The sequence below is a fragment of the Phalacrocorax aristotelis genome, chromosome 3 (genome assembly GCF_949628215.1).
Source record: "Phalacrocorax aristotelis chromosome 3, bGulAri2.1, whole genome shotgun sequence".
Lineage (NCBI taxonomy): Eukaryota > Metazoa > Chordata > Aves > Suliformes > Phalacrocoracidae > Phalacrocorax > Phalacrocorax aristotelis.
Genome location: NC_134278.1, coordinates 103,281,068 through 103,425,246, shown reverse-complemented (window position 1 = coordinate 103,425,246; position 144,179 = coordinate 103,281,068). Strand labels below are relative to the sequence as shown.

At 41.4% G+C, this 144,179-nt stretch overlaps 2 protein-coding genes across 2 annotated transcripts; both read left to right on the top strand.

The window, feature by feature from the left end:
* Positions 1-27,818: 27,818 nt before the first annotated feature.
* On the top strand, positions 27,819-50,774 carry RRP15 (ribosomal RNA processing 15 homolog). Its single transcript, XM_075088853.1, has 5 exons — positions 27,819-27,921; positions 31,290-31,564; positions 33,474-33,571; positions 34,425-34,626; positions 50,180-50,774. Exons 1-5 carry the CDS (start codon positions 27,858-27,860, stop codon positions 50,330-50,332), a joined length of 792 nt encoding a protein of 263 aa, XP_074944954.1. The 5' UTR covers positions 27,819-27,857; the 3' UTR covers positions 50,333-50,774.
* Positions 50,775-64,407: 13,633 nt separating this feature from the next.
* On the top strand, positions 64,408-130,659 carry TGFB2 (transforming growth factor beta 2). Its single transcript, XM_075088852.1, has 7 exons — positions 64,408-65,306; positions 107,122-107,285; positions 121,605-121,737; positions 121,853-121,963; positions 124,329-124,503; positions 125,070-125,223; positions 127,113-130,659. The coding sequence occupies exons 1-7, from the start codon at positions 64,964-64,966 to the stop codon at positions 127,269-127,271; spliced, it is 1,239 nt and encodes a 412-aa protein (XP_074944953.1). The 5' UTR covers positions 64,408-64,963; the 3' UTR covers positions 127,272-130,659.
* The last annotated feature ends 13,520 nt before the right edge of the window (positions 130,660-144,179 follow it).

Genomic DNA, 144,179 nt, shown 5'->3' with positions numbered 1-144,179 from the left:
CTAAATCATGTTTTATTAAACCATAGATTCTATGAGAGCTTCTCTTTCATGGGATTGTGTCATGTTTCATTTTACTAACTCTGAAAACACTGCTGGAGTTAAATATAAAATAGGAAACAGATTGGGTTTTTAAAATTATGCTTCACAGTTAGATTTACTAATCCAGTTAAAACTGCATCACTTGAAAGCCTAATGTACAAAACAGTTTTATCTAACATGCTAGGAAAGAGCAGGTCGATGAATGCTTTTGACTTACAGAATGTACTGACTTGATCTATTAAACAGACAGCTCCATTCAGTGAGAGTCAGGTTTTGAATGGATTCCTTTATTTTTGGATATAAAAATCTATAATGCCACTCAGAAAAGTCTTTAAGAATGTGTACATACAAATTAAAATGTGTATATATAGTTGTATTGGACTTAGTGGGAGTCAATGTATTTAAGCACCTGCACCTATGGAGCGTTTTGCTGGATGAGGGCCATACAAAATATTGACATCTGAATTAAAGCATAAGCATCCATAAAATGCATATCTAAATCAAAACTGTAGCACAGTTCTAACTGCATTAAGCACTTAGATAACCCCATGTACTTGGAAAATCCCATATGGTGAACACATACCTGGCATATAGCAGATCATCCATGATTAGGTGTCTTACATATCTACAGATCTGATACTGAAGTGAAGTCCTATGTGGAAGGTCAGAACTCAAACAAGTACAATAGTTCCAACATTAAGAAAGGCAACTTTAAATAATAGTGACTCATACTACTTAATATAGAATTTCTCATTTGTGGAACTGCTTATGCTGGGCTTTCTGCAGCTGGGGGTGAGGGGGAGGGCAGATATTACCTACACTATGGTTCATGAGATTCATCAGAGACTGAGGCATTGCAGTGCTAAACACTATACTGTAAAAACAGTCCCTGCCATGAAGAATGCATTGCTTAAATGGGCATGAAAAAGATGGTAAGAGCAGAAATAGAGACAGAGACCGATAAGCCGACTTGCCCGCTGGACCAGTGGCATGGATGGGCATGGTTGGAATCTGCCTGACCAGGAGAGGGACAAGGAAATCTGACAGACAACAAACAATACTGGGTTTGGGAACAGGAATAAAAGGGAAGGGCAACTGCCTCCAGCCTCACCAGGGTCTGACTCACGATGTGAAAGTATGTCCTGGCTCTCCCAACCAACTTCCCCAGGTAATACAGTTGACCCATTACTAAGTGCAGTAAACTATACTTCCTAGAGGCAAAAGCAAAAAGGCAAGAAAGGCCTTTAGGACTTCATGAAAGCATGCAACTGTACATGCAACAGAGCAACAGTGCAGACTGGTCCCAAGCAGCTCAGAGATGAATACATAAACCTCACAGCAGTCTTCCTGTTGAATATGAATAGCCATACTCATTTTGCAGATGGGCACACGTCTGTATGAGTGCTTTCTGGGGGCCAGATCCTGAGGATACTGAGGTTGCTGAGCACTTTCAAGGATGCAAAACCACAGCTACAATTTATTGGCATTACAGCAGAGCTGGGACCTGTTCACAGGAGTTCCTACCACCTGGTCTAGTTACCATTCCCCTAAACCAAACTTGCACAGCAATAAGCAGAGAAAACTGCTTCCTACTCAACACTGCACGTGAATCAAGGCATCTGCCAGTAACCACCCGGACGTTATCCAAAATGAACACATTTCCTTTTTTTTTCTCTCTTTCCCAAGCAGAATATTGAGACAAGAAATATGCTTTCTGGAATCTTAAAAGTCACTTTCCTATAGAGGAAAGCACTCTGGCACAGCAAGAACATGCACCGGGCTCTTCACCTGTGATTTTACCCACCTGTGCCGGACAAGGCCTCCTCTTGTCATGGAAACAAAGTCCAATCCTGAAGGACTCCAGCTTGAACAGAGAAGACCATCATGGCTTTTGTGAGACTTTGAACATTTAACACCCCCCCACCCCATTGCTGTCCCAGGAGGTCAGACTTTAAGAGAAGTCAATACAGCACAACACACAAATGCATTTGCACATTTGAGATAAATTTAACATGCACACACACAGGTCCCTGGGATTTTTAAAAGGTAAAATAAACAAGAAAGGTGGGGGAAAGCAGAGAAAAACTCTCTCTCTGATCATTAGTATAAACCTAGTTCTTGGCACATTATGGAAAATTAGTAGCTTTTAAGAAAGGGCTTTTAATTGCTTAATCTAAGTAATGTGGACAATGGCATACGTGTTTTATTTTAGGGTCTATCTAGCCCACTCAGAAAATGTAATGGACCTAATTTTCATTTAGTATAGGTCTGTGCAGTTCCTAAAACATCTAAATGGCTATTAATTTAATCAGGTAATTTAACTATAGCTCTAGAAAAGGCCACCAGCTAGTTGTCACGCAATGATTATGAGGATGACATTTCTATCCCATGATGCCAGAGGCAGACTTTGATACATCATTTTCTTTTTGAAGGTTAAACTCAGATAACCTGCCTTTGGCATTTAATTAGCTACATATTAAACACTCTTTTAATAATAAAATGATTAAAAATTTTATTGCTTCTCAAATGAGGCCCTTTTAGATAGATTTAATGACTTGGTTAGAGCACTGTAGTTTGTGAACCAAACCTTAGTTAGACCAGTATATAGTATAATGATATGCTTTACAGCTTGCAAAATCTGTATTTTATTCAAATGACTGCCATAATCATTTTGGGTAAAACTTATAATGCATTCCTCTGTATTTTTAAGTCTAACTGTTAAATGTCATTGAAAAGTAACCAAGAACCAACTGATTTCGGGATTTAAAGAAATTATCAAATTCAGGTATAGTTACATTCAGCTGCCGTAGGATTAATGTACTGTATTTTATATAGAAATTGTTTATCCTTTTAAGAAATCATTTTCCACAGTTGAGTATCTGTTAAAAAAAGCCTTCATGTTCACCTAGCAATGATAAAAAAGCGTGAAGTGCCTGACAGTCTTCACTCTTTATTTGGTATAAAAATGTTAGCAATTTAATGAAAACTGACACAAAAAAGATAATATTTTTCCCATTCCTGCATGGTAATAACAGTGTCATGACTGCAAAATAGCTGTAAAGATGATAATTCCATGGGCTGTGCCCACAGAGCAAACAGTACTATAAGGCAAAGCAAGTACATGGCATTTAAGAATATATGTATTCTATGTCTGTGTGCATATATATTTCTCGCTAAACATAAACCAAAGTAGTACCTTGTCTACAGATTAAGGTAATTATTAAAAGCTCAACTTTTTGCAGCCAGGAGTTTGGCCCACCAAAATCCCATCACCTTCACAGCCGGAACTAGGTCATCTCCTCACAGGCAGTTAGTTACTTGCAGAGACGCATAATGTAGGAATCAACCTACCATCCAGTCCCCTTAAAAGTGGTCCCTTAGGGAAGAAGTACATTGTCAGGACAGCTGGATAAAGAGGGAAGTTCATCTCCAAGTCTGTCAACCTAGCACTTTTCATGAGCATAAAAATGAAGGAGAAAAAACAAGAGCAAACCCAATGCAGAACTGAGGAGTAATGTCTTTTAAACTCTACTGCTTTGTTCCCAAGACTTTGAAGGATTCCTCATCAACTTAGACCGTGCTAGAAAGAAATGTCTTTCCTCAACATCTACTTAACCCAGCCATGACAAAGTAAAAGCCAGAGCCTTCTTAAACTCTCCCTTTACAGGCAGATTATTACAGGTAGGACAGATCATTTCCTTTGCCAAGATCTGTTTGATAAAGGAAAAAGGGGAGGCCATCAGGATTGTGGTTATGCCCTTTTAATTTTCAAACTTCCTTAGTCCCTGTCCAGATGTAAATTAAGACAATCTAGAAGTTACTCTGCTTACAGTCTCAGCTGAGCACACCACAGGGAGTAGAGGTCTGCTTCTCTCTGGTCTTCCATGTCTCCTGTGCCTTGGTAGGTAAACAGCGGTAAAGTGTGCACTGGTGTCCTTCTCACCACTGACATCCACACAATTTTGCACTTAGTTTGATACAAGAAACCGTGTATCTAAAGAGTCAGGGCGATGGTCCTGCCAGGGCCACGAGTGTGCCAGCAGGCTCTAATTGCCCTGACCAGCCTCTCATACGTGGTGTACCTGCCTTTGAGCCTTGGTGACACGTTGGCCTGGTTTGTCCTTGGACTTACTTTGTAACCACCAGCTCACCTGGACTATTGGTTGACCTGTTGTTGGACTCAGTCTGCTCGTCTTGTTCAGGGGGGTTGAGAAATCCCTGCCCAGGCTTCCCTCATTGTTACCCCTGCCTCCTGTCTCATCTGCCCTTGGGAAGCAGCCTGCTCCTGCTGCTCCCAGGCTGCTGGTGAACACAAAATGTTGGGTTTTTTTTGTTTGTTTGCTTTACTAGGCACATCTGTAAAACATAACATGGAAATAACCAAGCTAGACTGGCACAAAATGAGCTAGCTAATGAAGCCAGCACAGTTGTATTGGAATTATGCTTTTCAGGGACAAATACATCCCTGTAAGAAGCTTGAGCAGCCTGGTTCCTGCTAACTGTTGAGTGTTACTGTAGATGGTTTCACACAGCATTATGCTGGTGTATGGACATTCCTAACATGCTCTCTTTCAGGTTTTTTAGGCCACACCTCATTTCAATTAATTAAGACTTGTTCATGCCTCATTATATGATATCACTAAAAGGGCAAGAGGTGCTTTGCACCTCATTTGATGCTTGCAGCACCTAACCCAGGAGATGAGATAAAACTTTAGAAGTGCTGCCCTGATAGCCCAAAGGTGGTACCCTATAGTTTATTTACATTTTGTAGCCTAGACAAAAGCCTTGCCACAGAATGGTTTCTAGAAGAAATTGTAGTAGGTACATCAAGGGAAAAAGACAAGGTTATCTGTTCTGGGGCAGTTCTTACAAAGGCAAACGGTGAGCATGTAAAGACTACCGCTCCAGTATGCCTCCATTTTACTAAAATGCTGTTAAGCCACAGGGAAACAGAACCATGTACCAAGAACTGAAGGTTTTGGAGGCTATTTCTTCTCATACTTAGAGGACAGGTTGCTTGAAGAGATGGTTTATCACTGGGGTGATGACACTCACATTGCTTCCCTTATGTGAGGGGTGGGGGAAAAATAATCTCTTGAAATTTGTCTTTAAGCATGCACAGATTTCAACATAAGCTCAAAAACAAAGATGGTAGGAAAGAAGACAGGTCAAGGATTTTCTTAAGTACTAGACCTACAAGCATGTTGGACAAAAAAAAAAAAATAAAAGGCTTTCTAGGTTTCTTTTTCAGTAGCATCCATTTTAAGCATGCCCTTTCCATGGTGGCTTTTGTTTTCTGTTTTGTTTTTTCTTTCTTGGAAGTTGAATATTCTTTCAAGCCATCTAATTCTGCAAGCTATCATTACTTGAAAGCAGAGGAATAAAACCAGCAGCAAATCTGTTTTAAAATTAAAATCCCCTCTTCCAGTCATGCATGTGCCTGCTCTGAGAGCATGCCCACCCTCTGCAAAAATTCCTAGGCACACCAGCTCTCATATTCTCATTTTTCTTTGTGAATAATGACTATCCCTTTTTTTACGTTACACTTCTGTGCCCAGCTATTCTGTTTCTGCTTTTTCACAGGGGAAAAAGCTATGATCTTAATATCATGACTTGATATTGCAGTATATTATTTTACTATGCATCTGTGCTGCAGGTGAACTACTGAATGAAGACGGTTCAGGCAACACCCTCTCTCTTTTTACTCCTGTTTTGAATGTATGCAGATTTTTCACTCCTTGAATACTACAAAAAGTCTTCCTAGTGTGGTGGATTACATGGCCAAGGACTAAATCTATACTCAAATACAAATTTCTAGCCATTTTATGCTGCTTTCAGTGCCCATCAGGACTAGCTAATGTGAATACTGTTCAGAAACGATCCTCCAGCAATGCCGCCAAGCAAATACTTGAGTAAAAGCCTGACTTCAGGGAAGACAACAGGAAAATTCTGACTGCCTGCAGTGATGCTTATGTTTCACCCAATTTATTAAAATACGTGTTATAGTTAATTCCAGCTGGATGCTCAAGGTATTGTATTGAGGGTGCTGTATTAATGGCTAAGCCAAGGCAGTCGCTTGTTGCAATGAAATAAAAGCTTTTCCCTTTCTCCCAGGCATGTGATCCTACACTCCCCAATACTTTATGGAGTCAGCTCATCACACCAATAAACAACTAACTTGGCAAGGAGAAAGCTTTCTGGTTGCACCATGAGCTGAGCTGGCTCACTAAGGGATCCAACAAGTCCCAGGGTTGGCTTAAGAGAACAAAACTGTGACTTAGACCAGGATGACCCCTTTCAACAAGAGCGAGACTTTTGATGTCATCAAATTATGCCCTAAATAGGAATAGAAACATTTAAAAAAAAAAATCTCTGCAGTAGAAAGATGAAGCCCTGTTTTAAATTGCTGAGAAATGGTAGTGATCCAACTTTGTACAAATTAAAGGGTAATCACGTAACAAGACTTATGGTTTTCCAGCCTTCTTACATGCTACTCAGATATAAGATATCGGATAACGTGAGCAATTCGATTTGGACCCACACCTTTTAATTCATCTCCAAGCTACCTGCAAAGGAGTAGCAAGTATGAAGTGGAGCTGGAAGCAAAGTACACTGCACTCAGAAGCCACAGGAGTTTCAGATATTCAAAAACACATATCTCATTAATATTTTTTAAAAAGTCCACCAAACCAAAAACCAAAGTGCTGTATGTAATGTTATAAGCTCACCCCATGATGGAGAACTGGCAAACTATTTGTAAGAGAAAGGACACTAATAGCAGTGTGCTAGCAACAATCAGAGATACAACACCTTAAAATAAAAAAAAAAAAGAAAGATGAGATGCTCCTATAGAAAACTTTGATGTAAAATTTCTTGGAGTAAATGGAATCTTTCCTTTTACTTCAATGGGCTTTCTACGAGGAGTCAAGTGACTGAATTTAAGAGGTAGTTTTTTGCTAATGTAACTGGAAACAGAAAAACTGTGGCTAGACTAGAGCTGTAGGCACTCAACTTTGAGCTTTCAAACAGGATTTTGCATATGGTATTTTTTTCTTAGACTGTTCAAAATATTCCAGGAACCTAAGCCATTCAATAACTTAGCTAGTGCATTGAGTGGTAACTGGTGAAAGAAAATGCAGTAATTCTGGGAATTGCCTATGAACGCACTATGCATCTAATCATTAGGAGGGATTCCAAATTTACCTCCAGAAAAAATATAAATTAAAAAAAAAATCTTTGAAACCCAGAGATAAGCATCACATCATTTGCAGAAGAGTATCTAGTTTCCTGTCTCATTTTCTATGGATAGTAAGATCCCCTTCTCACTCTCATAACACCATACTTATATTTGCTTATGCTTTTCCTTTAGGAAGTAGAAAGGTCCTAAAGTGGTGAAAGCCACTATCATCTTAATACACCTACTTATAAAAGGGAAGTCCAGTAAAATTACGCATATAATTTTATTCTTCCTTTAGATCTTCAAAAAACTTAGATAGAACACACAGAACTGAAGAAAAAGTAGATAATGAAGATGACATATCAGAAAGCTACACATGGTTAGACTAATAAATGTCTGAGACACTTTTAAAACAGTAAATAGTAAATACTTTTTAAACAATTTAAAGTCACACTATAAGTTTAGCATTATCTTTTGTGATTTGAAATGTTTGGCGAGAAGTCAAGAAAAGACAATACAGAACAAGGCATGCATTTTTACACTTCAGTATTCTTTAGCTCTGAAGCTAATAATTGGGTTTAGAGGCTTTCAATTTCTGGGCTTTTCTGGGTACATTTTGGCAAGCTGTTATGCAATATTTTTTTTTGCTTCTCTTTTAGAGAATGGTTTTATGGTTAGAGCAAGAAAGAGGCTTGCTGCTAGTTCCAAGCTCAGAAGAGAAATACTGGTTTGGAGTTCCACATACTTACAAGCGTGTAATGCTTCTGGCAGAATTAAAAGAAAACCAAGAAAGCACGTATTATTCTGCTTTTTACTTTTACGAACATGGAACGAACATCACAAACAAGGAAAACAAAAACCAACAAACAAACGACAACCCAAAACTTCTTGTTTCCCCAAAGCCACCTGAAAAAAAGAGCATCCCATTTATATGAACCTGAACTTCAGGCCCTGGTGGCTACAGGAGCTTCTGAGTGAAAGACTTAACATGGGAAAAGGAATCAGGGTCCAATATCTTGGAACTACTCCATTTAACCCTAAAATTACTTTTTCTTTTCAAATTGGCTGGAAAATTCCTACTGAAAACTAGTTAGAGCAGTTGCATACTTCCTACCCATAGTCCATAAGGATCCCTATTTAACTTCATGTTATTTTTCCTACTATTCTGTGTATGAATTCAGAATTACATGTACAACTTGTTCCAGAACCCAAAGTAGTAATTGTGATCTGAGACAATGGCGTAATATACTCTCCTTCAGCATATACCTTTGCCTATGTCAGAAAGCACATGATCCTTTTGTTTTATTCCTGGCTTAGCATTCAGAAAAGTACAGCAGCGTTCACTTGTAAGGAACAAATTTCAAATTATTAGGCATACTTTGATAAGACAGTTGCCTCATACAGAGTGATGAAAGACACAGGTTGACTGCCTTTGTGGCAATAATGCCTTAGGAATGGCAAGGAAGTGATTAGTTTTCTGCCGATAAACCCATCTACAAGTCTTAATATCTCTTCACCTCCAGTACAGTAACTCAGAAAAGGAAACTTTTCCACACAGGTTACACATTCTCAGTATTAGCCTATTGAGCTCAGCTGGTGTGTTCAGCCACATATACAAGATGTAACACTGCATTTTCATCACCGAAAATGCTTTGCCTGTAGCAGCCTCTCTTGCAGAAGAAAAGCTTGACATGCCAAGTGAAAGGGAGTGCTTCCTCCACTGGGGAATAAATTACAGGTGTAGAAGTCCAGAAAATAAATTGCTGCTATGTTTTTTTGTACAAACTTCCCACAGACATGTACAACTTTTCCTGCATAGTATTATGGCAAGGATTCTTAGTTTTAAAAGACTAAGTAAACTACAGCTTTGCCTAACAACTGCTTCCTCCAAAGCACAGCTTTCCTTTCTTATGAGAAGTTCGTGAAATGTTATTCCCTGCCCACACAAACCTGAAGCCCAAAGCAGTTGTTTCTCTGCACACTTGCTGCTTTGCTGTCTCCCCTCAAGGACAGAATCTTGGGGGTTTCATGTAATTTGTATGAAAATGTAATGCTTTCTGGCTCTTTCATTTATGTTATGCAAAGTCAGTATTCTCCTCTCCAGAATTTAAAGCATACCCAGTGAATCTTGACAGGTAAGGGAGGGTAGGTGGAGGAAGGTCTTAGAGGTCTGAGAAAGTGAATATAATTTACTATGCCTAAAACCATAAAATCTCATTAAATATGTAAAGCCAGCAGAGCTACCAGGAGAGGAAACTAGGTAGGGCTGGCCCCAAGCACGGAGGACGTGCTCCACAGAGACTCCCTGGTGACCTTCAGTGGGGAGAGGATGGCACGTAGGCGAGTATTCTCACACTGTGGTGGAAGCCTTGTGGGACGTTCTCCAGCAATGTAGGCTGCTGGGACACCGTTCCATTTCCCCTCCCTCTTTGTCAATAGTGGACAAAGATACACCCACATGCCACACTTCATCCATCACACCACTCCTTTGCTTGGGAGCGATTGCTGGGGTGAATGAGAAACCATTACCCTGTTAGATTTAGAGACAAATCCTGTGAAGTATCCATGACTTTTTGCAGTTTCTGCTATGAATCTGAACATCTAGTGTTTTCAGCGTGTAAGTAGGGTGTAGGAAATGTAGCTGGCCTCTGTACTACGATCAGCCACAGCCCAGGAAAGCCCATCATTGGGCAGATTTTACGTTTGTCTCTCATTCTGCTTCAAAATTATTTCCTGAGTCCTCCCAAACCAATTCTAATAAAAGCATTATTGAAATGATAAGTCCAAGAAGTGCTCTATTTCAATAAACAGATTTTTCAGACAAATGCCATTTTTGAGCTTTCCCAAGCATATCACGCTGACTCTGCATGTGGGGCCCATTTCTGTGATTTCAGTAGGAGCACAGTGCGCTTAAAGAGCCCAGGCACCCACGCAGACCTGTACAGAACCAGATCCTAGACTTCGCGGATTAAATCATACATGCATTGGTCAAGCAACACAGAACCGATTCCAAAGATTTCAAAATGCCCTGTGTTCTCTAAAAGGAACCCTAAATGCATATGATTTTACTACGCTACTAACTGAAATCCGTCCTTATGCTTTTAGTTCCTTACTATTTTTTTCTTCCCCGCCCCGGCCCCCTTTCTGTTTGGATGAAAAAAATGTCTTCCATTTTAAGCATAGCAGTCAGCCTCCTGTCTTTCTTATGGATATGAAAAACAAATGCTCAACAGAAATGCACCCGGCTCTATGCAGTTCTCTAAAATACAAGATGCAGTGAAAGAGCTGTCACAAGTCTTACTGCAAGTATAAAAAAACCTCTGGGTTCTTCCTTTGCATGCTTCACATCTAATCAATTTACAATGTGACAGTATTCCTAGAAAACCTTCTTCCTCACTGTATAAAGGCCTGGTATTCAAGCATTTTTGAGTGATAATTCAATAGGATTAAATTACACTCATGTGACAGCTCAACCTCACTAATGAGGTACATTTCAGTAAACTGTTGACAGAACTGTCTGGAAGGCTTCTTTAATTTACCAACATGTAACAACATGGGAAAAGCATTAGTCAACTAGATGAAGATGAATAAGCATTGGGGTCTGGGGGCATTTTACATTAACACATGACAACCTAAAAGTGTTTTTGTCACTTGCTCTATTTAGCCCAAGGCAGTCACTGAATAACTGGTACCTGTTAGCATGATTGACTTACCAAAGCAACAGAAGGGATTATATTTACGAATGTCTGCATGGAAAAGACGCCAGAGACATGTCTTTCTTTTTTCTTAAAAGATAACAGTTGTTTTGTGGGAAGATGTCTTACAGCTACAGCCAGGCTGAAAGACTTTTCAAATCTCTTAAAACAGCCTGCCAGAGTGCTACATCAATTATTTCATTTCAGAAGTTCTTTAAGCCTAGATTTTTTTTAAGCTTGTTTGAAACATCTAATTCCATACAGCTGTTGACTAGCAATAGTATATACAACCTTCTACTAAGCACAAAATGTAAGAGGAAGAAAGGAGGATGTAGAGACAGACTCTACGGCTTCCAGTAACACAAAACAACTCTTTATGCATATCATTTTCTGCATATATACTGCCATCAGAATGCTTAAATAGAAGCTGAGGGATATTTAAGGAACTGATGGTATCATTAAACAGGGAAACTAAAATGCATATGAAAGTGAAGAGAAAGCAATGCCAGTAACTTTAAATGGGCAGCTTCCTGTAGGTGTAAATTAGTACAGGCTATTTTAAAGGTGTGATGAAAAGTCTCTCACCTGATGTGCTCAACTGATGCATTTTTAAAACAAGAAAAGTTAAATACTTGCAAATAGCTTAAGACTTAACCAAAACAGGTTGCACCATGGCTTATAGGAAGTGGTCCACTGAAGGAAAAGCCTGTCTCTCTATTTAATGTTGTTGCATATTTAAGGGAGGGGAGGGTGGAGGATATTTATTCTATTCCTTCTCAGTATCACCTGGTGCAATGCTCATGGTTCTGTGTGAGTTTACTTCCTTAAGAGGGACTGTTTGCTTCAGAAGAATTAAAACATTTCCTGATGGAAGGGGGGAAAAAAGACAATTGGACAAGAACACAAGTTTTCCAATGTAGTGGAAAGAAGATAACCATCCTAAAATAAGACTGTGGTTGACGGCTGAGGGGAAGCAGGATATTTTGTAGGCTTACCAAAGGAGAAAAATTGAAAGGTTAAATTCACTTGGATGGGAATCAGACCCCCAAACCACACAGCTCTCTGATTACACTGAATTTGAACAATGTGAAAAGAAGAGAAACAAAAGAGGTGTAAATTAATCTTGCCATGAGTAAAGCTGATGAGGTTATGTGATAGATAACCCAGTGAATCTTTTAAAAGATCTATCTTTTCCCATTTGGATTTGTGCTAGTCTGCTGTTATCTGTGGGCTACCATCACCTTAATTTTTCCCATCTGTACTGGCTGTACTATCCAAATTCACCACTTCTTTCATCTGTTTGTAATTTAAACAAGGCTTAATCTCACCAGTGTAGTCCTAATGTCTGATCACAAATTTAGAAATCCTAGTTTTAATACCAGTGAACAGCCCTCACCAGTCTCCTCAGCATTTCAGACTGGTGAATATGACTGGTGAAAAGAAAAAGGGCTACAGGGGCAGCACCTGGGGAGTAATATAACCACCATAGTCTCATGCTTAGTGTCTTCCTCTCACCTCCTTCCTCCCTGTCACACACTGACACCCATGGCTCTGTACAACAGCACATCCTCTGAACAGCACAGACAACCTGAGGGCAGAGTAACCTACATTCTGGTCCCGTCATACCTATTATGAACAACTGCCTATGAGAATAAAAATACTGAAGGTCTGGTGCTAGTCGGCGCTTTCTGCAAACTTTTCTGTTCTCCTCTCCCTTCTCACCTCCCCCTGCGACTCTTCTCTCTGAACAGCTGCAGTGTTGGTGCTGTGCTCTGCTTTACAGCAAAAAATGGGAAGCCAAGAACATTGACTGCATTTGTAAAGCTGTTTTGAAAATGTATAGAGAAATGTCTCAAATGACAAATATCCAGAAGGAGGAACAGGGGAGGGGAAAGGTGATTGTCATATATAGAAGAGCTCATTTAAAATTGTTTCTGAACACCCTTGCACCTTGTAATCCCCGTGATGGCTGATTGAAAGCACTGATGCCACAAAAATGGAGTAGAAAAATAGATGCATGCTGTGCCGATAATGTATCTTTTTTAACAGTTTGAATCTCTGGGGCTAAAAAGGGCTGGTGCATGACTTCCTTTTTTTCCTCAGATGTAAGCATATTTATTATGCAGCAGGCTGAAACCTCTTTGTCACAAAAGTTAACTTTTTTCTACTGAGTTTTACTATTTACTGGAAAGGGGAATTATTTATACAGCTTTCATTACTGCAGTGCTAGAGTAGCTCACAGTCCTGGTGCGTTCATCCTCACAGAACTATTTGAAGGAGGGATAACACTCTCATCTACATTTTGTATATGGCAGGACTTGTGCTCAGAAGCTGACACATTCAAACTCAGTGGCTTGCCCAACAGTACATGAACTTCTCTGCCACAACAAGGCCCTGAACTTGGGTCACCCAAATTTGTTTATATGCAGAAATCAGAAATTGAAAGAGCTTTCTTTTCAGACAAACATGCTTCTGAAAGCACATAATTCCCTTCTTAATTGGTTCTTAGGTCTACCAAATGTCTACAGCTGTTAGACGACACCCTGAATAATCCTCAGGATGATATGATCAGGCATAATAATAAGTCTATTGATGGCTTTAAGTTTTTTCCTGTTCATCTATTTTATTATTAATAGTTCCTAACTACAGTGTAATCAGTAAGTGAAACTGAAAAGGTTGGCATGCATCAGCTAGCCAGGAAAGGGCTAAGAGCCCTAGCATCCAGAATACCAACAGGAGTAATTTGTCTAGCCTGTTGAAAACACAGGAGTTTGGTTAAATTTTTTAAAAGCAGTGACATTTCCTAACCAGTCACAAGCTTCCCAGCATGTCTGATCTATTCTACGTTGAATCTAGAAGTATTTGTAAATTCAAGAAAAGCATCAAGGGTAGGGTTGTATCCTTAAGAATAATTTCTGCCGGCTGCCAGGGGAAACAGGCAGGAATCTCACAGTATTTTTCCTGCCCATGAATATGTGGCCATTCACTGAAACCAGAACTACATTTGTAAGGAAAGGTTCTCTTTCAGAGACCAGAGTTCACAGGTTTCCTACCTTTTCCCTTCCACTAAAACAACTTCTTCTTGGAACAAGTAGGATTCAAGGAACCAGTCTGGTCCTATAGCTAATGAAAAGCAGCTTTTTTTAATGTTCATTTCATGCATTGCCAGAAAGATATAAAAAAGAGGGAAGGTTAAAACACTGACTGCATGCTCATTTACTTCTGGATGACACAAGGCAACTTCAGAACATCCATGAACCTGAACCACTTTTCTTCCTTCATGAGACAGCATCTGGGAACATCCATGGAGTACGAACTATACCCTGTCTTTCTTGTAAATCATGACTTTCTCAGGCACAAAAAATGATGCTGGGGAAGTGAGTGTGGCTGAATGACCACAAAGGCCTAATCTATCCAGGCTCTGTGAGTCCATCATAGCCATCCAGCAGTAAATTCACCAGTGAGTTAATTTTATACTCCTCTAGCACATCAACAGAATGACTAAATTCCTACCCAGTACTGCTATCCTTTCTCTACAGGTGAAGAAACTGGTCAGTGCAGAACTCGAAGTAGGACCCTGGAACACCAGCAAAATCAGAGATTTTGAGTGCTTCTTCCCCGACACCATGAACACAGACACAACCTGGGCTTGGGGGCTAATGCTCAGCCGCTCCAGCACCCTCAGTGAAGTCCTCAGGGCACAAAGAGTGGAACTCAGCAGCCTCCCTCGCTCCGTTCTGTAAGTGAAGGACAGCAGTGCCATCACATCTTCCTGACTGTTATTGTGTAATTCCAGAGCTGGATCTTGGGCTATTTTCTCTATGTTGAAACATCCATGCGCTATTGATTTACTATATGCCAGCATTGTCCTGATTCTTTTGTTGAGTGAAGAGTCCCCTAAGTCACTGGCCTTTTTTATAGGGCTGTAACACAAGTACTTTACCAGTGGCAATGCCTTGGGTAGCGATATCTGCAAAAATTACACTTCCCCAGTCTACAGGCAGTACAGGCAACCGTCAGAAATGGCACTGAGCTCCATCCTCTCTTTGGTTTGGCTCTAGTTCCCTGAACACAAGCCCCATTCCTATCTCTGTTGACCAAGGGTAACCTCTCGGGCAGAGGTGCTGAGCTGAGCTGGAGGTGCAGCACTTGCACGCAAGGCAGCTGCCCACCAGTGTGGCTCCTGCCTGCAGGTGTGGGCCTGATCACCTGCAGAGCCATGACCGTAGGTAACACCCATGTGAAGGCATCTCACAGTTAATGCAAGCACCTGAACAAAAGCAACCAGGTGCTTCCTTGGCACCCTCCTTGGGAAATGGCTCCGGGCCTAACTTGTCCTTTGAAACATGTCCTTATTCACATTTGTACAGCACTGAACACAAGGTGGACAAGAGGCACCATCCTAGAATAAATTGTGATTGTCCTAACAAGTTCAGCACCTACCCCAAAAAATCTACATTGCTTGCAATCTATTGCCTTGACTTGCCCTGAGAAAACAGTTGGGTGGGCAGAGCAAGGATATCATGCTCCAGCTTTCAGCTCAGGGAGAAAAGCGTACCCAAAGTTGCTATTACTCTGCTCCTCCAGCTCAGAGCACTGGCAATTCCAGGTCTGCTGCCCTTATCTGCTACAAGATCTGCCAGGCAAAAGATGACACATATGCCTTGTTATGACAAATTACTTAATTACAAGTTTGGTAATATGTAATACTTTGTATTTGCTATTATCATCAAAGCAGAGGAAACAAAAAAAAAACCAACATCCATTACCCTGAGAAAAAAGTCTACTGTTACCATAAATTTCTGATAAAGAAATGAAGTAGGTTCAAGTTTAATCACACCAGCAGTAAATCAAATATCAAATTTAAAACAACGAATTACAAAGAGCCTCCTCACAGTCACTTAGCATTGATAAATTAGTAATGTAATATTAAATTATTCATATCTTTTTTTTCTCCTTAGGACTATAATGATATACTGTACACAGCACTGATAATTTACTTAGGCTGAGTCCATTCATTTAATTATGCTGCTAAACTTGGTAGGCCAATTGGTCATCATGAGAGTTTCCAGGCAAGCTAATCACAAATATATAGAACATGTCCCTTATTGTCCCCAGCGGCTAAGTGCTAAAATGCTATTTAGTGCTCAGAAGGTTAATGTCCTGCTTATGTAAATTGTCCAATTTAACATTCAGCAGCAGTATCATAAATTCTGGCTCCAGGATTTCATTAAACGTATGTTCAAACTAGTTGACCTTAAAGGTTAACAAGCACAAGTTAAACAGGACAATTATTTAACTCGCTTCTTATCAAGAGACTGAAGCGCTCTAGCCATTTAATAGTTATGCATACTTCACAATTAGAATTCTTAAAAGGTCTCTGATAAAGCGGCAGGTCATGAATTTTCATAAGGATGTCAGATAATAACTATTTATCTGCACTTGTTTTTCTTTCTTATAAACTTAAACTTTGATCTTAACATTCAATTAGAAATTATTCCACAGAGAAAGACTAGGTGACTCAAGGAGCTTGTCTTCACATTAATTTGAATCTAAATTAAGCTTTAAAAACATTGCATCCATATTGTCTCCTACAGAAATTAATTCAGAATTTAGCAACCTATTCTTCATGCAAAAAACCACTTCAGCCTTTCAGCGTCAGGCAATCGAAAAACACTGAATACCAAATTATTACACCAGGCTAACCAATGCATTTTTATGTAAACCATAGGAAAAGTCTCCCTATACATCATGAAATAATTTGTATTATACACAATCAGCTTGCCTCTTAATATGTTAACCAAAGATGAAGGCAGACTAGCTGAGACCATTTCTTTTTTACACTGCCCTGTTTCTCACACAGCCTCTTTTCCTGAGGCTTTTGTGACATATGGACAACAGCAGCTCCTGAAAGTGGCTGTCACAACCACCACTACCTATGGCAGCAGCGATGCATTGAGAGCAGCCCCTCTGCTGGCATTTCAAATCCCAAACTCAAAACTTCTAAATGCAACAGGATCAAATCGTAGCTTCAGGGATACAGTAAAACAGTAAACATAGATGGGAAATCTCAGGACCTGACAGTCACTATATGCCAAGGAAGTCACAAGAAACACCTTTTCAAGCTCAGCTGTATGAGGTGATTTTATTTTTAGGTAAAATAGCAATTACAAACAGCTTTATATTTATAAAGCATGCAAATCCAACAGTATTTTACAGACAGGAAAAAATGGGACAGAAATCAAGTTGTTATTTGAAAGGAAAAAGGTCTTTTCCTTTTGAACACGATTATGCTTTCACCCAGCTTCTAATATGAGGATTTTTTTTTAGTGCATTATTTTATCCCTGAGGATAGGACCAAAGGACACTTTGGAGCTAGGGCCTGCTTTTTTTTCAGTAATACCTAAAATAAATGCAGGTCAGTTAGAGTAAGTCTGTGAAGATGGGAAGTTGACGACACATGTTTCAGTATTTTATTTTAAAAGTTTTCTATCTGAAAAAGGGATCATAGGACTACACATTTTGGCAGTCAGAACAAATACTTAAGGATAAAGTTACACTGTGTAAGCCTTGAGAGGGAGGGACTAAGACTGTGTTAGAGCTGCTTCTTGCAGTACATTTAAACAGCCCATGGAAGTAAGATACATTCTAATTTTGTGAAATTAGCAGATTACATTGGTTTAGTTCACCAGAGTTTTTTTTTCCTAAAAGCATTGTAATGTAATGATGGCAAAGCAGCAGATGAATACTCATTCCTCTTTCTAAAGGTTACTGAAAATCTTGAAGAAAGAAAAGAATTCACTAGCATGCTGAATGTGACAGCATTTTATGACCTCATGCGTGGCTCTTATTCTAAACTTCATCTTTTGGATTCTGGCTTCGAATTCTTCCTGAAAGAGAACATAAATAAAGCTGAATGGCTAATGACTAAAAACACTTATGATCAGGTTTTCATAATGAACGTTATTAACAGCTTCCTTTGCTCATGCACTAACATATAGTGCAATACTCATTTCTAAAGTAAGATTTAGAGCCCTATTTGCAATAAAAAGCTAACAGATCCAATTAAAAAAATGAGATTCCATTACACAGCTACACACAACGGATTTCTATTAAGGATAAACAGAAACATTTTCTTCTAAAGGCAGGAAGAGCTTCCAGAGAGCTTCATTAGAAACTCACACATGTATACAAGATCCACATTCATCTTCTCAGACAGACTTGGGTATGTCTCTTTTATTGCTATCAATGGTACTAAAAACCTTGGGTCTACTTTTTAGTAGTAACGTGCACACACACACTACTTTGACTCCTCCTAGAATTGTGAATCTTCACACCTGAAGAATCAGATTCAGAGATTGAAAATTATCTAAAAATAACCCCAAACAAAACAAAAACAAAACCCCAAACCAACAATCAAAAGCGACAACAAAAAATGAGCATATACCCCTCCACCAGCCTTCTAATCTTCCCCCATTTCCCCCCTATTTTCTTAAGGGGCACTAATGAGAGCTTTAAACCTAGAAATGAAGACATGGCACCTGAAAAATTATTCTCTATGGAAAATGCATGAGCCTGCCTATTGATTGATATAGATCGTCATAAACCCTCTATGCAGGCTCTTCACAAATCCCAGGCTAGCTACATGGTTTTGTCCAAATATTGAGAGCCAAGTTGTTTTTTCTGCTGCCACCATAGTACCCCCTGGCAGCTGCATTCCTGCAGAGCAAATGAAGATCCTGCCAGCATGGAGAGGGTCACTCAAGCTAGAGGCTAAACACCCTTGCAAGCCTGATTTACTTAAAAGGACTCACTCTCAAAACAAAAGCAAGAACAACTATGGAACTAACTGTTTTCAGAATTAATAGTAAAGTTTATTTCACTGACTTTGCATTCTTTCATTAATTTCTTTAGATCCCTTCCCAGCATCCAAATTCACTGCAACAAAAGAACAACCAACATTAAATCAAGCAGTTCAGCTCCCCTATAACTTCAGATGAAGGCCTATCATGTTATTTTGTTCTTAAATACTCACTAAATAGCGTAAGGATGAGGCTCAAATGAAGCCTTGGGCAAATGACTGAAAGACCACACAAGTCTGAAGCTTTTATAGGAGTCAAGTGTCCTCACCATATCAGTGTGCTTTTTTGTAGTGGCTGCTGCCCAGAGACACTTGCGTTGTTGGGTTGGTTGGCTGTCTCCAAAGAGGGCGACGATAGCAAAGCCTATCCTATAAAAGATGGACTTTAGAAAAAGTAAAGGAGCCCCATGCACAGCTTGCTCTGAAACATGGTGAATAGGTTCAGCCAAGCCCCTTGTTCCAGTCAGTAAGTTAATTTATAGGAAAATTGTTCAGCAAATTCAGGGAGTTCATGTGCAATAATCATTTCTGTTGGGGCTAGAGAAGAATGAAAGTGATTCAAGTTTAGTTAACGCTAGTATTCAGATGAAAGCTGAAAGAGAAATTTACCATAACATGCTTGCCTATTGATGAAGGCATCATCAAGGTAAATGCATTACTAGAGGTTTATAGGCAAGAAAATTAACTTGACAATCACTAGTAGTTATGGTTTTACATAAGGAATAAAAATATGGTATGAGATTCTGCTTTCCCTGAACATAGTGAGAGATCTGCTACTGACTTCAGGGAAAGCAGGAATTTATCCACTCATTTTTTATTAAAGATGAAAGCGTCCTAAAACATCCTGAAAAACAACCCCAGTGTTACCAGGGAGGATGTCTGTTATAAGAACATAGAAGAAAACTTGATGAAGACAGATTGGATGATGAATCTCTCCAGCACCCATCCTAACAGCATATGCTTCTTCCTTGATAGAGCCACCTCTTCCTTCTCCTTTACTTCTCTATTTTTAAACATATGTAACACTTCTAGTGGACAGTTTAGGTCCCTCTAAGTATGTTCCAGGCATGGTAAGACCCTTAATAGATCTCACCTTGTTTAAATGAGTCTTTCCTACAGCTGTTAGCCAAGTGCTCATTCAGCTGAAGGAGTATTAGCTGGATTCACTGATTTGTAGATGATCTTCACTGTGAGGAGGAGTGAGTGGAGGAGGAGGAATTGATTTTTAGAAATAAATTACTTCGCAGCAATACATCTGAATGCAAAATTTAGTTCCCTATGTTTAAAATGTTCTTGTGACCTTACTACTAGCAAATTTCAGGTTCTTAAAAACATAACATTACTTGAAAATCTGAGAGCATGATAGCAGACCAGTTGTAAACCAAACCCCATTGTGCTTCAGTTGGCAGGAGAAAAAAATTAAAACTTAATCATTTCATAGAAGATATGCTGATATGAGAATCATGGCTCTTCATCAGCACTCAGGTGCAAGTAGCACATCCCAGTTACAGCTCATGTGCCCACAACCTTGCAAATTCAGGCTTCGTCAAGGTAATTACACACATACTTAGTACGCACGTGTTTCAAGCTCACAAGTACTCATGGACAGGTTTCACGTGCTGAGAGCTCACAGGTATGAGCCTTTCTGAATAGGGGGTCAGAAGCTTTTTGAACTTTTTAACTGATGGGAGTAGGATAACTTATGCAATCAGTTGCTATTGAAGGTAGGCGTATCAAAACATGGTATTAAATGAAGTGTAAAAACAGATGCAGTTGCTGATCTTGTGCAAACAAGTTTGAAAGTAAAGGTCAGGTCCAGCTAAAAAACAGAACTTCCCTGTCTTATAGTTAAAGAAAACAGATTATGAAAATTTTAAGGTAGTTTAATGTGAAATCTTTCTTTAACTCTTGCACCATTGTACAAGGGTATTATCTCATCCTCCTCAATTATGTCAATACAGTTTTTGCTTTGTAGCTACAATACCCTTTTTGGCTAACCCTTCTGCATCTCTTTTTTATAATGACTTTCATGGCTGATGTGGAATCACTGGAGCAAGGCTTCATAATCATTAACAAGGTAGATTCAGGAAGATTTTACAATTCAAGGTAATAATTAGGCATAATTTAAAAAGATTCAGTTAACAAATAGATAGACCTTTTAAATAAAAATGTATATAAAGTTCCCTGAGACTATTCTGTAGTAATAAATGACTCATCTTTTAATTAAACACCTTAGAGAACTGTCTTTTTCTGCAGTTTTTGCTTTATAACTGGTGAGACATTCACACTGTCAGAATTTACAGGAACTGTCCCTGCACAACCCTCGGTGCACACAAGTTAAGCCTGGCACTTTTGTCACAATTGGAGGCTTTTATTATGATTTGGGTATTAAACATTTGGATTATCTTCTACTACAGACAAGCTCAAGCCACAGTCTCTTCTGTGATTTCCAGAGAGCAGGAGGCAACTTTCTAAGCTTACCTAAGCTTTTCTGCTTTTTAATATTTGCAAGTTTGTTTTTATTCTCTTTTTAACCATTACTGGCAATTCTTTAAAATTATCAGATGTGATGAATATGGTTGAAAATAATTTAAGGGAAAAAAAGAAAACTCCATATCCTTAAAGATTTGCATAATAGGTTCACTGACTTTTGTTCTACAACCTGCCCTCCTTGGCAAGTCCTTAAACATTCAAAATGTACTCAGGACATAAAAACACATTTCTTGGGACAAGCTCTTTTTCTCATTTGCTCATTGTAACTCCAGCTAACTCCCGTGCTTCAGATATTGATAAAATGGAGAAAATCTGACATTAATTCCTAAAATTCCACTTACTTGTTCATGTTTTGAACTTGATTATGCCAGGTAATATATCACTACCATAATTCATTCCTATGAAATATAGGAATAAGAATGGTTATTGAGCCTGAATGAATGAATGGAATTAGTGAAGAAGAAACAAAGAAGAATGTATGATTTAGCTACCAGGTACATTAAGCCCTTTTATCTCTCTTTCATTTTCTCATATTGATGTATGAGAAAATAATAACTATTCTGTGCATATGACATATGCACTTACATATCTCTTACCCAGGGAGATGTCTTTGAAATAGCACTATGGTATTGGTTGAAAGCTAGTATATAACAATCAATAACTACATGCAGAATAAATTGTGTCAAATAATAGTGATAGTTGCAAACTCAAGCACTTAAAAGTTAGGAAAACACACATTTAAGATTACACAGCACTACACTAGGCATATGCATTGTGATAACCTGCCACATTCAATGGGTAAGATTTCACAACTTCTTTTTAGCATTGTTTTTCAGTCTATGCCTCCAAGCCTCAAGACCAACCTCCTATTTCTTTTTGTAATGTACATGAGAGTTCTTCTTGGCTTTTCTATGGTTTTCATTGCTTAGGTAGCTAACAGATGCACAAGTATTCAGCTAAGTCTAAAAACATGTGTTTATGTTCACAAACACAAGCATAAAGGTTTGAAAATGTTGTATTTACCCCTCTGCCTAAAAACATTAAGATTTACTTCACTGGTGGTTGTGAGGCTCAGTAGCCAAATGAATACCCGCAGGAAGAAATAGGAAGTTTCCATCTGACCTTGCTGGTAGCTCGACCAGAACTTTCATGAGGCAAAACATTTGCAGAGAACCAGGTAGTATTTTATTATGATTTATTAAATGTCAGTTTATATGAGTTTTATTGAATACAAGATTAGAGCACTAGTTATTATATGACAGCACAATATTCTGTGATTTACTCATGAACTGCTCTTCTTTCTGCAAAATACCCTACAGAGTTGGGGGAAAAACATGGCATCAGCTAATCCAAAGAAATGGAAATGAGAATAAACATGTTTAAATCTTGGGGCACTGGAGAGCTTTGTCATGTTCATCTTCTATCTGGTGTTATTGATCTCTTTTAGTGTGGGAATCAGGCTGTGAATATGACCTATGAAAGTGGCAAAGATTTTGAACTTTATTATACTGGCTTGGGATTCAGCCTTCATTGGAACCGAAAGGGCAATTGTTCAGGGGATTTGTGTGAGTCAAGTCAATTTCTTCACAGAGTAAAGAGGAAGAGAGCAGTAGCAGCCATAGGAGAAAGCCAGAAAAGAAAACACAGCCTGACAGATCAGAAACACCAAGCTGTTCAGTTGGGATATTATGGTCTCAGTACTTGGGAAGCTGAGGATAATGCCACAGAACCGTATGAGGGATGCTACAATGCTCAATTCTCATGGATGCCAATGACAATTTCTAGCACAGAACAAGGGGTTCTATTAGAAATTATCACAATTGCATTATTTTTTCATTGCTGCTCTATTGAAATATAAGCATAAAGATCTTCAACCAAAGGCCACTGGAGGCAGCAGCTCTCTGCATTTACTTCCGCACCTATCCAACTAAGTCAAAACTGGACTCCCCTCTTTAAGGCTCTTGGTGGCCTGTGCCAAGGACATCTGAGAAGCTGTGCTCTGCGATGAAGATCACAGCTGATAACTACCACATGACTGAACTTTTTAGAATAAGGGTAATTCTGTCTGCAAGGGCACATTTGCACAGAATGAGACAAGTCTGTGGAGTACTTCCCCACAAGAACTAAGGATAATACAAAACTTTACTACCTCGTTTAAGCACAAAGTATGTTTCTCTGACCTTGTTTTCTTTTACATCAACCCACTGCATATTTGTGTGTGTGCCTGTCCATTTGTGTTGTAATACATCATGCAAACTTCTTTCCTGGAGACAAACTGACAACAGGCATATAGCAGACGTTGGCCACTTTGCTTAGTGCTTTGCTGGGATCTACTCATTCATTTTAACTCTAGAACAGACCAGGACAAAAAGGAGCTCTACTGCTCCAAAGAAAAACCGAAGGGACATTTTGTCCTCATTTTGCTGCTGCTATTTTTGTAATAAGGAATATACAGTAACCACTTCAACTGGGTTGCATCCCAGTATTGTTGATATTTAAACTTTAAGCTAAAAAAATCTAACACATTTAAAAACTTAGAAAAAAAAAGTTAGGAGTGCAAATCCCTGTGCCATCCTTTTTACAGCTTTTTTTCAGACATTGGCTCTGCTGCATCCACAAAGTAGCTTCATGTGCTGCTTCTTCAGTCATGGTTTTACTACAGACCTGTACGTGCAGAATGCCAGCTTGTGCCTCTGCTGCTCTTCAGACGCTGCTGACAATGATAAACTGGGAGGTAACTGCTGCTCTGTCTGGACTGGAAAGATTTTGTAGGCTGGTTATATCTCCACTGTTCCTCAGACCACAATTTCAATACAGAAAAACATTCAGGCCAGAGTGATGGGAGACAATGACAGACATGTGAAATGAGGTTTGGCAACAAATTTACTGACAAATGCTTCGGGATAATGCTTGTGGAGAGAAGTATGCCATCAGAGATGTGACTTGTTAATTTAGTCTGAGGGAAGAAGGTTCAGACCCGTCATTTATTGGAACCCATTACAGGATTTAATATGAAGATTTTGACATACTTCCAAGACAGATATGCTACCAAGAGTAAGACGTGTTTAATAAGGTGTGTGTACTAGGGAATGAGGACTGTAATTACCATACTGGAAGAGCTTTTTGCATATGCAGTTTAATAAACAACTTCTAGCAGTGTTCCTTCTGATGCAACATGATTCAGAGATGAATCATGCCAAGCAAATAGAAAGAGTCTTTATCATTGCATAGCAGACTTGACCAAATGGTTACTGCTTATTACTAGCAGACACCCTAGGATTTGAGCCCTACAGTGTAAAACATTAGGAATTATGTCTCCTGTAAACTTGGGCATCTTCATTAAACATCACAGGGATGTTTATAGTTTCCTCCTTCCTCTGCACAGGCCCAAAATTTTCAGCACAGGGTTTCTCTTTGCTTGTAACAATGAATCAGACTGAAATTCTTTCTACATAGCTCTGCTCTGCAGGATTGCTTATGATAGAAACAATAAGTCCAAAACTGTTTGTCCTTAGCTGGCATTCAACGAAGACATGCATATTTAGCCTCGATAATCTTTTCCTCATGAAACAGTTTCCCATGCCATGTAATAATTTCTGTCACTCTTTTCTGATCTCTCCCCAACTTCTAATTTTTCCACCTGATACTGAGGTAGCAAAAGGAGTCTGTTATCTTGGCTTCCACCCACATTATTAGGAAAAAACCATGGCATAACAGAAATACAATGACACAGGTCACTTACTGCGCAGGGTAGTGAAATATTTAATTACAGAAATACAGGGTGTAGAAATTAAATAGTATAAGATTTTAGAACCTAAAAAATACTGAAGAGCACTCTACATGTAACATTTTTCTCCTGTAGTATTTTTTTTCTGAGGCACCATCATGTGATAATTGAGCATTAAAAAACAACAAAGTTATCTTAAACTCAGACCACCACTTTGAGATCATTAATATCTAGGTACAGCATTGCCTTGCATCTTGTTTACAATATGAGCCACCATTCCTTATTTTAATACATGTTTATGCATACAGACTCTCTAAGGTGTCAGTGAAGGTGCAGAGGAGTGCGGTATTTCATCCATATGATCACGTGTAATGATTATGAACTAAGACAGCAAGTGTTTTGGGCAAGTCTTCTCAAATACATTACTGGCTATAATCATACCTATAGACATACTTTTCAATGTCTGAGCTTATTTGTACTTTGTCTTTAGGGCTCCTGAAGCTTCTGCCTGCCATCATATTTCATTGTTACAATAACAGAAGTTCTTGATAATGAACTTTTGTTTGTTTAGCTTGGAGTGCTTTTAAGTAAGAAGTCACCTGAGAAGACTTGCTTCTTTTACAGTTTTGGTGTTCTAGCTGGTGCTTTTTTCAATATGTACTTCTTACAGATGCATCAGAATCAGTAACTGGATGACTGGTAGTGTTACAGTCTGGCCTTAAAATCTGTGTGTCTATTTACTGGTTATGATGTGACAGGAACTTAGTGTTACTAAGACAAGAAATTCTGTAACCTAAGGTGAAAGCGATTTTTTTTTTCTACACACGGTGGATAGTCTGCTCTTCCGAACACTCAGTGCTAAAACCAGATAATACCATTAAGAGGAAGGGATTTCAGTATATCAACTGAACAGAAGTTTGCAAAAATTCCTAGCATCCTAAAGCCTTAATGTGAAAACTGTGTAAAAGAATGGAAAGGATAGTCAGTGATCTAGGACTTTAACTGTTCATGCTAAGCATCAGATCAGTGTAGTTTGGGGGGAAACTGTAATTATCACATGGAGGTTAACAACCCACTGCATCCCAGAGGAGACCTGTGGTGGAACACGTTGTTTTGGACACACAGAAGAAAAGCAGAATTGTTTACAAAGGGTCCATGACCTACTCACGTATCTGGGGCCCACGTACCTATTTGGTGTCTGAGGAGGTTTGAGCTCATCCCTTCTGCAGATATTAGCTAATCAGAGTAATCGTAAAGATTGAGAGTATCCTCCCACTAGTATCCTCAGAGGACGTCTCTAGTGTTAAAAAAACATATTCAAAGTAGTAAGTGGCATCAGTGTGAAAATGGTAAATGTTTAAGAGGATGCAATAACTGTTCACTTGCTTTTATTTTTTTTTAATTTGACTGAGTGAAAAGCAAACAAAAGATAATTTCAGTTTTTCATTCCTCCCCATGTTAAAAACTATCGTCGTTTTGGGCCTTGAAGCAATATTTGAAAGTGCATCTCAGTTTTCTTAAGGATTTCAGAACTGTGAATATAAGACTTCAAATTCTTCTTCCCACCATGCAATCTACAGCAAATAAAAGGTCAAGATAGCCTTGCTCAATGCACGTAATCGTGAGGCAATGATCAATGTCTGGGTGCTGGTGACCCCAAGATGGTGCCTCTGCAGGCTGTACCAGCCTGAGGAGGAGAGCCCTCAGGGTCTCCCTAGGCTTTCCCCATTGCTAGAAGGAGCAGCAGCCCAGGGCCTGAGACCACGGGCCTCCACAGGCCTGAGGGAGAGGAGAAGCCGAGGCAGACCTCTCTGCTTTATTTATTTTTTTATTTCTGTCGCCTGTACAGTGAAAAATGTCTGGTGACCTGGAGAAGCTGGAGAGGTGGCCTGTTGGAACCTCATAAGGCTCAGCAAGACCAAGTGCAAAGTACTACACCTGAGTCGGGGCAGCCCTTGGTATCAGTACAGGCTGGGGATGAAGGGATTGAAATCAGCCCTGCGGAGAAGGGCTTAGGGGTACTGGTGGACGAAAAGCTGGACATGAGCCAACAATGTGTGCTTACAGCCCAGAAGGCCAACCGTATCCTGGGCTGCATCAAAAGCAGCGTGGCCAGCAGGTCGAGGGGGGTGATTCTGCCCCTCTGCTCCGCTCTAGTGAGACCCCACCTACAGTGCTGCGTCCAGCTCTGGGGCCCTCGGCACAGGAAGGACACAGAGCTGTTGGAGCGGGTCCAGGGGAGGGCCACAGAAATGGTCCGAGGGCTGGAGCACCTCTCCTACGAGGACAGGCTGAGAGAGTTGGGGTGGTTCAGGCTGGAGAAGAGAAGGCTGCGGGGAGACCTTATTGTGGCCTTTCAGTGCTTAAAGGGGGACTATGGGAAGGATGGGGGCAAACTCTTTAGCAAGGCCTGTTGTAACAGGACAAGAGTTAATGGTTTTAAACTGAAGAAGGGTAGGTTTAGAGTGAATATAAGGAATAAGTTTTTTACAACGAGGGTGGGTGAAATACTGCAACAGGTTGCCCAGAGAGGTTGTGGAGGCCCCATCCCTAGAAACATGCAAGGTCATGTTGGACAGGGCTCTGAGCAACCTGATGTAGTTGAAGATGTCCCTGCTCACTGCAGGGGGGTTTGACTAGATGGGCTCTGAAGGTCCCTTCCAACCCAAACCATTCGATGGTTCCATGAAACACCCCCCGCAGGCCCTGCCAAGTGGGTAGAGGCGCCCCCCCGCCTCCCCAGCCCTGCGGTCCGACCCGGAAGCCGCTCCCGGCACTCGCCTGCCCGGAACCCTTAGAGCCGGAACGCGGATTCTCAGCGTGAGGGTCGGGCCGGAAGACGATACTGGGTGGACTCTGGGGAAGATGGCGGCCGCCGTGGCTGGTCCATGTGGACGCGGGGCTGCGGTGGGCGCGGAGGCGGACAGCGGTAACGGGCGCCTCGTCCCTAGCGGGAGCGGGAAGGAGCGGGGGCGGGAAGGGATTTGGGTCCCACTGTGCTCCGGCGGGCTTCTGAGGCCTCCCCGGCCCCCGCGGTGGGCTGCCCGCGGCCGCTCCGGTCTGCCCTGTCCGGGCCGGCCGGCGGCCCCCAGCCCCTCAGTCGTTCCCTCCGGCGTCTGGCCTGAGGGCTGGAACCCCTTCCCGGTGGGGTGGAGGCAGCGGGGCGGCCGGGGTTTCTGCTTGCAGGGCTCGGTGTCCGTGGCGGTGCCGCGGCGCCTGGTGGCGTGCCCGCTCCCTGCCCGCCGCCCTGGCCTCCCTCCCCTCTTCCTTTTGGGTTCTTCTTCTCTGCTAGCCCGCGGACTACTGATAGCAGCTCATTTGTTCCCTGGGCCCACCGAAATAGCTTTCGCTGCCGTGTGCCTATGGGTGCCCTGTTTTCGGCTGGGGTAGAGTATCTCTTTTTTTGTGGGAGGAGGTGATTGGGCAGAGCTGGACGAGCTGCGGCGTGCGATGGGCCGTCTGTCTGTACGAGTCGGGGATGTGCTTCTCCGAAGGAAACCCGTGAGATACACCAATTACAGTAATCCACCAGGAGAGCACAGAGTATAAACACGCTCACACTCCACCCTTGACGCGTGGTTCTCCACTCATTTTTGTCTGTGTGTTGTAAGGGTATATCTAACTAGTTGTGATTGCTTATTAATTGTAGCATGTAATTTTTCCCCCCTTTTATTCTCGGAGGAATCAAGGTTGTGGCCATTTGGAGCCGTAGCTCACAGTGGTTCTGTTTGGTTTGAGGGTCAGAACTGAACCTAAGGTGAAGCTTTGTGTGGGAGCTTCTTTCAGAGCTTATTTCTGAATGGTTGCTGGTTTTAACTGTATGTGTCTACACCTAGATCACTGAGCAAGTGTAGAAAAATAAAATATGGATATGTATATGTATATCCCTCCTCCCCCCCACTTCTGATAGAGTTAATCTAGTTTAAATGACTTTGAAGTACCTCTGCTTTATCTCAGGCTGTTGACAGATCCTTTAATGTATTAGCGAATAAGTTGCGGCTGATTGTTGAAGACTTGTTCATCCTTCTGTAATTGTTGGAAGCAAAATGTTGGTATTATCTGGCATTATCCTCCTATTTTATTGGCAGAAAATATTATGTAAAGGAGACTAGTACAGGCTTTTGCAATTTTCCTTTTTATAATTCTGATATGGTTTTTATGGTTGTCTGTGGAAGTTGGTCTGAAGCAGTGTGTGGAATTCAGATTTGGACTTCCGTTAGCTGTTAGCTTTCGCACGTATAAAAAGTTGCAAGTAGGGGTTAATTCCTTGTCTAAAAACTGGATAGCAGTAATCTAGCATGGATAAGCCTTAGGGGTGAAAACCTGACAAATTGTTTTACACGTAGAAACCAGGATGTGGTAATGCACCTGCTTCTTTACATGCAGTGATTTAAATGTTTTTTAACAAATTTGGAAGTCAGGATATGCGGATATAGTGATACTGTAAAAAGCATACCTTTAGTAGTTTCTGAATGTGTTGAACAAATTTGCCACTTGTAAGTGTCCAATTTATAGTAAGGACCATTGAAAAAAGCCCTGTAACTTATGCTGTGTGGAGTGTGATGGAACACTGTGTTCACCTTGGTGGTAGTAAAAATCCTACTGATATAGATCATGAGCAAGTATTCAGTAAGTATTTCTCTTCCACATTTATGATGTAAACATATAATCTTGCTTCTTTTCGTGACGATAACTATATGCTCTCAGCCTCGAAATATGCCTGGGCATTAGAGGCTTTCTTCTAAATTGGTTAACACCACTGTTTTGCTGCTACATTGGTGGTTTTTTTGCTGATTCAGAAAGGCACATGGAGAAGGCAGAGTAAAGAGTCAGTCTGGCAACAGGGCGTATGTTTGTTTGTTAAGTAATTAAATAGGTAATTGATTAATAAGGAATATCATTAATAGCTGTCCGCATGGCGTTACAGAAAACGGATCTTGCGAAGCAGTCCTGACTTCATTCTCACAACGATTTGGTTGATAAAGGTAGTTCACAGGATATAGTAGTGCTTGCAAAGTAAAGCACTTGGCTCAGTAGTACTTAACATTGTGATTTTAAAGTACTTTGAGTGGTAGATGGGTGAAAGCCAGTCAGTTGGTATCTCAGGTTCGGTGGGGAGTTGTCCCCTTGGTGGTGAGACTGTGGAGGTGTCAGAAACCAGCCTCCTGTCCAGCACTTGATTTGTGGCCTTAAGTTCTATTCAAGTTAACTAATTTAAAACTTGTGAGTGGCACAAATATTAGTGGAATGGTAGTTAATAGTGGCAGGATACTTGTATGCTCTGCTCTTGATGACATGATAAAGTGGGTCCCCTGAAATAACCAAACATATATCAGCACACCCTAAACTTGCAGCCCGTTTCATTCTAGTTAATCATCCACACTGTTAAAGACTTTATTTTTGCCATTTGACCCAATGAACAGGCTAACGAGGGAAGTGATAGCTTCTTCGTATGTTTTGATTTGCTGTATAGTTGGCTGTTCTCTCCTGTCTTGCCATTGCTTGATTCCAAACTTCAGTATTTTAAATTTAATTTTTTCTTTCTTTTTGTTTTGAAGGGGGCATAGGGTAAGGAAACTTAAATTTGGGGTGTTTTATTTGTGTATGAAGAACTTGAGCAGTTACTTATACCAGAAAAGCTCAGTGCCTCTGGTTTCTTTTGAGCTACCTGACAACTGTCTTGATTCTATATTTCACAAAGCAGTCTCCCTTCTGTCTTCATTGTGCTTAGGTAATCATATTTTTGCTGGCATTATTTTCCTTGAGCAGATTTTGCTTTCATGTAAAAAATGACCCTCAACGTTCAATTTAATCCACGTGGCTGTTTGCATTTAAACACTAGATGTCACTATTGCAGTTTGTATGTAAGTATGTACATGCATACATATATGCATACATATGTGCATGTATGTGCATTTATACCTTAAAATTTTTGAATTGGAAAACATATTTTTCCCCAAACTTACTACTTCTGAACAGCAAAATATTCATTAATAATAATCATCAAAATATTCACTAATAATAAATACACAAGGCTGCCTTCTCCCTTTTACCCAAGTGACTCTTAAGTCACTTTAAATCATCTCTGAGATGAGCGAGCACTTGTACTGGATACTTTCTAACAAATTCATTACGGTGGTATATGAGTGCTTCAGAAATTAATTGTAACAGCAAGCAGTGCACGGCCCTGGCCTTGGGTAACACTTATATATGGAGGAAATTACGCTAGTGATGGAGCCTTGCTAGAAACAGAACTCCTGATGCTTTTTTCTTTTTCTTCCTTTTTTTTACCCCTAGAGTCTGAGTTAAGCTCAGAACTTCCAGAAGACAGCTACTCCTCAGGAGGTGAAGCCCTGGACGGTGATGATGAAGATGAAACAGCAGCTTGTGGCAATGCAGTTGAAGAGGCAACAAGCTCCAAAGCCGGCCCAAGTGCAGGCTGGGCAGATGCCATGGCAAAAGTGCTCAACAAAAAGATTCCACAAAATAAGTCCACCATCTTGGCCAAGAATAAAAAACTGGAGAAGGAGAGAGAAAAGGAGAAGCAAGAAAGGCTGGAGAAGAGGATGAAGGTGAGAGAAAAAATGCAGTAATTCATTGTGCAGTCACAGTCAGATGGGGATACATGCAAGATTCCCTCAGCAGGGATTTGGGGGAGTGCTCTGAGACTGTCAGTTTTGGAATCTTTCCTCCACAGTAATCTCAAGTAGCTTCAGTTTTTTTACTTCCCAGACAGTCATGCTGTAGGGCTTTTTCACTTACTGCTTTTTCTGAGCCATCAGACAGGCTGATCTTTGGCAGCAGGACTGTTCCAGTCTGTCAGCTTAAGGTGTTTTTGTTGTTGAGAGGTGAAAGCAGCTCCTTTAAATTTAGTTTTCTAATTGCTCTTGCTAGTTTGGGGTATAATTCATTTTGTGCACGTTACAAGTTGAAATAGTTCTCTCTTATCAAAAGTGGGAGGGAGAAAGAGAAGAAAACTGTTTTCATTTAAATCCTGCGACTTGCAAAATCAAAGGCCTCTAGGCTGGGATTGCAGTAATCATTGATGTGGTTATGAATCACTTTTTGCTCCCCTCGATGATTTTCCTGGTAGTTTTCTATTACAGTGTCTGTGCCCTAAATTGCTTCTGTTTCTGAAACTGTTATGAAGAAAACAAAACTATGTTGGCAGTTAAGTCATTTGTTTGTGTGTCTTTAGTGGAACTTTTAATTTCAGGCTGTGATTGATGTACCTTCAGGCTAAAAATACATTAATAGTTCTAATGTCTCATCTTACCATCTGTTTCAATGGGCTAACCAGGTTATCCACCTGACAGTCTGGGACATGCTGTGGTTAGGCCACGGCCTGCCTTTTAAATGCAGAGAGCTTCAGTACAGCATCTGCTCAGTTATGGTTGTCCTAAATACCTGTTCTCATCCAGTAAGTATGTGGGTATGTGGGAGTACTGCAAGGCAGAGATGGGCTGCAGGTGCCCAAACTGACTTGTTTACCCTTAGAAAAAGTTGATAACAGTCTGCCTTCTATTAATTTCTTGCTGATGGAAGCTAGAATAGGGCAGCTCTTTCGATAAAAGGCAAAAATATGATCATAAACTCACAAATTTATAGTAGTCTGCCTGGAATTATAAAGATAAAGACTCTGAAATTCTGTGAAAGACTTCTTGTGTGAAACAGACTTAATGCAACATCACCAGGCCTAGAACACTTAAAATTGTTAAAAGGGATGGAGGGTCAGTTTCACTACCTTACTACTGAAGCAGAAGCTGAGGAAATAGTGTTCTCCTATTGTAGCAGAAATTAAGTTGATGGTCTTGTGGCCCCTGGTAATGGGAAAGCAAATCAGTTTGGTTTTGAAACAGAGAGCCTCAAAAAAAAAAAAAAGACAAAAATCAGTGTTGCAGTATTGTAAACAGGAGTTGTTCTGCAGTGGGTACTTGGCACTCTTCCTCGTGTTTGAGTTCTGCCCCGTGTAGTCTTTGCTGTACATCGCTCTCAGCCACAGAGCTGCACCGTGATTAATTCAGTGCAGAAGTCTAATTCCCAAGGCTCAAAATGCAACATGCCTGTCTTGATAGACCCAGGATTTTATTATGTGTAAATTTCTCTGCCATCAGATTGAGAAGTCCTGGAGCTGAAAACTGTCTTTGAATAATTTCCTTGTCGCAGTCAGTGTGAAAGCATTTTGAGTTTTTCTGGACTCTTTTTCCTTGTCTTGAGTCAGAGGCAATTCTGGTGCAACTCTTCTAGTTGTTGCTACAGAAGGCAAATGACTCTGAGATTTGACTGTGGCCCCTGGTGTGTCAATGCAAGAGACTTTCCTCAGACCTGTTGTCCAGCCCCGTAATGGAGCTCCCCTTACCCTCAGGCCAAACTAAGCTTTGTTAATTTGTCTTTTTCTTTCCTCCTGCTACATACTCTGTCAGAGTATGCTGCATTCTCAAATGCTCCATGTTGTTTCACATAACAATATTTATAATGCAGCTTGATAAAAAGCGGGAGTGGGAAATGATGTGCCGAGTGAAGCCAGATGTTGTCAAAGACCGAGACAGAGAAAGAAATCTTCAGAGAATTGCCACGAGGTAAGAGTTTTTCTGAATGCTTTGCTTAAATATATGCATATCGAAAAGAGGAGGAACGGGAAAGAAAGGCCTGCACAGGTAATCTGTTTCCAATCAGATTGAAGTCTTAAGAAGTACCTAGCAGGAGCTGAGTGATTTATATACAGGTCTGCAATGTACAGTATCAAGTTCAACAGAAGATTTCAGAAGCTTTATGAAAGAGTAAAAATTGAGATGAAGATGTAATGTTTGCTTAACAAAAGTGCTTTGTTGGATCCCCTCATTTTGTTAATTTAATGCTTTAAAATGCAGAACAGTTGTTTCTACTGCTCTGTTTTTTTCCTTCTCCACAGAGGATTCACCAGATGCACAGCTGTTAAGTTCAGTTGCCTGTTCTGCGTTGCAGTAGTTTGATGTTGCAGAATTAGTTGAACACCTTGATGTGCTGTCTGTGTCTGTCTCCTTACTTATTCCCCTGCCATGTCCCTCTACTTCAGCTGCTCGTAAGATCTCGCTCAGAGAATTTAACAGCAGATTGTAGGACAAGTAACATGTTTCTGGGGATGAAACATGCTCTTACACTGACCTCAGTGCCGTGTTACCATGCTTACTTCAGGGTCTGAATAAGTTTTTGTGGATTTGTTTGTTACTGGTTCCTAGCAATAATTGTGAAGGAAGAGTGAAAATTGCAAGTCTCTTACGCTGTAGTAAATGTTACTTCTTAAATGAATTGAGGTTCTAAGTAACAATTTTGGGGAGCTAGAAGCCATCCAACACCTGCAGTGATTAGTTGCTTTGGTAGAGGGTTCATTTCTGTAAAGGGAACTTGAATTAAAAACTTTTTTGTTTTGTGTTTTTTTTTTCCCCATCCCAGAGGTGTTGTACAATTATTTAATGCTGTTAGGACACACCAAAAGAATGTTGATGAGAAGGTGAAGAAAGCTGGGAGCTCTGACAGGCAGCGTGCTAAACTGCTGTCATCTGTTTCAAAGAAAGATTTCATCAATGTTTTAAGAAACATGGAGGGTGCTAAAGGAAGCAAGAATCCTGCTGGAAAGGCCACAAAAAGGAAACAGGTAGGCTTCATCTGGGAGAAAAATACATACAAGATACCTTTACATTATAATTACTGTCCATTAATGAGCCTGCTCTTCAGAACAGCTGTGATCCAAGTTCCTCTGTTTTTTTGGGACTACTTAGGAAGGGAGCAAGTAGCTCTTAGCCTGTTTTCCCTGTCTTTTGAGTATCAAGGTACAAAACACTGGAAGCTCTTCTGAGAAGACGTCAAGCCTTGTGCACAAATAACTTGTTTTATCTGTGTTAAAAATCCAATTTTTCGTATTCTAATTTTTAATCTTGGATTTTGTACTAACCATGGAACAAACTGTTAGATTTTAGTGGGTTGTGGCATTTGCAATTTGGCCAATAGTAGTTATCAGGCCTTTAAAATTGTTAAAGGCATGGGGGCTCTTCCTCTTCCATGGTGTGTTAGACTGTACTACTTGTGTGTACCCACGGTTCTGGGCATTTCAAACTCACTTGCTCTGGATGATTATGGTATCTGGAACTGAAGGGCTTTGCCATACAAGTGAGTATTCCTGGTATCAGGACAGAAAGAAACTTAGACATATTAAACATTATATGTAGGCTTTTCTTTCCATAATTCTGTGTGTGTGTTAGGCTGATGTGGCTTTATCATTGTTACGATGTTTTGGAAAGAAGTATTTTAACACAATCCACTTTTTCCAAACGTGCTCGAGAGAGACTCAGCGTAGTTGGACTTGTCCAACTCTTTAGCAGTTCTTTCAACTCACCAAGTAGCTCAGGGTTGAAAACAAGTTGCTCAGACATACTCTTTCTTGTATTTCAGAAGCTGCACGTTTTTGAAGCTTATTTGTGTTCAGGTTTGAACTTTGTGCTTCATAGTGGGTGGAATACTTCTGTTGGCCCAGACTCACAGCAGTTAACTAAGTGCTTTTCTGTGCCAGGAAGAAATACTTTAATCAGTTGGGAGACAACAGTTTGTCATATGTTTTTTGTTTGTGTGCACTTGGGGAGCATGCTGAAACACTGCCTGGCATGAAGAGCTCATACAATTTTCATGCAAGTGTAATATTAAAGTATTTTTAAAATTCTTTGGATAATGAGAACAATTTAGCTTGGTGCTGACACTTTATTTCTCCTTAAATAATTCCAGCTTGTTTGGGTGGGGGGCCGTGCGTGTGTGTGGTTGTTGTGGGTTTAGTTTTTTATTCTTCCCCCCTTGGTGTTTTTTTTTTTCCTCCCCTGAAATAGCAGAACATCGGAGTGATAGTAGTGCCAACTACTATTGTAGTAGGCATTGAATCCGTAGCTGAGTAAAACCTGACTTTTTTTCTTTGTCAAATTGTAACAAGGCAATTTTCTTAACTAGTAGGTCAGAAAACATAGATTGCAAATGTTTCTATACCATAAAAACAAAGTCCCATTTTTGGCAGCATAAGTTATAGCGTATTTCTGTTAAAGTGCTCTGGAGATGGTTTAGACACTGGCTGGTTAGTGTCTGTTTTGAGTATTGATATAGGTTCTGCTTTCACATTACTTGTCAACAAAAACTTTAGATTTTGGAGTTTTCCATTAATGTAAGGGTAAACTTGTAGTTTAAGCTTTTTTGTTTCAGGAGGGGTGTTGGGCTTTTTAGTTTTTTTGGAATAGCCATGTCTGCCTGGATAGACCACTCCTTCCCTCCTTCCCTTGTTGCATTTGCTTCAGTGATTCTCTATTCAATACTGAACCAAACTCTTTAGAAACAGCTTGAGAAGGAGTTATTACTCTGTCTTACTTTATCTTGAGAACATAAGATACCTGTAAGATACCCGTTCAGCAGGCTCCCATCCTTGTAGTTGATGCTTGAGGTTGAGGCCAAAACCTGATCTTCAGTCTCCTCCTCAGAATTACACAAACATGTAGCCACTGAACAGTACTGCTGACCTCCACTGTCATATCTCTGCTTCTTGGTCTTTGAGGGTTTTTCAGAGGGTAGTAAGCAAGGACGAAGCTTTGGGTGGTGAATTCCTTGCAGCAGGAGTTTGATATATTGTTTGTGCCATCTGAAAGCTGTTGGTTGGTTTGGGTTTTGTTTGGTTGGGTTTTTTTAGCAGCCTGCTTTGTAAGTAAGAGTATTGCATGTATTTAATTTTTAAAAAAGAGGGGGGAAATATATTTATTTATCTCAACAAAAACAATGGAGGAGGTGCCAATCCCAAACTCCAGGCACACTGCCATCAATTAAAATGCAGTCCAGAACAATAAAAACACTACCCCACCCACATAAAACAAGCAGTCAGCAAGAAAAATAGCAGAATAACATTTTCCCAGTGAAAGCAAACCTTTCTTGACTCAAGCCTTATGCTATGAAAGGAGACTTGACTGTATTTGTGAGAATGGGCAAATGCTTTTTCTTACTCTACAGTGGTTTTCGAATTCAAGATTTGCTGCCATGTTTTTGAAACTTCGGTGGTTTCTTCCAAATGACAAGGGTTGTTGAAGAAACCCCTTATAAAGCTCTGTTGTGGTTGACTATTTAGTTAGGTATATGTATGCATGAGAAAAAGAAATTAAATGCTCTGTAAAGGCCCATCTGTAGCAGTGGGATTTCACAGTAGCACAACCACTTAAAAGTTCTCTTTTTGTATCAGCTTCATGAGTTGATGGGAAGGGCAGGTAACATGTACCCTGTGAGAATGTTGTTTACAGTCTTGCACGCTTTTAGCCATTGGCCTAAATATTGCTTGCTGTACACCCACCCAATGTAGCTCTGAAAGACAGACTGTGAGGCTGTGAAGATTTTCCTGTGCCATGTGAAACTGTAGCCCTTCTTGGGGTTTTGTGTGCCCAGATGGGAGTAATTACTTTTCTGAGCTGGAGCCAAAAGCTTTGCCTTTCATATCATTAGCTGTTTATCAAGGTATTTCTTAATCCTTGCTGAGCCAGCTGACTTGTGTAATATTTTTCTGCTTTTTTCCAAGGTACTGTACATAATGCTTGCCTCTGGGCAAGATCACCTTACTTCCCTCCCCTCACCACCTTATCTGAAAGCCTTGCAATGTGGGAGAAAAACATAATAATTTTCTTTAAAAAAAAAAAAAAAATCCTGCTTGTTTGTTGTTCGGGTGGTGTTTTTAAGTTTTGGGGTGGGGTTTTTTGGGAAGCATTTATTGGGAGATATGAGAGCTTTAAATCTTGTTCAACACAATCCTCACAGACCAGATTTTCATTTCAGTATGTGTTGGTTGTATCTTGCAGCTTCTCACCTGTTGGTACTATAAGAAACATTACGAAACAATTTTAAATAATGTTAACCAGGTTTAAAAAAGGTACACACGCAAGATGCCGTCTCTCCAGCCCTAGAGGCCGAAGTCATCTTTATGTATGTAGAAGAAATACAGAAGTAGGTAGTGGCAGGTAGTGTTTTCTTTAGGTTCTTAAGAAATTTCTGGGTCCTCTTATGATTATGGGTTAGGGAATTGCCTTTCGCTTCCAGGGTTGAGTGAAGTTTCTAAGGGCTGCACAGACATGTTGTTTGATGTAGTGAATTACATGAGGTCTTGAAGTCTTAATTGTTAGAAAACAAAGAAATTCAGTTAACATTCCTGGAGCAGCCTCAACTCTTCTCCCTTGCTATATTTCAGTTACAACAGGGTCGTTCAGTGCCAGAAGCTCTCGTCTTCACTTTTTGCTTGTCATTTGTGCTATGCCCTGTAAAGCATTACTAGGTGGTAAAACATTATCTAGTGACATATAAATAACTGGCATGAAAGCTACAAGGATTCTTTGTGACAAGCACAACCTGTGCTCATCGACCTTTAATTTTTGAATTAGGCCTTTGCAGCATCATTTTCTGAATCACCTATGTTTGCTTCAACTTGTAAGTTTTCTTACACCAGATCTGTTTGCAGAGCATTTCAATGGTGGAAGTGAGAGCAGGGTTTCCTGGTCTACTTCAGTAACCATGAGCCAAATTCTGCAAGATAATTTTTCTACATGACTTGGAGGTACAACTTGCTTCCTGTGTTGTGATGGCATCTGGAAAAAATTGGTGTATTGGTCTCAAAATAGTACTATTCTAAAATAATTTATTGATGGGAAGGAAGATGAGTGGAGAATACAAGTGCTATTTCATATCAGCTATTGCTCATATGGGACTTGAAATAAAATGCTTTTCCAGAAGAATTCCTTCTGCCTGAAAGCATTTTATAAATGCTCCTAGTGTTTGGTAAGTAATTTGTAAACACAGTGATTAGAGTGGGGTTTGCAATAGATTTTCCTTTTGTTAATAAGACTTCTAATACTCATAAATATTTTAATTTTAAGCAGTAGTTTGAAGATGGTTCAAGGGCAGGATTACTACACTACTGGCTTTGACTTGCTGGGACACCAGAAGTGGCATGGGAGCTTTCACTTTTCAAGTTAGATTAGGTTATAAATGTGCTTTCCAGCTTAAAAGTTAGATCTGTTTAAAACCTGTGAGAGCAACTGCCTTCTTGCAGCTGCATAAGTACTGGCCATTGGCATGTTGCTCTGCTTTTTTCCAGAGTTTCCACAGTGCAGAAGTGAGGAGAGGGAGGAAATAAAAGATTTTCGTTCATATACCTGTTTTGAGAGACAGTAGTCTGAAAAATTGATTCAGCCAGCTGTAGGAAATAGTTTATTTCTGAAGTATGGATGAAGGCATAGAGGACTTCTAGAAATCTTGGTAAGGTGTATCAACACCTCTTTTAAACTTAAAAGCAAACTGTTTTTCTTAGGTGATAATGGCATTACAGAGTAGCAGAAGTTTATTACTACAGCTGTTGTGTGCTGGTTTTACAGAACTAATTGAAGGAGTAACCAGGCGTGCATGTATTCCAGCAGATTTGAGGGGGCAGCCAAGTATTAATTTAGTTCAGCTGCAGCCAAAGTAGATGTGTTCTCCCAGTGTTAATAAATGTCTTCCCATCACATGCACAGAAACTTTTAATTTGGATTCCTTTGTAAGTCGTACATTTGTATCGCTTTTCCCAAATGTGCTTACACTTTCTCGAAGGTCACCTCGTATATATTTGGAGCTGATACTTTTAATGTAGTGTTTTGGTTTCATAACAAAAGGTTGCTGACTACCTAATTGTATGCAGTATTCTAATTTTTTAATTCTAATTCTACTCCTTCAGGATAAACACAGTGCAGCCTGCCACCAGTTTGATATATCCTAAATTCCTTATGTTCTTTCAGGTAAAGGGTGATTGTGCAATACTAGAAGTTGTTTGATGATGACATTTTTACTTTAAATTTGCTTACAGGAAGATGTATTGACTTACCCAGTTTGGGTCATCAGCAAGGTTAAGTTTTTAAGATGTGCAAGTTCAGGTCCCGATCTGTTGCCATAGCCGGTAACACACATCTGTGTTAACATGGGAATGTAGGTTTTTGTCAATATTTAAATATCTATTTGATAGATATCAAGAACTTCACACTGTGAGTTCATGTCCAGCTAAGAGGATTAAGAGCTGTGGGATGGCTGTATTTCACTACATTCACCCCTTCTTTTTTTCTCTGTGTTTATCCTCAGATTTCCCTTTCTGCTCTCTTTTTCAGACACTTGATCAGAAGTCAGGAAGGGAAAAAGATTGTGACTTTTGCACTCTGTTTCCATCAACTTTTTTTTTATCCCCTTTGTTTCTCACAGGTTCTTCCCCCCAGCACCTGAGGGCCAAGCACACAGGCCAGCGTTCTGGTGCCTAATGCAAGAGCAGCTCTGACAACTGCTCACACAGAAAGACCAGTTCCCTGTTTGTCATTGAGTCACACATGGTCCAGTTTAATGCTGTCTTCTAAGATGCAGATAGTATGTGGTCAATGAGAACAAGATATTTTAAGAGAATTTGGACACTAAATGCCTATCATATCTACTTAGGTTATGACCTTGGGCTTGGGGAGGGCAGTCCTCCATATGTTCATAACTTGGCCAGATCCGGGAAAATGTTAATGGAGATGGCAAAAGACACGTTCCTAGCTCCAAAATATATCCTTAACTGATTTTTAAGTTTAAAAAGAATGAATAATGCCAGGTTTTAATGGATGCCTGTAGGAAATGTCTCTCTTTTCTCCTTAGATCTGTAGACAAAATATTTTAAGTTAGTCCTTTCTGTGAAGAGAGATGAAGTGATTTTAGTTGAAACATCGTGAAAGCCTTCAGCATGAAGCAGTTGAAGTTTGGCAAATTTTCTAAGTGAATATAAGCAGGGGCTTGTGATTGAAATGTCACGCAGTACCGAGACGGCTCCATCTGTCATATTTGAGACTAACTTCTCTTGCTATTTGATTATTGGTGCACAGGATACTATGGTGGTGTTCTGTTTTCCCAGAAGATGTTGCAAGGCTTTTTTTTTTTTCAGTGAAACTATGTCTAAAACAACCACATTTTAAAAACTTGTGGTATACATCTTCTTTTGATCTTCCTATAAGTATACAAAGCACAAAAAGTCAAATCCTATTAGACTTTATCTGCTAAATTGAGTTGGAACCCTTATAAAAGCAGCTCTCCAATTTTGGCTTTGTTTGTAACTCTTACAGGCAGGGCAATGTACTTAGAGAAAAATATATCTAAACATTTCATAAAGTTTTATAAAAAAATGTTCTCTGGAAGTAAGAAAGATTGGGTGGAGCTTGTCCATCTGAACCAGTTTGTTTCCCCCATCTAAGCATTTTCTTTTGGAAATTATATTGAAAAGTGATTCCCTTACTTTGAAGTTATAAAATGTTATGAAGGTATAAAATGTTCTGATTTCCAGGGTGTTGAGCTAGCAGATGTGTATTATAAATGACGTCTGTGGGCATCCACTCATCTGTTTATCTTGGTAGATTTCAGGAGTGGTGGGTCAAGCTGCTTCCAGCTTCTAATGGTTGGAAGGTTGCTGAATTCAGTCTGTTGGGGTTTTTTTCTATGGGAAAATCTGGCAGGTTCTTAAAGAGTGTTTCTGAAATTTACTGAAAGCTTAGAAAACATACTCTTTTTTTTTTTTTTTTTTTAACCTACTATTATTACAAATGATACTAAAACTGTTGTCTTGGAAAGATCTGACCTCTTTTTGGTTTGTTGCTGAACCCTGGACAGTGTTCTGCATGTGGTCTGTGTCATTTCTTCTCTACCTGCAGGCACTGGGAAAACCCATACAGAAATGCTGAAGGAGATGGAAGGGTCAGAAATGCAGAGAAAGGGTAGCCAGATGGCTAAGATAAGGGATTGGGATCACAGGCAGTTTACGTATTCCCTCTTCAGGTTTAAACTGCTTTTAGAAAGTAGCCTGGGAGTGTTAAGGGGTATGGTTTGTTCCTTAATGAGTTTGCCACTCACCCACGACTGCGTGAGTGAAATTACAGGAATACAAAATCAAAGAGACTTGATTTGCAGACATTTAGGATATGTTGCAAAAGCCATTTAAGTAAAAGCAGGGGCAATGAGGGTAGGGAGAGTTAGCCAGACAAGCTGCTTAGTAGTCATAAAAACTTGAGTATTTCATATTTAGTAATAAAAATACACAAAAGCTGTTCGTCTTGGTGGTTTTTTTTGTTTTCCCCTCCCCCTCCTGTCTCATAGTTTTTTGGATCACTATACTTGTTTCAGGACTCAAATGCAAGTGGAAATCCTGAGTCAGGAAGAGGAGGCTTTTTATTAGCCCCACTTCTTCCTCATCAGCTACTCTGTGAGATGATTTCTTAAGTGCTAGAAGTGAAGGACTTGGTCATTACTGTAGCCTTCGTTGTTTGAGACAACCTTTTGGGACTCACTCTGTTATGCCTCTTGCTGAATCATAATGAAAAACAGTGGATGATTTCAGCATCATTTGTAGGAAATAATCTGAGTCACATTCAGATTATTCAAAAATCTGCAAGCTGCTAGTTTAATCTAAAAAAGGATCAAAAAATACTCCAAGCAGCTGTGGGCCGGCATGATTCCTTACTGTGCCAAAAGGCAAGCTTGTATAAAAACCTGCAGAAAATTTTAGGTCCCCAGCTGTGATAGTGCATAAGTGTTTTGCATAAATGGGTGACATCTGAGAAAAATCTGTTGTGACTTGAAAGTGTTTGTCTAAAGTAGATTGTTGAAAGACATTAGTGCTTAACTTCTGAGGGATAGCACATTGAAGGCCTTAGTCTTGACCAAATGCTTTTTACTAGGCACTCTTGCTGTATCTGCTTATTTTCAAGGTACAACTTGATGGTTCGGGACCTGTGTAACGTGCAACAAGGATGTTGTGGATCTCTGTAATGTTTAGGCTGATCTTTATACTCAGTCTTCATTACTGCAGCAAATACATTAAGAAATGTAGGGCAAGCTGATGGAGAGAAGTCTTTTTTTATCACTTGTGAGAAGTTGTGTAGCATTTCTTTCAGGGTTGAAATGCAAAGGATCTAGAAAAGTTTGTTATGCCTTTATTTTGAATCCCATCCAAACAGAAAAGTTCTCAGTTCATTATTTTCCTTTTAGGAATAATGATGGAAGCTGGTAAGGACTCATCCATGTAAGTTTGCTCTTGGTAATTAACCAATACATTTTTTGGTACAAAATGAACAATATTTTGCAGACTGGTTACCTGAGGTTCATGATTAAGTAGCGTGAAAAGCTATTCTTTCTGATGGACAGCATTGGCTTTTCCAAGTCAGAATTATGATTCAGTTATGATACCATAACTTGCTATACAAATTTTTGTCTGATAAGCAGTGAAAGTGCAACCTGTTGCTTTAAATATAAAAGTCTTGATCATATGTTGTTTTCAACCACAGTACTCATTGTATCTTTATGTCAAGACTTAATTGATCTTGGTGCTGTGCAGTCTTTGCTCTAAGGATCCTGTTGTTCAAGTAGATGAAACATGAAAGCTGTATGGAGACTTAGAGATGAAGAAAGGGTAAGAGTAACAGGTGACCACTGAGAGAGCAATGACCAGTATGGTAGGCAGTAATTGCACTGTCAGTAGTATAACTGCTGATAAGCAGGCATTGCAGATATGAAGGTAGAAGCGTATAGATGAAGATGATGAAGCAGTTTTGTTTTTACAGGAGGAAAAAGCCAAACATGACTGAAGATGAGCAGTGATGTCATACTGAAAAAGTATACTGTCTGGAAACTTTCTGTCCTGATGTGTTTCCTGATAACCTAATATAGGGAATGTGTTATTTCTCTCTTTCCAGGTATCTTCTCTAATAATTTGCAGTCTACTTCGAGCTAATTTTTGTTGGGTACCTACTTAAAAACGCTTACTTGTGGACCTTTTTTTCTTCATGTTGCTGGAGTCTTCTAGCCTGACAGTTGGAAAGACGGTGCTGTAATTACTTGATATTCATGACATTGTCATTTTGCCTTGTATTTTACAGAACATGAATTACAAATTACAGAATGTATTCTACAAGGGGAACTGTTAGTATGGGTAAAGGTAACAGTTCATAGCTGTTTCATTAGGTGAGGCTTATTTTCAGGTGAGTTTTTGATGAGTTTGTTTTTTTGTGAGTAGCTCTTGAGTGTAGCAGACCCATGCTCTTCATCTTATTAGAACGTGTAAAGGGAATCTAGATGCCGCTATGGCCAGACATTGTCTTGTGGCAGTGTGTGGTAAAACTCCTTGTGCAGCGGAAGGATTTCTGAGAAAGCTGCTATTGGAGCTGGAGCACAGCACGGGCTGAGCAGTTCCAGTGTGTTCTGTATGCCAAAGGGCCCTGTGTTAGCTTGAATTCTTAAAACATTTTTGCGTTTTCTGACAGAAATAGTGATTTATAAATTTTTTTAATGAACTAAGGCTGAGGAAATATCTTCTCTTGTAAGCTCTTTCTGTGATTCTTCTTTGCAACTGAGTATTTAATAGCAATGCTAATGATTTTTCTTCTTTGCTTAAGTCCAGATGAATGCTTGTTTTTAGAAATTCTGTAATTCAGTTCTGACCCCTCTAAGTTTGGGTCATGTTTAAGCCTCTGTGTGCCAACCCAAAGCATTCCTTCTCATTCACACATCCCAAGTTCTAGTAAACCCTAGAGGAGGATATGAGGATGGGGAGATTCCTCATGCAGGTCATTAAGCTCTGGGTGGTCTTCTGGCTGGGCTCAAAAGGAAAATCAGTATTTGTTGTGCTTGTAGCAATAATTACAGTGCGTTACTTGGAGAGAAGTTTGAACAGGAACAGCAGGTTTCAAAACACACTGTAAAAAAAATTTCATTCTTAGATTTATTTACTAGAAATGCCAGTGCAGATTCTGGTGTGCACAAGAGACCTTATGGTCTGAGTAAATCTTCTGTGACGCTGTTGATATCCCCAGTATAGCGTCACTTCAAATATACCAAGGCAATTTAGTTCAGTCGCTCTAATGTCTCATTCAGAGAGAGAATGCAAATGGATATTGAATGACCCTCACCCTAAGGATTAAATGATTGTGCAGAATTATGCTGCAGCAGAATAGATTTCTGTTGTGCGGCACACATGTTCTGCAAGCTCAAAAATGCTTCCCAGAGTCAACGTGAGTTTCTGTGGGACTTCAGCTCAGAAGTTCAAGATAGAAGCGATACAGGATATAGTACCAGTTTCCAGATCTGTGGGGTTTTTTGTCTGTTCGGGATCAGTAGTACGTAGGAACCCCTCTGAGTTCTTGACTGTAATTGTAATTCACATTAGTTAAAGTTGGAAGCAGCACTAATGATTAAACCCAAGTATAATTTTTCTGTTAAAAATCATTACATTTTGTTTTCTGCTTATATTGCTGCTTTAGATACATCTGCTTCAGTTTTCTTTATTTTCTCCCAGCCTAGAGGAAACACGTTTTCTTAGCTTGTGAGCTTAAATATTCCTGAAAATAAATTTAGGAGAAATGCTTATGCCGGTGTTCTTTGTTTTCCATTTCCTTCCCCCTTCTACCAATAGATTTCTTTTTTGTAATGGAGATTTAACATACTTCAGTGTATGTCTATGATGGGTTTTTTGGGGGCTAGATTTAAACTGACTTGCTTGGGGATGAGGAGCAGAAGATCAGCCGTCATTTGGAGCAAGATGCAGCCTGGCAGGGAAGGTAGTTGTCAGATGTATGCGAGAATGCATTTTGGCAGTTATGCTTTTCTAACTTCTTCATCATGACACAAGCCTCCCTGCGTTTCAAGGTCTTATATGTTTGTATTGAGCAAAACAAAGGAACCTGGGGAGGCAGTTCAAATTAATTAGACATGTTAGAATTGTTTTCTCAGGGCTTAAAGTTGTTGCTTGAGAGGTATTTATGTTAGACATTCCTTCCCTGACAGGTACAAATAAACGTTTATTGTATGTGATGTTAGAGAGATGCCCTTGCAAGCTCTGGCATTTCATCTTGGAGCAAAGGCGTGGGAGCCCAGTATGCTGATTGTAATTCCTAGGTCTGAAAAATGTTCATTTTTAATACCCTGCATCTTCTGGATGAAGGCTGTAGGGGAACGTCCACAGTGATGTAGGTATGTTTGCTGTTTTGCAGATGCAGAAACTGGGGTATGTTCAAATGACATGAGCTGGTGGAAAGCAGAGTGAAATTCTGTCTTTAATCTGTGCACTCTGATTTCAAGACATATCTTTTAATGTTGTTGCTTACCAGTAAGCATTATGGGACTTTGGTCTGCTTATGCATAGGGTTCTGAAAAGCTCTGGCAAACTTTCCTGCTCTGATTTTAGGATGCTGCTGTGCCAGTAAAGCAACAGATGAAAATGACAGTCCTGTGACTTGACTGAACTTAATTCCCTTAAGCTTTCAAAGGAAGCAGGCTTTGAGCTAAGGCACTCGTTTGCAGACTGAAGCAGCTATGTGCAGTTACAAATATCCTGCTGCTACTTCTGACAGCTTCAGAAGGGGTAGAGAGGATCGATCTCCCACCTGAGTTGGCAGTGCAGTCTGCCACAACTCCAGTGTTGAGTGTGGCAGCTCTCAGATGAAGATACTAACTGTAATGTCATTTACCGAGAGTGAATTACATAGCTCCAATCTTTTTTTACTGGTAAAGAAATGAACCAAACCAGGTAGATTTCTAACTTGATCATATAGCTGCTGATGATTCCATGGGGCTTTCATAGACCAATTCCTCCAAAAGCATCCAGAAGGCAATTCCAGCCCAGATCCTGTATGGGATTGCAGGTTCCCTTTTGTTTGTTCTAGGTGACAGACCTAAGCTTTGTTGTTTGGTGGGTGGTGGTTTTATTAGGAGTTGTCTAAGAATTTCAGTTCATCGTGCTCTGGTGCAGATTTTAGAGGGTATGTCTTCAAACGAGAATTAGTATGGGAAGTGTGTCCCTACTTGTGTCAGACTTGAGCTAATGCTGTTCTAGTTTAGGTGGCACACAAGCGAGCAGGGTGGTATTTGTTTTATTTATATGATCTCTTTTCAACTGAACTATTGGTCTGTCCCAGCAAATAGTATCTGCACTAGAATAACCACACTGCTCATTTTGGTCTGTCTTATTTCAGCTCATCATAGCAAGTGCATTGCCATGTGCCAGTGACTCCTGAGAGAGTTTACTAACTGCTGCCTCTAAGACCTTTTGAAATAGGTTGAAACACCTTCAGGCAAAGAACAAACCCATTCAAATATTTGTATAAAAAAAAAGAGAGGGAGAAAAAAAGCAACACCAGAATTTTTCACTTCTTGCCTTACTGAAGGATCCACTTTATGTACCATTACACACTAATGTTTATATAGCCTGCTTTGGTTTTGTTTGGGGATGTTCAAAGGGGACTTCAATGTTGTTGTAGTGAAATGTGGGAGATGTCGATGAACAGCTGACTGGAAAGTCAAAAGTGCTTCTATAGAATGATAGCTGGTTTATTTTCCATGTGCCAAGAATCAGATTTGTTTTATTTAGATGAAACCAGATTATGGCATTGAAAACTTAAGTGTATTAACATTCTTATATAAAGCAAGTTGGGAAGCGATGTTACAGTTGAACTAATTGTTAATTAGACAAATAATCTCGCTGCATATTTTCTTAAGATTCCAGGAATGTTTTGTGATTTCATAGATTTGATGAGTGTTTATTCTGAGGGGAAAATGAGTAAGGAATGAAGATATTAAACATGGGGTTTTCTTCACTTGGGAGCATGCTTAAAATTGATTAAATATTTGCTTTCAAGCATTTAATCTTCATCTTTGAGGCATGGACATGCTACCTTTGTCTTTCTCCTTAGGACTTGTAAAACTATTCAAACCATTGTGGTGCCTTACATAGTGGGTAATGCTGTGGAGGATCAGCATCGCTCTTTTGTTGTGGTCCTGCTTTTGTCCTGTTGTTCACTTGACATAGCCAAAAAGAAGGGCTAATGGTTGCTGTATAGTAACTTGTGATGAATTTGAGCGTTGGGCTTTTCAAACCCTGAGCCTTTCACTGTCATTCCTGACAATAATCAACACTTCTGTGCTGTTCAAAAAGCAAACCAAAAATCCCTGTTCTTTGCATCTGGGAAAATAAAATGGAATCTCTGTTGGTTTTATTGTTATTGAAAAGAAAAAAAGAAAATTGGATTGTTTTATAAGGAAGATGGGATTTTTCCACTTAGGTATTTAAAATTTTACTCTGTTGCATGTTCAAACAGGAATTTAAAAAGGTCTGGAATTAGAAAAGAAAAAGCTTGGCAACTTCTGTAATCTTTTTGATCTTTCTCTACTCTGCAAAGGTAAATGTACAAAACAACTGAAATACAGGCAAAAAGGGCAGGAGGAAAAAGCTGCCCTCTCCTTGCATCCCAGAACAGGGCTACCTGTGTTTGCACTAATACAGATTATTCCAACGTGAACATTTTAAGGGCTGCCTCTGGGCCTACCTTATTCTCTAATTCCAGGTAATTGATTACCCTGTCTGAGATGATTTCAGGCTTTACTGGGTGTAGCAATTGAAGAGAATTGCTGCAAGAGTGGAAAGTGTTTAGGAGGCATTATCCTGGTGAAAAGGGGGATTGCTGGGATGGGAGAGTTACTCTTAGGAGTAGGCATTAATGACAGCAGCTGCAAAGACAAAAAACCAACCTCAAAACAAAACACAGTGCAAGCATCTTGAGGAATAGCTGTGGAGTTTCTCTTTTTCTGAAGTGGGGCCTGGGATATTTCTTTTGGGAAGGAAAGTGTTAAGACTTGTTACCCTATTTTTGTGAAGGTAATCTTTCAAAAAGAGCTATAGGAGAAGTCACATTTAGCATTTCCGCTTTGGTTACCTATTAAAAATGCATCTCTTATTTGAGTGCAAAAAGTCTGCCAAACAAGTTCCGTTGGTGTGATATGATGTGTTAGATTTCCAGTGATGGACCTGCATTGTTTATTCTTCATTTCTCCTGCTATTAAATTCTTTATGCTGCTCTCTCCCAAAGACTGCATGGACATCAGTTTAAGGATGCTATGGTTCTGTGTTGCATATTCCTAGATGCATGACAAAGAGGCCTGAACAAATTACTACAGTGATCATACGTTTACTATGGGTTTTACATCTAGTAGGCAAAGCTGCATCTGCAGAGGGTGCTGTAATAGATGACCCCCATCCACTGTACAGTATCAAGAGGTGGTAGCTACTTAAACTAGGATGAGTCAGTTGAGGTCTGCCGTTTTGAGCAGGGGAATGGGGAAAGCACACATGCGATGCCTTTATTAACTTGTTTCAAAGACCATGCAAAAGTAAATTGTTGTTTTCAGTGCTCCTGATTCCACTTTGGTAGGACATTTGTTTGCATGCCTGCTGGACACTGAGCTGTGTTGTTCCTCAGAAGTATTCTGCTACTAAGGCTTACACCGCTGAAATCCTCCTTCAGTGCATTGAACAGTTTTTAGTGTTTTCGTTCAAGAATGTAGGAATAGCTTCAAGCTGTTCTTTAAAACTGTTGCCACAGGATGGGGCTGTTGCACTGCCCAAATAGTACGAGTCGCTTAGAACTGCAACCAAGCACTGTTTTCAGTGCTGACCTAAAAGTACACTCCTGTCACTTTTCTTTATTATTCACCAGTCTGTGTAGTGTGGCCTCATTTTATCCACTTTCAAGAGGTAGGAAATTTGGAGTAAGGTGTTGTTGGCTTGCTGAGTGTAGATCAACTTTGTTTCTTTTAGAGGCAGCTTTGTACCATATGACAAGCCCAGGTAGTGAGGTAATAATCCACATAAAGGGGATTTGGTTCAAGTATTGCAGAATGTTAAATATTAAATTTGGGATTTTTAAGCCTTTATTAAATCCATATTTGTGTGTTAGATACGTGCCAAGAAGTGTTCTAATGAAGCAGCACCTGGGGGTTAATAAATGATATCATGAATCCATTCTGATTGCCAAGAAAGATTTTAATAAAGGAAGCCATGCCCAGGGTTGACTGTTTCATCCATGAGGAATAATTGTTTTGTTTCCATATTTCTTTTATTGGTTGGTTAAAACAAGTTTGCTTATTAGCATTGTCACGTATGATTGTCCTGCATATTTCTGTATACCATTTGCATAAAGATCTAGCCCTCAGTAGGTCTGCCAATGCAAACTGCAAGAGTGTGAGAGGTATGATTTTAGTTGCATGACGAGCTTCCATCTTTTATTGCCTTTCACCTTCATCTCATCTCCCTCTGTTCCCTCTTCTCTTCCCCCTCAAACATTCAGGGTGAAGTGAAGTCTGAAGAGGGGCCAGAATGGAATATACTGCGTGATGACTTCATGATGGGAGCATCTATGAAAGACTGGGACAAGGAAAGTGATGGAGAGGGCAATACTGAACAAGGAGGTGGTCTGAAACAAGAAGATGACAGTGAATGAGACTGAAAACCATTCAAGATAATGTTTTATGATCTTAACTTTGGATAAAAAATCAGCATTCTGTGAATGTACAACACTTGGAGGATATCTCTTTTTTTTTAAAAAAAAAAAAGACTTGCACAACTTTGGAGTGTTTTCTCCTCCATGTCAAACTTTTATTTAATATAGCTTCATTTGCTATACTGAAATCCTGAAATATTTTCCAAAACATGTATAATTTTCAACATATTTCCAAAACATTTTGTACAGTCAAAATAGTGGCACCTGCCCAATAAAAGAAAGATTTTGCCAAGGTCATTAAAAGTTTATACATTAGTCATGGCAATTGATGTATTAGCGTGCCTGCATTTCCAAATCAATGTTGCACTTTGAAAAGTTGTTAGCAATTCGCAATAGAAATGGCTTACAATAAACACAGAAATGCCGTCACCTTGTAAAGTTATCGGACTCCTATGGAGTCTTTACTACTTTGGCCAGGAAAGGTTTTGCAGATAATAAAGAAAAGTAACCATTAATGTGATAGTTTTGGTCTTGGAGCATTAGTTTGATTGGAGACAATTCTGGAAACATAATTGTAAAAAGAGAGTCTTGACCCTAGTGATTGGCTTTTGTATTTTTTATATATATATGTATGTTTTTTCTCTTGCAAGTCTGAAGTTGTATAAGCTAAGAGGTGGATAGGAGAGGGAAGGACAGACCTTGCTGTTGTTTTTGTTGGAGGAGAGAGGGCTTTTCTAGCAATACTGCATAAAATGGTATTCAGTGTTGCTTCATTTGCAGTTCTGGCTTTTTTCAGTAAGGAGCTGGACTGCCGAGATACATCCTGTGGGTTTTGTCAGCTATAATGCTAATTCCTCAGGTCTGTAAAGGGTCAAACAAAAGCACTTCCTCTTGGGTATGTACTGAAACAGTACCAAATTTTGGATGTATGTCAGTGTAACACTATTGGTTTTATTTAAGCTACAGAAATTTCTCCTAATTAGTTGTTCGGTTGTGAAGGTGCAGAAGCTATCATACATCGTCAGAATATATTCTATGTAAGTCTATCCTTACAGAAGGAAGTGCATTGTGATTAAGGTGTTTTAAATGAGAGGCTGGGCTTGAATTTTGCTGCCTTCACTGTTCCAGACTGGCTGGCTGATGCTGTGTCGTTTGTTTAACTTAGCAAATGGAGAAATGTGATAGCAATGTGAAGAAAATGCCTTGGGGGCCTGTTAATTGATACTTAACATACATACTACTAATCTGTTTCTACGGCTGTCTTGTGTACAAACCTTTCTTTGTACCTGCTTATATGCAAGATATGATTAGGAGCAACTTTCAGATTTTTACTCTTCAGGGTTGAAATGTGTGTAGGACAGTGGATATAGATTTTCCTAACGAAGGCACTGAGGAGAGGAGGGGGGACTGAACTTTGTGTATACTGCAGGGTAAAAAAATATACATACAAAATGACAGAGAAACCCATCCTAACAACTGGCAATAGTTGTGTTATCCCTAGCCTATTCATCTGGTATATACTGTAGCATAATTCTTTGAGGAGAACTCAAAGCTAACAGCAGAGATGTTTAGATTTTCAAGCTGTTTTGAGTGTTAAACATATTAGATATCTGAGAAGACATTAGTTTGTGGCTTGATATTTATTATCGCAAATGAAGGCATACACCCAAAATATCAAGTGGCAAAACCACAGAAGTTTGACATAAGGTTATCCCAGCTTCTGAAGGTTAGACATCTGTAGAGCTGTTCAGCAAGAGTTGGCATCTTAGTAGTGCAGTACAAAAATTATACTACAATGGATTTTCAGTCTATGAAGCAGCATAATAGTCTCGTCTGACATTGCTTGCTTTCTGCAGAGTTTAGTTACTTTGTTTGGAAAAAATTACATCAGCACCCTTAAATCTAGTCATTCTCTAGTTTGATATCACCAGACTCTGTCTGAGCTCAAACTTTTGGAAAACAATCTAGTTTTTTTAAGAATTCCGACATCCTGAGGTAAATATTAAAAATTTCAAAATACTTTCAGAATAATTCTATGATACTTGGGTGTTTGAGTTTTATTTGTGCATTTTTGAAGTAATGTCTTGTTTAAAGCATTGGTGTCACTTGTGTATTTAATCAAAATGTGGAATATATCATTGCTAGAAATATCTTGAGCTTCCATTTCATTTAGAGCACATAGCAGTACTTTTTGACTATAGGCGGAGAGCATTTCTTGCCTTTTAAGAAGCATAATACTCAGATTTTTATGTATATTGGATAGGTTTCTGTTTTGGTTTTAACACTGTACCTTGCCTTGTCCTTTGGTTGTGCTATATGCAGAGAAACTCCTAGAATAATTTAAATTGGCAACTACCTCCAAAAGAGAAATAAGCTCAAGACTCTTACGGCAGGTGGGAGTGGTGTATTTTAATTTTTAGGCATTTGGTGTCTGATTTATTTCATAAGTTTTAATTGACTAACAATTTAAAAGAAGAGCTAAACGCTGTTTGGCCCAGACACTTTCCAGTCTCCTCTCTCAGCTGTGAGATTGGTTGCCCTACCCACCTCCCTACCCGCTTTCTTTTCGATAGCTACCAAGAGCAACCTTCAGCGGCTTTTCCCAGCCGTCAGAGTGGTTGGTCTGTTTTGCCTGCTCCCAGGAATATCTCTGCTTAAGCAAAGCAGTGCTGCTGCCCTTCATTCCAGAGAGCATGAATCATCTCAACTTTGTATATTTCTGTACCTATCTATATAAAGCCAATAAGGATGGGGTGGTTCCAGTTTTGTTAGGCTTCAATCCAACTCCAGAGTATATAGAGTTTTAATATTCTATGGATTGCATGCAACGCAACAAAGTTTTGTTTAATAAGAGAAGGCACAGGGTCAGCTCTTCCCAAGCCTCTCATCCTCTGGTCTAATTTCTCTTCCCATTAATTGTGCTAGCTTTTTTCAGTAAGGAAAGCATGAGTTGGCCTGCTGTTAGGGAAACACTTTGGGAGTGGTGGTGGAATATCCTTGTTGTGCCTGATGCTGCTGTACCACAGAGTCTTTCTTCCTTGCTAAAATACGGAGGGAAGAGCTCCCACTTCTGCAGCTGAGGCAGGTTCTCCTGGGCTGACAAGTAGAGCAGAGCAAAAGAGCTGGAAGCTGCTGCCTGGGGCGCCTGCCGCTTACTAGTGGAGATAGGGCGCTTTTTTTGTGTGTTTTGTTTTAAAGAGAGAAATGAATTGTTTGGAGGCCATAAAAGTGTTTTGACTATCTGGTGCTTCCAGAAGAAGGTGGTCTGTAAAGCTGCATCTGTTCAGAGCTGGCTCAGGAGCTGTCTCCAGGGAGGAAGGCAGAAGTCATCTGGCACACAACACTCTGCGCAACTTAAAATGACAAATTCCTCATTCTTATGAAATGAATCCTGGCATAGTTAATATCCACACAGAGCAGCCATCGATGTTGTTCACTTCCAGCCCCTGCAAATTGCTCAATGATTTTTCAAGACTTGCTGAGGTAAGAATTAAGAGGGCCAGGAGAAGGCTCATAGTAGTGAAGACTCTTAGAATCTTGTTAAATAGTTAGGATCTGTGTACTAAATATGATGTTAAACTCAGACTCCAAGACCTCAGTGGCAGACACTGGAGACCAGGCAAGTTCTTGGTTAACAGATGGTAGAGGACTGTCGATTTAATTTACGCAGTGGCTTTTAACCTCTTGTCAGTATGTAGACCTCAAAAATTTCACCTCTATAGGTGATCTAGCTCATAAGGGCTTTTCCTTAATCATTCTTTTTCAGACTTGTAGGGATGGCTGATATTTCTTAGCCAAAGCATTTTGTTTTCAAATGCATCTTTTTTAAATTGCTTTTCTGTCTTAAGGGATGTGTTGAAATAAAACTCCAGTCAAACTGAATAGCTTCAACACCAAAGATGCTCGTGTTTGTGTAATGCTTCATCCTTTGAAATTATTTCCTTTTGTTTAAATTGATGTTTTTAATCTGTCAGATATCAAGTTGTAAAATGAATTAGGACACTTTCGTCAAGCCTTCAGATATGACCTCATGAGCACAGATGGCTTCCAAGCAGCACTTTGGAAGGTGATTGTAGGAATGCTCATAAAAAGCATGATTTCTTCACAGTGCCTCGCTCATTTCAATTTCTCTCATGCCAGTGTGTGAACTTTTTGAGCACTATTTTGCAACATCTTCATAGTGTTTCTTAATTCTGTTTTCAGTGTATGTGGTATTAATTGTGAACTGCTAACCAGGATCAGACTTGCACTAAGGTTTGATACCACTAGGATTTCTTAGACATTAGTGTTCTCAGAAGTAGCTAAATAATTATTAGAAATAGTTCACTTGAAAGATACACTGGTTACACTTCTTATCAGAAAGTTAATGCATACTTTAGAAATGTTTAAATACGCAACCTGCTAATGCTATGTACTAATCCAGTCTTTAAGTAATGTCTATTAGAGGCATGTACGATCACAAATAGAAGAGGGTTGTTTGCCGTGGTTTTAAAACCTTTTTGAATTATGAAGTACTTATAGGGTCATGACTGGCTAGTAGAATCTTTATAAACTGCATTATGAATGTAATCTTGGAGATTACGACTGAGGGCCCTTGGCTATTTAGTCACTTTCTTGCTTTTAGCTTTGTTTTTCAATCGCAGTTAAGAAGGACCTTCCCATTCTCGTTCAGAATGGAAATATGTAAGTGTTGCTTCATCCAAGCAAAATGGTAGTGAAAAGCTTTCTTGACGATGTGGTTGTTTGGTTTTGGTTATCAACTCGAGTGTTTACTGCACTTCCAGGTTGTGCGTGGTTTCTCTAAAGAGTATTTTCTGTTTTTCAAGGGATCCATAAATCACAAAGTTTGTGGGCAGTGATATACTGGAAGAGTAGGAAGTTGCAGGTAGAAATACAGGTATTTCTGTCCTGGGCTTCATTCCCAGCTCTGCCACTGGCAGAGATTTCTAAAAGTATGCTTTTGAAGCAACCTTATACTTAGGGTATCCATTGTCTAGGGACAAATACTGGTGAGGGTCCATTTCAGGAAGGGTGCCTGAAGTCAGGCAGCTGCATGAAAACTGTTTCTAGACTGCTGAGCACCTGAGCTTACTGCTCTTCTTAACTGAGACTGCCATACCTGCCCATAACATCTGCATAGTCACCACCTTGCGGTGCTGCTTAGAGATGAAGGGTGATCAAAACCACGCTGTTAGCCTTTCTACCATTGTGTAGGTCTGCTTCCTCATTTATGATCCCAATGAGTTGCAAAAGAGCTTAAGGTTGATAAGTAAAAGATGTCACACAGCTACATGTTGGTAACAATAGTGTGGTTTTGTATACTGTTGTGTTTTTAGGTGAGTGAGATACTTGACACTACCTGCTAAAATCTTATGTGCTTATGAAAAGAATGGGTTTATGTTAAGAAAAGACTTCATAAAATTCTCAAGTAGGTGTCACTTCCTGATAACAGACTATGAAAATTTTTCAAAATCTTCAGGCAAGATCCTTAGATTAAGGGCTCATTACTCTGCCACAATGATGTATTAGGCCTAAGTATAAATATACTTCCAGTTAGAACATTGATCAAACAAATGCAGCTTGGGGGGATGATATAGTGACATTAATTCGTGTAGATTGGTTAGCAAAGGGATGTTGAACACCTTTCTGATGTTGTAGAAGCACAATCAGCAGGTCAGAGCAGGATTGCCAGTGCTGCTGTTCTCTCCATCTGCTATGTTAGTTACTTTTATCCCATCCCCAACACCCCCCCCCCCTTCCTTTTTTTCCAGTCTGCTGGAGCATTCTTTTAAGTTTTGGTGTCACTGCCCAGAATTAAAGTGGAAGTGAAATGTACTTTTTGTAAAGAAGATAGTTCAAGTAAGAAGGGAAATTAATTACTTGTGTCTTTCTGTAATGTCAATATTATGCTTACCAGAGACAAACTGGTGTCTTTGGTTCTCATTCATTCCAGTTACTGTTGAAGCATATTGCTGGACCATCTGCCTTGTGACAAAATAATTTCTTTTAATTTCTTAAGAGACTGGAGTGATCAGTCTGTGGACTCGGGTCCTTTATGTGAGATCTGTAGGCTTTTATAAGCTCCGACTTACCTGTTAATGAGGTTGATGTTCAAATGACACTTAAGTCTGTGAGAGTAGGCATTTCAGCCGATACCCATGATGGAGAAATTTAGAAGTTAATGTCCAAAGTACAGATTGGGCTTTGATATGTTTAATGAAGATAGTTCTTCTGTTCTTGGTATCTGTTGTTCTTAGATTTTGTTTGCACAATATCTTCTGTTTTTCTAGACAATACAGGCCTCTTAAATTTGTGGAAAACCACAGCAACTCATTTGATCTTCCTTATGCTTTTTAAGATCTTTGTCCTTAAACCTCAGCTCCCCTTGGATGATAGGAGAAGAACTCTTAGGTTCTCCTTCTGCAGAACACCTCACTGAGCACACTCCAATGCAAACCACCCAGCTGGGGGATCACCTGTGCTGTTAGAGGCTCCCTTTTAAAAAGGGGTGTTGCACAAACTCTTCCTTGTGAGGTGCGCGGCCGGACAGGGCAACACGCTCAGCGCTGGGCTGGGCCTGGGGGATGTGCAGGTGGGTCTGCTCCTCAGCTTCCCAGCTGCAGCCCAGACCCAAGCCAGTGGCCTGTTCTAGATCTGGCTCGAAAATAATCTAGATCTGGCTCAGAATTATCATTATCACAGAACTAAAAAAGCATTCAATTATGATCAAGTGTAAAATTTCTCCTTATGTTCCCAGTCATGCGCTGAGCAGTGTTTCAACTCTGCATGGACAAGCTAAGGATGCCAATTCTTCCAGCGTTCAGTGCCTTTGTATACAGCAGCCTTTGGGATAATATAAATGTGTGGGCTTTACACAAGGTTCTGCTACAGGGAGATGAATCCCAGCTGAACTAAAATGGATCTTTCTGTTCTATTTCTAGATTGAGTCACCCAGCTCAAAGCATCTCGCTGGAAGGGCGTAGTTTGATCAGCCACTCAGGAATACTGCTTTCATTGATTGCAGTAGCTAGGCATAGAAAACAGGTTTAAAAATGTGTAAGGCTGGGAGAAGTGAGAGTGGCAATACAAAGACCTTCTCCAGAGCTAGTTTTGAGAGTGCAGCACAAAACCTTAATGCTGCACAAGTGGGTTGTTTTCCTGAGGTGATATAAAGCAATGCATGGCTTTCTCTAAACTCGCTAGGTTCATCTTGAACATGTGTTGCTTAAAAGCCTTCAGGAAAAACATTTCTGAAGCTGTGTTAGCTTATTAGAACTTTTCTTCTCTGAAGACTGTACCAGCAGCTTGTGAAGAAGGTGGGACTCCAGACCCAAGGCTGTTTGTAGTTGCAGGATCTGATTTAAAATACTGCATTACTGGCTGGCCCATTCTTGAAGTTGCTGCCAGTTAATCTTGCTCTGCATGAAGTCTTAAATCTTCCGCAGTACAATCTGGATGCATGTTCTAACTTGTGTTACATAATTTTAATTTGTTGAATAAACTCCTGTAGATGCTCTGCTAGAAATACCACATTTATAGATATCATTTGTGTGTTACTTAATGAGGTATAACCCAAATCATCACAGAGCAGTTCAGAAATAGAAGGCAACAGCTGTAATATTGAGAAAGAGATGCAGGTCAGAAGTTCAAACATTGAGATTAAAAGGATGACTTTTATTCTACTGTCTTTACTTTGTCATGCTTGCTATAAGTAGATGTCAAGACCCTCTGGTATATAAACCACCATGCTTATATTTCTCCTTTTTTTAAAAATTATTTTTATTTTTAGTTAGTGAATCTGATCATCTTCTGCTGATATTTAAGTCTTACTGACTTTAGTGGAAACAGGATTTCCTGTGATGATTAAAGCCACAGGTGCTAGGATTAGGGAAGGCCTTTTCTTTTGGTAGTACATAGACTAAAACTGGAATGATGCAGAGAAGATTAGTGTGGCATCCTCAGGGCTGACAGGCAGATTTGGAAGAGCACATGACGGGATCAAACTCTAGATGTAATGTGGGGAAACTTCTGGCATTCACAGAATTTTTATCAAGACTTTGGTCTTAACTGATTTAAAGATGGGAATTGGCTGTTGGAAGCAGAAGCCTCTTTAGCTGCAGCACTGATGCGCACAGCCTTTATAGAAAACGTGTATATTTTTAGGATAGGTGGCTTAGACCATTGATCGTTGCGTTGCTTCCCTAGACCCCCTAACATCCAGCTATGCTTTCTGGGGAGAGAGAGGGCAACTTTTCTACAGGGAACCTATTTTCTGGGTTGTCAAATCCAAGCTGTGTAAGATGTGGATAATAACCCTAGCACTGAAATACAGACTAATGGTCACGTTCCTTTGTGTTCCCTTTCTCCTCTTACCTTTTTTTTGGGGGGTGGGGGGGTGGGAGACACGGGATGATGACAGGGTGAGGAGTTAGGCCAAGGGACAGCTAGCTATAATATCTCAGCACCTCCTGTCCTGAACATTCCCCTTTCCTTCAAATTTTAGTCATTCTGGCTTGAGATGTCTTGGGATCAGGTTCCTGTCTAAAGTTCCTTTTTTGTTGTTGTTGGTTTTTTTTAATTGTAATTGTATTCTGGATGTCTCTTATTAAGGTACAGTTTTAAACGCACAGACTATACATTGCTCTGAACACTACAGCTTGCTGTAATACTGTGTTTTCACTTGATGGTGGAGATCATGCCATTCTATAATATCGCCGCAGAGGTGACACCTGAATAGCTTTTTGGACCAGATCCTGTTGACTACTGTCTTGTGATTGTTTCCACTGAAGGTATTGAATCTATTGTGGGAACGAGAACTTTAATTTTATATATATATGTGTCTGTATATAAAAATATATATTTAGAAAATATATAAAAATATGTGCGTGTATCTATAAATACATATAAAATATAAAAATGAAAGTTCTCATTCCTACAAATAGGTTCGTTCTATATATATATCAGAAACGTACCTTTTGATTTGCAAGTTGACAAGTAGTTACATATGTATATGTATATATGGATAGCAGTCTTGCGTGTCAAACAGCATGTTCTATAAAGTAGCCTTTATCTTCTGGAACATGAGCGTTGCAGGAGTGGGCTGTGGTTGTGTGAAATGCAATCCTAGGGGCAGCGGGGCTGCTTGTATTAGTAAGGTCAGCAGGATTTGCTCTCAAATTCATCCAGGCATTACTGCGCACACTAATGAAATGTGCAGCACAGAAGTATGGACTTCTGCTTCACTAAGGATAATAAACAGTAAAATCTAAGGTTTTATTATGGTATGTATTAAAATTTTCCATTATTTGTCATCTCCTCTTTGCCTCACCTTTATTAGGTGCCACCTCGGCTCCACGAGTTGAACCTTTGTACCTGTATTTTTATAAAAAGGAGAACTCAAAAGATTTTTCCCTAGCACCCTGCATCAGAATAACTGAGATTCTACACGACCACAGTTACGGCTGCAGATTTCTGTGCGTGCCACAAAGAATTAATTGTGCAATCATCCTGCACTCGTCATCAGTGTGAGAGTTTACAAAAGTCACCTCTTAACTTTTAAAAGTTATTCCACTTCCAACAATGTTCTTCAGTTTATGAAATGTGGCCAGCCACCTTACTTAATGACCTGGTCGTCAGCAGTTTTAGAAAGATTATTGCCTTTGTATTTCACACAGCACATTTGCGTATAACCAAAACAATCTAAAAAGAAACCACAAATTGTAAAATCCTGACCACGTAATTTTTAAGTTAATAGGAAACATGAAACCTTTGCGTTTAGTGAAGTAACTTTCCAGGTGTCCCTGTTTTTCTAATAAACAGTTACTGTTTATTAAAAAAAAATCAATATATAAAAAGACAGTATTGTATTGAATTAAAAGCTCCAAAGCAGATAAGTTCTGTTCTTTCCGTGCATGCACGCTAAGGGCCCATTCCTGCTTTTTGAGTTACAAAGCTTCCACTAATGGCAGCCCCGCAGGGTAAGTCCATTTGATAAAGGCACAGGGAACAGATAAGTGTAGGCTGAGTTGAACTTTAGTGTCTGATAATCCCAGCAGCTTTTGAAACTAACAGGTAATCATTAAAGAAAAACTATTTTGGAATGAATAAAAAGATAAGCTTTTCAGGCTAAAATACAAAGCTGTAATTGGGATGATTTTGACAGATGTATCAGTCCTGAAAATTAAAGGCAGAAAGTGGGATCTGGATTGCCTGTCCAGAAGGGCATGTGATTATTGAATTCTGATTATATTACTCTTTATCCAGCTTTGTAGAGTGCACACTGTTTGGCTCTGTCATTTCTGACAATTTTTGTTTGCCTCTTCTGTGCGTTGCTCACTCCAGCGAGGTAGAAGTGACACCTGCTTAAAGCGTGGTTTTGTTTGCAGGACTTTCATGGCCAAAAAAATCGCCAAAACCCCTTAAATGTGCGGGGCAGAGATTTTTAGAAATAAGATCAGGTGTATCATGATGTATATCTTCCAGATATTTTCCATTTACAAATGGAAAGCTGGTGTTTATGAATGTCGATGTGTATTTGAATGACTTGGCTAGCAGGTAGGTGTCCCTCCCTGGGGTGAACTGGAGCAGCTCAGGCATGTGCGATGGGCCTTCTGCAGCTGCTGGGGTTTTAGCCCAAGTGGCCAGGGTTTTTAGAATGGAGAAGCCAAAGCCCAGCCTCTGCTGCTATGCCTGGGAAGTTCTGCCTGACAAAAATACGGCCATGCTGATATCAGAAAGTTTTAGGGAATCGACCCGCTCTCAGGTAAGCCTGACACCCTGTGTCACGCTAGAAGGGCCAGAAGAGAAGCAAATGGGCCATCTCAAATGAGAACAAAACCAAGATTTATTTTAATTCTTTTTTTCTAGCTGGTCAGAAAGGTTCTGAGGAAATGGAGTCAGAAGGAATCTCAGCAACTTTCAGAATTTAGGCAGACTGGTTTGCTCTCAGCCTGGCTAGATCTCTGGTGGCTCATGCGGAGCTTGGACCTCTGGCACCTGTGGCTGCATAGGCAGCCTGGCTGGCTGGGCACCAAACATGTGGGGCTTTGACAGCCTCCAGCAGAGCACCTCTAAGGCCCCAGGACTTGTCAAAGATACTGTAAAGTTTGGGTGTTGTGTTTTGGGTTTGTGTTATGTGTTGGTGTTTGTTTGGGGTGGGTTTTTTTTTGTTTCCTCTCTCTCCAAATGGGAATAAAATAAACTTGCAAGAATGAAAACACCCTGTTATCTGGCAGGGCCCTGTCTGCAGAGGGCACCTGGGGGATGGTGGGAAGTTCTGTACAGAAGGGAAGGGGCTGAGCACTGTCCCTACAGCTGCTCCAAAGCCCCTGAGGCAAGTGGTGGTCAGTGCATTTACAGCAGCGAAGTGTTACAGGTCCATAGATGCCGTGTCAGGAATTTCTCCATGGTCTCAGCTGTAGCTTTTGGAGGAAATAATTTAATAACCCTTTTCTTTAAAAGTATTTGTGGTTGAGGTACCTGGTGTAATGGAGCCGATTCCTCAGCTGGTGAGCAGCAGCAGCGGAGCTGTGAGATGTAACAGCTCAAGGAACCGTCCCCTTGGTTTTGTACAGGTGTGTTGCAGAAGTGAAACCAGCTGAGTCTACACCTTGAGCTTGCTTGTTTGCGTCATTTCGGAAACATTGCTGTTCCCGACACTGCAGCTGTGTTTTTGAGGTCAGTAGGAGCAGGACATTGACATGTACAGCAATAAAAGCGTTGATGTTGTGGTAGAGATGTTTAATCTGGCTTTGCAGGAATTCATAGATTTAAGTGGAAGGCACCATTAACTCCTGCATCAGGAGGATGCAGTCTCAGCTGTGGCCGCAGAGGTGTACGTACCCGTGCACTTTTAAAGAATGAAGAGTAAGTTTACTTTCAGAGACAGTGTGTGTACACATACCTGTAAATAATACATTTTCTTAGCTCCTTCATCTCCCAGAGAATCTCCTCTTTGCTGGTACCCACAGTGGCACTAGATTAGCTGGGTGTAAGATTCCCCTAGAACAGAACCCTGCCAATGAGAACAGTGTGCAGCAGCTCCGTGCTGCTGGGTGCCTCCAGCACCCAGCCACGGCTGCTCAGAGGAGGCACTTGTCCTTGCAGACACACTCGGGAGGAAAAACTTGCTTTTAATTTTGAGGCTGCCATTCTCGAGCTTCAGAAAACACTCAGACGTTTTGTGGAAAGAAGATGGTTCCTGAGATGTGATCAGCCGGAGAAAGTCTTTGGTGGTGTTTGATTTGTGTCCTACGTAATTCTCATTGTGCTTTCGGATAGATCCCAGTCATCGTATCGCGCTTCTGTTACGTATGTTTGCCTGTAATACCTGGGCAATGGCCCAGCTGTGCTTCTGAATGCCTGTGGCCCTTCGAGTACCTCTTCTACATGTTTCTTAATCGCTGAAAACAAGGCAGAGGTTTTTTTGGAACCAGCCTTGTCCACTTAGGAGGGTGTTATGGGAGACTCCTGACAAATGAAACCTGTGCTCACTTAGCCCTCTATTCCTTTCTGAATTAAAATGGGTGAGGGTAAACAAGGTGTCTGCTTGATCACTTTATAAAGTTAATGTTGATGTACAGGGGTGGTAAATGGACTGTGAAGGAACAGCTTTGTGCCATACAGCTGAGGGAGGCCGAGCGGACTGTAATTTCCCTAGGGCAGAGCAGGGCAGCTGTCCTCTGGAGGTCAAAGCACGAAACATTCCCTGTATACACGCGCTGGAGCAGGCACGGAGGGAGCATGTCATGTTTGTTGTGGCCAAAGAGGCAGCGGAAAAAACTGAATTACAGGCGCAGCCTAAGCCTTTGAGGCTTGGGAGTTTCTGTCAAGTGCGGGTGAGGATGTATTTGCACGCTTCCGACAGGAGAGGAGACCTCGGAAAAGGAGCAAATCCTCTTCCTCCTCCTCCTCCTCTGTCATCCCCTCCCTGCTCGGCGGGTCGCACCGATTGCCAGGCGGCCTGGCAGCGGGGAGCGATGCGCGTTGCCCAAAACACACTTGGGAGCGAAACCTAGGGGCATGGCGAGGGGCAGCGCGCAGCCTAAGCCCCGGACCCTCTGCCCCGGCAGCCCGTCACGGAGGCGCACCCACGCGCTCTCCCAGAGGCGCGTAAGTCTTCCGTTAGCTAAAGCAAGGGTGGTATTTGGCCCGAGTAGTTTTAATAGTAAGGGCAAGAAACATTAAAGCCTTCCTTTTGTTAATAAATAAATAATAATAATAATAATAAGCCTGGGTTTCCTCCTCGGCTCCGGGCCGCCCCGCCGGGGGTGAGGCGCGGCGCGGCCGGCGGCCAGGCTGCGGCGAGTCCCCCGCCGCTTACGCGGACGGGAATAAATAGCCGGGCGGCGGCGCGGCCGGCGGAGCCTCCGCTCCCCGCGGCCCCTCCACGTCACTTCGCGGCGAGGCGAGCACGTGGGGCGGGGAGACCTTATAAATCTCCCTCTCCCTGCGCGGCCGTGATGTTATCTGCTGGCACCCGTCCCCTCCTCGCAGGGAGAGCCGAGGGGCCGGGGGCGGCGGGCGGGGGGCGCCGGGCGGAGCGCTAGATCCGCCGGGAGCTCCGCGCCGCTCCGCAGCGCCGGGGCCAGCCCCAGCCCCGCGGGGGGGGGGGGGGGGGCAGCGGCGCTGCCCTGCGGCCAGCCCCGGGCGGCCGCTCCGCGTCTGCTGGATCGGCGGGAGGCTGTCGGGGCGGCGGCGCTGCCTCGCTGACTGCGGCGTGGGGTTGGCGTTTCGGAAGGAGGAGGAAGAGGAGGGAGCTGGAAAAAGCTCTGCGGCGCGCAGCGGCCCGGGCGGGGGTGGGTCGGTGCATGCAGCGCGGGGCGCACGCAGCAGCCTGCGGGACGCGGCCGGACGGAGGATCCGCGCCGCCGCTGCTCGGTGCCGGTGCCGCGGGGGCGAGGGGCCGCCGCGGGGCCGCCGCCTGCCGCTCCGCCCGGCCGCGGGGGCCGGGGCTCGGCGCAGCCGGGCGCACACGTGGGCGCCTCTGCCGGCGCCGCCGCGGGGGCTGAGCGCCGCCGGGCGCGGGGCGGTGCCGCCGCCGCCGCCGCTGCCCGCCGGGAGCCGCCGGGCGCCGCGGGCGCACGGCGGGGCTCAGCGCCGCGCCGGCACCCTCTTCCCCGCCGGCTGCGGCAGCAGCAGCAGCAGCAGTAGCGGCGCCCTGTAACGCTGCCCATCGCAGCTCCTTCTCCCCCTCCTTTTTTCTTTTTTTTTCCCCCCTTCCTTCTTTTTTCTTCAATTTTTTGTTTTCCAGCCTGCTTCGCCAGCGCGCTGAGAACAGTCTCTCTTCCATTTATTTGATTCGCAGGTTTGTTTATCTCTTTGGGGTTTTTTTTTCCCTCCCCCCCTTTTTTGCTGGCCGGCTCACTCCACCCCCGAATTTTATCTGGTTGTAGCAACTCGCTTCCTTCTGGTTTTTTTTTTTTAAATTAGTATTTTTTTCACCAGCGCCTCCCGTGTGTCTTTCGATTGCGAGTCGTCCTTGCAGTACGGTTTTTAACTGCATTTTGCCTGCAGATCTTCTCTTTGTTTGCACACATCCCCTTTTTATTTTTTAATTTTTTTTTCGTGCTTGTTGTTGTTCGTTGTTAAAGTCACTCTTTTTTTGGGGGGCGCTGTATTTAAACACTTAAAATGCACTGCTATCTCCTGAGCGTGTTTCTCACCGTGGATCTGGCCACCGTGGCTTTCAGCCTGTCTACCTGCAGCACCCTCGATATGGATCAGTTTATGCGCAAGAGGATCGAGGCGATCCGGGGGCAGATCTTGAGCAAACTGAAGCTCACCAGCCCCCCGGACGAGTACCCCGAGCCCGAGGAGGTGCCCCCGGAGGTCATCTCCATCTACAACAGCACCAGGGACCTGCTGCAAGAGAAAGCCAACCACAGAGCCGCCACTTGCGAAAGGGAGAGGAGCGACGAGGAGTATTATGCCAAAGAAGTTTACAAAATAGACATGCAGCCTTTTTACCCCGAAAGTAAGTCCTCTGTGCTTGTGCATGTGTGCGTAATTTAGCCCCCGAGGCTTGGCAGTGCCTGGCACCGTCAAATACCAGCCCCATGCATCATGATCTGCCACCTTTGCTCGGTTTGCTCTTATCCTCAGCATCTCCCGGGTGGTGGCTTCTAGCGTTCAGTTTAGGTGGTGGGGTATACATGTGCCCGGGTGGGTCCAGCAGGCTCAGCTGTGCCCCCAGACTCACGAGGCTTCCCATCCCCTTTGAAGTCACCCAGGAGCCGCTAAAGGTGCCTCTGCTTTCCACCACCATGTACCTGAGCAAAGCTTCCCCCACCGCCCAGGATCCCGCTCCCTCCCCAGCACGGGGTTTAGCTCCCCCGCAGCCCCGTGTGCAGCCTCCAAAAAGAGCCAATATCTTTCCACTGCTGTTGTTTCCCTTGGAGTGTCTGGATCGGGCAGGTTTCCATCTCTCCATAACTAAAAAGAAAAGGAGGTCTTTAGAAAAATAAGTCACCGGTTCCTTGTCTGTCTGCACCCCTCCAGAACATTGTCCCACAGACCGCTATTCAGAATGGTGCTCAGAGGGAACAGAGGCATAGACATCCTCCCTCCTCTTCCCACTTTAGCCTCTTTCAGTTCGTGGGTGCTTTCCTTTCAGGTTCAGAAAAAGCTTTCCCTTCATGGTAGCCTCGGTTCTTGGAACCTGCCTCAGCCCGTCTGCCTTTTGCTGTTTTTAATGACCTTCTGGTGATCCACGCCACATTTCGCAAAAGAAAAAAAAAACCAAAAAAAGGGGGGGGGGGAAGCATAAGTGCTCTGTGCTGACCAAATCCACTTAGAATGATTAATAATCATAACGACGTGCCTTTCTGTTTTGGTAGTGAAGTTTAAGTGTATAGAAAAAAAAAAAAAAAGACCGCACTCCCTTAAAAGAATCTAGATCATCATCATACTGAGGAAAGTGAAATACCAGAAGCAGAAAGTAACTTCACCGTTTGCATATCCAAAACCTAGTCCCTACTCTTTTCATTTAGCTCGCTTTCCCTCTCTTCCCTCCCCCACCACTTGTTGCCCTATATACTTGAATTCTGTTTCTGCAAAGCACGTACATACCTCTTGCTTAAATAGATAATGCAGCCATCTTGGTAACTTTATCCTAGAGTTTCTAATTGCATTTTCCCCTTATTTATTTTTAGTTTAGCAAGTTGTAGCTTTGGGGCTTGCTCCGTCTTGCATGTGATAGTCCTAGGATGCCAGCCAAGGTATCTGAACCCCACGCTTGGTGCAGCTGCCTCCCTTTCTTCCTTTATTCTTAAATGACAGCATCAGGTACAGGACATCCTGGCAGTCAGAGCCATTTTATTATTGTAATTACAGCACCATCCATAATAGCCATGATAAATACACTCCACCCTTGCTACCCCTGGGGAAGAAGTACTTTTTTTTTTTTTTTAATGTATATTTGGAGCCAAGTGGGTATGAGCGGAGAGGTTCAGCATAATTCATCACCATAGCGAGAACACAGAAATCACGCCTGTTTTCCACGTTGGTATACTGTAGTGTTCTGCTGGTGTTCTTGGTAGAAGTCAGCACTTTGTTTTGAGACCTATCAGATTGTGCCCTGAGCAGAGGAATGAGCACCTGTGGGCAAAGGTTAGGCAGACCGATAGCAGTGCCTCGGCTTGTGGAGTTGACCCTGTAACGGAGAGTCTCTGAGAACTGGAAAATGCATCCCCCCCGAGCACATCTGTCCTTCTTCCTTGCATGAGCAAACTACAAAGAACCGATAGTCCAGAGTGCAGCCGCATACTTTCCAGAAGATTAAAATATCTGTGGTGTGTGCCTTGGATGGTGTTGACAAAAGAGGATCTATTTTTAAAATGTTGTCAGAGGCCAGATTTGTACTGAAGTATCGATAGAGGTTTTGGAAGAGGAAGGGAGATTGCAGGTATCTACCAACAGAGTGCATCAGACGTTTGGGATCGGAGGGCCGCTTAGCAGCAGATCCAGTACTACTGTGCAAGAGCTGTCGCTAACATCAGAGTAAGTAGGTTAACTGTTTTTCCACTGCTCTCTAGTTATGCTGGATGGAGTGAACCCTTCCAAAAAAGACAGAAAGGAAGAAATCACTCCACCATATTTTAAAGGAAGAAATTGAAAGCGCGGCTCTGGCGGCCACAGGCACTTTCTCCTGGACATCTTGGAGTGAATTTTTTTAACTCTATGGTTTCTGCTGCATCGGAGAGAGGCAGGAGGGAGAAGGGGATCAGTGTGAATGCACTGGAGGTCAAAAGCTGCTGGAAGGCAGGCATGGGAAAGATCAGTGGTTCAGTTTTTACCACAAGTTGTTAGCGTTCAGTAACTGACTACAACCCAAGTATTACAAATATGCTCTAATTATACTCATAGTCAGCAATATATCACTACAGATCGCTCATAGGTCTTTGTGGGGCATTTTGTAAAGTTCAGACGAAATATTTTTAGCAATGAGGAGATTTAAAAGGAAAACTATAAGAGATATTGTATATACCCTAAGGCATATTTTGTCTTAAATATTATCCTTGGCCAACTGTACTGTATAAATACAGTAAATATGAATAGAACTGGCAAGATGCCAATCTCCTGGGATGAATTTTAGTCAAGAAGGTATTTATGGGATATAAATAATACTGTGTCAACATTTAAAGAAAGGATCTGATTAGTTTTGAATTTATTCATATTAATCTTTTCACATGCTGTTAGTTTAAGGCTCAAAGTAAAGTTATGCTAAGGTTTACTGATACTTTGCACTGAGGAAGTAAGGGGGCATCTGGCTTGACAGTCCAGTTGAGGTTAAAGAAACGTCAAGCCAGAATATATGTGGAAATTTAGCGGGTCAGGGACTGCCAGACCCAAAACCAACAGATCTGAAAAGTAGTGGCGGAAGAAAATACTACAAAGAGGTTTGGAAAAACCAAAACACTTTTGTCTGTTAAGCATGCTTGCCTGTGTTGTGCTCACAACAGCATGGATTATATACTGGAAGTTTGAATCTCTCCTAAGCCCAGTTGGCAGAGATCTAGTTGTTTTACAGAGCAGTTTAAAAAAGGAGGTGGGATATGGAAGGCGAGCACACCACCAGAGAGAGTTCTTGTGAATTCTGTGCTTAGGTGAAGTTACCTGAGTAGATGCTTCATAGTGATTTCTGTGAAAACTGGATCTCATTAGAAGTTTATTACTTCTCAGGCCTTCATTTATTGTCTAGGGCCTGATACTTAAGCTAGTTATTTATTTGAGGCTGGGTGATGATGGCTACTGCACTGGTAATAAACAGAAATGTAATGCCAGCACAGTCAAGGGTTGCGAATTGTAATACTAATGCATAACTGGGATACCCGAGGAAAACAGGCAACATGTGTATGCAGGGCCTGGGGCCCAATTCTGTCATTTTTGTTCATGGCAATTTTTATCACAGTCAACAAGCTGGTCGGTACTGATGGCTTAAGGCTAATGCAGGTAAATGTTTTAAGTTTTCTGTATTCTTGGATATAGGTCTGTAAGTACTCAGTAGCTTAAGAAACGGCGCTTCTTCTGGGTTTGGGTCTGGTTTTGCATGGATTTTAAACTACTTTAGTATGAAGGAGCCTCCACGGGTTCCAGCCTGCACTGGGTGGTAGGATTAGTCTTCTGAGGAGCTCTATACCGTGAATATTGGTTTACATAGACTGTCATTCTGTTGAATATTTGCCTCATGAAAGACAGCATTATAAACTGACTGGGCACAATGACATGCTTCTACTTTATCAACAAGGACTCGATTTACCAGCAATTATACGTATGTGGGCTCCTTGTCTTCAGGGTACCAGAATTACTCGTGCAGGAGTGGCCGTGCTCCGCGTCTGCCAGCACTGACTGCATCATTACTACAATGTTAACAGCTATGGCTGCACGCCTCGCGTGTGTTTGCATTTAGCAGAACACAGGACTTAATCTTTCAGGATTTCCTCTGTTGTTAATGATATGGAAAGAGTCTCAGAAGGAATACGTTCTTTTAAAACCTTCTAGCTATGTCGGCCCTATGGCGGTGCTCTGGAGCACCTCTTGTGGGAGGTGTTTGCCAGGCTTACTCTCTGGTTTGCACAGAGGACCTGAAGCAAAGCGAAGGTTTCCTCAAGGAGAGACATGGGAGGAACAGTTCCTTGTTCCTTGTTCATGAATGGCACTTACTGGGATCTTCCTAGGTGGTGATGAAAAAACCCAGGAAATTGCAAATGGCTTTAAAAAGGGGCAGAGTGATTTTCTCAACAGTAGTTCTCTACATACCCAGAGGGATAATAAAATAACGTGCTCTGGTGCACTAACCAAGGGTAGCTGAAATCAAAGAGAGCTCTCTTCTTCCACTCATGGAGCAGATGGTGGGGTGCACCACTTGTGTGTCCTGCCTGCCTTCTGAATCACCAGCGACTTGCTGTAAGCAGGGCGCCAAGCTAGGGCAGGGGGGAGGTCCACAAGCTGGTCTGGCGTGGTACATGGTCCCTGCATTTCTTTCAGAGGATGAAGCCATATAGAAAAGCAAAACACGCATGACCGCCCTCTTTAACGCTGCAAGGTCAGAAGACAGAAATGTAGGGCTATATTCCTGAGTCGTTTCCATAACCTTCCTTGAGTTCACCTCTGGTGTCTGTTTTAGAGGTACTTTCACTCTAATTTGGTGAGTGAAGAGGTAAGATGTGCATCGCTGCCCCTGCTGCTTCCCGCCTCCCAGCCCGTTGGCAGCGTACATATTTTACAGTGCCAGAGACCTATCTGGAAATGTGCCCTTGTCTTCTGCTTGTGGCTGGAGACACGCAGGGAGTGCCCAGAGCTCATGCTGCTCATGCAGGCTCCGCTTAATTGCAGGACTGGGTGTGAGTAGGTGATGGTGCGAAGAAAGCAGAGCATCATCTTCATTAGCTGCTGGTTTTAGCCTTGCTTATCCTTGGTGAACTGCATGAGAGCAGTAATGATCATTACGATGGCTGTGTTACTTGGAAGTTACTACTTCCAGCATTTTGCTGTCAGTTTGAGATTCCTGCCTGTACCAGAGCTGAACAAAAAGATGAATGAGAACTCTTGGCTGTCGTCCTCAGTGAGCTTCTTCAGCACGGGTCTGAAACATGCGCAGAGCTTCACACACATGCATAGACTCACTAACATCAAGGCTCTGCGTATGCCTAATTAGCTTCCTGAATTGGGGCCTGGTTTATGGCACATTTGCAGAGAAGAGCAAAGCCAGACAGGTCAAATCCCTCTTGCTGCGTTGAAATCTGTCATTTGGGCATCAGAGCCCAGTGAGGAAGAAATGCTTTACAGGATTTTCTAGAGAGGAAAGAAGAAGCTTTTCAGTACTCCTGTGATCCTGAAGAAGGCTGACCCTGTTGGGCAGCTGGCTTCTTTTGCCTTTGCAGTGTCTGTGCTAGACTGCTCCTGTATTACAGATAAAGAGAGGAACCCCAGGGTATGATGACAAAACGAGTTGTGAACGAAGACACACAAATGTTTCCGTTCCTGTTGTGAAACCACATGCTGCACATTTTCGAGCAGGCAGTTTTCAGCTTGAGGATGATACTCTTCCCAGGTAATATTTAATGTAATACTGTGTTATGGATGATTCTGCTGATTTGTTTAGACTAAAGTGTTTGTTTTTGTCATTTATTTAGGGAAAGTTTGCATCCTGCCTTCAACCGCAGGCTGTTGCTTGTTTCCCTTTCAATCTGTGATGTGGACTAGTAGGTGCCTAGCTCCAGCATCGCTGTTGGTTGGCTTCCTGTAGTAGCCTATCTGAAGCAGCTTTGTTTCTTTTTAAAAGAGCTCCCCAATGCTTGTCCTTGCTGCTGTTAAGTGATTGCAGCTGGCCACCCAACTGTACAAGACATACAGCTGCAAGGTGTAGAGGAGAAGCTCAAAGATCTCTCTGTGACAAGAAAAAAAACTTAGTGTGAAGGGTTGTGTTTTATCTCCTTCCAGTGTGACCAGTTGTTTTTGAATTTATGAGTCATTACTCATGAGCCTGTTTAGTACTGTGGTTCTCTTAGCTGGAATGGCACAGGATCAGCCCTGGAGAAATGAAGTGCTAGACCTGGCTTCGTTAGACCTGTCTAGTGAGCAGGTTTTTACATGTTTTTGGTGCTCTGCAAGTTGGTCCAGAAGTTACCTCTTTGGGTAGAATAGCATTCTGTAAACCAGTCAGGTTTTCCAAAGGGAACTGCACAGCAGTTCGTGCATGCTGCTTGGAAAGCTCCTAGCTCCTTGAGGAGACTGCATCCTTGGGTTCTCTGGCATCCACATTTTTTTTTTTCCAGGGGGTGGTAGAACTCACAGGCATGCCTGCAGCAGATTTATGGCTGAGAGTGTGGAGGGGATCTTTAGAACACCTGTCTCTCCTTCAGGTTTTAATTTGGACAATGAGCGGGGGTTCCTTCTAGTTTCATGTGTGATGCTCATTGATGTATTCAGACCTTCATTGTAGAGCTGCGTTTTTTTCCCACTGAAACCGCTTTAGGGCAGGAGCCTCTTTTTGTTGTTATGTAAGACATAACACAGTGTGATGCTGACTTCAAGTTATTATAAATAGCTGTATAAAGTATAAATGATAAGTTGACCTCATAGCTGACACTGTTTTGAGCTGGAGTTTGGACTAGATGTCCGTTCCAACATGAATTAACCTGTGATCCTCATAATACTACATTTTAATACAAGGACAGCAATGCATTGTGTTTCAACTTGCACAGGGTGGCTTTGATTCAAGTATCACCAAATTTCTAAAGATGTGTTGTTTTCTGTCAGTCTTGGATTTGTGCCTCTGTAGCTTTCTTGCACCAAAATGTTCCTGTTGTTCTCTCCCTCTTCACCCATTTTTCTTTTACTTTTCTTGTGTGATTATTGCTTTTCAAATAAACAGGGTAGGTTGCATGAAAATAGACTACTGTATTACACTCAGCAAAAGCTGTGGCATCGTTTTAGGCAAACCGAGGGGGGAGGAAGGGAAGTGTTATGATACCGACCTTTCACTTTGCTTGTTTGGCTCCTTCCCACCATATCTAACCCACACTGCACTGACAAATACCGCATCTGTCTTGACAAGCGAGTTCACAAATAACCATTCATTCATAACTTGGAGCTGCTGTAAGACTCCTTATGGGTTGCTTAATCTGACAGTTGTGCATTTGAGCAGAGACTTTGAAGAAAAGATTTTGCAGAATGACCGTAAGTTCAGTCTTTGTGAAAACTAAGAGGGAGGTCTTGCGTGAAAGAGGATACTGTACTTAAGTATATGTGTGCATGCGTGCACACACACGGGTACATACATTTAAGAGCATTAAAACATCTGTTGTTGCCAAAGCCCAAATTGGAATGTTCTGGGAAAGATAATTTAATTTTTAGCTTCTGGATTCATTTCAGTGATGGTAATTTCAACACTTCCTGGGGAGAGTCTATCAGTGGTTATGTGCATCAAATGCAGCAGTAAATCTGTCATTCTTTCCATTTTGGTTTTTCAGGCTTACAACTTCGTTATTTTTCCCTGTTTGGCTGGTGTTAGTATCCAATGTTTTCCCTGGCTTCATCTCTTTTAAACCCCTGCCTTGAATTTTAAAAGGCGAGCTAAGGCTGTTGAAGGTCCTTTCTTACTTGTTTTTGTTTACGTATAGCATTTGCAATTCAGCAGCTAGCTCAGCTGAAATAGTGATGGTAACTTATCTTTACCATAGTGATGACTGAAAGATAGGAATCAGAACATGTTGGTTTTCATTCCTTGGGGTGGAAAAAAAAAACAACCCACAAAAAAACCCAGCCCTGTGGGTGGACTTTGTACTCAGGAGGCTGAAAAACTAATATATCTTAGCAGCACTGACGCTTCTGAAGTGGTCAGAGAGTACTTAGCAATCCCATGAAGGCTTCTGCGCGATAATACTTATTAATCCTGAGCCCACAGTTCTGTTTACAGATGATCTCCAATATCTCAAATTGAACAGAGAGTAGTCCTTACTTATTTGAGTGGGTGTTGTCAAATATGTATAAAATGACTTTATTTGGGCTTGGGCAAACAACAGTCATAAGATCTTCTTCTACGAGTGCCAAGATGTACACTGGGAAGAAGAACACCTGCAGAATTTTCTATCTGCCAAGTGACATGTAAAAAACAATGCGGCAAATTTAGCCTCTTCAGATGCAGAAGTGGGCTGAAATAATGGCAGAAGTGGGTAGCAGGCACAGCATGGTCGGGGTCTAGAATTCACCAGAGCCTGTGGTAAGATGCTGCTCCTTGTCCCACCTCTGCTTGGTCCCAGGGGTGGCCCGGGTTAGCAAAGCTGAGAGACGTCTCTCTGTTCCCCCAGGAATGTGATGATGGAGGGGCAGCTCTGCCCTTTGCGTTGCAGTGCCTGGCCTTTGTGCTTCAAGGGTTTGATGCAGTAATCTATCCAGTTGGCTGGATACTACCAAAAGAGAGCATTTAATGAACACCTAATAAGCAAAATTTATGGATACCGGGGGTCAGGACCACTGATACATGCAGTACTGGCAGCTCATTTCTTCATCCAAATGCCTACAGGGGTTATAGGGGATGTTTGCCCTTGGGGAAGGATAAGTGATATATTGCATTCTCCAGCATGATAGGACGTGTTAAAGTGCCTGGAGATGCATTGGATCCATACAGATCTGTGGTGTTCTCATTCTCGCCCAATCTCTGAGCGATTTAGCCCAGTTTTCTTGGCTGTTATAGTTGGCTCTGGGCCTCCCTGGCAGAGCAAGGGCTGTATATGTCTTGTGCCAATCACTGCTCTATACTAAAATTTTTCTTGATGCACGCTTTGGAAGTGAAGTAGCCACATTTCAACATTGAGGTATGCTGAAAGATGTATGTATGTTTCATTTGTTGTGCTTGTTGCACGTTTACTTAGGGTATAATGCAGGCTATTGCCACAGACATACGTACATCTTTAGGTTTGTGAGTGAGGAACAAGTTCCAGCTTTCTTGAAAAATAAATCTGCTGTTCTGATCTGGTGGTGTGATAGGAACTGAGAGGCTCCGTGCCAGGATATACAGTTTGGAAAGCAAGGGAGCTAAGCGAGCAGCTTCGTCCCAGCTAGGATGGACTCAGAACAGATTGTTGGGGGTCTGAGCTTTCTCTCGCTCTTTGAATCTGGATTCCCTCCTCCCAGCTTGCATTTCTCCCTGATGCTAGGAGCCATGTGTTTGGAAGTTTCACATTCCCCTTGCTAATCTGGGAAGAAAAGAGCCCCAAAAGGATCTAGAAAAAGAGATCTTTATAAAGGTGGCCAGAGACTGAGTTACAACAATATCGTGTGTCTGAAGGAGCTTAGCTTCTTCCAAGTTGGAGTCCTATTATTTGCCCACTTTATTGGGAGACTTAATTTTCTCTGGCTGGAAGTGTATTTGTTGAGGTAGAGTCTGGAAAGGAATCTGCCTTATGCACACTTGCCACGAGGCCAGCTATACATGTGATACAGTCAAACCTTTCCATTTTTCTGCCTTTTGAGAGTATGTTCCCCAGATTAAGGGCGCTGGTCCAAAGCCTGGTGAAAACACTGGAAGTCTTTCCATTGACTGCAAAAGTCTTTGGATCAGGTATTAAGTGCTGTTCCTTTGTTTCAGGGAATGGCCACATCTTCAAGATATATTGGGATGTATTACAGTAATGTGGTGCTTTCCATTTTATTGAGCCGCCACTGGAGATGTTCTTCTGCATAAGGCTTTGGAAAAAAAAAAAAAAAAAAAAAAGAATCACTTTTAAAAATAAACACCTTGGTAGATGGCAGATGTCATCTGGGAACAGCATATGGCAGCAATATGGCAAGAATTGCAGAATGCAGAGAAGGAGGCATGAGTTCATGTCCTGTACTTCTTAGGTATTCCGCACCTCCCCCTGTCTAAAATAAATGACCATCTGACTGCAAAGGCCTTGGCAAATAAACATGCCGTAATATATCTCTATCATCTTCCCTACAGTGAGTTTTTGTCTAGAAGCTCATCACTCCACATCCAGAGGTTTCTTATAAACACGTGCAAAATCAGGCCTCAGTGCCCAGAGCAGGGAAGAATCTAAAGGCTGTGAATAAGAATGTGGCAAATCCCTGTGCAGTGGACTGTAAAGAAAGGTCAGGGCTAAGCCAACAAGGTGTTTTTATGTTATCAATAAGATCTTAAAAGTCAGCTCTGAATAGAGCAGGAGCTGGGAGAACAACTTCTGAAAGTCAATTTGCTGCATGATATATGCTGAGTTTACAAGCTGGAAAGCCAAGTAGTTTGGGAACAGAAGCTGTGCTTATAGCATGAAGGTGCGTGTGGTTTTACATAAAGCCCCTCTGACTGATGTGTCTCAAAGTGGCTCATGAAATAATGAGTTAACTTTTGAGGTATGTTTTTTGCATGGATGAAAAGTTGGAGCAATTTAATTTCAGTCAGTAAAGCCATCCCAGATTTTTCCTTGTGGTGTTGAAACTGGAGTCTATGCAGTGATTGTTTAGGCAAGCAGAACAGTCATTGTGGCTGGGGTTTTAAGCAGCACCTAAAGGAGTGGTTCCTTTGTAGCCTTTGAGAATCCCAGCCTTTTATTCAGATGAAGTCTGTGTCAGGTAAATCTGTTTTGCTAATTAGAAATGTCCTGAATGCTGTTTCATATCATGTTTGTACTACTATTATACACTTTTCAAAGCCTGGAAGGACTCAACATCCACCACAGGTTGTTGGGTTTTCGTTTTTTTTTTTTTAAAAAAAAAAAAAAAGAGAGAGAAGAAAAAAGCTTGGTTTGTATTCTATCTATGTGGTACTTCCAGTGTCCTGTTGGGATGAGATTTGATCCCAAGCCATTTGATGTGGGATATGAAACCAAAGAGCTTGGTTCTTGTTTAACGTAAGGCAATATTACAATGTCACAGAGTATAAAGTGCCTTAATGTAATGACAGCCAGACCTGCAGGCAGGTTTCTGATTGAACATGAATGTTGCCTTACAACTGAAGGAGATACTCAGCAGGGATGAGATGTTCTCCTCAGGGTACAACCTTCCAGATCTGTTCACACTCATAGCTGATGACCAATTGATATCATACGGTACTTCAGAGAGGATGACTTTGCTCCAGGAGGCTTTGAGTTATGGTAGAATGGACACTTACAGATTAAAAAAGCTGGAAGCCATCGTGATGGTCTTCTGGTCTCCCTACCTACATTTTCCAGGACATTGAGTTTTGCTGAATTACTTCCTTTTTGAATGGGAGTTCACACCATGATTGGTAAATTACTCCAGTGATTAATTACATTCACTAGAAATGAGTATCATTGTGTTTTAAGTTTAGCTTCAAGTTCTAGCATTTGAATCTTGTTCAAACCTGCACTTGCTATTTTGAAGACCCATTATCGAATTTGTGGGCATTGTGTAGGAACCTGCAGGAGAAGGAAGTTGTGCAGACAGGAACTGATCTGGCTGAGAGCAGGCTGGTGTGGCTGCTGGAAGACCCTGCAATGAGGCAGCCAGGAGATCTGCATGGACTGCTTTAGTTGACTTTGAGCGTGTTTCAGATCCATAGACTGTGATCAAGCCACAGCTCTTTTAATATGCTCTGCTCCTTGAGATACTTCCCAGCCTTTTCAGTTATTCTCATGGTTTCCCTCTGAAACTCCTCTGCTTTATTCATGTACTGCTGAGATTGTGGACAACAGTGTTGGATGCAGTATTTCAATAGTAGCTGTGCCTTATCAAGTACATGCATGTTGCAGAATCTTCTCTAATTCAATATTACACAGTTTATGCAGCTAATTTTGGCAGTAACTTTGCCAGGAGCTCTACAAGGAGAAGTAAAAAGTCATACCTGTGTAATTATCCACTAGTGTCCCTTCCTCCACAAGTCCTTTTCAGAGGTGCTGACTCTCAGGATGGAGTCCCCAGTTCTGTAAGTATGGTCTAGTTTCTCTGTCCTAGACTTGTATTTTCATACCAATTCTACTGACATTTACATCTTGATAATTCAGGATTCAAGTCACTGTATTCGTGATGCATCCTCTTCATTACTTGTCACATCCATATTATTTCATCTGCAGTTGGTTAATAATAATGATTTAGTTTCCTTCCAGGTGATGGATAAAAATATTAGATGGTAGAGTACATTAAAATGAGCCTTGTGGGACCTTGTTAGAAGCTTGTCTTTCAATAACTGTTTCCTGTCTACCGTTGTATTTTGAGTCTCATAAAAACGCAAGGCTTTGGTTCATTTACTGCCTGGCCATGTTGGTGTCCTGTTATTCCTGTTTCCTAATGAAATCATTATGTAGCACTGGCTTAAATGTCTTGCAGCTACCCAAGTAGATTATATTAAAACAGTTGTCTTACCAACAGGATTGTTGGTCTCGCTCACTAAGATCCCTGACCAGTGGGATCTGTTGTTCTTGAGCTGATGTTGGTTATACTCCCTTATTTCCTCTGAGCTGATCCTCATTCTTGAGCTTTACATATTTTTTCTGGGACTGATGTGAGGCTGACTGTATATGTGAGATAGCATGGGTTGCCCTGTTTAGGCATTGTATATTAGCAAATACGTTCTGCCACAAATCCTTAAGATATTTTTCAGTGTTTGGGATTTATTGAAAGCCAGTTTTAATAATATAGATAGTTCCTTGGACAGCTCTTTAAAAAGACTTGATGCAAGTTATCTGGTCTTGCTTGTTTTACAGTGTCTGACTGTAGTAGCTATTGTTTTAAAACCTTCTGAGTTGCTGCTGGAATAAAAAAAAAATCATCATTTCATCTATGATTGCCAGGCTTTTTTATCTAGAGGAGTTTATTTCATATTTCGCTGTTACTATTTCAGTAGTTTTTATCTTGTAATGGATGAATATCACTGTTAAGCTTCCTTAGTACTCACGTAAATCTCATCTCTAAGTTTCTTGGCCATGAAGCTGATATGCCAGTTTAATTTTCTCATTTGTTATCTGCAGTTCTTATTTTCTGATGTATAGAAGTTCTCGGCAGCTATTACTTTGACATTTGTTTGTAACATTTAGTTTAATTTTATCTTCTTATGGTTGCATTAGGTTTCTGTCACGGGCAATTTTCTGACTCAAGTGGTCTTATTTGTTGATTGTGGAATCTGTCATTTCTACCTGTCCAGCAAACTAAGCATTTGTCTGTTATCCTTTCCAGTTTTCTCTGTAAATGCTTCTCTCCAATCGATTCAGCTCATCGTTGTATTCATCTTTGTATGACTGTCTCCTTCATAATACTAAATCTGAATGTGTGCAATTCTTTGGGACTTCTTGATTTTGTGCCGAGCATGAGGTGATCACTTTTGCCTAGGCTATGCATCTTTCCTGGTGCATCTGGGTAGCCAAAGCACCTCAGTTCCATCTTCAGAGTAAACGGGTACCTACATCTGGCTCCTTGAAGGTGCTTAATTTTGAAGTGCCAGGGGTCTTTAGAAACCAGCTGATCAGATATCTCAGCAGGAACCAGATATAAGGGCATCACCTGACAGAGTTGGTTGCCCTTCAGCTGGCAGCAGTGCCACCCACAGCTCCTACCTAGAGAGGAGGAAGTAGGTGGTGATGGGTTCTCTAAAGCTCATACAGTTGGCAACTCTTCCCTCAGAGAAGGAAGGGGCCAGGTACTCCGTATGTGATGTTACTTCAGTTGCCAGAAGCTATAATTTTGGAAGGCAAATCACGGTTCTGGGTTTCTTTCCCACATTCAGTAGCACAAGACGTGGGAAACCTCCAAGTCACTGACTCGGTGACTCCATGTTGCAGAGTACTTAGTGGAAGTGTTCTTCCTATCCCACCCAGAGTTCTGAGCCCTTAGCCTGTAAAGAAATTTCACTTGTGTTAAAAATAGTGTAGAGGGCATGATGGTTCATAACTCATCCTAGTAATTGGGACTTAGTAAAAGGACCTTGGAATTAGGAATATCTGTACTTAATACGAGTTGATACTCTCAGTGAGTCCATCCTCATAACACTAAACTGGAGTAACTCTAGGAAGTATCGTCAGGGAACAATCTGGCTTTGACAAGTTACTGTACAAAAGAGAATGACCAGACATTCAACATTTATCTTCTCTCTGATACATGATTTGATATCATGATTTGAGACTAGTTGTACTTGAAGCTCTGCAGATGAGCTCCTCCAAGCTTTTTTGTACTGTACTGTTTGTTGTGCAACTCCTAATCCTTCCATGTCCATCTCTGTAGCTCAGAGGGTTTCATCTCTGGGCTCAGTGAGCAGCCACGTTTCCCATACAGTCCATGAAGGATTTTAGGGAGCTTCAGAAGTGAGCTGCCTAGGAGCTTCCTAGGCCAGTTAGGGTGAAAAGTTGAGGAAGGAGTTGAAAGTTGAGCACTTCTGCGTGGGCAGGCAGGTGTGCATTTCCTCATGCAGGCAGCTAGTGGCACTAACTTCTTTGGCTGGAGAGTTTTTCCTAGGAGAGGTTTACAATCTCTGTGCTTTTCTGTTCCTGATTTACACTGGACTGGGGTGTAAATCATTTTAATTGTAATTACTGTTAGGAAGCAGGAAAGATTGCACGATTTTAATGCGGTTCTAAACTTTCACTTCCCTCTGTCTCTAACATCCATCGATTACCCACTGTCTTTATCTTAATCATTTAAAGATGTGTTGCCTGTGCTTTGAGTCTGTGAATCTTGACTTCTCTGCAATGCAAAAAAATTGTACAGTTTTCTTTTGCCTTTCCTTCTCTGTTACACTTTTACCACTTTTACTTCTTGTATAATTCTTTTTTTTTTTTTTTTTTTTTTTCTTGGAGTGAAAGGGTTAGACAGTCCAACCTGCTTTCCTTGAAAATGACTTGCTTTCATTTCCTCCTCCAGCCAGGGAATAGTTTGGAAAAGCTGTTCTCTGGACCCTTGGCGGAGCAGGAGAAGGCAGCCAGCTGCACCGCTTGCCAGGGGAACAGGAGCGCTTCCTGGCAGAGGTGGGGCGAGAGGAACAAAGCCTGTGCCGTGGGACTCGCTTTCATCTCCTCCACTCTCTGCAAGGCAGTCCTGAAATTTCCTGACCGCTTTTAAATCTTGCAGTTAGAACAGCTGAGCAGTGAGGCCCACTCGTTTAACAAAAAAAAAAAAAACCAAAACAACTGGAGAGGAGAGAGCAAGTGGCTCTTATAAATAGCAGTAGATTAAAAATACTGATCTGTGCTAGGCAATCCACTGCAAGTTTCTCTGTGTGCAATTTTGAATACCCTGTAATGGAAGATGGGTGCTTCCTTATGCCTGGCCCACCATCACTATCACCTTGTAAAGATCCCCTTTTTGTATAGTCTTCCACATATGATTCTTCTGTTAAGAATAGGATCAAGGCCTATGGTTTGTCCTCTTCGGCTATATTTAGGGTTGGAGCCCACTGTAGTGTTCTGATTCCTATACCTTTTTTTTTTTTCCCAAAGTTCTGGGTATGTTCAGTTTTATGGGTGGTTTTGGAGCCCTGAGCATTGCAGAGTACCTGAGCCCTGTTGCTGAGGTGAAGTCAGGCAGAAGGAGTGCTTCAACATTGCATTCTGGCTTTGGGGACCTGCAGACAAGATGCTGTCAGCAGCACTGCAAATGCTTTACTTCATGGAGAATTCTTTTAAATGAAATTTTGCAGGTTTCCTGGTAAAACATAGTTAAACTTGATTCCTTGGTCTCCATTGTTGGTGCCTTTATCAGAAATACATGAGTGAGAAGACTTCTCTTCCAAGCCTCCAAAAAGAAGTGTGAAAGCATCTATCCTCTTTCATGATTTCATCACAGGCATGTTTCAGAAGAGGTTCCAGTGTGAAGAGGACTCCCATGGAGAAGGCTTTCTGTTATTTGCCTCCGAGTCTGACCTGTCTAAATATGTCACTGTTCTTTTGCCTTCCTCTTAAGGCATTTCAGAGAGATCTGGAGATGGCCTGGATTCTCATGCCACCTTCGTGTTTCTCTGTATCTGTACTGGTTCAGCTTTTACCATGAACCTTGAGTGAAGTCAGCAAATGATGAGGGGTTCTTGGCTTGACCTAAAGTCACAACTGACAGAACCACTGGTGACAAAAGGTAACTCAGGTGAGGAGCTGATTGCTACACTTGCATCAACAGTGATGGGAGACCTCAAAGCAGTACAAAGCCTCAGTGTCATGATGAAACTTCTTTCATCCTCCCATGCAGTTTTCCAAGGAGGAAGAAACAATTTGTTTGACATATGGATGAGGCTTTGTTTTATCTGCTTTTGTGAAACTCTGGGTATGGTGAGATGAGCTTTACAAACTTTTAGTTTGGATTGTTGCAATTCATGCTTCTCAGTTTGAAGGCAAAAATTGCCAGTGGCTGACTTGGCTAGAAGTGACCGATACCACCAAAAGCAGATCTGTCACATGCTGCTCAAATGGCATTTGCTCCTTCAGTCTTTCCGGTAAGAATTCATGTTTCTGACTGGAAGTTGGAAAGCCTGTGAGAGCCTGGGATCCTTCTGCCTTAGACACTTTGTTCACCTCAAGTAAATACCAAAATATCCATCTTGCTTCTAGCGTTATGAAGTGGTGGTACCAATTTTGGGTACTGCCAGCTAAGCAGGTAGGCATGAGCACTCTTCAAGGGCATTGGCAGCTCTTTGTTGTTTATAATTTTTTCATCGCTTTTGACAAGGAACTTCAAGCTTTTATTGATGTCACCAAAGAAAAAAAATCTACATGAAAGCAGTCTTGTTCTTCTATGCTGGAAAAATGGGAAAAAAGAGAAAGAATTTAACTCTGGATATTCCCCCCTGACCCCCCGCCCTTCGTCCTATTGAGAGGTGCTAAGTAAAACATCTATGGGTAGGAACAGTTCAGCTGGAGAGGCTGTAGCTACCCATATTTAGTGAGTCAGGGCTCTCCACAGCTCCTGTAACAGAGATCCTTTTCTTTGCTCCCATTCTGGTCCTGCTAGTGGATCAGCCAACTTTCACCCCATATTGCAGCTGCTGACAGAGAGGTTTTCTGATGTGTGGAGCCAAGGGCCAACCACAATTTGTCCATGTATTTACAGGGATCATTTCACTCCAGTAGAAGTGCAGCCAAATATTTCTTGATAGAAACATGCTGCATCCATCTAATGACACTATCCAGTTGAGGCAAAGTGAAGAATGCCGTAATATTTGTATTACAGCAGTTGCTCAAGCCCCAGTGAGAGATCAGGACCCTGGTGCATGAGGCACTGTTGATCTCGCAGTACTTTTTCCCAGCCCTACAGACCTTGTCTAAACTGACAAGTCAGATAATGATGCTCTGTGGTATAATTGGTTATACTGCAAAAATGCTCGAAACCAGAGACTTTTGTTCGATCTTAAATATTTCTGCATGTGATAGTATTCATCATCTTGTGGCTGTGCTAGTCCAGTATGCTTATCTAGGAAGTGATCATACATGAGAAATGGAGAAACTTCATGTGTCATTCAGTGCTACTGGTGTTTTTTTTGTTTTGGTTTGGGGTTTTTTTGCAGGGCCGGACATTAATCTTGGCCTTACAGCCCAAATAACTATTATTTCTCAGCAGCAGCATGGTGAGTCTGAAAAGAGAAGTTAAAGTCAAGACGATATTTTCCCAGAAGATTACAGCAGTTATAATGGAGGTCAAACTTTTGGCTTCAGCTATTGGACTGTTTTGCTTTAAACTTGAAATGCACGTCAGTGAAAGCAGCAAGATCAAAGTTTAGCATGAAGTAATGCCAAAGACTAAGGGGAAAAAAAGCATATCATAGTAATTTTAGTAAAACTTTGCCATCACTCTTCACACTGAATATAACTTTTCAAGCAATATAAGAAGCAATCCCAAGATAACAAATCACCAGTGGAAGAACATAGCATCCTAGTTTGGGGAATTTAGGACCAGGGGATAGAGTATCAGTTATAATTATTTACTGTGTTGTTTTAAGCATGAACTTGATATTAATACCGCAGAGAATTTACTCATTATACTTGCATTATTATACATTTCAAATATTCTGGTATAAATTCCTTTAACGCAAGGCTTATCTCTCTAACTTAAGGAGCTGTTACAGTTTATTAGCTAGTTGCAGGACAGTTGCAGCATACTTCCAAGTGCATTACCCAGGACCCAGAATGCTTCAAAGAAACATTGTTAAATTTTTAAGTTAACTTGTCTGTGTGTCTGTAATTAATTGCATGTAGAAATCATTCCCACAGGAAGGATTTTAGAAGCCTGTTGCTCACTCTGGCTGCAGTGGGACCTTTCTGTGCATGGCAGCTTCAGCTCCCTGCTCCCGGCTATTATTACTTTTCTGCATGCTGGGCAGGCTGGAGGACAGCTCTGTTGATGTTAGTAGAGTTCATGTATTGATCTGCATCCTCTGGGACCTGATCTAATGACATACATTCCAGAATTACTTTCCATAAATACATCTGATATGTATAGGTATCAGTAGATGTAGTCATAAAGCTTGTTCAGGAATGTGAGCTGTTTGCCAACAGCCAGTTATCACAGAAAAAACGTGGAGCTGGAGGCTCAGCAGCAAAAGGCTGTCATGCTGGTCCTGCACTATAAGAGGGTTTAGACTGTAGCCATGATATTCCAGATAGGTATTTGTGTAGCCTTTTCGTAAAGGCTTCCAGTCACCACCACAGCCTCCCAGTGCATCATCATTATCTGTGGTGTCTAAGGGTTTTCATGATACCTAGCACAAACCTTCTTTGCTGCAGCCCAGAACTACTCATGATGTATCCGTCATGGACATGTAAAGTGGATCATTCCCCTGCATTTTGTGGCAGCTGTTTACATACCTGAAGGCTGTTTTTATGTAACACCTTTAGTAGTCTCCTTTAGCTGAGCAACCCAAATTTACTCATTAGTCCGTGTTTTATAGCTCTGTAGTAATCTCATTCCTCTGCAGCACCTAGCTGGGTAGATGCTTTTATTTTAACTAGGAACCGCTGATAACTCTTTTCTCTGGCCAAATTTTCCTGATTTGCAGCCTACCTACTGTATTTTTTTGTCTAGACCATATCTCTCTCATTTGCTAGTGGGTGTGTCAGTGTCCAAACTTACTGAAGTCAAGATTAATGTCATCTGTGGTTTCTCCTCTATTTGCAAAGCTTGTTATCCAGTCCTAAAGGCATTTCAGGTTGTTTGGATGCTGATTGCTTCTGACAAGTCCATGTGAGCTGTTACTCAACTCCTTGTTTTCTTCCAGGTGCTAACAAATAGTTTGTTTGAATATTTTTCCACTCTTGTTCTGTCTTTAATTCCTTACTACTACTTATTCCCCTAGCACTCACACCCCTCCCCCTTTTTTTTTTTCTTTAATAGATAGCATAGGGTGGTCTGTTCCAGCCTTCTGGTGCTATATACTTGACATTATATTTAAAACTATCTTATACGTAAGTGTAATTGCTACTAGAAGCAATAAGAAACAATAAAGCAGATAAGGAGTAATGTATTAATTTGTCACAGATCTTTTCGAAAGTTTAGGTAAGCGTAGAAAAATGTGCAGGTGTCCACAGTCCTTTGCATCCAGGGCTGTGCGTTAGACCTGCATTGCTTGTATAAGAAACGTAGAAGAGCAGAGAAGAGGCATGAATGCACCTGGTCCCTGCCTCTAATCATGGTCTGCGTCTGGGGTTTTTACATTGTGCTGTGACCCTTGTTCACCAACTGGTCAATTAATTGGTTTGTAGCTTGCTACATACTTGGGAGAAGGGAGACAGACCTTGGTAATCTTTTCTGTTGAAATACGCTCCAAACAGTGAGCTGAGTTGCTGGCTGTGTGTGAAAATCACTTGTCAAATTTGAACAGTGTCACAATCATACCTTTTATTGTTTTAAAAATCAATCCGAGGGATGATGAGTAGCATTCTGTAGTGTCTTTTACTCAGGGGTCTCCACAGATGCCTACAGGAGGCTATCAAATTGGGAAGAATACAGCTCAGCTCTGGCCCTCCCCATCTTGCATTATTAGTGTTGTTCCTTTTTTTCAGATGGAATTAGGATTTGATGCCCTTTCAAAAACTGGAAGCTATGAAAAGAATGGAGAAATAACTTCTAAGCATTTTCTCTCAGGCCTCTATTTTGAAATAACTAAGTGAATTAAGAAATAACTTTTTTCATACTCTTTTCAAGAAATCAAAACAAAGCCGTATCATCTTTCTGACTGAGTGTACAACATTGGCTAGGTTTGCTATTCCAGAGCAAACAATTGATATTTATAAGAAACATAATATTTTGAGTTCTTTGGCCTTTGTTTCTTTGGATAGGGCCTACTCAAGTTTCATTCTAGCACAGTACCTGGCCCAGGTCTCAAGGATGGTGGTGCTTGATCTCCTGCAATTATTAGTGATTTCTGAGCATCATTTTTTCCAGCGGCCCATATTTGATCCCATGGCTTATGTTACTTTGCACATGAGCTCATCTTTTTTACCATTCCTCTCTCTTCCCTTCTGTGTCAAGTCTTCAGTCGTTCCCTCTATGCTTGGGGTAGTTGGCAAGGGAGAAGGGGGTATTATGTGTTTGCAGGGCTTTAGGCAAGTGGTGCCACAGTTTAACCAGAGATGTGGTTTATTGGAAGTAGGTGCTGTTCACCTAATCATTAGATTAGCCCTTTGGTAACTTACTCAAAATGAACTATATGTGTATGAACTGGATCTTTAGCTGCCAAACTTCAAGCAATTGTGTCCACTGCAGGGGGATGTGCCCTTATTTATTCCAGCTGAGCTGAGAGCAGAGTCTGCTTCTGATGTGCTTGCATTGTGTTTCTTTTAATTCCTTTTTGAAGTCAACTGCAAAATTTTGATTTTTATAAGTGGCAAAGCTAGAGGGTAGGTGTGCCATATTTAATGTCCCCAAAACTTGATGTTGTTTCTGTGTGAAAAGTCACTGATTACTCCTTCCTTCTAGACAGTATAGTTAAGAGCTGAGCTATATACATGGTGGGATAAAAGATGAGGTTACAAAGGATCTGCTTGGCAAGTGGTCTGTTTCCCCACCATTGCCAGCATGTCCTTTTTCATTTAGTCTACTTTTAAAGATCAAGTGTAAAAGTTTTTGGAAGTAGCCATTTGCACTACTTTTAGAGGCCACCTGGGCTATTGATTTAAAGTAGACACTTAGCTGCCAGCTGCAGTCAGGTGAAATACGGAACCACAACAAACCAAATAGAGAACTACACTGAATAACACAGTCTAAAAAGATGCTAATTTTTTTTTTTTGGGGGGGTGGGGGGTGTGCATGTGTGGCTTTTTCAGTTTCTGACTTTACTCTTTCTGTCTTCTCAATTTTTATCATCCTGAGGCCATGAGTACCTAAAAACATAATGCAGCAGTTCCGTAACTTCTCTTAGTGAACAAGGTGGACTCCAAGGAAGTGATATTACTGCCCTAAGATCTGCTGCCACTTTTTGATGATTATATGCTTCAGGTGTCTTTGTATGGATGAGTTTTGACCCATTCCATCACTTTTCATATAGGTATTCAGTCTTTGTTGTCTTTCATCAGACTCTGGAGCTGCTAGATCTCCTTGCTTAGCTCTGAATTCTCTGTGTTTTGACATTATCCTAATGGAAAGAGATGTCCAGCACTGAAAGGAAGGTTATGTTTTTCATGTGTGATCCCAGTTAATTTCTGTAGTAAAAGACTTATTTTTGCCTTTCCATGCAGTCTGAGAGCACATTATTTTTGCTGAAGTGTTGCAGTGAGAGCTCATTTACCTGCCATATGCTATCACCCCTTGTTGTCTTGCCATGCCCTTGCAGCTGAAACAGGTTTTTTGGATTATTTTCTCAGTCATTTTAAGATTTGCGATTACTTCTTATTATGGTTTTGTGCCTTCTAGGTTCCAAGTTTTGTGTATGTAAAATAACCTACTGTGTGAATTTGAAAACGGCAAATATTTGTTCTTTGTTACTTGGCATGACTATAGGGTGGTTAGCTGGTCTCCCATATTTCTCGTTTGAATGTGTGATCCTGTAGTGTTATAGTATCTGTGTATCAAATATACAAAGCCAGGAAAAAGGCATCATCTCCTTGTTACAGGTGTAATTCGTGTGTGCATTTTGAAGACACCTTCACTGTGAATTTTGAAGTTCTACTTCTGAAATGTGGAGTTTACCTTTTGATAGCAGGTCAGCCTTGGGTTGGGTAGAGCTAGAAGAGTCCTGAAGCATACTGTGTTTTGTGTAAATATGTACAATATTTCACTGTCACATGTTCTGTAGTATCAGTGTTTAGATGGACTCTGCCTCCAGGATATGGAACCAGTACTTCAAACAAAACACCCAACTCAACAACAAACTCTCTGGACAGTTCCCTGTTTCACAACCTACTTTCCAGTGTAAGGTTCACTCTGAATATGGTTCTTAAGAAGCTTAAGTATCTTGTGTAATCTGTGGCAGTGTCATAGGACTAAAGCAGTAAAGGCTATTTCTGGAGCCCTACTTCTGTAGGCACGGGTCAGCTGAAATCCTGCAGAGCCCCCCCAGTAGGAAGTATGACTAATAATGCATGTAGAGCAGAAAGTTTGAAATTTGCTGTGAAGAGCCACCATAGTTTTCATGTTCCTTTGAACTAATGTGTTTTCAAATCATTGTTTAGGATATTCCGAGAAGCCACTGATGCATTCCTGGTCTGTTTTGATCTTTAAGAAATGCAGACATTGACTCTGTAATTGCTGTCCGTATTCATTATCACAGTCATGGTGTTGTATGATGCAATTTGTGGAGCTCTTTCACTGAATGTGATCTCTGTCTGGAGTCTGCGTTAGTTTTGGATCCCTCTGAATCATAAATGGTCAGAACATCTTTTTCTAATATTTAGTTGGATATCATCTTGTTAGTCTGAAATATATATATTCTTTTCTGTTTTTGGTTTCTTCGTGTGCATATATGTGTGTGATTGTATGCACACTTCTTTCTCTAGTGAATTTTGTCTCAAACATTTATGTGTGCCCAAAAAAGTAGAATGCAAATATGAAGCCTTTTTTGGGGGGCAATTATTGCAAAAATTGTAAAACAAAAGAAGTGAAACCTCAGGTAGAGGTAAAGTGTTGAAATTAATTGAGAAAAAATTGCCATTAAAATAGCAGGCAAAAAGTAATTGGTTGATAAGCTTGGGTATAGTTCCATTGTCCTGGCAATACTGCCCACCTGCTCGTGGCATGTGTCGCTGTCACTCAGGTGCCTGTGATGCAGAGTTGTCCTGCACCACAGTTTTGTTATTGTGGTGCCTCCTTTGGTGTGTGAAACAAGTCACCAATAAAAAGGAATCAGAAGCTCAGTCTCGATGTATATCTGAAAGCCAATCCTCTGCAGATGAATCTGAAGCAGGTGGCCACACTTGGAGTGATTGATATTAGTAGTGTCTTGGGGAAAGACGTTTATCTTGCACTTTGGAAAATCCAGCTGGATCCATCTAGCTGTTTTATTTGGACACAGGAGAACTAGTCTAGCCTTGTAAACCTGAATACTCAGCTATGAATAGCACAGACAAGAGCTGAGTGCCCACCATGGTGTGAACTTGTGCCATTTCCTCGTGTGTTACCCTGACAAAAGGAGGGGCCGCACTTTGAAATAACAGTCGAGTGTCCGTAATCCCTGTGTTACCTTGTGTATTATGAAAACAGAATATGTACTTGCAGCAGCATCATTACAGTGAACATTCTCTGTTCTCTTTATTCCCCAACTCTCCTCTTCCGTTCCAGACACTAGAAGGTTAAAATATAAAAAGTCATATATTGTAACAAAAAACTTAATCCTTTTTCAATCTGTATATGATTTTGCTCCAGACAAGGCATCTTTCCAGATTCACATTAACCAATATTTGAAACGGGATGGTTTTAAAACTTGGAAAACTGTCTAGGATGTCTTACTATGTTAGCCTGAAACCTGAAAAAGATGATCAGAAAAATTATCTTCTTTTTCTTCTTTTTACTTTTTTTTCTTCTTTCCTTTTTTTTTTTTAAGAATATCAGAAATAGCAAAGTTTTGTAATAGAAGTAACAAATATTAGAACTTGAAAATATCACTCTTGACTGTAGTTTTTTGGCAATCCATTTTTTAATTATTTTTTAAAAAATCTTATCCCTGTTCTGGAGTGAACTGGGAGGTTCTCACTTTCTCACAATGGCATTATTTACTCACTCGTAATGAGCTTGGACCAGTAAAGGTTGGAGACCACAATTTCGATCAGACCGGAAAAGGGTGGTTTTGAGTAAAAAGTAAACTGTTGGCATAAATTACTTCTAGTCATCAGTATCTAGAACTTTTCTAGCATTGGGTTAAAAAAAAAACGTTCAAATGGAACAACAGGGTCTGAGGAGCAATGGTCTTCCCACATCATGCCTCTAGTCAGAGGTTCTTGCATATGCATCTGTGCTGGGCATTGGTGTCTTTTCAGATTCAAAGGGATTTTGCTTGTTTGTACTTTGTATTTTGAGAGGTAAAAGCTGTATTTCAGTGCAGGGCAATACAGTTCCAGATCCGGTACCAACACGGAGAGAGTGAAGTGGAGCCATTAGTTAAGAATATTCTATGTTTCCCTTATGTCTAATATTGAGCTGAGATATTGCCTTGCCTGTCTCTCCTTCACAACAGGAGAAGGTGGGAATCTTTTTGCCCATCACTGCCAGTGACTGTGGCAGACCATGGCAAGATAATGTCCTCTGCACACAAGGCAATCTCTCTTTACCTGCCAGTGGGCTCTCGTTACCTGTGAGCAGTTCAAGTGGCCAGGCTTAATAGTAAAAGGATTCTTCAGCTGGTTGTTTAATGTATGGGGTTTTTTTCAGTATTCTATTTAGCCTCACTGCAGCTGTCCTACAGGCATGTCGTTATGGAGTAGTCGTCTTTCCTTAGCTTCAGTAGAGAAATGCACTCCTCACGTGGCGAGGAGAGTGGGCTTTCACACTTCTGAGGGTTAGGTCAGCAAGGCATAACTTTCTGCCTCGAGGTACATGAGCACCATATAGCCTGTGTGTAGATTAGTAAAGTTATTTTTGAGGAAAACTTTCTACAGTGAGTAGGGTGACTTCTGTTATTAACGGCATCTCTTGGAGGAAATATTGGACACCTTTCTGTACCTTCCATGTATTGTGTAGATGTCTTAGTTGGGTCTTCTTTGCTCCTTTCAAAGACTCTACTAATTCAACAGTGTTACAGCTTTAGCCAGCCAAATAATTTTAGGTGGACAATTCTGTAATTTGCAATAAGAGGAAAATCCATTTACATTTAGTTACAGTGCCACTGAGAAAGTTCCAAGGCCACTGACTGCTCTTGAAGGAGGAGAAAGATGGGTTTATTTCTTACCTGTGTTTTGAATTTTACACACCATATTATCATTTTTCCCCTTCCTGATCTGTAAATGTTCTTGAACAAGTCAGTGCATTTCACTTAAAGAAGTCTTCACAATGTAGCCAGCTATAACATTTAGAGCTAAATACATGTTGGTATGTGGGCATGGCCAGCCGTTGTATTCACCTGGGAGAGAAGTATATCAGCTGAGAATCCTGTCTCTTCCTAACTCGTTGTGCTGGACATGAAACATCTAATCTATGCAGTTAAGTTAGTAGGACCAAACATTAAATTCAGAAGAGCTCTTCCAGCCTTAGGGGTTCTTGCAGTCCTGAAGTCAGAAGTTAGCATTTGTCAAGACTGAGCCTGTATGGACACAGCCCTAGGTTAGCAGGTGAGAAATGCTTGGGAGTTTTCCTTTCCAAGCCATGCTGTGTGGTGCCATTCAATAATGCTTGATTGTAAGAAGAATTTGAATTTAATTGTTGCTTTATGACTCTGTTCTTGTTCTTTACGATCAGCAGTATCTTTTGCATGTAAGGAAAAGGCCAGGTAAATGCATCCTCTTCTGCCTTCGTAGCTGTGGAAGATAGGTTTGAGCAGATGCCTTCACTAGACGCTTTCAGTCGGGCTTCCCTAATCCATTCAATGGTAGCACTAATGATGTGTAAGCAGGGCAGTGGTCAAACATGTGCCAGACCCTCCATCTGAGAAAGGCCTTCAGCTGGCTCTCGGTGCTATTGGGTAAACGTTGTTATAAAATGCCAGAGGTTTGCATGTGTTGATCCTTGCTGTTGTGCAGATGATAACGTCACAGGGAAGGCTCCTGTAGGAGGACAAAGCATGACAAATCAGCCTTTATCATCTTTCTCTTGTCTTTCATTTATGAACAATGATAACAAAAAAGTAAACATGTATTCCAGACTGAAAGCTTTTTCTGAGACACCGTGTGTTTCAGGGACGCTAAAAAGGCAAGTAGCACTTGACCCTTCCCTTAGGAAGGCATTTCTCTTAACTATGGTTTTGATTGGTAAATGATGTTTTTGTAGTCCTGGGATTTAATAGCTTAATTTGAACTGAATAAAGCCAGCCGAATACTGTTTGGCACTAGGCAACAAAGTACATACGTTGAGATGCCAAGAAGACACTCTGCTGAGCTCTAGATGCTTCACATTCCAGACCTGTTACCTTGTAAGTGTAATATTTACCAGATTTCAGTCCAGCTGGAGATGAAGAGCAGGCCTGTGAAGTAGAGAAGAGTTAGGGACAATTGAAGCTTGAGGAAGAAAAGCTTGAATGAGCTGGTGCAGCATGCTAAATTCTTCCTGGGTAATTGACTTACCTGAAGACATGTAAATAACAGTCGCTCATGGGCAGTTTATTCAGGCTAAAATCAATGTGCACGACAGTAAAAGAAAAACAGAAAAAGGAAAGCAGAAAAAATATGAAAGGTCTACTGTAGCAATGGATGAAAAGTCCTGAGCTTTTGTGTTTGTGGACATGAATGGATTCTTACAAGGGCACGAGAGCAGTTTTAACACTTTTGCTCCTGTGCATGCTTTGCTTTTGTATCCAGATGGCTTTGTCTACTCAGAGGACTTCTCCTTTAGAGGAGGCCATAGTCCACAGTTCAATTGGTGCTTGAAATTTTGTTTACAAACAGAGCTGGTAAATGAGCAAAGCTGAATGACTGGAACTCATAAAGATTTTCAATCTGTGCAGACCATAAAATCCAAAGCCTGAGAAGAAGTGAGGAAGCTTTGCAAAATCACCCGATATTGCATGTTTCAGTCCCGTGTGGCTGCTGCTGGGGAACGATTTCATGTTCTTGTCTACCAAACTGAAATATCGGGGAGAAGCTGGATCCAGTTCAGTTGGATTTTATTGGATTATGCTTTCATGCTATTGTAGCTGAAAAAAAATATGCCACGATTCCAAATATGATGTGTAACAATTGTGCAAATTCCTTAATCCTGTTTTCCATTCATTTATGTAGTAATTAAAACCATAGACCTGGAAACTATTTTCACAGGCAACTTTCATTTGCAGAGGCCTATTTAATTTTGTATATTTGATGACTGTATATTCAATTTTACCCTCTTCCCCTTCTAGAAGAGAGTGAAACTTGATGTTGTTACCTTCATTATCAATCTGCACATTGGCTCGGTTTCTTACAAGTTGTACTTTATCCTGCTGTACAGAACATGGCAGTGTAATTGTGTGTGTAGAGGGGGCGTATTTAATTTTGTTCTCCTTAGAGGGCACCACAAAATGCTTTCATCATAAGCTTCAAGAGGAAGGAAATTTTTAAGGGCCTGAGGAAGGGAAATGGCTGAGTGGTTTAAAGGAATGAAATGATGGGAGAGCTCCAAGTGAGATGAGGTAGCAAAAGTAAGAGTTACCACCAACTGATGAATGACAGCCATGCGCTTTTTAAAAACTGTGGCCATCGGGCGTATAAGTATGCTGATAGAGGGAGAGAAAGGATAGTTCACAGTTTGTTCAGGAAAAGGTACATCGCCGTATGTGTGGTAGTCTGCAGCCATAGGTAACAGGCAGCACTTTGTGCTCCAGACCTGTGGCAGTAGGACAGTACCCCTTCTAGGTCCATGTTAACATGAAAAACAACTTAGGACATGGTTTATAGTGTACTCTTACTCAGTACGGTCATCCATGATGGAGCAAAGACTGCTGCCCTACTGGTTTCTGTGGGATGCAGTATTTAATTTGATCTCTGTGCAAGGGGTCTATGTTAACCAACTCCTGTCAGTTAAAACTGTATACTCTTCCCATTTTAAAAAAGAAAAATTTTTGGGAGACTGGGTGGCTCTATCTAGACTAGAATTTAACCCATGCTGGGGAGGCCTGGAGAGCGTTAGTAGCGGGTGGCTGTCCATTGGTCAGCTTGAGATGAATGGGATGAGCTCAGCCCAGCGGGTAAACCTCGGCATGCTCCCAGAAAGTTGATGCTCGTTTTCATCTCTCACCAGGAGTTTGAGCTGGAAGGCTGCTAACAGTGTAGGCATGAAAGCTGTCACCCAGTATTGCTCCTGCACAGAGGAGCCGTCTCTAAAACACAGGTTGGGTAGGTTGGGAAAACAGTAACAAAAATCACATGGCAAGTGTGAGGTGCATGAAGGATTTGGTCCTGTGAGCTCCCCTCATTCTGAGGAGGTTCATGAGGACTGGATTCACCCTGTTCTCCCTCACTGCTAGGACCTCTGTGTCAGGAAAGCTTTTAAGCACATGGCTGCGTAGGAGAGCTCATAGGATGACTTCAGCAAGACTGTTTAAAAGTGAAGCTAATGCCAATGCTCTTTCTCTGAAGCAGTGGGGTAGGCTTCTTGCCTTATTATTCTACTAAATATTCAGACTGATTTTACCACATATCTTGCATACGTTCACTTCCAGTTGGTTGAATCACCCTGCAGATGAATAAGAAGGAAAGTCAAACGTTTTTCATAAAACAAGAGAAGTTATATTCTGTGCTAAGGTAGAGAGGCACATAAACACAGCAGTATGAACAGCTTAAAGTGAATTGTGAAATAGCCTGAGAATGTCCTTTTGCTGCCATTTCCTTGATTTCAACACCACCGAGTTTGTCATGTATGACGGCTTTGTGGTTGTTGTGACACTGTTGGAGAAAATTGGATTTGGGGAAAGTTTTCTTAGTTCTTTAAATAATTCAAAATGTTTTCCAGTTGTGCTTTTTTCTCTCCAGCGCAGCTTTGTTCTGCAGTGGTACATTTTTTGTAAAGCAGATCTTTGTATAGTGTTGCGTCGCCGTGGCAGTGTATAATCCTCAGGATATATCCAAGGGATTTCCAGCCATCCTCTTGGATTTCATAACAATACTTGCGATTAGAAGCCCTTCTACACAGAAAATTAAAATGCAGATGTGTATTCATGGGCTTAAACCACAGCTCAAGTCATCCAGCACTAAAGGCACAAGTCGGAGCCTGTGATAAGTGCATTTGCTGTCAGAGTGCAAGCTTTACCAAACTGACGTTTAGTGAATGGCCTAGTTTTACATAGACATACAATGGGTAACCACAGCTTACCTTAGAAGAAGTATTATCACAATCCTCCTCACTGGAGCTGCCTTCTGAGGTCCCAAAAGGACTTCCCTGGTTTCCCCAGGTCCAGGGGGACCTGATCCAGGTTGTCCCTGCAAGAGCCACAGGACAGTGGTCCTGTGAGTGGCCTGACCCTGCAGACTGGCTGCCTTCTCCGTCTTCAGTGTTACGGGAAGACTGCTGCTTTCTTTGCCCAACTTGTGCAGCACCTGTGGGTGCAGAGGCATCCTGCCCATGGGCGGCAGGTCCCTTTGGGGCTGCAGGGTGCCTCTGTCCCACGTGCCACCTCAGCTTCGGGGTCTGTGGATACCTTGGGGCTGGGATGGGGGAGAGGTGCGGAGCGTGCGCAGCTGAGTGCAGGCATGCCAAACTCCTCTTGTATGCTGATGGGGAGAATAGATTTATAATAGAAGTAATTTTTTTTGGTGAGCCTGACAGATTCAATAAAAATAAGTCTGCACAATATATATTTTTTTGAATATAGCTCATTAGTAAATTGGCACTGAGATAAAACCATGAAGCCAGTTTTAATCCTGCTGGCTGGGCTGTCAGTGCAAGTGAAATTCATGAGAAAGGTGCCAGGAAGAGGAAAGATTTAAAAAAAATAATATACATAGACCTCCTCAAACACACACACATACATCTAACCTTACACTACACCGAATCTGCTGTGGAGAGAAGGAAAAATGTTTTCTTGGATAAAAATTATTCAAGGTTACTTGGATTTTGGGGGTATGATGACTGCTTAGGGGTTTTTAGTCACTGCTGTCAGCATCCCGCTGTCTCGGTGTAAAGCAGTACAATATACATGTAATGCAGCTGGACTTGTGATCACATCTGTCTCTTCGGTGTGCCGATAGAGAGGTCTCCTGTAACAGATTACTTCCGAAGATATCAATTCAGTAGCATGCAAACAGAAGAAGGTTTGGAAATGAAGGAGAAAAAAGGTCTTTGTTACAAGGAAAACTGTTGGTCAGTCTTGTGAATGGTGGAAGGCTAATCTTATCTGTTTTAAGTCACTGAGGTCATTGCAGCCATAAAAGGTCAGCTGAACAGTGCCAGCAAGTCAGGTCTTACTTTGCTGTTGAGAAGGGTTTGTGTTCCCTGGTGAGTTTTTTCTTTTTGCACACCCTCCCCATTTTTTTTTTTTTTTTTTTAAAAAAAGAGGAGATAGGCGACTGCACTTGCAATTCTTGCTTATAATTCCTAGCTGAAAAAGGAGCAGCCCTTCATGGAGAGGGATGAAAGACACTAGGAGTATTTTTCTTACATTCCAGTGTAAGCAGAATAGCAAAGTACATACCTGAGAAGTTTCCAAACACAACACACATCTATTTACATATTTGATTTCAGTGGTGATACATGATAACCTGGGATTTCATTCAAAGGATCCTGATGGGGATTTGAAAGGAGTTCTTCTTCCCTGAATGTTCAAAAAATAACTGCTGAAAGCTGAAGGACCGTCTGTTGGCAAACTAAATTCACAGAGAACAGGAGGCAGAGAGGCCGGAGACAGTTTTCTTGTGCTGAAAATCCTTTCTGTGCTTACAAGTGTGGGGGTAAATTCCTGGCCCTTTTGAAAGTGATGGGAATGTTTTGTCGGTGACTTCAGTGGGACCAAGACTCAGGTTTTGGAGAGGCTTTGGTAACGCTATAACTTGTTCTAATGCCTGTTGAAGGATGCAGCAGCTTTCCTGTTAGCTTGTCGCGCACCTTCCCAGCAGAAAAGGATCTGTCAGCTCCTGTTGGGAATGTGTGGTCATGGGGTTGCTATGATGGCATCAGACCCGGCGGGGAGGGATGCATCTGAAAATGTGGTTTTTTCTCTTGCTATTAAAACTGCAGTGTTGCATAAGCAGCAGTGAGATTATAGGGAGGTTATGTTTGAGAGAGCGAGCTGTTGTGCTGTTTCTTTACCCTATATGCTTTAACCTGCCACAAGATTAAGGTTTCTTTGTTGAGAAACAAAGATAGCAGTATGGTTTGTATTTACATTCTCTCTTGGCTCCTTTGCGTGACAGGTGATGTGTAAATAGGACTTTAAGAAGAGGAGAATTGAGGTCAGACTTTTCAGACTTTCTAAAATGCATTGAGATTTGTGTATGCTGAAAGATGGTCTGGAATGGAAAAATCAGCATTTGCTGCTCTCCAGAATACTCCCGAGTAATTAGGTTACCCCAATTAAGCATTGCTCAATGGCTCAAAGTTTAGACCTGAAAATAGTTCTCATGTGATGCATCAGTGTTGTTCGCATTACGTAGCCCCTGCATTTCATCATGGATGAGGGAAAACAAGCCAACAGCCTGGAAAGCTTCAAAGGCAAGCAGAGAGGAGGGTCTGTTGAGTTCATGTGAGGGAATTTTTCTTCAGGAGATTCATTTTCAAGCAATCATAAAGGCAGGGGCAGAAAGTGTCCACAGAGAGCCATGCACCTGAGAAGGACTTGCAGGTGTTGCCATGCGAGGTGCTAGTTTACCCTCATTTGCAGCTGCTCCAGCTGTTGTAAATAGGTAAATAGCCTTTCTTGCTGGGAAAGATCAGGCGTGGGGCTGTGCTATGCATGCTGCTTTGTCCCAAGAGGGGCCATCCCCTGGGAGGGACTCTATGCTCCTTTTTAAGAAATAGGAGTATTTGGCAGTGGTCACACCAAGTCTGCCTGGGTTGGAGTTTTGTTTTTGTTTTCCTGAAAGGGACTGGACAGTTTCCCCTTTCATTTTAGCCAGAGGTTTCAGTGATTTCAAGTGGCTTTTGATCCTCCTCCAGCTTCAGAGGTTTGGATCCAGGCAGTTGATTCGAGGCTTAGTGCTCAGTCTGACTCTTCCATAAGTTTAATACTCAGATAGTTTTGTTTTACAGCAGAAGTGATCCTCTGGGCAGTTCTCACTTTCTTCAGAGCTGCAGAAGAAAAGTGCTCTTTCTTAGAAGAATTCAGTCTTATTCAACAAATTGCACTCTCAGGACAGGAGAGTTTGTAAAGGACTAGGATTGGGGCTTGTAATTGCCTTGCAGCTGCTCTGTGGATGTAAAGTAGTAATAACACAAGTTTTCGCAGTCTCTGTGCTGATTTACCTTAGCATACATTTGAAGATGTAAACTGATGCACGCAGCCTGTAGTCCTTACTTTCCGGTGTCTTCCTAAACGTTCTACAGGTGTTTCCTTTTTGTTCAGGACAGCCTGCACAGACAACTGATTTCTTGCAAAATAAATCGTGTAGCTTGTATGGAAGGACTGTGAAATAAGGCTGGTGTTTCCTAAGTATTTCCCAATCCTGAAACACATTCAGATTTTCTAATCTTCTTTGCAAATGAGCAGCGATGGGGGACAGGGAAGGCACAGGGAAGGTTAGAGTGGCATCTCTCAGGAGATAGAGGACAGTGCTTACAGCCTGACTTTGAAAAGAGTGATTCTGTGAGCATTGGTTTTTGATCACACACAGTGTCTCTTTTGATAAACTGTTTAATTTGCTGCTTCTGCTCTGACAGCACATCACTTTGGGGGGGTATTTGTTCTTTAATGGTCCAGTCAAGGAAAACATAGGAACTGATCAAAGTGACACTCAGCATGGACCAGTGGACCAATACTGTATGGACCAGTTAGATGAAGGCTGGAGATGGTACGTGATATAAAGAGAAAGGGAGAGAGAGGAAAGATGCATGTGGGATTTCTCTGACTTTTTTGCTTCTTTGGTAGGGTTGTTTTTTTGTTTTCCTGGGTAGCCCAGCAGGTACGCCTCTAATCCTGCAGATATAGTTTTGAATTTTTTTAATCATTAGTATTTTCTATATATGTGGCTACACTCCAGCTCACAGAGACTGACAGAGAAGTTTTGCTTTAGGTTTTTGGACAAAGTGAGCCAAGGAGGAGGCAAGATTTAAGGTCATGTCTCAGCACCCAAGGCTGTGGCTAGCTGGCCAAATGGGGCAAGCTCCATTGCCAAAACCCAAACCTGATTTTCAAAAGATAATAAGAACAATTAGGGCCTTTGAAGATCAGGCCAGAAACATCCAGTTGGAAAGCTTAATTCTAGGGGCTTTTGGAAAAATTAAAAAAAAAAAAAAAAAAAAAAAAGCCTCAAAATACTGGGTGCTGAACACCTGAAAATCTGGTCTAGTCTTTAAAGCCTGGCTTAAAGTACAAAAAGGGCTAATCCCTTTCTGATTGCTGTACATTAGCATTAGTAGCATGGTCTGGGAAGAGAAGCTGGGTCTTTCTGTGCAAACCTGCAGCCACGTTAACTCACCATCCCCTCGCTGCAGCAGTGTGTTAGGCAGCAATGCCTCTGTGTCATTCACAGGAGAATGATTGCATGGACTCTCTGTGAGGACTTGTGGTCATCATCGTGGATAAAGCAGAGTGCTCCTGCAGTTTTTCTCTTTGGTACTAAATTTGACTCCTCTTTGCATTTTGCGTGATGGAATAGCTGTCAATCTTTCTCAAGAAGGGTTCATTTGCGGGATCTGTCGTAGCCCAGACTTAGTGGCTGTTCTACCTCATAGGAGGTGGACAAACATATGTGATGTTGACCCAGCAGTTATTCTTCATATGGTGCCTGTAGGAGAGGGAGGAGAGAAAAAAAGCGAAGCCATAGGTAATTGTTAAAAAAATATATTTTTGTCTTCCTTCTTTCTAGCTGGTATGAGTAGTATGGATTTTTTTCAGGGTAAACGATGTTTTGGACTGAGCCTACAAAGACTAGTAGCTTCATGAGAATAATTGTGGAAGGGTGGTAGAGAGAGAAAGTCCAATGGAAAAAAGGATTTAAATGAGGGCTTTCTGGTAATAAGATTCAGTTATATCAGGTAGTTCAGTGCTATAGGAAACTTACGCCCTTTTTACAGAGGTCTCCAGACCACGTTAAGGAGCACCCAAAGTCAGTTTTAGCTGGAGCATGTAAATACTGTTGAACTTGTAACGTGGTATGGCCCAGCTTAGGGAGAACAATTAGCAAAAAATGTGTAGGTCTAAAGTGGCTTGTATTGTTACAGCCTTAAAAAGGCAATGGTAGCTTTTCTTGGCAGGGTTTGATGTCTGCTGTAGGACTTATATCCAGCTCCAGTGTGCTGGTAGAGGTGAAGTGACACAAATTAGGAAGCATGTAACAAGATGCCCTTCTCTTTGCATCTTCAAAATGACCGACAAAGCCAGGACTTAACCCATTCTGTACCAAGAATTCCATGCAGCAGCTTTGCTAGGACAACACCAATGATTTGAGTTCTATTTTACCGCTTGTCTTTGTGAGAACCTGACCTAAACCTTAACTCTGATTCTCCAATGGCTAATTACACTCAGTTGCATTTTGACGCAAAGACGACTGCAGGATAGTTTTCACCGTTACAGAAATCAGGAGTGTAAAAGATAATTATGTAAATTTGTCAAAGTCCATCAAACTCCAGAACAATGAGTACCTTGAAGGAATTAATTATTTGGGTAACTGGAAACCAGACCACCAGATTACTGTGCTATTGAGGTCATAGCTTTGGCTAGTTGTCTTTCGATTCAGGCTTGGTGAAGCAATGAGAGAGTAGCAGCAGAACCAGAAGTTCCTTGTCAGATTTTAAGTAAGGAATATATAATTTATAAACAGATCTTCAGAAAATTCCATCCTTGTTGTACCTAACTCTTCAATCTAGAGAACATTCTGGGGTTGTTTACTTCTCATATGTTGTTGTAGACCTTAGTGTGTTTTAAAAGAGGAATAGCAAGTGGTTCAACAGTGGGATATATGTCACAAAATCTGGTAATTATTCTGTTCTAAACCCATGCCCACTTAGATCTTCACTGGTGTATAATTTGTGGACATGTGGAGCTTGACAGAGACAGTGTAGGCAATAAAAATAAACCATGTATTTGTGCTATGTGAGCACTGCCAAGTGTCTTTGCTCTGAGCACTCTACAGTCTGCTAGTGACATTTATTGAGTCTTTGTAGCCAGTTTATGGCATAATAATTACATGTATGGATTCCCTGCTGCATATCAGGAGTCAGTGGGTCTTCATTACAAAGAATAAGTTAACTAGTATAGGAAGAAGTTACTGAAATAAGAAAACATCTTCAGGATTGGCTTCTGTTAGCAAAACTGGTAAAAGAAAGTCATGTTTAAAGTGCTGCAGCAGGAGTCCCTGTAGGAGTGAGGTTTTGTTTCTTTAGTTTTTTGCCAAGGGGAATCACTTCAGGGTTCTAAAATCAACTGTCGTAGTGAAGCTGTATTCGAAGCTTATCCACTGTTTTAGTGAAGCTGCAGTCTGTGTGACCACAGTGACAGGTCCAGGGGTCAGTATTGGTGGTAAAAGAGGGAAGTGATTTCAGTCTTCCATTGTTCTGATGTTCAAAAGGGTCATCCAGCAATTGGATCCTCAACCTGTTCTCTTTCTGTCTGTCTTTCTAATACAGAAAGCTCTGTCTTCCTTTATGTATGTCTGTCGGTCACTCTCGCTAAGCATTGGCATATCCATGTGCAGTAATTACAAAGACTGAAGGTGTCGGGGAATGTGGAATCGTGAACCATCCACTCCCCTGTGACATGGATCTAGGGATCATTCAGTGGAAGATGCCTAGCTGCCAGTTTCTGGTATGAGTTCTTCACCAAAAACAGGTGCAATAACAGAACATATACATCGTGTCTTGCATTGTGCTGTAGGTGCACGCATACTTCTGCAAGAAGAGCTGCTCCAGAGCCATTAGGCCTCAGCTGAAAGCCTTATCTACTGTGTCCCCAGCAGTTTTATTCTGACTTTCAGTGCAGTGTCCCTCTTCAGTAGCAAATGGTTGATGACAGAAAAAGGTAATTGCTCACTGGCAGCTTTGTAGGTAAAAACTGGAATATTGGAGCAAGTCTGTTATACTGCTTTTGTACCATCTGATTTGAAGCCTTGTTGCAAGAGGCTGGAAGTGACGTCTGAGCAGAGAGCAATGCGTTACTGTCCAAGAGCACTGATTAGCTAATGGAAGTGCTCATAACTTAATGTCACAGCAGGATAGTTTCAGAGCTAATGGAAAGCTGATGTACCATTGATTTACCTCTGAGGACCAATCCCAGTTACCAAATATAACCTGTAGGCCTCCATATTTTGGTTCACTGTATTTATATATCCTCTTCCATTGTGAAGAGGTGGTTTCCAGCAGGATTCTGCAGTCACGTCAGGGTCAGGAGGGGTGAGCAGAGTAATTATCTGTGGGCTTTGGGAGCCCAGATGCATTAAACAAGTTTCTAATGTCTTGGAGAGACTCCCTCTGGAAAAGAGAAGAGGATTTGTGACCCGAGTGTGCCTGACGGGAAGGACAGGATCCTGCTGGAAAGATGTGCTGTTACAGCTGACGAGCTGCCCATCCTTCCAGCAATCTTGCGCATGCTGCTTCACTTACCACGTCTGGATGTCCTTAAAGGCAGCCTGACCCGGCTCGTGGCAGGGACCCGTATGTTGAGCAGAGAGCAAAATTCACACAGGGGGAAAAATGATGTCATATTAGGCAGGGTGGCTGCTGCTTGTTACAAAACAATGTAGGATTTGCTATCAGTGAGCTGAAATCTAAACAGCCTAAATGGTCCTCATAGTTAGAGGGGTTAGGGAAGCTTGCCAGAGCATGGAAAGCATAACAACTGCATTTAATAACAATCAAGCTCCTCTTATAAATATTTGCATGTGCTGCTTCAAAGCCTACTACATGGTCATTCATGTACTGCAGTTAGAAAGATGGGGGGGGCAGGGGGAAGAGGGCGAGAAGAAAAGGGCACTCCACATTTTGTAGCTGCCGTAATAAAGAATGGGCAAAGCACCAGAAAGAAAAGAAAAAGGAAAAGAAACCCTCCAAAGTTTAATAAACACAAAAGGGAATAAAAATAAATCTTTGGAGCATTTATTACAAGCCCTTGATGGAAGGATTAGATTGAAGCTCTCAGCCTTTCCAGTGTGGGTGTACGTGTGAAGTCGGCCTGTCTGGCCTCTTCCAACAAGAAAAGAAAAGTTGTTTATATTTCCTAACTAGGGCTGTGCATATAATTGATTTTTTTGTTTCAATAACAGAAATGAAAATTTAGAGGGGAAAAAAAGGCCTGTTTGGACACAATTGAATTTAGGTCTTTCTCCTTGCCAGAGCAAAAGCCCAACTCTCAGAAGAGCTGTGTCAAGCAGAGTGTTTTGTTTCTCCTGAAATGTCAGTACATGCAGTACTTGGGAGGAAAGTTGCAGAAATGCAGCATGAAACAAACTCCTTCCATTCCCACTTTCAGTTTAAGGGAGCTTGACCCCATCTCGCTCTCCTCCCAGGAGCGAGGCCTGGGGGTCTATGTGCCGTTTCGGATGGTCAGTCAGAGGATGTGTGCAGTCTCTCCTGTTGACGATGCTGCAACCAGGAGCAGTACTGTAGACTGTTGAGTATTTTGGGATAGGTCTTCTGCACCCCTCGCATTGGTGCTTTTTGGCTCTGTCAGAGCAGGGCTGCTTTCTGTCCTCATTGCTGGTACAGGAGCTTAGAGGATGCTGGATATTGAACAAAGTCAGTCAGAAGCACTGAAACCACAGTGTCCTTACGCACTTAAACACTCACGTACCAGGATATTTTTTTAACCTGGTAATTCAGACTGTCCTGTGTAAAGCAGCTGATGAAGTTTCAAGAAAAAAAACCCGAAAACCCAAAAGAATAAAACAATAAAAAAAGCAAAATTTGTGATGCTCAGTGTTCAGTGGGCTAAAGAGAGGAGGAGGGATGCTGCCTTTTACCTTCTCCAACTGCATTTTGTAACTCTTGTCTCAACTGTACTGTGGTGACTGTGATTATGATTATTACAGCTGGAAGTCTTCAATTTTTTCAGGGTTGAATTAATGAATAATTTGAAGATGATAAAAATGGAATCTTTCATTGCGTTTACTATTCCCTCTCTCCAAAACAAAAGAAATCTCTGTTTTCCTAGCTACAGGAAACATATTGATTTTATTCCACTCATTAATGATAATGGTTCAAAGAATATTTGAGGAGTCTAGTCTGCAGTGGGGTAACTGTGTTTGCAGGCTAACTTGGTCAGAATCATCCTGCATCTACTGGAGTTATTGGGCCAAAACCAGAGGGGAGTCCAGAGGTATCCAACTGAGTCTGAATTGATAGAACTGTCAGGTTAAGGTGGAGTCACAGAGAGAGATAAATTGCAGCATCTGAGATCACTTAAAGGCTAATCCAAAACCTTGTAGGCTCCATAGGATTCTTTCCATTCCCTTAAAGAGAGTGGCAAGTCTCAATTCTCAATCTTTATGTTGATTAATTTTCATGTAAACCCCAATTCTGCAGTCAGCCATTCTTTTTCTGAGGAAGGGTTCCCAGTAGTAAAAAAATCCTTTTTTTTTTCCAGCTGTCCATGAATAATGCCTTTTTCTGAATTGAATTCCTGTGGATACTGTCGTGAATGTTAGAATAAAGAAATGAAATTCCTTACGTGGGTTTTCCCACAATATAAAATTATCTTACAAGAGAGATGAAATTTCCGTAAGACAAGACTTCATTCTTATTCATGGTGGGTGGTCCACGCATGCCTTCCAGTGGAAGGTAAATACTCATTCACTGTGTATACGAATGCACATATGGAAACACAGTAACACGCACAAGAGTATTCCTTCTCTACTTCATATATGACAGAGAGAAAAAAATGTAAATGCAGAGATGGTTCAGGAGAACCTGTTCAGATACATACTCACAGGTCTGTAATATACAGTATCTAAAATACAGAAACTGAAAAGAAAGACTACAAATATAGCACAAGAAATTTCTAGAAATAAGTTAGAAGCTAAACATAAATCAAACTGACAGTTAAATAGGGCTTTTCAATCTGAAATAAAGCCAAGATGGGGAGGGTTTGCCTGTGCCAGGGCAAGTGCTGGCTGCTAGTTTGGCTTGTCCACAGGGAAGGAATGGTAGGTTGATGCCTCAAATAAATGACAGGGAAGGACAACTTACAACTCATCCTGGAAGCATCAGTCTTGTACATATTATTATGCCAAATTATATTCCTAGTAGGATTAGGTTTGGCTGAAGAACAAGTAGTAGTCTCGGAGTTTCCTATAGTTGAAGAGATTATTTCTTTCTTAAGTGAGGATATAATCTCTGAACCAAGTAGCTTTTATAACAATTTGCAAAATGTATCGAAATTAAGGTAATCTTTGCATAAAATTAAGCTTTTGTCAGAAGATGTTCATTTGGTATTTTGAGAGAGACCAGCCCTGATGTGTTGCTCATGGGAGAGAGGAGCAGTTCTGGTGTGGGGTAATTTGCATCCATTTTTCTTTGAGTTCTCACTATAAGATTGTAGCAGTTTTCTCTCAATAAGCCTGGTAGGCAAGAATACTGATCATCATGCTTTGGGGTTTATTTTCAAGTGCTGCAGATGTGAAAGTTTAAGAACCTTTTTTTTGTTTGTTTGTTTCTTTAATTGAATAAGATCATAAGGAAGCTTGGGGCTTCCTGGTCATATTTGTACCTCTTACCCATTTGACCATACTGAGTGTCTGCTTTGGGAGCTACTCTTTCAGAGGATTTTTTAAAGTATTTTGAGAACTTGTCATCTGTCACTTAAAATGCATCTACAGTTGAGGCCAAGATTATTTCTTTATTGTGAAAGATTTTCTCATAGCTAGGATTATTTTTAGGCATTTTTATGCCTGATCATTTAAAAAAGAGATTTTTGGTTCGATTATGTAGAGGAAGCGTGTTTGTGAATTTTGTGAAGAGAGAATAAATTTGCTTTATTCCTCATGTCACTGACTTGTACTTGGTATTTATTCCGTAGTCAGTTTGAACTTCCCACTATTCAAAGAGCTACAATAAATCAGCTATTAAATGTGTAACTGCTAGTGGTGTTGCCTTATGTAGCCGGGAGCTGCTGTGTTGGTCAGAAGTTCTGGTAATAGCAGCCAGTCTAGAAACACTAAATGTTTGGAAGAAGGTCTTCAAGTTATGAATATGTCTTACTGATTAAGGATTTATTCCAATTACGTTTAATCGTTACTAGTTAGAAATAAAGGTGAACGTGCTGGACTTGGCTTCTCCCATCTCTTTATATAGAAATGATAACTTGTGTGTGTTATATCTATTAAGAATTAGGTATCTTCCAGAAGAAGGTACTTTGATTGATTGACAGATGCCTGGATTAATGGCCTGCATATCCGTGTGAGGCAGAGGAGCAGGAGGCATTGCTGGGATTTTGGGCAAGGCCTGGGTCTTTCACAGGCGCTGAACTGCTCACCTCCCAAATCGTCGACGCTGTCATCTCTTGCCATTGAATGACATATCCTGAGCTACGTGACTAGGGGGAAAACTTCGTGTTTTGTAATTATTACCTGAAGTCTTCCTGCTGGCATAGCCCCAGGAAGCCCTGTGAGCTTTGCTTCCTCACCTGAAAATCCTTCCCTGCCCCCCCAAATACAATTTTCCTCTTTCTTTTCCTCCTTTAATCTGCTTCAGTTTTCACACTGTAAGAGAAGAGGAAACCTTTCCCTGGGTTCGAACTGAGATTTTATCAGGGCCTTTGAGTCACTTTGACTGCTCTCTGAGTGCGGCTCTGCAGTCTGAGGGGAGCTTGCCAGGCAGCGGGGCGAGCAGGGTGGTTGGGGCACTGCGCGGGGGTTTCTCTTTGTGCTGCCGGCCAGGATGGGGCGGAAAGGCCTCAGATGGTCACTGAACCCTTTTGGGTAACCTGGCGTGTGCAGAAGTGATCTGCTGTTTAGCCTCAGTCAGGGTTTACAGCTGAGAAGGAGGAAGAGACTGTTTTGGAACTAAACTGGTTTGTTAACACTCTTACTGAAGACTTGAGTCCATTTTTCTGTTTCTTCTGCTTTCCCTGTTGATATATAGTGAGGGGTGGTTATGTGTATGGCTTTTACTGCTTCCAAGTGGTCAAAATCCATGTAGTTCTGTTTATAATATTTACTATCTACTTGCCTTTCCCCTTCCTTTCTTCTTCTTCTTCTTGCCCTTGTCACTATAATCAGAACTAACACTTTGTTCTAATAAAATACTTTAATAACTAAATATGAAACAAAACCTGAAGCTGGCTAACTTATGCTCCATATTCTGGAGGGAAATGGGTTTCAGAGAACATACAGATCAGATGAGTTGCTGTTACTTGTCATCTTAGCAGATGCCTGTGAACTCTGTGCAAGTCTGACAGCATTTGCCAGATACCAACTGCTATGATTTTTTACAATTTATAAGCTTACAGGATTTTCCACCAGTATGTTGAAAGAGGGGAAATTTAAATGCATGACCTGAAATAGAGTTGGAAATAGTTCTTAATTTTTATTAATATGGTATTCCTATAATCAAACACATGTGGGGTTGGTGTTGGGGGTTTTTTATTAAATTGTTAATAATATTAAGTCGGCCATTGGAAACTGAATAATGCTACAGATATGTCCCTTGCTGATGCTGTCTTGTATTACACTGTTCGAAGGAACAATGTATTTTATCATTTAAAAAAATAATAAAATCACACTGCCTTCTTGCAGATGCCATCCCACCGAGCTATTACAGCCTTTACTTCCGAATCGTCAAATTTAATGTCTCAGCGATGGAGAAGAATGCCTCCAACTTGGTGAAGGCTGAGTTCAGGGTCTTCCGCCTGCAGAACTCGAAGGCACGGGTCTCAGAGCAGCGGATAGAGCTGTACCAGGTATGGTGGCTCCTCACATGCATCAGGTTCCCATCTTTCTGCAGCAAACCCACTCTGTACCTGTCTAGCAGGTGGAACAAACTGCGGGGAGAAGCGGTTGAGTCCCATCTTTCCAAAGGAACCTCTTATTTCCTGTGCCTTTCCTAGAAAGGACTTAATTCAAAATCATATAAAGATGAAATGTGTAAACTTTTTCTAGCTCTTCTGCCTCAGGACTCCAAAGTTTCAGTGTATAGCAGTAACTGACAAAGCAAGACATCAAACAAGTCAACCCCAGGACTTCTGTCTCCCAACACCTGGCCTGTACTGTAGTTTACATAGAAGCCAAATTCCTCTCTCTGGCCTGTGTTCAGGAGAAGCCTGTCAACCGTTCCTTGCAGAAATGGCATTGCTAGTAATTGAGTTTCAAAGCTTAGCAGTGTCAGTCCTGGCTTCTGTATAGTAACCCAGGGGTTGTGGCAAGGGAGTGGACAATTCAGGGGTTGAGGAGTGAGGAGGAAAATGAACCCATGATTCTGTCATTCCTGAGTGTTGATAAGATTGATGGCTTTGAAGTTTTAAAAGATTAAATGACATTAAAGTCACTTACATAGAGTCTAGTGTCTGTGCAAATATTGTCTAGAGCATATTTCATGTAAAGCATAGTTCACTTTGCCAGGAAACACAGCAACCAAAAGGGGCTCAGCTCCCAGCAGTTTTATACTGAGTAAACTCACAGTTGTTCCAGCAACCCGGGATTTGTACTGCTGAAAACCCTGCCAGATAGAATACCACCCTGTAAAAGTGTATTGAGCCCCTCTTTGGCTCTGTTCCTCCTGCCCTCATTAGCTATGCCTGAGCACTGCCCTGGGTTTGCAGCACTGTAGACTCCGGTCCAGATCCAGTGGGTGCAAATTTGAGTTAGTCTTCTCTCTCACTTTCAATGTTCACCTTTTCCTGCCTGGTCTGGTCAAGTGCAAGCCAAACTTGGAGCAGGGAGGGAGGAATTTGGGTTCATATGCTTGCTGAAGTAACAGTATAAACCAGCCTCAGAGACCGACAGCATGAAAAGGCGCCCTAGACTGTTCAGACATTGTTTAAACATAGGAGAAGCGTGATTCCCGGTTGAATGTGGTTCAGGTCCACAGGTGGTCACTGGGCACTTGGCTTCACGACTATGACCTGGCTGCCTGCCTTCCTTCCCAAGGACAGGCTGGCAGAAAAGTTGAGTAAATAACATGTCACTTGTTAAAAGAGAAAGCTAGGAGTCTTTAATGAGAGTCGCTGGTGTTGTCTATAAACAGCTGTCAGAGAATTACAGTACGAGTCCTTGTGGTGCCGCCACACCAGCCTGTTGAAACAGTTGTATGTTCTGGCTTGACCTCACTGTTCAGACATCCTAAAAGGAGAAGATGGCATCTCTGGGCTTTCTGTTGTTCTACTTTTGAGAGCTGTTGGTCAGCCACCTGAAAGGAATACAGCTGCGGTTGCCTGAGCTTGGTTCATTGCCTTTCCGTGTTTGAGGAATGTGGGACACAAATGGTTCAGCAGAGGTAGGGAAGAAAGGGCCTTTGATTGGCTGGGATTTTGCCCTGAGATGAGAAACAGCTGGACCTTATTTAAGAGAGCCTGACTCCAGCAAGCCTGTGCCCATGGAAATGACTGACACCTGCATCCAGGACAGGTACTTGGGTCCTTTAGATAAATATATAGCTGGTGAGTAAGGCAGTTTCTTTTTTAGGCTGGGTGGGGTATACTGAGTGAAGTGTTAGGTGAGTAATGAGTGCAGGTTATTGTAGGATTATGTCTTTTCTCCACCAAGTAACAAGCAAGCCAAAGGCAGCAAGCTCTGAGTGTGTGTTTCTGCCAGGCATATTTTAGGCATGTTACTTTGCTCCTTTGCCTGTAGAAAGGCAAGCTGTCTCTGGAGCGTTTCCCTTGCAGAACACCTATTAAAATGATAAAAGCTGCCTGTTAGTTCTTCTCTCTGCTTTACTTCTTACAAGCTCCTGTAGCCTTGTTCTGCTGGTTGTTTCACCCCCTCCACAGTCACATTTATTTCTTGCAATGTTGTATGCAGCTCTCCCCAAAACCTCGTATGGAGGTATTGTCTTAGCTCTGTGATGGCCAGCCTGAACTCCATGGGTTCCTTTCCAGCAGCTCTACTGCAGGAGCATCAGAGTCCCTAAATATGGCTGCATCTAATCTCCATCACAGTGTGTGAGGTTAACATACAGTGTTTAACAGGAAAAGCAAAAGCAGGGAGAAATTGAAGAGGAGGGACCCATGATTGTTATGGGCCCCTTCCAACTTGAAATGTTCTATGATTCTATGATGCATTGTAGGACAGTGCTATAAAAAGCATCCTAAAGCTTAGTATATGAATTTTAGAGATTAGAAGGAAGAAAGTCAAAGGAGCTGAAGGTGAGAAAGGATGGCTAGGAGGCACTGGTGCCACAGTAATGCTAGAGGAGCTTCAGGACTGCGTAATAATAGATTGATAGTGCAGATAGGGGTGTCTAGCAGTGGAGGAAGGTACAAACATAGGAGGTAAAAGGAGAATGAGGAAGATGCTCATTTCAGTGGAAGTGGGAGAGGCAAATGCCTTCTGTAAGAGCTGAAGACTTACTCAGGTATCTTTGCTTCCAGCAAGAAAACCACTCATAGAGCATGAGCCTTACAGAGGAGATTGCTGGTGGAGCTGGCATGTGCAGCTGCTGCCCCTCCTTCGTGCATAAGCACTGCTTCCTGTCTTGTGAGATGCGTGCTGGGCTTGCCAGGGCTGTTGTGCCCAGAAGGAACAATGTGGTTTTTTGTCTTGCATAAGCAACATTTAATTATTAGGGGCTTTTTTTTTCCTCCCACTAAGTTTTGGGTTGCCTAGTGTTTTGCTTTGTTGAGATGTTCTTGATGAGGGCTTTTGAAATTCCTCTCATACCTGCAGTTTCAGTGAGTTGTTGTTCCTGTGTCCCCTCATCTTTCTCAGTCGAGCAGAAAAAGAGGGGTAGAAGTCTTCTGGAGGGTCAGAGCTCTCTTGTTGTGGTTCACTGGGAAAGTGGCTGTCGTTGAACACATGGAAGTCTCCTAACTGCTCTCCAAGAGCTTTCTGATTTAGTCCAGTGGCAGTTTAGTAGTAGTATATATACCACTGGTGCAGAAGGGACAGTGTTACTCTGAAGGACTATTTTAGGAACAGCTAGAGACAGATGTGCAGGGTAATTGGAAAAAATAAGCAAGCAGAACATAAATATTTTGTTTCTCCTCCTGATTCTTTCTTTGTGTGGTCCTCTGACCTTACAGATCTACCCCTTAAAATTAAGTGAAAAAAAAAAAAGGGGGGGGGCAAGACTGCACCTTTTTGGCTAAGCTTTCCTCGGGCTATACTTGGCTCCCTTTTCCAAACCACATCAGAAAAGGACTTTGTGTTTTCCTGCAGCCCTTGTTTGCACTGACTCCGGGAAGGCAGTCTGGGGTTGCTTGGTGTGGCAAGCCAGGGCTGTGGCCCCTTGCTCCCAGAACCCGGCACAGCAGCAGTAGGACCCTGTTTCCACCTCAGAGGCAGGGTTGGAGTAGAGAGCACCCCATCATATTTGCGCTGAGAACAAGTGGATGTGGATCTGTTGGCCAGGTTTGCTGCCCCCTGGGTTTCTCTGGGCGGTAGGTCCTGGAGACTAATTCTCATGGAGATGCCCTGGATGCGTCTGCAAAGCCAGTGGGCGAGTGGTAATCCCCGAGAGCAGAAACAATTTCTTTAATGTCTGTTTTCACACAGAATACTTCTCTTGGTATTTAAGGATTAGTCAGCCACATCTGTGTGTTCCTGTGCAGATGGGAAGTGCAGTGCACATATTAAGTAGTCTTAGGATGGAAAATAATAAAACTCATAGAAGTAGGAATTAAGTTTCTTTTATAAAGTTGGTATAAAAGCTTCTGTCCCTGGCTTAGGTTAAGTAAAGCCACAGAGAATTAAATTCTTTACAGGCACTATCTTTTCTGTTGTTTCTTCTGCCTGAAAGTGAGGGTTAATCTGCTGGTGGTGCTGCTTATCATCAGCACGTTGGAGAGTGGGAAGCCAGAGGGAAGGAAGGAAGGAAGGGAGGGAGGAAGTGGCTGGACCTCAGATGTGACGAGCGCTCTCCCACGCTTCTCCTCCCATCCTTCCACTGCGCTGCCTTCGCTCGATGCACTTTTCAACGTGTACCGAGACTTCAGAAAATACTAAAAGGATAAAGTACTTTTGAGGGAGGAGGAATAATATTGAATAAACAAGTTTTAGCATCCTCCAGTGGCCCTTGCTATGTTTTTAAAGATTTATGCCAAATGCAGGCTTTATTGGAATTTGATCAGATAAAGCTCAGTTTTTATGGGAATGTCTTTGTTCATCAGTTTTCTTGCCTGCTTTGAAGACTTCATCACATCTTTCTTTTATTAAGGTGCTTCTGTATGTATGAATAAAGTCCCTGCACCCTTCAAAAAAAAGCTTGTCTTTTATGAATAAGCATTCCAAAAAAAAAATAGTCACCACCACAAAGCTGGACGAATGGAAACCCTCGCAGGGTGAAAAGTCATCATTCACAGAGCGTTGTGGTATTGTTTTTAAGGTATTTTTATTACGTACAGACGGTCAAACAATAACCAGTAATAATTACTTCCTATGGAAGCAGTGCCATGTTTTGTTAACACATCATAAAGCATCATGAAAAATGCAGCCGAAGAGCTGGTTTTTATCGTCGTTGTTATCCGAGGCTGCTGTAGGTGGGGGTACCTGGGAGGCTGCGGATTGTGGCAGGACGTACCACAGGATGTGTCAGAACGCAGGGCTGGAGCAAATGAACAGCACCAGGTTGAAGCTCAGGGGGGACGTCAGATTGCAATGAAGAATTTGAAGCAAGCAGGAGCAGACCTTTGGCCTTTCTGCATTGAAGAGATCCAAGTTCATGCCGAGGGCTCCTCTGGAGCTTGCTTGGGGTCTAGGAAGAACCGTCTGCCCTCCAGACAGTAGTAATCCCCATTTCTTTAAGGGCCTTTCTCTGTGCTTGGAGGTATGAGGAAGAAGATGCTGTGGAACATATTACCCCATTATGAGTCAGATTTAAATTTAAACCACAGTCAGTCATTCAAATACTTTCAATTCAGACAGTGTTTTGTCTTGTTTTTCAGTTAGGGAATACGTTTAGAGTGAGCTACTATAGATTTGGGCCAAATCTCTGCAGTGCAAATCTGAGGCAATTTACACTGACTGCAGCAGAGCTACTCCAGACTGATCTCCGTATAATCAGGAGCAGAGGGGCCTTGCTCTCTTTTCTTGCCAAAAAGTGCTGTCCCTAATGCCACGGAAGAAAATACCAGGAAGCAGGATTTGTGGCTGTGAGCTGGCACAGGTTGTCTGGCGCTGGTGTCTGTATTACACATATCACCTGGGGCATTTGATTTTAATTGACTGCCGTCACTGTGACCCACACCTAAAGTAGCATATTTGAATCTTACAATTTATGTATTGCTGTCCTGAAACCAGACTCTTGTGATCTGAAAGGTTGCAAGGTTATGTTAAATGGTAAACATACAGTGCTCTTTGAAGTGCCCAACTTGGTATAAAGCGTGGACCTAATAATTTTCTACTCTCCCAACCTCCTCCTCCTTCACCTGCCCCCACAGCAACAGCTCAGGACCAGAGGATGTTAATTAGCAGTACATTTCAGTCAAATTGCTGCTTTCTCCTCATACTAGAATCCTTTTTTTTTTTTTTTTTTTGTTCAAAATACTGTATCCCCTACAAAAAAAGTTCATATGCTGGAGAGCATGTATAGAGTACCTTTGGCAAATAATCTGTGAGCCTGGGTGAAGGGAAGTATTTATTGCTGCATCATATTCACTGTGATTTGAGAGCTTACCTCAGATGCAGCCACCTCTTGCCAGGAACAGAGCGGTCACTGAAGATGACTGAAGTGTATAGTATCCCCATTACCTGCTGGCACGAGCCAGTGTGTACTCCCAGCTTGACAATGCTGTGCGTAGAAATGTGGGGCAGTGAGCTGATAGATGTATTGCCGTTTGCACTGTGTGTACATTATGGGGAGCATAGGAATGCAGGACCCAGGGTCAGAAACCAGCTGCTAGGTTTGGGTTCCTGCTCTTTGGGCTGCAGTCTGGTGGAGTAGCCAAGCCCATGTTACACCGAGACACAAACAATTTTTGACCAAGCACCGCAGCATGGTAGTTACTAAGCTGAGGAACATCAGGTTGGCTTGCTGGCCTTGTGCTAGGGAGCCTGTTGGAGAGGGGACGGTAATATTGCTGTTTTGGGGAGGTGTAGGAAACAATGTGAAGCTTTGTTGGAGAGAAGCCTATATGAAGAAGAATAGATAATAGAAGAAAATGGAGGACAGAGTGGTTTGGGTGGAAGCCTATAGGTGTTGGGAAGAGAAAACCACAAGGAGAATTGTGACTTATGGAGAACAATGCAGGCAAGAGGAGTGACTTGCGGAAGAAGACAGCATCTTAGAAGAAGCAGAAGATAGCAAAGAAAGTTGCATGCCAAAATGTTGCAGTAAAATACATGTACACATGAGATATGGCTGTCAGGGACAGGACAGAGGAAATGGAAGGGCTTGGGAGACCTGTGTGTAAAGGGGAGATGAACACAGGAGTACCCTGCAGGATCTAGGGGATTTGGCTAGAAGACAGGAGAACCCACTCTGTTTTTGTTGACTTTGGCCCCTCTTTGTTGGTGTTTTAATAAAACATAGTGTGCCTCTGGCAAGTTAAAGCTAAATGCTAGATAAGTTTACAGGACTTTTTTGTTTTGCTTCATTTTATATAAAATCTTTCTTTGGAGCTATCTTATAATCTCCTGAACGGCAGGAAATTACACTCAATATTTCAGAATATTCTAGGAGAAGGACCCCAGACCCTCCGTTCTTGTTTATTGCTTTGTACAATGCAGAGTCTTCCTGCCTGCTTAAGCATAAATCAGACTGAACGGCCTCAGGGATGTATCCCCAACTTACACTGCACGTGTATCTTCAGTAGCAGGAGGAAGGCCCTACTTGGGGAACAAATGGAGAGGAAATCCCTTCTCAGGATCCATTCTCTTCCTGGAGCTCATCCCCTCACCACAGGGCGATGCAGTGAGTCAGTCGCAGTGATTCCATGACATGCTTGGCTTCCCCTCCCTTTTTGACCTGCTTTAGCCACTTATCTGTTTAGCCCCCTCACACTTCACCTTCTTTTACCTTTAAGCAAGTAGCAGCCAACACTGTAAGAGAATCCTATGCAGCTGTAGCCCATCCAGATATAAAAGGGGTTAGGTTATGTGTGCAATATGTTCTTTTTATTTGCAAGTTTGCCTGAAGAACGTGTCTGGCAAGTTCTGAGCAGATGGATCAGAGAGCTATGGGGTTTTTTTAAAACTTTGGCAAGTACTCTATACCTTTGTATTTTGGCAGGAACTCTGCATCTCATATACTAGTCTCTGAAGATTCTGCCCTCGGTTTGAGCCTGATCCGGAGACCGTTGCAAGTAATGGAAAGACTTCCATTGATAAGCAGGGGGGCTGTAAAGGCCTTTTAACTCTAGCACTGAAGGCAGAGTCTGAATTATTGTCTTGCAGAAGTGGTTGCAGGAAGAGCTTGAAAATTTGCACTGCGAATTTTTGAAAAAATACACAGTGTCCTGCACTAGTGGTGATAAGAAGAAGCTAAGATTTTGATAGCCAGTAGATTTCCAGTTATCTGGCAAAAGGTACTTTATGGAGGCTTTGCACTTTACAACATATGTTTCCACATATAATGAGCAAGAAACTGGAGAGGTTTGCAACAGAATTAAGGGTTTGCTTATCCTTGTGTCCAAGATAGGATCAAAGATCTCAAACTCAACCAGGGAGTGAGAAAGGATGGAGAATTTTCATGGTCATTTTTTAACTTTAAGCTTCAGAAGGGGCTGGTTGAAGTCCCTGAGAGCTGTCAGAGGGGACCTTTGAAATCTGGAACCAGGCAGTGAGTGAATCTTTCAGTAGGGTGAACAGTACGTAAGAATTTGGAAACCACAAGCATACGCAGACCACCTTGGGAATCTGGTTATTCCACTGCAGAGGCTTAGGCTGGAGTCCCCTGCAGTTTTCTTCTAGTGCAGAAGAGATTATCCTAAACAGCTGTTTTCAGCCATGATGTTGTGCATAGGTGAACTTATCTCTGCTCTGATGTTAACCAACATTAGCACATCATTTACCACTGGATCTCATTGTTTGGGCTTATTTACTTGTCAGGTTATTTCCATTATTTTAAAAGGCCCTCGAAGTTCCAATGGAAACCATGGATAATGACTGATAAGTAAGAGAAAGATTAGTGAGCCTGCCAAGATGTTGTAATATACAAGAACATCACAGGAGTCTGAAATGACAGAGAAGAGGGGGGAAGGAAGGAAGTTACCAGGGAGCCAACAGCATCTGGAGGGAGGAGATCAGACAATGCAGAATAAATGGAGAGGAAAAACAGATTAATAGCAGGTTTTCACAAGATAATGCCATATTTACTGCTGTTCAGTGATTGCAGAACCCACGCTGGCTGACAGCAGTGACCATCCCAAGTTCCAGGGCAAGGCAGCAGACAGGATAGATATTTTTAAGTGGCCATATGATCTTATTATTATGTTTTGAAACTTCATCGACTTGTTTTAAGAAACTGTAAGTTGTCAAAAATATTTCCTAACAGTTGGTGACTATAATTCTCAAACCCAGCTATAAAATGCCCTTGTTGTTGCTAAAGCATGGCCTTTGATGTGTGCCTAGGGTTTTCTTGGCTGCAGCAGATGTATGCCATTGATGCATCAGCCTGTGTACCATCACTGCTGAACCACATTCAGTTTTTTGTTTGTTTGTTTGCTTGCTGGGGAGGTGATGAATTTATTAGCCTAAACTATTCCACTGTAAATTAAACTTAATTGTGATTTTCCTATTCTTCTGCATCTGATTGTGGTAACTATAGAAGACTAGAAGTAGTTATTGGCCAGACCATCAAATCTGAAATAAACTGAGCAAGCTGCTGTACTGGAGCTCTAGTTATTTGAAAGAACCAGTGTGTCTTTCTGTCAAATTTTTTCCTTTTATGTGTGTAATGAGTCATGAAGACAGGCTGTTCTGGCATCTGCTTTCAGTGGTTATTGTCTAGAATACATACACTAATGTGTTCATTCAGTTGTCCCCTGCTTTAGCTGCCTATATATTTGAGAAGGGGAGTAGGCAAAGGAAAATTTGAGCAAAATAATTATGTTTCTATTAACAGTCTTGGATTTTGTGGGTGTTTGGTTTTGTTTTTGAACCAGTATAATTACACTGACACTGAGTGCTGCTGTGTTGCTTACATCAGCCACTGATAAGCCCCATTTTTTACAGAAGCCATGTTTCTGCTAATTTAGCGAACATTTTGCTTTGTTTGTTACCATGAATTATATAGTGTTCTCAGTGTGCTTTATGAAATACAGGCTAAGACAATCCATGTCCTTATTTTTCTACTCAGAGCTGTGTGATAGTTACTTGAGAGTATAAACGTGTGTGTATAAGTAGTTTCATCCTCCAGTATTTTAATGAAAATTTCAGATACTTGATACTTAATTTTTTAAGAAATATATCAGTTAACGATGTCCAGTTGATCTGAAAAATAAGCCTAGCAGGTGGCAAAAGTAATTTAGGGATCAGTATTTTCTAGAAACTGGCTTGTCATTCTTCTGAAACCAGATTGGGACAAAACTAAATCTTTTAACTGCTGAATGCCCTGGTCATGATGATTTGGGATACTCTTCCAAGATAACATCGTGGTCCGGCCTCCTCTAGTGGATGAGGATCATAGACGAATCCCAGCCAGCAGAGCAGAGGATCTCCCCTGAAGACTAAGCAGAGTGCCTGTGCAGAACCAGTGAAGAGTAGATTTCAGTGGGATTTATAAAATACCAGAAAACTGGCAGGCCAGATGAGGGTGGCATGTGAGTGCTGTCATTACTGAAATCCACAACTGGGCTTCCTAAACATGTGTAGCTGTACAAGCAGGAGCAATGCTTTGTTTGCATCTGGCTGTTCCATGAGCCCTTTCCTGCAATTAACTGCATTATTCATATATTCACATGTTTGTTTTGCCTTGATCTGCTGACAGTAGCTGCATGTATGTGATATCTAGAGATCCTTCATGGGTATTTGTAAGATAATTTTTTCCCCAAGTGTTTTTAAGAAGGGTCAGAATAGAAAAAAAAACGATGAGGGGAAGGTGAACAGTGCCCATGGAAAAAGATAACTAGAAGGCAAGGCTTAAGAGTACAAGATAATTTGTCAAGAAGAGATTAGCAAGCACTTTGGCTAACTGTTGGATTTCCTGTGAAAGGGAGGAATCCCGTAGAAAAAGAGGGTAGACAAAACCAAGTTGTTCTTACAATGTAGAGCTTTGCTACCGAATGAAAATCACTCTGCATTCTGGCCTAGAAGTCTTCTGGATAACCTTAACTGAATACCTATTCAGCTCATCCCCATATAGTTTGATCATATGTGTATATTCCCTGTGTAATCCTTTATGTTAGAAAAGGCAGCGTTGCATTATCACTCTGTTGAAAACGAGGCCAAATAAACAGATACACCTGGAAGAACATTCGCATGTTCAGAAGCTACAGGGATTTTGCACAACCTGGATTTTGAGTTTGTTGATTTTGAGCTTTCACTCATGCATGTGTGAAGGTGTGCATGCTCACACCTGTATGTGTGCAGTTGTTGTGCATCATCAGCTACTTGTGCATGCAGGTGTTTAAATGTGTCACTCATAAGCAAGGGAGGTGAGGTTGTGTGTGTGGAAACTGTCTCCTGCTCATGCAAGTGATTGAATCTGTCATCTCTACATGCAGGTGGTGATGCACAGTACTCCCCCCACCCCGAAAGCACTACCCATCCACATCATGACCCATAGGCACACCATTAAGGCACACCCTTTTAAGAGGCAATGTTGGGACAAGGTGCCAGAAGGAAATGAGAAAGGATTAAAGAAGTTTAACTCAGTCTTCCTTCTTTCCTGTGGGTCTTTTCCCCCTTGTCTTCTGTTAATATTTTTAGTGCACTGAAAAGTCTTTTGCACAAAGGAGTGCTTTTTAGGCCTTCATTTAGCTCCTGTAGATACAAGTTGTGCAGCAACATTTCTGATAACAGTGTTTGATGTGGTTGCAATGAGCTAAGCATAAAGGTAAGGCAGTGTTTATAGGCAAGGCAAGACAATGTTTATAGGTAAAGATATCTCTTCTAAGACCAATCACTGTAGTTGGAAGAAGTAGACAAGCTTTCAAGCACAAAAGCTGCAAGGCACATAAAAGGGTTTTCTTCTTTTTTATAACTAAAGTAGTGGATCTAGTAGGAAGAAAGTATGGGAAATACTGAAAGGGAAGTTTTTCAATGGGAATATAGGCTTGAGGGTGTATTGGAAGAAAAAGGTGTGTTCCTGATGGTGGAGGTAAGACCAGAAAAGTAGTGCAAAGTACAAAGAAGCAAGCCAAAGGGGGAAAATGGAAGAGAAAACCCTAAAATGCTTATTTCCTGTTATAATTTCTGGAAGACTCGTTTGGAGAATGTATTGTAGCTGTAAAAAAAATCTGATGGGCTCCTACAAAGAGGCTACTTTGTTTATCACTATGTAGACTGCTATTGCTTCAGTGTAGCTGGAAACATAGAATGCAGTGTAGGAAAAGAAGTGAGGAGTTCTTCACTGGGTTATTTTGTGGGAGGAAATAGACTCTGAAGATTCAGCCTAGGATTTTATGATCCATTAGCTTTCCACACTTGCAACGATGTAACAGAAAAAGAAGAAAAAAATGGAAATGGTGAGACTAGAAGATCATTCTTGCTTACAAGCAATCAGGTTGTTAAGATCATACCTCACCCTAACACTATAAAGATACTTAGCCAGCTGAGGAGGAGGTTGAAACAGACATGCTAATTTCACTAAGTATGGCACTCATCACACATAACAGCCTTTTGCTTAAGAGCCACTAGCACCTGTTTAACCCATGATGTCAGTTGTGGAAATTATGCCATACTTAGTTTGTGACTTTTTAGCTCATTCTTAATCATTTTCTTCCTGAACATGCAGCATAAACACGGAGAGAAGCCTTACTTTCAGATATCAGAGATACCATACTATGGATAATATCTGGCTCTTTTAAGCCACAGCGTTCATCCCGTCCCACAGCATCCTAGAGTTTTGAAACCTGCAAACACTTTTCTTGTCATTCGGTTCATCAGTGAGGATGGATGTTCTTTGTACCGTGGGACATGTGAAGTGATGATTTCCTGTACTTTTACAAATGCCTTTCATGCCAGGTACACACTGCCAGCCCTCAACTTTGTCTTTTGGTAGCAATGGGATTGGGATAAAGACATCTTATATTGGTTACTAAGGCACAGCTGAGTCTACAGAACACATCTAAGACCAATTATAGTTAACATCAGGAGATTGCTTTTGGCACATTACTTACTTTTAGATCCTTACATTGCTGCCAAAACTGAGGTATGCAGTTTCTGGAGTCCTTGGAAAGATATGACTGTGCAGAAAGGAAGAGAAATGAGCCAAGTTCTTGTGTCCCATTTGCCTCACGCACCCCCCTGCCCCAACACATCTTTGCAGAATGACAGCTGCATTACGTCCTCAGAAACACTTGAGTTGACCTGATAAAGACCAAAGAGAAGGCAAAGTTATATTTGTACTTCTCTGGGACTTTCCCAGCATTGATTACTGATTCTCTCATCCCTCTGGCACTTCTGAGCAATGGTAGTCCCCTTGCTGCTGCCAGACTCTCTGTAAACAGTTGTTCAAACAGTTTGTTTGAAGGTTGCCTCATAAAAACGCAATGTTCAATGTTTGAGTGCCTTCAGTTTCTACTGGAGAACTCAGCATCGCCTACTAGGGGCACTTAGTAATTTTCTGGACTTGGACCAACATCTTCTTATGTCTTTTTGCTAAATGTGTTGATCGGAAAGAAGGCAAAGAGCTTGTCATGCTGCTGTTCTTTTCATAAGACAAATGTTATTCTGGGAGCTGCACTGTTGGCCTTTGAGAGGTCCAGTACTCCCTTGAAATAAACAGGGAGACTCTACATGTTGGACAGAATCTGGCCTTTTCAAGCCTGCTTTTCTGTTTAATTATGAGAAGCCTAATTTTATCACGATGACATAATTCACACCTCTTTTGAAATATTTTTCTTTACATGTATTATGCAGTTTCACCATTGTTTTATTCCAGCAGCATTTGCTAGGTGTCAGGTTGGTCTGGGCTGAGAAAATAGGAGGAAACAATGAGACATTGTCAGTTACTCATTTGGAGATGGGCTTGGATGGTTAAAGAGAGGAAGAAACCAAAACAATATATGAAGTTGCACAGCTGGTATGCCAAAAGTCACAAAGTGTAATGTTGCCTGACATTCCAGCTTCCTGCATCGCAAAACTATCAACAGAGTAATAACCAGGAAACCAGAAACCTGTTAGCAGCCAAAAGCCCGGTTGTTTTCATCCTAGGGTTAGGGTAGATAATAGCAGGCTATGCTTCTGTGTGGGAAGGCACTCACTGAATTGTTTAGATAGGAGGAAAGGAAGAGGCTGGGTTTCAGGTATTTTCTTATTGCATGCTCAGTAGCTAGCTTTGCTGAAACTTTTGACATAAATACAAATACAGCTGGCATCAAAGCTTGGATGGAAGTGGTATCGCCTGTTGCACAAATCCATGTGTGGCCACGATTCACACCACGCTGTCGCTGCATGCCCCCAGGTTTCCTGTACGGACACTAACTTTTTTTCTGTTTAATGTATGACTAGTACCTGAAGTCAGAGGGAAGACTGGAAGCATGAGTAAGGCAATACCATACAGATTAGTTATGGGTGAGCAATATGGTCTCTTCAGTGTACAGACTACATTGTACAGGCTTTACTTTTGCATCTGATATTATGCTCTAACCAGTGTAGGTATTACTGAAGAAGGTAAAATAGCCTTTTTTGATGTTCCAGTTACTATGATCTCTTGACCACTTGTGTTGCAGGACAAATTTTCAGGGCAGTCTTTCTGTGTGATTTCTCTTAGGAAGGAATGTGTGATGGCATGTTTTGCTTGGGACCGTAAGCTGATTTCATTAGGTTGTTTTTATATCACCTTCCTCTCCCCACGCACCCTAAGAAAATTCTTTCTGAAAACATGCCTGAATGTACATCTGACGCATAGAGGTTTGAGTTGTAATAGTTTCTTCTGCTATTTTATAATGTTGGTGGATCCTTTTTAATAAAAACCAGGCAAATGTTAACCTGTAGGCAATCATATTTGTTGTTTCTTGCAGGTTGTAAAATATAAAGAATTATCATCACCAGGACAGCGCTACATTGACAGCAAAGTAGTTAAAACAAGAGCTGAAGGAGAATGGCTGTCTTTTGATGTCACTGAGGCTGTACATGAGTGGCTCCATCACAGAGGTGACAAGTGCTCTTTGCCTTCACTCCTGCCCCAAATGCTCCTTCATTAACTCAGAAGTATTTCAGGGTCATTCCATGTGTAAAAACCAGCTCCACTTACTTTTATGTTTTGCAGACAGGAACCTTGGATTTAAGATAAGCTTACATTGTCCATGCTGCACCTTCGTGCCTTCCAATAATTATATCATCCCAAATAAAAGTGAGGAGCTTGAAGCAAGATTTGCAGGTAACAAAAGAAAAAAAACTTTTTAAAATGTTGTGGTACTTAGTAATTGAGGAGGGAAACAAAGAGCCCTTACTGCCTCTCTAAATGGCATTCAGCTGATAGAAAACATGCTCCTTTGTGAATCTTGTTTCTCAGCTGGTAGGAAAGGGTATTGAAGGCACAAGGGTAATACTATACAAGCTGAACTATTCTAAAACCAGATGGCATGAACAGGCCATCTCATTCCATGCATGCAGCGTCAATGTCCTTCAGTGTCTGTGTTACAGTTTGCAGCATGCACACTGGGTATACATACAATTTTGGATGTATGGAAGAATGTTGCACAGTAGACCATCCACTCTTGGATAGTCATGAGAAAATTTGCTGAATATTTTCAAAATAAACCCTTTGACTGCTGTCCATCCTAGCACTGTAACAATTCAGGCTTGGTAGAGAAGGCTACTGCTGGAAAGTAGAATTAGGATGGTGTTTCGAACCCATGTAAGCTGCTTACAGTAGATATGTGTGTGAGCATGGTGTGTCCTATGAGTGTTAAACAATACTTGTTGTTGCAAATTTCTGAAGTATAAGTAAAGCAACCATTGGTTGCTTTGCTTACAGAAGTACCTTCCTTTGTCCTCACTGAGTATAGAAGGTCCCAGTCTTTGTCAGTACCTGCACACGTACTTCCAGCTCTTCAGGCACACTAAATATTTCCAGCTACGCTTTTTTCTTTTTTTTGGGGTCATATCAGTAATATTTTTAATTACTCTGAGCGATGGCATCAGTCGCTTTGGGAAGAGCTGAACAATAGGTGCCAGACTTGTGTCAATGTCCTACAGTGCTTTACTGCCGGTGCGTTGTAGGTTGAAGGAACAGCAACGTAGTGCCTGTCTATGTGCTCCTACTTCTAGCAGTGGAAGTCTGATTCTCAGGTGAAGTCAACAAAACTACATTTGTTAGCATTGGTTATCTTATACATCTACATTGGCATGTAGAATTTATTGTAAAGTATTTGTATTGTAGTTACACGAAGTATTTTTATGCTGATAGTTAGCTTGGTAAAAACGTAAAGATTGGATTGAGTGGGCATTAAAGAATAAACAGCAGTGTGCAGTTAGGGTTATGGATATATGTGCTTATTATGGACAGCAGACAAGGTGATACAGAGTAAATATATCAAGGTCACATAAGTTCCCTTGTGTTTTTAAGCCATTAAAGTTTCCATTTCAAAAAGGGATATGTTATTTAATTGACCATGCTATAGTTATCATCCACCAGTACATATAAATTATGTCTATATTGGAACCAGTGCAAATCCTGTTTATACAGTTCTCATTTATTAAAGTGTATCATGATTTAGTTCATTTGTTTTCCAAGGATTTGGCTATATTCCTTGTGAAGTATTAAGTTTTTCTAACCATTGTTTCACTGTGTTGGAATTTTTTTCTCTAAGTAAATACAAATACTGTACATGTGATTAAAGCCATTGGGTGTATTTAAAAATTGTTAGTATGATATTTGGTCGCTGTAATTGCAAATGTTACAGAAAGAAAAGTGTATGTTTTTTCTCTTTAGGGAATATTATTTTGTTCAGGAGGTTAATTTTCAAAAGGGTCTTGGCAACAGGCATGACATGAGATGTTTGCATTCCTAGGAAAGGCTAATATCTTTAGTCTTTTGCCCATGCTATTGCCATGATAAAAAGCCAGTAAAGCAGTTAGTGTTTCAAGAGAAAATACAAAATGTGAGGTCATTGCTTGCCACTTCAAAAAGAAGTATTTTGATCAATGTCCTTGCCGTGCCCATATTAAAAAAGGGGGCTAGAATAACTGACTTTTGGGGAAAAAATTAGCAGATTTAAATACACTGACAATGGGAGACAGAGCATTTACAAGTATTAGAAAGACGTAAATGTGATAGAGAAAACTAATGGGATGGAAGTAAGCAGTGGGAAATCCAGGTGAGGTATCCAGACTAGCTTTAATGGTGTTATAAGTTTTTAAAAGGTACATAGCTGTTAAAAGATGGGAATACTGCCCTAAGTGAAGTGACAAAAGCCTCACTGCTTGGGGCATTTGAAACTAAGCAATGCAGATGCAGTGACTGAAGTAATCTTTTCTGTTACTGATTTCAACAATTCTGGTAAATGTACTGAGATGCCATTAAATGGCTGTGAGTGTGGGAGGGCTGACGCAATAGATAACATGAGAACTGTGAATACCTTAGGCATCTTGGGTTGAAGTTTGCCCCCACTTTGCTAGTAAACATGCTCAGCTGACACCATCATTGCCCAGTTTCTGAGAGAATTTTTAAAAGAGATGGTTTATTTAACTTGTGAAGAAAAAGCAACACAATGTTTATCACCAAAATGTATTTTTTGAAGGTATTGATGACTACACATATTCCAGTGGTGATGTGAAAGCTTTAAAGTCCAATAGGAAAAAATACAGTGGGAAGACCCCACATCTTCTGCTAATGTTATTACCCTCCTACAGACTTGAGTCGCAACAGCCCAGTCGGCGGAAGAAGCGTGCTCTAGATGCTGCCTATTGTTTTAGGTAACTATGCATCCATATTCAGTATACATACAGAGTAGTACCAGCCTGTGAGGTGTAATGCAGTTGCTTATCATGTTTCTTTACAGTTGGCATTTATACAGGGTGTGGACCTTCTGTCACAGACCCACGGGGTCTCTGTGCAGCAGGTATTTGCCCAGCAGTCTCCAGTCCCACAGAGACAGTGGCAGATGAGGAAGGTTGTGGCCTTAGAAAGCAGAAGCTGAGTTCCACCTGGGATGATTCCCAGACCCATCAGCCCCATAATTAGAGCCAAATTGTCACCTCCCCTTTGCTCACCTACTCAGAGAGGCCACTTGGTAGGACCTGGAGAAAAATACTAGTCCTCCTGGGAAACCGTTAGCTTCTTCTGTATAGGCAAGTCCTGCCATGTCTAAGCACCTGATTTCAGTTACAGTATAAGCTACTATCGATGTGATTTGGTTGTGAATTTTGGGGACTTGGATTTGCCTGCCTGTAAAGCATCATTCAGGCAGCAAGCAACTGGATTATTTTTATTCCCTGGGTTGTCTTTGTTATGACCAATGTGTTTGTATTTTATTTCCCAGGAATGTGCAGGATAATTGCTGTCTGCGTCCGCTTTATATTGACTTCAAGAGGGATCTTGGCTGGAAATGGATTCATGAACCTAAAGGATATCATGCTAATTTCTGTGCAGGAGCCTGCCCATATTTATGGAGCTCAGATACTCAGCACAGCAGGGTAAGCAACAATTTGCTAATTTTCAGCTTCTGTTTAATATTTGTAGGGTGAAATGTGTTTCTAGGACTGATATCATCACCAATGCCCAAAGCTTGTATCTGTTATCTCAATAACTAAGGATGATGAAATGTAGCCCTATAGAGGGACTCGCATGTGGCCTCAAGCTCGTGTTGAAGCAGTAGGAATGTACTGGCCCAGAGGTTGGGTTTTTTAAATGTGTTCATCAATATGACCTATGGATGGATTAAATGCTTTTTGTGAGTACGAGCTTGGTGTAGCTTTGGGAAGCTGCCTGGGAAGGGACCTTTCATTATAGAGCATAAGTGGAAGATGGCACAACGAATTCGGTCAGCAAAGGCACTGAGGGAGGCACTGTCAGGCTAACAAAAGGGCCAAGTTGTACCATCTGATTATCACCTACTTCTATGAGCTGCCATTTTTCATTGTTACTGATACACTACTATGCTGAATTTCATGAAAATGTACTGATAGATGTGCTTCTTTTACTTCAAAAATTGTATTCATTCTTGTACTGTGAAAATTTTGATGCGAAGGAGGAGCCTTGTGTATGGGATGCCAAAGAACCAATAGTAGTCTGCAATGGCACTTTTTACTTTAGGGGGTAGATGTGGTATTTTAGCCACCTGCCTTAGGATGAGTAGTATTCTGCTGTGAAGTGCTTATTTCTCTCAACTGTCAATAAGGGTGTCTAGACAGTAAATGCAAGAGGCAGGCATTTGCATCGTGGTTGTCATGAAGTAAGAATTTCACCCTGAGGTCCATACTAAGAGTAATGTCTCCCCTTTCTCAAGCCTCCCTTAAAATACCATATCAATGTCAGCCAGCAGGAAGAACTCTTCACGTCCAAGGGGCAGCCTGATTTCCCTTTGGTTGGTGAAGCCATGATAGTGTGTCCTCCCTGAACTTACAGAGCCAGGTATAGATAACCTTTGTAGCTGTCACTGGCTGTGGCATTGTACTATTAGCAATGTCAGCAGGCAGGGGTATAAATAAGGTAAATATGTTTCCGTGCTGGTGTGGAGTAGTCGTGTACACATTTTGGAGCAGCACTTGTTTTTAAAGGAAAGAGGAAGAATAACTGTCATGGTCACAAATACGTGGTTTGGATAGTTGCCCAAGGAGCCAGAAGTTGCTTAATAAAGTAGTTAGTGTTGCTGTCCTGAACAGATCTTCTGTCTCTCTAAGCAGCAAATGTTGTGTTGAAGTTCTAGGAAAAGGTCACTTGGTGTTTGGCTAACACATTAATGGCATCCTCAGAAATACCTATGTATCATCAGCGGGTAACCCTACATACTTCCCTTGCAGAGAACCATGCATATGAATCCAACATGACATAACGTAGCAGCGCTGCTAACTTCACCGCAGCTGAATCTCAACAGGAGTAACTGCAGCTTGAGTCCTGGTGCTTGCAGGGTGGCATTAATGGCCTTAGTAAAATGTAGCCAGAGAGGGAAAGCAGAGAAGTGTTTACGCTCTAAAGGTCTCGCTTCTCCCTCTGGTGCATTCCTAAAGCCAAAATCCTGTAACAGCGAATGGCAAACTGAAGACACAGATAAAAACCTATAAGTTTCTGCTTTCCATATCAATACAGTGTGTGTGTTGATTCAAAGGGTTACGCTTTCAAGGCAGGCGTATACCTGTTTTGAGGTTTAAGACTGTATGGATAAGACTTTAGGAAACTCAGGCAGATCATGACACCAGATGGAATGGGAGAAGCATAAAAAATATTAAAATCCATGAATCTTCATACTGCTTTCAGTGGGATTTCTCTCAGGTGCTCTGGGAGGAAGCAATGCAGAAAGGAATTTGCTCTGCAGTGGCAGGAAGGCAGAGGTAGCTGTCTTAATCTCTTTTTTCATTTCTCCTAGGTACTCAGCTTGTATAATACCATAAATCCAGAAGCTTCTGCCTCTCCGTGCTGCGTCTCCCAAGATTTGGAACCCCTCACCATCCTCTACTACATTGGCAAAACACCCAAAATTGAACAGCTGTCCAACATGATCGTAAAGTCTTGCAAGTGCAGCTAAAGGATATCCCTGAAACAGCATGATGTGTGTGTATTGAAAAAAATAACCAAGAAAAAAGTGAAAGAGCGAGAAGGAAAGAAAGAAAAATGAAAACCCAGGTTCATCAGTGTTAAAAGAAAAAAAAAAAAAGAAGAAAAAAAAGCGGTACTAGTCTGAACTGTTTGAAAGTTTGTTTTGTTTTTTTTTTTGTTTAAACTGGCATCTGAAGCAAAACATTGAAGGCCTTTATCCTACATTTCACCTACACATAGTGTGAGGTAGACAAGAAGCAAAGTTAAAGAAAAAAAAAAACCTTTTAAAAAATAAACACTGGAAGAAATTTGTTAGTGTTACTATGTGAAAGGAAAAAACCAGGAAAATCCCATGAAGTGGAGTTGCTGTATCTGTCCCGTGCCTTACTTGATCTCTCTGTATTGTTATGCAATAGGCATCCTACCCATTCCTCTTAGTTGTAGAGTAAACAGTGCATTATTTATTTGTGTGTAAAAACTATCAAATGAACATTTCCGTATCGCCATTGGAAAAAAGAAAACCAGCCAATGTGGACAAAGTGGAGACCAAATAAGCTGCCAGAAATACATATAAAGCCTAAAGGAACACAAGCTCAAAAGAATCAGAAAAGTAATGGTTAGTTTAGTTCGATTAAAATAGAAATCGGTTATTGTATTATTGAGAAACTCTGCCTTTAAAATACCTTATTTTTCATGCCAGCTGCCTAGAGAGGCTTCTTGTAAGGTCTCAAACCCTTGTTTTAAATACTGAATAATTTACTAATAAAGGACACTCTGTTTCAGTCTCAAAGACAAGTCTATAAGAATTTTTTTTTTACTGTAAATGATTTAAAATGTCAGTTTAGTAAACCAGTGAAATATTTAACATGTACTGGTCTAATCTTCAGACCTTAATATGTTGCTGTATAGCTATGCTATGGGATTTTTTTGTTCTTTTGGTATATGTAATCATACCTAGAGTATTACAATAGGTGGGTAGTAAAAGCCAGCTTAATTGGAAACATATCTGTAGATCTCTATTTGTAAACTATTAAAAAATTAAGTACTTTATGTGTAATGTGTAAATTTTCACCATATTTTTGTACTCTGTAATACTGTCAGCTCTCATGAGTTTGAATTTGAATTTGGGGCTCTTTTTGATCACTCAGAATCATGTGTTTCCCTCTAGCTGGCCAGTATGAGTAGAGTCCCTGTATTTTGACTTGCACTACAAATACATGTTTTTTAATAATTGCTATACATGTGGTTTGTATGTTGTTCATCATTATGACATAAGCTACCTGACTCCATTTGTTTTTCTGTTTTATAAAAAGGATGGATTAAAGCAATCTCTCCCCCCTCCCCCCCGCCCTTGGTTGTCCCCATTTGTAACACTTGAATCGCTATGCGGTTCGGATTCCTAGACCTTCTTACTTCCTTTTGGCTATAGACATTCAAACAGATGGGCAGGGATCAAGGTGTTGCAAGAAGAGATGTCCCAGCCTGGCTGAGGCAAGGCAAACCCTTGCAGAGAATGACATTCACCACTGTGCAGAGGCTGGTAGGAAGCGCCTGCCACGGTGATGCCCCACATGGGGCGCGAATGGGATCGGTTTGCGGTCAGAGGCCGTGCGTCGGCCATGCACTCAGCGGGGGCTTGCCACCGCAGTTAGTCCATGGGACTGATCCTGCTTCTACTGCAGGTAACAGAGGTTTGCCTTTAACTTCTGCAGCGGCACAGCAGGCCCCTGTAAGCTGTTGGAGTGTGCGTAAGGATTAGCAGGACCAGACCCTTGATTTTTGTGAGTTTGCCAATTTTTTTCCAATTTGAGTTCACATAAATCTTCTTTTAAAAAAAAGAGAAGGAGAAAGAGCCATGGGGTTCCTAGGGTTTTGTTGTTGTTACACGTCTAAATATTGTAGGGGGAGTAAAACAAAAAATCCACATCATACTCTTCATTTTAAAAAAGCCCCAACCTAAATTAGCAAAAAAGCCATGAAGAAGGCGCATTCAGTTCATTTCCTGTGATGAATGGTTTTGCACAGCAAAGCTGGAAAACTGCGTTAGAAATGTACTACTTGGATGAGAAGGACATTTTCTGTCATTGACCCGAGCGGTGTCGGGAGGATGCTCCTGAGCTTGATGTTGTCAGCTCCAGTTTTAAGAAGTGCAATTTCTTTGGCTTCAGCAGAACACTGATGCAAAACTGAAGTACCGCAGCGGCTTGCACACGCAGCTCCTCGGGACTTCGGTAGAGACTGTGCTTATTGCCTAGATGGAAACGTAGCCCCACAGATGATCTAATCCCACCCGTTGACTCAGCGCAGAGGAGGAGGTATGTTAGACTTCTGATTTATTTAGTGAGTTGAGATGAACAAGTGAAAAATCTGTCCTGCTAACACTTGTTTGAGCCAGACTTACTCCAGTGAGAAGATGCACTGAACTCAGTGAAACTCCTCAGGGTAGTAAATACTCTGGATTTTGTTGTATACAGCAGCAAAATTAGTTTTATCAGGTTCAGTATGAGAACTGTATTTTTGTTGGACAGGAAAGGAGACAAGGATGAACACGTTTTAAAAAACTTAATAACATTTTTGCAGTTCTCTGCTATGGGAATGCAGCTCAAAACCAGTTTTGAAGCTTTGAAAAAGTGGAATAGGAGATAGCATAGTTGTCCAACTATACTCACTATGCGCTGGACGCAGCTGAAAATTTCGGTTTGGGTTTGGAGTGTTTCTCTAAATTTAAGTATAAAACCTTATTTCTGTAAGTCATTACCCCAAGATTGAATACTTTTTTGTTTCTACTTTTTTTTCTCAAATGCACTGATATTATTTGAAATACTCTATTATAAAGCTCCTAACGATTTTTTTGTTTATTTGTTTATTAGTCATGTGTTTCCCTTTAACTACCAAGGATGTTAGGCCTGATCCTACAATGTGCAGAACTCATGGGTGAAATTCCCCTCTACAGAGTGGGGTAACGTGAGACCTAAGCACTGCTCAGGTCTGATGTAAATCCCCCTCGAATGATGTTTAGACGGGTCTGCAACAGCTCAAGGACTTTGTGCCAGAGGCCTTATCACAACAAGGTAATTGCCACTGCCTGAGCAAAGTCCCTGAGAACTGGTGGGAAATGTTCAGCACCTTGAATGATCAGACCCAAGGGGTCAACCGGGGCTGAGGGGGAATCTTAGCACTTAGCTGGGTGGGGTAGGACAGCATTTTTTATGTGTTTAGCATCAATACAATTGTATGGTTGGCATTGTTTAAAGGAGGAAAAAAAGGAACTTAAAGGACAGCTGTGTTGTACTTTGGTGATCGATTACTCTGTATTTTAACACATTGTATGTCTGTTTTTGTGGTGCTCTAGTGGTAAATAAATTATTTCAATTATACGCTGGTGTTGCTTTCGTATGGCAGTGTTGTTCTGGCATAGGCGATTCCTCAGCTCTGCCTCAGCTTAATCCCTGCAAGTCCTGATTACATGTGTGATTTTAGTGTGTCACTGTGACCTTGATGCGGTCCAGCACAGGCTGAGGTGAAGAACCATCCAGGGTCAACATGAATTACATCTGCTCTGAGGATTGCTTTCCCCTCAGCCACTGCAATATGTGTCTTGGTCTACAGGGAAGAAGTGGCTTCTGGTTGACTGCTCTGAGCAGCAGCACTGTCCTGTGTGTGTGCAGGACAGGTACTGCCCCGGGCAGGAGCGGTGTTACTCCACTGTGCCTGATCCCTCACCAGAACCCGTGCAGTCCTCTTAACTGCAGGCACCAGTTTTGGGGGCTTTCCTCTCTGCTAGAGGATCTCAAATTGGTGTCTACCTCATTTCTGTAGTGCTGTGGGAGGTGAGGTGATCTGTTTCATGATGCCCATACACTACATGGTCCCATGCCATTGCGTCCTTCAGTAGAGCTCAGTGAAACTGTTGTTTTTGTATGTTGTACAAAATAGTCTACAGTGGGATGAGATGGGGTGTTGGAGGAGAGACAACAGACACAAGTTGGAAATGGCAAATTCTGGCTTTGTGTAAGGAAAATATTTTTACAGTGGAGGGAGCCAAGCCGTGGAACAGGTTGCTCAGAGAAGGCATGACATCTCCACCCTTGGAGATGCTCAAAACCGGCTGGGCAAAGCTCCGGGCAGCCTGATCCCACTGCGCCTGCTCTGAGCAGGACATTGAGCTGGAGACCCTGCAGAGCCCTGCCTGCCCCCATGAATCTACGAAGAGTCATGGTCCAACCCAACCACTATTTTTGTCACTGCCGAAAAGAGCACAAGAAATCCTGGTGTCTAACTGCCTCAGCTATTTCAGTTTGCCAGCAGAAGCCACGTAGCCATGTGGCAGGGTTTTTGTTGACAGAAAATAGGATTCCCTAGTTTTTCGTAAGTCTCTCTCCATGCATTCTGCAATATGCACTTGTATTATCTAAGCAAATAAGAATTAAGGAGCCTGGTATTGCAGCTTTTCTTTATCAGACTTTCTACAGCTCTAGTCAAATAAATAAAACTGATGGGAGGAAGGGCTGCAGGATTGAATCATTACTTTTAAAGTTGATAAAATCATGTATGAAAATGCTTCCAGACCAGGGACTGATGACGGGAAGGGGTGAACATCTGCTCTTCGCGGTGCCTTCTTTGGGATCTAAGGGGTGCATAGCATTTCTTGGCATGAATGAAAGAATATACCAGATTGTTTAGTGGTGTTGTGATAAATTATAACAAATGGACCCTGTGGTCTGTGAATATGTGTTTAAGAATGCAACCTGGGGTAAACATTAAAAACAATCTTGGGGCTGTTTCACCACGGTTACACTCCAGCCTTACAGTGATCTGCCTTAATTGATTTCAGTGAGTTTATACTAGCAGAAAACTATAGTCCTGCCAGACACTAATTTTCATTCTATTTTTAGTTACCCAGCTATGTGCTTTGTCATGAATGTAATCTGCAAGCCCCATTCCTATCCAAGGTAGCCCTCACGCAGTGATGTGTGAATATTTTGCAATTCTGTCAGCTGGTTTTCTGAAATCAGTGAAGAACAGGAGGGTTTGAGGAGGAATGTTGATTGGAAATTTTAGATGGGAAAGCGGTTGTGGTGCCTATAACTAAAGAGGAACAAAGTGGAGGGAACACAGTGTGCTAAGTGATTTTATGGCATGGGTCTGAAAAGATGGAAGCTCTCCCACAATAATGAGATTTATGCGGAATATTTTGATGCTGGGCTTGTCTTTTCCTTTCACTAACACAGCCTCTCCAGAATGTATCAGTGAAGCCCTTGCTGCTCTGCTTGAATCAAATTGTGGTTAATAAATGTGGAATATTCAATATAGGAAAAAACCCAAACCATGTAAATGTCTTGAAAACCATTTTTTAGGCCAAAATCTGCCTCTTAGATCAGACGGAACAGATTCTATGAGGAGCCATGAGTTCTGGAAGAAAATAAACCGAGAGGTTATGTAATTATATGTGGTTATAAAGTAGATGTGAAGTAATGTAGTTGGCTTGTCAGTGGGTATGGGTGTAACAGTAATTTCTTCATCTGTATAAAAATAAAATTAAATGGAACAGAAAGCTGATGAGAACTTCCAATCAAATTTGATATGCTCATTTAATGAAGTAACCTGCTGGAATCTAATACAGAACCCCTGGGGTATAAACCTTTCTTAAAACATATGGTGGTCCAAGAAACAAACATTTCCTTTGAATGGGGTGTTTTAGTGCCAGACCAGGATGATGGCAGGAATGGGGTAAGGGTCAGTGGTCACTGATCTCTGGGTCTTGGCACTGTTTGCACATACTGTAGGCAGGTCCCAATTAAAAGATTCACACAACTCGTACCAAAGCCATTTGCCACAAGAAAGTGAACAAGGAAGATACAAATGGCAAATGGGACCCAAGTCTCTTTTTGTTCAGTGAAGTACACCATGAGTCTCAGAAAGCAGTTCTTACATACTATTTCATGCACCTAATTAGAGGTGGATCAAACCAAAATGTTAACATGTGAGTCCACATTTAACTGAAGTCGAAAATCAGGTGTTCGGGGTTCTGGTGTTGTGTTCAAACCTGCACCTCTTTGACAAAATTCAGTTAGGTCCAATCCCTGCAGCTGGTTTGTAACCAAACTTTAATCATCAAACTGACCGCTGGGATGTGTGGGGCTTTTCACTCAAGAAGCTGGAAGTTCTTGCATTTGAACAGCTCTGAGCATGCCAGATGCAAGTCTCAGAGAATAGTCTAATATTTTTTTTCCCCCAAACACGAAGGTGTATAAATCTATTTTCCATTTGTAGTAATGGCAGTCAGAGACAGTCAAAGTGTCCCTACACATTAAGGTAGTTCCCAGAGAAACAGTGGTTGGACACCACACCTTAGGTCACCTCATTCTTCAGTGATTAAAAGACCAGCATTATGGGACTATGAGATGGGTTTTTTTACCATCTGATGGAACCCATGTGAAATGAATTGATGGCTTCATTCCAGTTCCTAGTGTAAACTTGTTGGCAGTCTCCAAGGATATGCAGACTAATTTCATCCATCAAAAGCAGAAAACATCTTTATCCGGAAAAACCTGCTTTTTTTTCCTTTGGAAAAATGTAAATACAAAGGACAAAATATGCAGCAGTTCATGGGCAAGTTATGCATTCCTCTGCAGTGTGTAACCTGTTCTCAAAGAGGTGGTCTGGATCAATTTGTGAACATTTGGGAGGGAAAGCTGGGTTTGGAGATATCCTGAAATATATTGTTTCCTCTGTTTCTGCTATGAAACATACAATTACAAAAAAGCCAAAAGACTGTAAATAAGAATATGAGCTGAATTTGGTTTTTTCACATTGATATCCAGCTATGCTGGATAACACAGGAGGTGAATCACTGCAGATCTTGGTTGTCAAATACAGCAAATTTGGGTCACAGAAAGCAGAGCAGGAAAGATGAACACAACAGAAGGTTTATGTCATCATAAAGTATAGGCCCTACATAAGGCCACAGGAAAACTGGACTGGTTTTTGTTGTACTTTTTGCTTTGAACTTGGCTGTGCTTCCATAGCATGAGGAGCTGTTCCTATTTCTCATCCTTCATCTTGGAATAGGGGCGTCTTTAGGGAGCTAAAAATTTACCTCGGAATAACTGAAAGTCACCAATACATTTTGAGATCATTATCAGTCAGGAGACATATATTAAATGAGCTGTTAACAGGACCTTAATTAACTTTTGCTGTAGCTAAGCACCCCAAACTGCTCTCCTGGCCTCTAGCTCTTATTTTAGTATTGAAAGTTCCTCCACTGCTTTGTGGTAATACGTGGTGTCTATCAGGTAGTTGAAGTCTCAGCCAGTATCCCAAGGATCGAGGAAGAGATCTCAAGCATTAAAACCCTGGGTGGCTCTAGTGCCAGGTTCCTTAAAGCAGTGCTGTAACATGCCAGGTGCTCTGCAGGCAGGGCACAAAGCAGGACCTCAAACACACTCTCAACAGTGGGCCATCCATGTAAATAATGCAAAAATATTTTCTTGGTCTCCACAAGACCCTCATGGACTCATTCAAACAACTGTCTCACTGATCAGACTTCCTCCCCCCGGTAAGCAGTCTAGGAGTACTCAATGACTCTCACACTGGTTGAAATCTATCCTCAGATGCTGATGAATATTTATATGCAAGAATGTGTGTCACAAGTTGTAGCTATGAAAACACCATCATTAGGGGTTGGCAAGAAAGAAAAGAATGAATTCATGCTTGATCCATTTCTGTGGATACATAGAATAAAGCGGTGCATATAAATTTAAAGACCTCTTCAAAATTTGCATTGGACTGCAATGTTTATATAGTTTTTTCTATATTCGCAAGTCTCTCCCTATATTTCCTAAGTATCTTTGCACCTTCTGGACAGCTTCACTAGTTATATTCTTAGCAGTCTTACTGTATGGCCCCTGGGAGGAAAAAAGGAAATTTCAGAGACTGTTTCACTTCTGGGTTACTCCAGCCATAGCAGGTTGTTTTTGTAAGTTGTGTTGCTGGATGCAGGAAATGACTTTTGGAAGCAATTGAGTTGAACTGACTGGTCTTATTCCCAGCTCTCTTACTTCAGCTTTACTCCAGCACCACTATTTCAACAGGGGACAAACCACACTTTTAAAGTCCTTCAAGAACAGTCAGGCTCAGTTTGCCATTTTACTGGTGGCTTCACACAAAGCATGTGTGTTTGTAAAGTGTTTGAATATTGATTGTCACAGTAGCCTACCTGAAAGCATCTATATTACACACTTGAGTTTATATTTGAAATCCAGAAAAATGAATAATATGACAATTTTCTGAAGAAGGAAATTGATCTTAGTATCATGTAAATTGATATTTTTTACAAGGTGTTGCTGTCATTTTTATCTCATCCAACAGTACTGACAATAACATTCTTTAATGTTGGATTCAATTCTTGTGCTGTATTTATTGCATGGGTATCTTATACGGCTATAGTTAGGGGAAAATATCCTTTTCAGTTGCTTATAGCTTTCTCAAATTGTTTTCAGGCTGAACTTTTGATACTGGAATTCAGCCCAGAGATAAATTTATCTGCAGAGTTTTATCAGACTTCATTGAGATATCTTTGACATCTGAGAGACCAGGTAAGTATATTTGCCTTATACTCTCCAATCAGAAGTGCTGTGCACTCATAGCTCAGCTTGAGAGCCGAATTCAGTCATTTGCACTCTAAGTCGCTGGGGTCATATAGTTAGATTAGTATATCAGTTTTCATTTCAAACATGAAAGCAAGTTTCTAGTGTCCCTGACTGTAAAGAAATGCTTGAAACCATGAGCTATGTTGAATTAACACGGTGACATTTACTTGAGTTTGCAGAATAACTGAAAGTGAAGTTGTGCTCTTTGCAGGTTTCCAATGGAGAATATGCTCTCTTCAGAGGAATGGCCTACCCCCCCACACCTCCAGCATACAGCAAAAATGTCTCCCAGGTGAACCAGTCATCTTCTTTCTTTGGTATTTAGGAAACAAGAATAAAAATGTCAGGTTTTCATGTTATTGTTGAGAAAAAAATAATCTGAGGAAAAAGAGATAGCTAAAAGTCAAAACTGCTTTCAGCATTGACAATATTGTCTTCAAAAATACAAAAAAATATTATTTTTTATTTATATATCAGCATGAACTGATCCACCTGTGTAAGGGTCCTAATGAGAAGCCTCGCCAGACACAGCCCAGTCCCCTGCTGTCTGTGATAAGAGGGCAAATACTCTCCACCAGCTAATGGGAAGGGAAGGCAGACACCTCTTAAAGGAGTTTTTAGCTGTGCTTCTCACTTCCAGCTGGGCTTCTGTGGACTGCCAAGTAGTGGCAACCTGACAAGAGAATAAAGCTATGATGGCCCTTTGAGGTAAGGTAGATCTCAGCACTGTGTGTTCAGGCACATCTTGATGTTCAACCACTGCCGGACCTAAGATAAAATCTAAGTGTAAAGGAATCTCATTCACCAAAAAGTGACCACAAAGAACAAGAACTGTAAGCTGCATCTCCAGAGACAAACAGGCAGAATGAGAAGGTTTTATACCAAACGAAGACCTGCTTAGGAAAGTGCAAGAGCAGTGACTACCTCTGTCAAGGCACTAAAAAAACAATGACACATCCTTAGGCTGGCCAGGCATTATGTGGGTGTAGATTTGTCACAGTCTAGTTTCAGCTTCATCATGAACTTCGGTTACTTACTTGTATGCGTCTGTCTCCAAATCTTGATCTATTCCTTTGAAATATTTCAAGAGTAATGTGCCACAGAATGTGTTTGTATAAAGCGATGAAAAATAGCAGATGCCCAAATGAAAAATAAAGGTCAATCAGACTCTTTCTGTGCGAATCATCATTGCACCTATGTTTCCTGATGGAATAATTACAGGATTTGTTTAGAAGCTTGTGATTCTTCTGCTTTATTCCAAATCTGTTGTAAATTACTTACTAGAGGTTGCATAGTCAACATCTTTGTACTAAAAGAATTCCTAATACATACAAAAAAAATTTTATTTGCTTTAAGGGAACTGCATCCAGAGGCTAAAGGACAAATCAGATTTTTGTACCTCGTCCTTCTGCAGCCTGTCTTCTGAGGTTTGTCAGTATCAATGCATGTGCCTGGTGTTGATTTTCTTGTATCAGATGTGGACATTTCTGGAAAAAAAGTACGACATTGAACTGTGTCCACCAGTTTGCCATACAGATCATCGATAGCCAGGAGGCATACACGTGACTTTGAGTTAAGTGGGTTGGCTTGAAGCTGGGTTCCTCAAAGTTAAAGAAGCCTCCCAATCTCCTAAGCCTGGAGCCCTATTCTCCAAAGTATTTCTTGGGTTCCCAGTCACAGTCACTCCTCCACAAGTCTGCCTACCAGAAACCAAACAGACTGCTGAAGGCACCTTTCATGATGGAAACAGAGTGGGAAGGCCAGAAAGCTCTTAGATCTTTTTATAGAGTTGGCAGCCTAAATATATTCACAGCTAAGGAATACTTATATGAATACAAGTAACCATATGAAATGATCAAGTAGGGCAAAACTATTCTTGCCTCAAAAGAGCAAAGAAGACATCTCTGCAGGCACCATATGAAAGAGGCTTGTTAAAAGGGCGATAAAAACATTAGCTCCAAGTAAATGATAAAGTTAGCACTGCTGAAAAGCCATCGCATTTCCACCATTCAATTAACATCTTATTTGTTTGATTATTGTATTTCTGGTTATTTAAGATAAAATTTCATGCATTCACTCAGCCTTCAAATCCCGCACTGGTTCCCAGCTTAAATGAGAAATAGTATGTTTTTATGTTACTAGTTTAATGCAGCAAGCAAACAGAGATCAAAGTATCTTGAGAACTACATTTAATTATAATCGCCGCCACAAATGCCAGAGCAAGATGTGGCTCTTTCATAAAAGAAAACACAGTAAAACAATATTATGCAGTTTACAAATTCCATCAAACCACTGTACAAATAAACAATGCTACTGAATCACACAACAAATCATCTTACAATTAGGCCACACAAGACCATCTGGTTTACAAACCAGCCTACGAGCCAAAGAGGAAAACTTTGAAGATAAATATTGCCATATGTGGAAGCCCAGGAAAAATATTACTTACTAGCACGGAGCATCATTTTGAAATGTAATTCTCCGTGGGAATTGAAGATTTCTTACTGAGGATAATATGTTTTGCAAGAAACCTCACAAAATGGAAGCATAAGGTATTACAGATAGGCCCAGAGACTGTGAAGGAATGAAAGCACTTTTAAAGCAGCTGGATTTAGCCTGTCTGCTGGTTGAGTACCTAAGTTAGTTTGGAAGGTTTAACATTTTCTCTGTCCAGGACATTTGCCTAGTTGCATAAGGGAAACATACTGTTGTTTTTCAAAGTGTACTGATAATGATAAAAAGTAGAATTTGGTCTACATGAGTTTTGAATGGCTAAAGTAGAATTATTTTATTGGTCCTTATGACACCAACAGTCAGGGGTTCTTAGCATGCTGATGGACAGCTTTGCAAAACTCCAGGACTGCAGAGAAAATTTACCAAAGCAAACAGGTATTTGGGATGTCTGCCTTCGGGTCACATAGTAGTTGTGCATTTCAGGAGACTGGAATTCAGCATTTTCTAAAAACCAAGGCACTGGAAGACACCTAAAAATAGACACCAACAATCAAGATGTCTAAAATAATCTTTCAAAGACGTGGACTAATTAACATGTTTTTTCCAAAGTCAGTGGTAAGTTTCTCCTTAATATCGGTGTTGCAGGGTCAGGTCCTGAAGCACAATGGTCAAAAAAGAATCTTAAAAAACCCAGCAAATCATAAAAAGCACAAAACAACATCAGTTGCTTATCCACCTGAACAAATTTTGATTGAAACAAAAAATACAGAAGTGTTTCATTTGTTTGAAATTTACAATCTCTGCAGTTCTGCTGGTTTGTTCCCAATTTGTTTTGCCTTATGTCATGAAAAACCATGAACACGTGAAGAGGGTTTATCTTTCATGCTTTGAAACGAATGAAAAAAAGTTGAAATATTAAAAAGGATAGTGTAGGACATTTATAGAATGATAAAATACCCTTTAAACTATGTTGGTTTATATGCATTATATAGGGTATAAAATTGCTTGAAAGCTCATAATTGACATCTCTGGCTCATTAAATATTTTCCTTCTGTCACAGGTATTTCTCATAAAGTTGATCAAAGGTTTGGATTCTCCAAAAAATGGCTCATATGTTAAGAATAACTCAGAAGTGCTGAAGTCACAGTTTTAGTCTTGCAGGGTTGCAAATGAAAGCTGTACTCTCAGTACTGAGGTTTCAGAGGTGGGTTTAGGCAATGTTTTTACAAACTAAGAAAATACCTTTAAAAATGCAGCCCCTGCCCCCAGTTTTCAGCCTCAAGGCAAGAGTAACATCCTTACAGTTGCCCTGCTTTAAAATATTTCCCATCTGTCTTGTCCAGTGCATTATCCTTTAAAGAAATCATAAAAAACCTAATTGGGGGTTTGAGAGCTTTTGCTTCAGTTCACTAAGACATGAAGTTATGCATGACTGTATCACATCTCAAACTGTCCTGATGCACATTGAGCCTTCATGCTGAGTCTCCATTTGCTGCATTAGTTCAGTCCAGTGGTTTCAAGGGAGGTCTGATCTACATCAGTGCAAGTCTGAGCCAGGCCTTGATAAACCAGAATGAGAAACAAAAGTGTTGCTGGCCCAACTTTGGGTGGTACTAGCTTTGGGGCACCGCAGTATTTCATCATTTATTCAACATGCACTGCATATCACAGGGAACGCTACCACGCTTTGTGTATATTGCTAGCTCATGAGAGCATCTGACTCGCTGAGTTTCTCTAAAGATTCCTTAGATCACAGGGTTGAGAAAAAATGGCCTTCACTAATCCAATTTTTGAGTCAACAATAGTGTCTTTCCTCACGTTTGCTGGCTGATTTCTTATTTAGTTTAGGGTGCAGTCCCTGCATTTGCAGGTAGTTTGCAGTGAATGGCCAGTGCAGAATAGGAGGTCTTTCAGCACTGCAAAGCAGAAGTTTTCATGGAGATTCAGAAGCTGATATACAAAGGTCTGCCAGTTTACATCCTATATAGATCCCAGTTTTGTTGGAATTATGTTGATGCCATGGATTAAAATGGTGAGGAAGCAGGCTGTGCAGAGTTTCAACTCATGAATTTTGCATTACTAACTGCTTTTTTAACTGAGAAAGCAGCAGTTTGGAGGCATTGACAGGAGTATTAGACCTACACAGAACATAGAGGAAGACCTATCTTTGCCCTTTCACTGCAAGATAGATAGCTAAAGCTGTGGAGAAACCCAAGACAAAGTTCCTCATTTAGAAGGGTTTTCTCCCCAGATTACATAGATCTCAGGCTTCTTTAACAGAGCTACACCAGTTTAATCTGGCTGAAGATCTGCTCATGGCTAGGCATCAGCACTGACCCTGAGGTGGCTTAAAACATGTGTGAGTCACAGAAAGGAGAGTTTTGGATGGGAAATTTGAAAGGGATGTGCCGGGGTAGGGCAGGGCAGGGCAGGCAGGAAGGGTGCCCCTGGCTGAGAAAGAAGGGCATTTATGGTTCTGCATTTTATTTCTGTGTTTCTTGCCCTGCTGTCTCCTTGCCTCCTCGTATTTCCACCACAGCACAAACTGCAGCCCTTAGCACACAAACAAACAAACAGAAAGAAAGAAGCCTTCTCCTGAGTGCTAGAGTTTGGCTGAAATGTGAGCAAGAGATGGAATCTCTCTCATCCTTGCAGAGGCCTGTCTCTCTGCAGCTGATGTTGAACAGCACTGAGTCACAGTGAAAGACATCATTAACTCCCCGAGGCCAAAGAAACCCTTGCCAGCATCCCAAAGGGGGTTCCCAGCCACCTCATTCATGCGCAGTGCCTCTGGCATCTGGTGGCTTGCTCAGCTTTATTTATTTAGTTGTTTTATTCACCTCTGTTTTGTCTGGAAAAGACTTATCTATTTCTCCTCCTGGGGCTCAGGTCTTTCTTTCAGCTCCTGCCAAATGCCAGAGCCACATGTTTTGGGAGCCTCTTTGGAGGAGGAGTCGGCCCGCGTCCCTTGGCTGGCCTGGGAGGTGACCAGGACCCGTGAGGAGAGGGACACGGTGCTGCGGCTGGAGGACGGGATGGCAGGTCGGAGTGGTGGTGTTTGGAAACCCACAAAAGCTTAACCCTGGGAGTTGGCCTTGGCCCCAGGATGGGCTTCCAGCAAGGACGTGGCCTCCCTGTGCATGGGTACAATGGGAAGGGCAGACACGATGGAGGGAAGTGGAAGAGCAAGGCTCAGTAGCACTGGGAAACCTTGCCCAGGAATACATATCACCCCCAGCACCTTGCATATATAAGCTAAACACCATCACAGAAAGCCTCTTTCCCCTTTGCTCACTTGGGCTGACACAATGCTAGTGGTTGCCATTCTGGCCAGGATAAGACCCTCACCTGCTGCCACAGCCAGACCACTTGGCATCCATGGAAATACAACTGTTTGCTACCTCTGTGTTTTTACCTGTGCCTTGCTTAGAAAGTTGTCCGTCTAACATCCCCAGCGAGACGGTCCGCCTGTGTGTACATCTCCTGTGGCCGCGCTGCAGCAAGGCAGAAGGAGCAGTCCCTTCCTCCACTTTGGGGGCAGCTCAGCTCAGCATGGGCCTGTCCGTGCTCCTGCCACAAGGTTCAGCGCCACAGGGTGCAGAGGAGAGTGCCGTCAGCGCTGCTAGGATCCAGCCCCCTTCACAGCGGCAGCACGAACAGCACTCTCCTGACGTTAAATAAATAATTAAAAAAAAGGGACAGGAAAAGGCAGAGAGAGGGAGCAAGTGAAACGTACACCCTCCATTTCACACAGTGTCCAGAAAGCCTGGCTGTCAGCATCCCGCTGGACTCCCTCCAGGCAGGTATTCATTACATAGATTTGACTTTTTAAATATGATAGAAATGAGAACTGCAAATTTAATATGTTTTTCTTCTTGGGAGATGAGGGGGCAGGAGGGAGGGGAATAGCATTTACCTCATAATTTCCCTTTCTCTTCCCCCCTCTGTGTAAGCCACATTATTCTTTCTGCAAAGGTACTTGGGGAAACTTGCTAAAATTTTCCCTCATGCTTGAAATTTACTTACCCTGGGTAACAGGAAATGTGGAGTCTTGTGATGTAGATTGTTATACCAGATGTAATCTTAGCACATGCTATTTGTGTAGATCTGCGGTGCAAGTGAGTCATCATTCGTAGCTGACCTTCACTGCTGTGAAAATACTTCTTTCAATAATAACAATAACAATAACAAACAACATTTCGGCACAGTTTGGCTCTGCCTGGCATGAGCCAAGACAAGGGCACACTGTGCAGCTGGTGAAGGTGGGTCCTTGGCTACCCATGGAGTATGGTTACAATCCCTCTGGACAGGGATCCAAGGCTCATTGAGAGTCTTTCCATCAGCTCCACTGAGCTCTGGATCAGGCCCAGGTCATGTTGCATCACATTTCTTTACAGCCTCCTTACATTTCCCTCTTTGCACTCTTCCTTTGACAGAAAGCACTTGCCCATTTTCTGCTGTGTAGGAAGAGGCACAGACACATGATCAGACCCAAAAAATGGGACCAGTTTGCTGCTCTTTCCAAAGTACCTCCGTTATGCTGAATTTAAGAGAGAGAAAAGTCTGAGAGATGCATCACCTCTGAACTGCAATTATGCTTGCAATTTCTGCACCTGAGAAGGGAGAGTTTTTACCTGAGCCACGTAGCAAAAACCCTTGGTATTTTGATGGAGGGGGCATCAGCTTTTGCTGGAACCTCCCACAACATTAGTGTCAGCTCAGCCTTCTTTATCTCTTTCTGTTGTCTGCACGGATAACTCTGAACACAGATTCTTGCCTCGGCAAATCTGCAGATCTATGTCTAGATCCTGCAAGGACTCTATTTGTGCAGAATTCAGTCCATAAATTGAAATTACAGTTGTTATTAGTAGTGCCACTGCAATCCTGTAGAAATCCAGACACAGTGCTAGACTCCAGTGTTTCCTGCAGCAATGAATTCCACTCTGGGAAGAAGCATTTCCTTTCATTTTCCTGAAGTTGTTCTTGTACTGTGGGATTTCAGACAAAGATTCATCTTCCTTTCCATTAAAATTAAAATACTGGATGTGAACAGAAAGTGATTTCTGGCCCTTTGTAACTATCAAAACCTCAGCTCTTACTAGCTGTGATAGCTTTCCAGAGCAATTCTTCTGAATGGCTTCTGCACCTACTTCACTGTGTCCTAGCAGAAAGGGTGAGAGTTTCAGACCAAGTTACCTATTATGCTTAGAAAGTTGTCTGATAAAATAAACAAAGCATTTAAGTAAGGAGAACCCAGAAGCCTATCATATGTCAAACTTTTCAGAACCGATTACAACTCACATCTGATAAAGTGAAAATCTCACTGGCAATTAGATCAAGAATGGCTGATTAAATTCCTCAGGCTTCCCAAATCATAACGCTAGTATTTGTTTCAAAGAACTTATAATTACTGTATTTAAAAGCCTGTTATTCAATACTCTTCTCTAACTCTGAATTGCTCCTATGTCTACTTGAGGTACACAAAATTCTGTCTGCAGCATATGCTAAAGCCAATCAGTGAATTTGACCTTCATGGTAACGTGTACATCTTTTGCTTTGTACTAATCTTCTTTTTGGAAGATCAGAGTAGATGAATACTGTAGGAAAGGGAGTAGGTCTGATTAAAAGCCTATTAAATCAGTGGAAAAACTTCCATCTTCCATGGATGTTAATGGACTTTGGATCAGGTCCCTTGTGACTGATTTTGCTGGATCACTGTTGCAATAAAAGTGCCTGCTTTCTAAAGCTGAACTGTACTTACCTCCCAACCAGGGGAATACAAGTGACACATA

What these genes read in the sequence shown, in the direction of transcription:
- RRP15 (XM_075088853.1), top strand. Translation starts at nt 27,858, where the DNA reads ATGGCGGCCGCCGTGGCTGGTCCATGTGGACGCGGGGCTGCGGTGGGC. An exon ending in GGGCGCGGAGGCGGACAGCG is followed by an intron (nt 27,922 to 31,289) that starts GTAACGGGCGCC and finishes TTTTACCCCTAG; the next exon opens with AGTCTGAGTTAAGCTCAGAA. An exon ending in CTTCAGAGAATTGCCACGAG is followed by an intron (nt 33,572 to 34,424) that starts GTAAGAGTTTTT and finishes TCCCCATCCCAG; the next exon opens with AGGTGTTGTACAATTATTTA.
- TGFB2 (XM_075088852.1), top strand. Translation starts at nt 64,964, where the DNA reads ATGCACTGCTATCTCCTGAGCGTGTTTCTCACCGTGGATCTGGCCACC. An exon ending in GCTTGAAGCAAGATTTGCAG is followed by an intron (nt 121,964 to 124,328) that starts GTAACAAAAGAA and finishes TATTTTTTGAAG; the next exon opens with GTATTGATGACTACACATAT. An exon ending in GATGCTGCCTATTGTTTTAG is followed by an intron (nt 124,504 to 125,069) that starts GTAACTATGCAT and finishes TTTATTTCCCAG; the next exon opens with GAATGTGCAGGATAATTGCT.